This window comes from Theropithecus gelada, chromosome 4 (genome assembly GCF_003255815.1).
Source record: "Theropithecus gelada isolate Dixy chromosome 4, Tgel_1.0, whole genome shotgun sequence".
Classification (NCBI taxonomy): Eukaryota; Metazoa; Chordata; class Mammalia; order Primates; family Cercopithecidae; genus Theropithecus; species Theropithecus gelada.
In genome coordinates, this window is record NC_037671.1 from 25,667,786 (window position 1) to 25,811,964 (window position 144,179).

The 144,179-nt window shown below is 37.2% G+C and overlaps 1 long non-coding RNA gene across 2 annotated transcripts; it reads right to left on the minus strand.

Annotated features, from left to right (window-relative positions):
• Positions 1–18,986: 18,986 nt before the first annotated feature.
• Positions 18,987–93,859, minus strand: LOC112623449. Of its 2 annotated transcripts, XR_003119139.1 has the most exons (3): positions 93,656–93,853; positions 42,228–42,272; positions 18,987–19,482 (listed from the first exon to the last, which is right to left on the minus strand). It is a non-coding gene; the product is annotated as an uncharacterized LOC112623449 (long non-coding RNA). The 2 variants fall into 2 exon arrangements; XR_003119140.1 differs by lacking the exons at positions 18,987–19,482; positions 42,228–42,272 and adding an exon at positions 29,102–30,181 and having other exon boundaries at positions 93,656–93,859.
• Positions 93,860–144,179: the final 50,320 nt, after the last annotated feature.

Genomic DNA, 144,179 nt, shown 5'->3' on the forward strand with positions numbered 1-144,179 from the left:
ATGGGAAGGAGTAATTGTCCAAAGACTATGTAGGGGAAAGGCAAGTGCAAAATTGAAAAGGCTCTTCTCTGCTTTATCTTATCAAGGCCATCTGTGGAGTACTTCCATAGGAAAATGCGAATTCCTATACTTTCCACACCCAGCAATTACAATTTTCGATCTTCTCAAGGTCTTCTGTTGGTTGCTTTGGTTAGTTTCTCAAAGATGTTTTCCTGTAATGACAATATTATAAAGTAAACTTTAAGGTTAAGTTGAGGAAGCTGAATCTAGCACAAGTCAGTTCACAATTCTACCAGGGACTAGAACTCTCCAGTCTGTCCTTTGTTAATTTTACAGGTAGGCCAGGCGTGGTGGCTCATACCTGTAATCCCAGCACTTTGGGAGGCCGAGGCGGGTGGATCACTTGAGGTCAGGAGTTCCAGACCAGCCTGACCAGCATGATGAAACCCCATCTCTATTAAAAGTACAAAAATTAGCTGGGTGGGATGAAAGGTGCCTGTAATCCTAGCTACTTGGGAGGCTGAGGCATGAGAACTGCTTGAACCTGTGAGGCGGAGCTTGCAGTGAGCAGGGATTGAATCACTGCACTACAGCCTGGGTGACAGTGAAACTCCATCTCAAAAAAAAAAAAATTTACAGGTAGTTTGCTTTTGTTTCATTTTCTTTCTGTAGTTCAAAAGCCCTTCTCCCAACCTGAGTCAATTTGCATAGTTTTCTGCTCAAGGGCTCTAATAAACTCACTGGTATATGCACACCCCATTATAACTTTAAAAGTGTTCTGTTCCAAAAAGTGGTCAATAAGAACTATACCCGGTTTAAATTCTGATTTTTTTAAAGTGAAGGAAGATAGGAGAGCTTGAGATGATTTCCTGTTCCTGAATCTCTAATTTAGTATAGTGCTCTCCTGCTAGTAGTTTGAACTGACAAAAGAATTGACTATAGTGTGAAAGAAGTTGAATTACATCTTTGCCTCCCCCCACCTTCAATTTAGGAGCATTTTCAAAATTAGGCATCAAAATGCAAAAACATCATAAAATAAATTTGAAATGCAGAAATTACTACTTGCACGGTGTCTGTACAATTTTAATTCTAAACATTTCTAAAAACTCTTCTAAGATAGCATTTTTGTGTGTGTGAAGGGAGGTGGAATGGATAATTTGAATTACAAAAAAGACTTGATAACCCCCCACACATCAATTTACCTGTGAACAAAAAGACTCACACTGAGAAAATGGGACTTGGGACTATTTGATAAATTACTACAGACTACTTGAATATTCCATTAGCAAAATAATAGCTCATTATGGAACCCCAGAAGAATGTAGTATAATTACAATAGTACTATCCTCCCTTGGAGATTGGGAGGAATGCAAATGTTAAAAATGATAGCTATTTAACCAATGCTAGAGAAAAATGCCTCAAAACAAACTCGGAGGGTATATGATTTATGGAACTTAGGGAAATTATTACAGTTTCCACCAGCTTTAATTAGTTGAATGTGTTTCTACCAAATGAAGGTTATTCACATTCTTGGACCATATAGATGTATATATGCACACCCCGCATGTGAATAATGACAGAATTGCCTTAGTCTCTGTTAAAATTTTCTGTAAACTGCCCCTGGATGTATTTGTGAAGTGATGACATGGTCACATTCTCAGTACCAGGTGAGAACATTTTGAGAAGTTGTTTATTGAACGGGGTGCTAAAGTAGAAGATTAGAAAGGGTATATGATGGAGGGAAAGAATGGAGGGTGGGAATGAAGGATGAAAGAGAAAGAAAAAATGGAATAATGAAAAGAAACCTAATGTCTAACTTATAATTATGATGACCTCTATCACAAAATAAAGTACAAAATAACAACAAAACTGCCCAAGTTTTTGAACTAATATGTATCAAGTGCCCTTCTCTTGCTACTGGACCCAAAAAATGATATATAAATGGATGAACAAAACTAATTTTTCTTTAACAATTTAGCTTTTTCAGCCATGAGATGTTGTGACATCCAATAAACTAATCAAGCCATTTAATTTTTAATCAAGCCATTTAATCTCTTAAAATTAAAAAGTTGCTTTAAGAAAATAAAAGGTATAATAATTACTAATGTCAGCCATGAGAGCACATTCAACACGTGGCTTTTATTTCTTTTCTAAAGCTGACATATCCCAAATTTAGGAAATTTGCAAAGTATTTCTAAGCAAGAATTTCACAGTGAGTATTATGCTCAATGAGCAGGGATATTCATACCTAAACCACGTTGGTATGTTTAATGTCACTTAGTTGAAAATGAAGTTTGCAATAGCCCAAACTTCCCCATGTGAAGTATATATTTGTCTAGGTTCCCATCCTTTTGTAAAGATCACCAGAGACAAAGTCAACTTAGAGAATATTTAAGGAAAAACATTTCCATATTAAAAGCAATAATATAGAATAGTTGTGCTTATCAGAATGCCTAGAATATTCTGTTCAAATGTCTTAATAGGATGAACACAGGACTTTACCCAATGTATTCACTACCAGACTGTCAAGGCTAGAACTTGGCAAATAAACACTCAATATTTGCAGAATGAATATAATAAAGAAAACATAAAATAACATGTTAAGTAAGACTGTGTATGTTTTCCCAAAATATAGCCAACTTTTAATTATTTGTTGGCAATCAGTGGCATTGATAGCCCAATATCATGATGAAACTTGGAAAGTTTATATGTTTAGAGAAAAATGCTTTAACTTTCTAAATGATGATTCTTTTGGACATAAAATATCTTTCTAGTTCTTCTACACATAGGCAGCATTATTGGAAACAGTGACTAGGAATATAACTAAAGAAATAAGATTCCTTTGAATAACCTATAAACAGAAAACCAAATGTAACTTATTTAGCATTCGTCTATGACAATAGTATTCAGAGATTCAACAAGCAACATTCTGTAATATTTAGTAATTATTCCAAAATTTTTTCTTAACCTTGGTTGGTTCTGGGTAACAGGGAGTAAGCATTCCTCCTCTCTCGTATTGAAACCAACTAGAAACCCTGGGGAGAATGCATGGAGCAGCTATTTGTGAACTATAAATACTAGCAAGAGGATTGGAGTTCAGAATTCCAAACTCATCAAACCCAAACCAGCAGTGAAATTTTTCTTTTTTCCCCTCTGACATCCCTTGTCTTGGATTTAACACAACCAGAAACTTGGAAGTGAGTACTCCTATAGAGACAGAAAATTCCAGGAGGAGCCATAAAAGGGGACCCTATCACCCCTGAGAGAGATGTCCAGCCCCCACCCTCCCTTTCCTGTGCCAGGCCCTTGGCCAACCTTGTCCAACCTGTGGCCTGTGGACTGCATACGGCCAAGGATGTCTTTGAATGTGACCCAACACAAATTTGTAAACTTTCTTAAAACATTATGGAATTTTTTTTTGGTGGGGGGCTTTTATCCCCCCTAGCTCATAGGCTATCATTAGTGTTAGTGTATTTTATGTGTGGCTCAGGATAATTCTACTTTTAATGTGGCCCAGGGAAGCCAAAAGATTGGACATTCTAGCCCAGGCTATCCCATGGCAGCCCTGGCAATTATAGTATGGAAACCCAGAAGAGACAAACTCACTCCAAGCAAGGAGAGCCTTTCTGCGCCCTCCCAGCAGCTGCAATTCCAAGAAGGTGGGGCTAATTCCCATCACTTGTTTTCTCTCTCTGCTCCTCCTGTTGCTTGGCCCAGGTTGGAGGCACAATCTTCTGTAGACACTTTTCACCCAATTAGGGTGTTTTCAGCCATGATTCCTTCAAATATTTTCTCAGCCTCACTCTTTTTTTCCCCGGCCCCTCTGACACTCTAACAATATAAATCTTCGACCTTTTGGTATTGCTCTACAAGTGTGTGATGTTCATTAGTTGTTTTCTTTATGCGGTTTTTCTCGGTTGTACAGATTGAATTCTATCTACTTATCAATTGTCACGTTTACTGACTCTTTCTCTGCCATCTGCACTTTGTTATTAATACTACCCTATGAAATTTTTATTTCTCACAGTGTACTTTTCAGTTCTAAAATTTCCATTTGTATCTTCTTTGTCTTCTGTTTCTTTGCTGAGATTTTTCTGTCTTTTCATTTGTTGGAAGTATGTTTCTGTCATCCTTTTTTATTGGAGAAGTCTTAAAACCACTTTAAAATTTCTGTGAGATAATTCCAACATCTGTGACATCTAAGTGGGGACTCACTCGAAACTTGGGTTTCGAGTCTCTGGGTTTTTTTTTTTTTTTTCTTTTTTTTAGATGGAGTATTGCTTTGTAGCCCAGGCTGGAGTGCAGTGGTGTGATCTCGGTTCACTGCAACCTCCACCTCTTGGGTTCAAGCGATTCTCCTGCTTCAGCCTCCCAAGTAACTGGGACTACAGACACGCGCCACCACACCCAGCTAATTTTTGTATGTTTAGTAGAGGTGGGGTTTCACCATGTTGGCCAGGATAGAATCTCTGGGTTTTGTTGAAATTCTACAAAGAATGTGAATATTTTTGCTTTAATAGCAAGTAACCTAATTGGGTCAGGTCATAAGTTATGACCAGGCTTCTTTGGCCAATTTGGCTTTCAAGGTCTTTGCAGTGTGATTCCAATCTGTCCTCCAAGTCCTGCACGCAGCCAGTCCAGGACTTGGGCAGTGGTCTATCCCCTAGTTCAGTTCTCAAAGTCTATGCGTTCTATTCAGGTTTACGTCCGTGCACACACAGCTCCGGGTTAGAACAGGAGTTCATGTACAACTAAAAGGAGCTGTTTTCTGAAGCTCTTACCTCTTTGAAATCTTTGTACTTTGTGGTTTCCTTAGGGTCCTTTTTTCAGTCATCTGGCCAGAAATCTAAAGCATCCTGTTTCGCTCTGCTTCACGCTGTACTTGACTGTAGCCACGTCAGAAACAAGTGCGGGCAGTGGGAACTGGATAGGGGAAGTAACACCGTTGCTCTAAGATTCTGTGATGGCTGAGGCAGCAGAAAACAGAGCAAAGAAAACAAAGCAAAGCAAAAAACCAAAACAAACATGGATTTCCACACTTTCTCTGAGTATTAGGAGGTCCTTTTAGCTTTCCTTGAGCCAGAACCAGAGTGATTTTCCTGAATTTCTGTCTGTGTCAGTGATTCCTTCTGGTCCTCAGGCTATCTTGAGTTCAGGCAATGGAATTCCAGAGAGGAAAAAACTTGGTGAATTCACTGTAGTTTTTGATGGTTCGTGACTTCTGGTCTTCTGATTCAATCCATCTGCCCCTATTTGCTTTATTCTTTTCTCTTTTTTTAACTTTTAAGTTCGGGTGTACAGTGCAGATTTGTTACAGAGGTAAACTTGTGTGACGGAGGTTTTTGTACAGATTATTTCATCACCCAGGTATTAAGGCTAGTACCCATTAGTTATTTTTCCTGATCCTCTCCCTCCTCCCATTCTCCATCCTCTGATAGGTCCCAATGTGTGTTGTTCCCCTTTATCTGTCCATTTGTTCTCATCATTTGGCTCCCACTTATAAGTGAGAACATGCAGTATTTGGTTTTCTGTTCCTGAATTAGTTTGCTAAGGATAATGACCTCCAGCTCCATCCATGTCCCTGCAAAGGACATGATCTCATTCTTTGTTATGGCTGCATAGTATTCCAGGGTGTATATGTACTGCATTTTCTTTAGTAGTTTCTCTTCATATCATATAAATCTTTCACCTGCCCCTGTTTTCTTTTCAGAGTCATCTGCTTCATCCACATTCTTTCTAGGTACATTGTTTTATAGCTACCTTCAGTGAAAGAGATGATTGAAGTGGAGTATGCTTTATCCATCTTTGCCAGAAATAATTCTTTCTTTCTTTCTTGTATCTATATCTGCATTTATATTTACCTGTATCTTTCCATTTCTCTCACTCTCTAATTTCATATATATTTATTATCTATCTATCTATCTATCTAATCTATCTGCCCATCCATATATCCAACTGACTTAGATGCTAGAGTATAAAACTGTGAGTTGCTAGCTTCAGAATGAGTAAATACAAGGTATTAAAGGTTTAATGGGGAGGTTTAGGAAATTGAGTTAGTCAAATATGATGCATAAATGTTCAATTACATGTTTTTCATCCTGCTGTAGAGATAAAGATATAGACCTATGGTGGGGTTCATTATTCTGAATGAATCTGTGTTCCGATTCTGTGTGTCCATGGACATAACAAATTGAACCATCTATTCACCACATGCTTGAATCCCATCGATCTTATCTATGCTAAGTGGCAATCATTCTAGGATGAATTTAGAACTACTGCTTTATAATGCTGTCCAGTCTGACTGCTGGAAAATTATCCTCCAAATTTGAAGCCAAGTCTATTTTTTTCCTGCAATTTTAACCCAGTTTCCATTTTTCTTCTTCTTTGGGTCTTAAAAAAGAGGGTTTTAAAAAAATCTATTTACTTTTTTTCCCCCAAACAGGAAAGCCCTTTAAATATTTGAACACAGTTTAGCTTTCTCTACCTAAACATTCCTGGTTTTTCTGAAAGGTTTTCGTATAACAGTCTATGACCATGTTTCTCTGGGTGGTCTGCAGGCCATCTGTTGCAGAATATTCTGAGGTTCCTATTAAAAAATGCCGACCTGTAGGTTTCACCTCAGATGTACTGAATCAGACTGTCAGACTGGAGAGTCATTGCTCTCTGCTGTTGGAGTTGGGCCCCAGCTGGGCTCAGTGTCAGCCCGCTCTGTTCTTCTTTTAGCTGAGTTTTCTCTGCCCATCAAGTGAATACCAGTGGGGAACTTACCCTTAGAATCTCAAAAGTACTGTACTTTGAAAATGTTTCCAGAAATTGGCAAGGGCATATGCCTTGGGATTCCTGTATTCTCTGATGGATAATATAATTTATAGCAAGCAATGTAGTGAGAGCCAGGATCTCTGAGAGTCTAAGATACTGAAGTTACAAGTTTAACGGGCCATTTGTGGGTCAAAAAGACTAATTAGGGAGAAAGAGAGCTAGAGATGTGGAGTTTGGTAAAGTGATTTTTATTGTTATTGCTGCTGTTATATTCCACGGGTGCTTACACACTATGTTGGTGGAGTCCATTCCTCCAAAGGTGAGAGTCAGTAAAAGTTTAGTTCGGGTCCTGATGGAAATCCTTTTGTGTAAGTGTTGATCCTCAACCACAAAGAAGTGGCAACTCCCTGTGAGAAGAAATTTGCAGCCAACTTTCCTGTGAAATTCAATTGAAAGTTGAAAAACAAAATAGCAATGCTTAGGTTCTATGTCTAGAGATTCTGATTTGGGAGGCCTGGAATAAGGCCCAGATACCCATTTACTTTAAGCTTTCCAGTGATTTCCATATACATCTAGGGCTGAGAACGGCTCTCCTAAATATTTATATAGACATTCCTTTTGCTATTGATTATCAAAAGTGATGTGGACACTTCCAGGTAATTGATAACAGAATCATAAAAAACCTGATAACTATTTGGGAATAAAACTCCTCTCTTCTAGCCCATTTATTTTGAATAAAAGACTGATTTAAATTTCTAGAGAAAAGAGAGACATGTTTGCATTAATTGGGGAGAAAATATCTTTGCAACAGGGAATAAGTAAAAGGAAATAAGTTGAATTCAGGGAGGAAAACTCTTTATTTTGCTTCAGAATCAGTAGCATATAATGAAAATCTGTCACTTTAAAAAATAGTAATAAAAAATAGTAAGTTTGTTTCACTAACCTATATAACATTTAGCCCCCTTCTCCTACTAGTCAGGCCCATGAGATAAAAAGAAAACTAAAAGCGGTGTTTTTGGAGCTATAAGCTAAAATGTATTGTAGAGCATTTCAAAGACAAGTAGCTATCATTCATTCTGCCCCTAGAAGCATATATGTAATTGGGACTGTGGGCCTAATCGCTTTAACTTGAAATACAACTAACATGTTTTTTTTTTTTTTTTTTTTTCACTCTCTTCATATTCATACATAGTGGTTTTTCCCTTTTCCCTCTTCTGAAAACAATACACTTTAGTAAAACCACATAAGCAAAACCAAAATAAGGTCAGTAAATCTTGACCTTATTTATTCCCACCCCCCCACCCCCCTACCCCCTACCCCCCTACCCCTGCTACAAGATTCAACTTTCACAGCTGTTGTGATCTGTGGGCCAAATTAAAGCTAAGAGAAGCTTTGTAGTTTCTGAAATTTTCCCTTCTTTCCAGAAAGGAACAAGAAGTCTTGAAATGACTGAGTCACTGCCAGCCAGCAACAGATCTTGCAAACCCAGCCTCTCCTCTCATCTCTCAGGAACCCAGCTGATTGAAGAAAGCCACCTGTTCCTAGGCCACCCGACTTTCTCTGTAATCAAGAAATAATGACCACATTTGAGAGAAGAACCTCTTTGTTGGTTCTGATAAGTGCCCTAGGAATTTGTGGGGCAACCAAACTGAGTAAACTTCAGCTGAAATGAATGCCAAGGGCAGAACAGAGGCATGCTAATGGCCAGATTTCATTTTTCTGTTTTTAAGACCATCTGCATCTCTTTTGATATTTGAGTTACTACTTCATGTTACATAGCTATATTTTTTTTAAAGGATTTTTTCTTCCCCTTTGGAATTTCAGCTTTTTGTTAAGAAAATCTTTTAAGGGAGGATGTTCCAGCAGTATTAGGTTGGTGCAAAAGTCATTGTGGTTTTTGCCTCTCCTTTCAATGAAAAAACCACAACGACTTTTGCACCAACTTTAATAACAGTGACTTGTGGAAAGGGTTTGTATAGGAGTCAGCAGCAGACTGGACACTAGGACATGACCTAGGTTTGGCCAATTAGATGTTTCAGCCTGGGAATTTTTATCTGGAGCCAGTGATGCAGAGAGGGAGAGACAGAGAGAGAGAGAGAGAGAGAGAGAGAGAGAGAGAGAGAGACAGAGACAGAGACAGAGACAGAGAGACAGATTTAAAATGTGTTTATAGCTCTCAAGGTGTCCAGTGAGGGTGCAGCACCCAGCAGCATCAGTGTTCCATGACTGCCGAAGTGACAGCTCAGCAGGGTATCTCTGCTAAAAAGCAGTTGTTGTTCTTACTTCTTTTGCTACCAAGTTCTCATTCTTTCCATCTATTTCCTAAGTCTGATTGTCCAGCCTGCTGTAGATTCTGTGTGCCCCATTATCTTTCCAGTAAATATTTTTCTATTTAAATTAGCCGGAATCACTTTCTGCTACCTGCGACCAAGGATCCTGTCTGATACATATGAGATGGGAAGAGTATGGTCATTAGAATGAGAAGTGATCATTTTAATTCCAAGCTTGGGAATATTCCTTGGGAAAATTTCTGCAGTTTTACAATGTATGTGGAATTATCATCTGGAGCATAAACACGAGATTGGAGATAAATATTAGAAGACTCAACTGTAGGGTACTGTAAAAAGTTGATGGGGCTTTTGAGTTGTAAGAGTAAATATACTTTTCTAGAGCTTCTTAAAATTAAATGAATGCTCATTTTTTTTCTAAAGTAAGGTGGACGCAATCCTCCTTTGAAGCCAAAGCTCCTGGTTGCAATCTTTCATACATAACGTGTGTTAGAGGCTCTTAACAATAACGCTTAATATGAGAATTACTGCTTTTTTTTTTTTTTTTGGTCTTATTATTGGATCGAAAGTCTTATCTTCTTCTGATTATTTGAATCTGGGTCAGGTATTCTCCACTATTGTAGGATTGAGGGAAGCAAGTAATAGCCACTCTATCTTTGGAATGTTCCGGCCCCTTTATCAATCACTTAGTCGACCTAGTTACAAAGGATTCCTCTCTGGGACACCTAGACTTTGAGGAACCCCAGAGGAAAGAAAATAAAAGCATCTAAAGCGGGCTTTTTTTGTTGTGTGAGGGCTGTAGCAAGTGAATGGGGGGAGTTTTAAGCAGTTGTCTGGTTAGACAGAGCTAGTTAAATAAGAAGAGTTGGTGAAGCCCGTGGGAGTCAAACCCTTCTCTCTGTAGTTTTCCTTTGTAAAGGATAAAGCTAGGGTTGAGTGAACCCAGAAGCTTTTTCCTGTCAGGAGGGAATTAGAACAAAGATTTTCTTTAAAGACAGTGTGCTTAGTACTGTCTAGTGACAGATGAATCTCAAAAGACTCAGTTGTGATAAAGCCCCAATGTGTAGATTCTCAGTGGAAGCACAGAGTAACTTCCTAAACTTTTCTCTACTTGTCCTTTGTTCTGCTGACACCTAATTTCCTGTTTCTGGCTCTGTTCCCTCATTTTAATCCCATCTGGCCCTTTACCTGGAAGTATTCTTAGGAAAAAAAAAAAACCAAGTTGTCCTCCTTCTGAAAATAAATATAAGTACAAGTTGTCAAACAACCATCATTTCAAAATAGAGTGGCACTGTGTTGAAATGGTCAGAAGATTTGGAGTTCTTATTCAGCATTAGAGTTTCTGCTTGATTGAAACTTTCTGAGTTCCTTTTTCTGAGATACTAATATTTACTTACATTACAGGAATTCTGGGGCAAATAAATTATAGGAGCTAGAAAATCATTTAAAATATCCAATGCTCCAAGAATGGTAAATGTGATGAAAACTTTTCTGTACACTTGCAAGGAACAACTCTTTTCACTTGTCTATAGTCACTCCATTGATTCCAGCTTATCCTCAGCACCGGACTACCAGGTTCCATGCAGTTCTATTGTTGCCACCTGTTTCCCTATAGATCTGAGTTATTTTGTTGACTTCTTATTATGACTTGTATTTGATGTGAAATTTTACTCAGTGCAAATAAATTTTTATTACCTTATTCTAATATACAACTCTGGAGTATTATATATACATGATAAGCTGGATATATCTATATGAGATAATTGCTGAAAAAATGTTTGACTATGGTGGCCTGATTCTGTAAAACCAGTGAAGTTATATAGTCCCCATTTTCAGCATTTTGATACTGTGTTTCTCTCAGGATTTACATTTCTCCTTAGAGAATGTCTCTCAGATATGTAGGGAAGCAAACATTAAGAAATGTTTTGCCGGCCGGATGTGGCAGCTCATGCCCGTAATCTCAGAACTTTGGGAGGCTGAGGTGGGCGGATCACTTGAGGTCAGGAGTTCGAGACCAGCCTGGCCAACATGGCAAAACCCCATCGCTACTAAAAATTTTTAAAAAAGAAAAAAAAGCCAGGCGTGGGGGTGCGCCTATAATCCCAGCTGCTAGGGAGGCTGAGGCAGGAGAATGGCTTGAACCTGGAAGGCTTAAGTTGCAGTAAGCTGCGATCATGCCACTGAACTCCAGCCTGGGCAACAGAGCGAGACTCTGTCTTGGAAAAAAAGAATGACAAAAGAAAATGTTTTGCCAACACATGCCCCTGCTATCAGTGGTTGTGCAGTTGCGCATTACACAAATTTAAGGGAAACGATTCTCACAATAGTTGGTCTGTGTGACTGCCAGAATGCATCCCATCTTTCTATATTTTCTCCCCTTCTTTAAGATAGTACTTATTAAATAATACAAATTATTGTAATATCCATTAGATTACTGTATAAGCAATGCTGACTTTGTCAATTATTCATGATTTTGTTTTGGAGTTGGCTCCTATCTCCAGTTTCATTACACGGTGATTGCCTTCTATTCATGTATGCTACATAGAATAGTCCTCTCTTAACCATGGGGGATATATCTCAAGACCCCCAGTGGTTGCCTGAAACCTAGAATAAACCCTAAATACACTCTGTTTTTTCCTAAGTCAAAAACTTTCACCTTTTCACTTAAAGGGAACACTTTATGGCTTCTCTTTGGCATATCCCATTTACTAGCCTCACTACTCTTGCACATTGGAGGTGATTATTTTTAAAAGTTTCAACATTTCAATAGCTTTAGGTTTGCAAGTGGCTTTTGGTTATGTGGATGAATTTTGTAGTGAAGAAGTCTGGGTTTTCAGTGCACCCATCACCTCAATACTGTACATTATATCCAATAGGTAATTTTCATCCCTCACTCTCCTCCCACCCTCTCCCTTCTGAGTCTTCCATTGTGTTCATTTAGAATCAATGCCTCCTCCCACCCCATGGAAACCAGTGATTTGTTTTCTCTCCCTGTGTTTTTGCCTTTTCCAGTATGCTATATAAATAGGATCACACATTACCAGTGTATTGTGTCCAGCTTCTTTCACTTAGCATACTCTATTTCAGATTCACTCACATTATTTTGTGTATCAATAGTTCATTCATTTTTATTGCTTACTAGTATTCCATTGTGAGTATGTATCACAGCTTATCTGTTGATGTAATGAGGATATTTGGGTTGTTTTCAGTTTTTGGACGTTATGAATAAACTTAGTATAAAAGTTCAGGAAAGATTTTTTTATGAACATACTTTTTCATTTCACTGGGGAAAATTCCTAGGATTAGGATTGTGTCATTTGTTAAGTACATGTTTAACTTCATGAGAAATTGATAAACTATTTTTCAAAATAAGCTATGCCATTTTGCATTCTCACCAGCAATGTATGAAAAATCTAGTTGTTCAATAATCTTGCCAGTACTTGGAATAGTTGTTATTTATTTATTTATTTATTTATTTATTTATTTATTTATTTATTATTTTAGCCATCCAATATTTGTGTAATGGTGTCTGGTAGGGGTTTTAATGGCTACTAATGTTGTATAAATAATTATACATAATTTTATTAGTTAATTTATCTATATTCTTCTCTGATTTTCTTTTTAGATTCTCTCCTGTACATGGATTTAGAAAACAGGGCAAATGTCACCTTCTCTGTAGCAGCTTTTCAGACTGCTAAGATAAACTCTTCCTCCTTAGTGTTAGAGTGGCAGTAGGAACTTGCCTTTGGTGGTCCATTTCTTATTTGACTCTACCTGCCTGCTTCTCTGTAAAAATGTTGAATTCCAGGTGAATAGGGACTCAGTTGTACTCATATTTGTATCTTGGGTTCCTATTTCAGAGCCTGGTGTTTAGCTTATGTTTAACTAAATTGTAATTAGATATATGAATTTAGATCAACTGAGTTTCCTCCCATGTCCAATAAGAGAGTTAGATCCTATATAATCACAGTGGCTCTGTCTGTGCAGGTGCTGTATGACTTTATCATTTCGTCTGGCTGCAGGGAATAAGTTCTACTAAATGTGTCAAGAGTACAGAGTAGGGCAAATACCTATATGCATGGCAGCTAATGCTATGATAATTATCTATAATAATAATTACATGTATTGAGTACAGAATAGGTGGCAGGAATTGCACCAAACCAAATATTTAATACACTATTTAATTTGTTCCTCATAACAACCTTGTGAAGTAGGTATTATTAAATAATATTCTCATTTTATAGATCAGGAAATGGAATATCAAAAAGGGTTAAGTAACCTATCCAAAGTCACCCAGCTGTTAAATTGCAGAGCTGGGATATGAACTCGGATCTGTTGCTTTCTAAATCCTTTGCCATTCCCCGTTGGGCAGCATAGTTCTATCCTATGCGTGCACTGTTCCAAATTCATTGTGTTGCCCATCTGTTATAAAAATCATAGCTGAAAGTCCCAGGAAATAAGGGGATTTCCTGCCTTTGAATAAAACAAATAAAAAGTGTTTTATAAATAACCTCTTTAAACAGTTACTGAGGGAAACCCAGAAGTAATAGGTGGAATTTAATGAGCCATTTGGATGTCTAAGGTACTTTATCATAGTTGAAAATAGCGCACCTTCCACTGAGAAATCAAAATGCCACACACTAGATGAATGAATGAGGAGGTTGACGTTCCTGCTGACCAGAGTTCAGCAGCTGTTAGTACTAGCAGTGTGTATAAGCTGTTTCGGGGGTACGGAGGTTCTATTTCTTCCATCACTCCTGTCGCTCAGCCCAAGATCCTGTTGCTTCTCTTAATTGCATGTGCTTTATTTGGTAGTACCTGACAGTTTATTAAAGCAAAAAGAAACTGTTGTGGTTTATCATTAAACTCACACTGTAATTACATTTCCACACACGTAGGCTTTTGTCAGCTTTACAATTCAGCTCAATATTGCATACGTTAATGCCATTAGGATATTAACAACTATTAGATGCCAGGTAGAGCAATCTGTTTTTTCGTTAAGCAATAAGTAACATTTAGGGATATGCTATTGATGATATTGACAAGTGAGCAAAGACCTGAGGCATGGAAAGAGGCTCCATGTTGAAGCTGCACCCTGTGCTGCCACTCCGGCCAGTTCAGAGACAGGCTGTGAGTCACCCCAGTGTCCTGGATGTGTCCAGTCATGACAGGGCCTTGGAGGTTTAGAGTGGGAGAAAAACAACTCAATGCATTAAAAAAACTTAAATAGTCTTATCCTCATATCCTTCATAGGATAAATTCCTGAGGTAAGAGGGATGTTAAGTATTCAGAAAGGAGGGGTACTGATGAATTGTTTGATCTTCTGAATGAAAATGTGCTCTTGCTCTTTGAAATTATTTTTATTACTACCTATATTGTGCCTCACAGGCAGCAACAGGTGTACAAAATTGGAAGTACTGTATAAGATAATAGAGAAGGAAATGTAAAAAATATATCTGGAAAGAAACAAAGCAAAATTAACCCATAAGAAATTGTTTATAAGTTATGTGAAGTGTCATAATTTCATGGGTTGACTTTGAAAGCAATGGTGCTAGTTAGCACTTGAGCATGGTTCATATATTATAATAATATTTTCATTATTGCCAGACTTCTGTCAGAATGTATTGATGAACAATGTATTAGGTTTTGGATATCCTTACTCTTTTCTCCCAAATTAGCAGTATCTATTAACTACTTGTAGTAGTTATAAGTAGTTTACTAAATTTGTTATAATAGACAAAGACTTAACATATATCATGAGAATCACATGCTATTACATGTGGTGGTTTGAAAATCACCTACTTCACTCACTCTCCTCACCTCACTGCGTTCCCTTCATCCTCTCAAAGAGGAGTTGCTATTTTAATTGAGTTCAATATATCTGGACTTTTCTTTGGACAGTTTTATAATGTCACCATATCATGGTGAAAATTTTTTTAAACAAGCAAATGACTGTGGAAACTTGGCATCACTTTCTAAAATGAGGAGGATAACAGAATTTGAGGAAAGTTCTTTCTTCTCTATGGAACCATTTTTTACCCTCGTCACATTGCTTCTGCTTATTCACCACACCTAGGAATTGCTACTTTGGCCAGATTTAAAGACACAAATTAGGCCCAATTTATACTTGGGGGTTAAATTGTCACAAAGTATTATATGTAAATGAAGCTCTATCGTTTTTGTTTCTTGCTTCGATGTCATAAGTTGACATGACAGCCCCACTCTCTGTCCCTTTCAATCTCTTACTTAAATTGTAAAAAGAACAAATAGAGTTGGCCACTTTTGCAGCATGATGAGCTACCTTGACTTCACACCATTGCGTTCATATATTGGATTTCTCATTAATTTGGGCTCAGCAGCTTGTTAGGGGGGAAATGAGAACTTAAACTTAAGGCCAAAGAAGGGCATTTCCTTTCCTCTAAATTAATCACTTCAATCCAGATTTATTTTAGGGTTTAATTAGGAGTTATGGACAGTTGAATAGTTACAATAACGTGGTAATTAAACTTCTGATTTGTTACTCTCTCATGTTTGTGTGGCTCCTTTTGAAATCGCATATCTTAGGAATGATGGGAACTTGTAGGAATGATGGGACCATAATCAATCACGTGCTGTAACTCAGTACAGTAAAGAACCTCAACTTAATTCCTAATATTTTGATTATTGTCTATTTTTCAGCAGATTAAATTTAATTATTCACTTTCAGACCTCTAGAAAGATGATAGAAATATACAATTCTTTCCCAAATTTGGCCACTGGTGAACTCTAAGAAAAGTTGTATTAGCGGATGTTATTTGTATAATTTGTTTTCTGAAGTATCAACGCATATATTTTCCCCAACTGCATTATAAGCACCTTAAAGAGAAAAATGACATATTATTCAAAATTTTTAACCCTAACACAATGTACGGCACCTAGGCAGTAGTCAGTAAATATTTGCTGAGTATAATAGATAACCGTGCTATGTTAGTTGTCAAAAGGGCTAATTTTCTACCTATAATTTTGTGTTTCTCTCCATTTTTCACATTTTAGGAAAACAGTATGAGGAGTTATTTATAGATTTTACATTTGACCTTTCCAAGTGAATTAAAAATAAGTATAGATTATTCATGCATTTGATTTAGAAATTTATAATTACATTCTCATGTAAGAGAGCCTGGAAATAGCAAAACACTGCTCTTAGAGGCTGTCAGTCAGCTCATCCTATCTGTCATCCTATCCCATATATTGTTGAATGAATAACTATATAATTGAATTTGTTGCATTAAGAGCTAAATATCAATTTTATTTGGTTTACAGTTTTAGAGAGGTTCAGTTTACTTAGCAACATACGTAGAAAAATTCTGTCAGGGTATTTTGTATACAGAACATAAGGGAAAGGGATTACTATTATCTTTCTCATTTTTGTACATTTACTATCTTTTTAGAACTTCTACAGTTCTCCATTGCTGTTGGACAGTAGAAGGCCAGTGATTTTTCTTTTGTGCATCTATTTTTTTTTTGGCTCTGGTGAGCTTAGACATGACCAATAGAAATGTATTCATAGAGGGCAGTTATCTCCAATATTAAAATTTTATAAAGAGCTTGCCTCTGTGAAATTTTATATTTGAAAAGCTTGTAGTAAGATAAACAGTTCTGTTTCAGGCCACTCATGACTCTATCAAATGAGACTGATCTAACAAAAAGATAAAGTAAAATTAACTAATATTTGACTTGGCAAGTTGTACATTTAGATTCTTTTCTCTACTAAAACGCCATAGGTACTGAAAATTGTAGCCTTTGAATATCGAAAATTATGTCTTTTTGTGACTCCATTCAAATCCTAGAACATAACTACTCTGATGGTTAATACTAAGTGTCAACTTGATTGCATTGAAATATAAAAAGTATTGATCCTGGGTGTGTCTGTGAGGGTATTGCAGAGGAGATTAACATTTGAGTCAATGGGTTGGGAAAGGCAGACCCACACTTAATTTGGGTGGGTAAAATCTAATCAGCTGCTAGCATGGCTAGAATATAAGCAGGCAGAAAAATGTGAAAAGAGAGACTGGACAAGCCTCCCAGCCTACATCTTTCTCCCATGCTGGATGCTTCCTGCCCTCAAACACTGGACAAATTCTTCAGTTTTGGAACTTGGACTGGCTCTTCTTGCCCCTCAGCCTGCAGATGGCCTACTGTGGGACCTTGTGATCACGTGAGTTAATACTTAATAAATTCCCCATATATATATATATATTCTATTAGTTCTGTCCCTCTAGAGAACCCTGACTAATACAACTACCCACCATCTCATAAGTTCTCCAGAACTTCTGGGTGTCAGAATTTTAGAAAGTAATGAGGCTTTTTGTAGAATGCCATGAAATATACATTGTTTGTAATTTCACTGTACTATACACAGCCACAATCACAAAGGCTTATGTGCAGGGCAGTAGAGGAGCCCATGAACCATGAGCCATCTTTTCAGAAGTATGGCACTGTGAGTAAGAGCTCAAATCTGGATTCAGAGGTGAGTTCAAATTCCAATTTTACTACTTACTAAAGGGGGCTCTTAGGAAAGTAGCTCATTCTCTCTCTGGCAGAAATGGCCAACTGTTCATCAAAATTTGTAGCATCACCCATTGTGTGGAGATGTTGCTAAGCACAGGCTTCCCCGTCATGGATTCAATTTCCTAATCATCTTTGCATCTCTATGGAGCTATGTGACCAGCTCTCACTAACCGAAGGTGGGCAGGAATAAAGTGTGTTATTTCTTGGTTCTCAATGATTAAGAAGTAAGTGTGCCTGCTTTCCTCTTTCTTCTTCTTCCACAGTGACCTTGGAAGCCAAGTGCTGAAGATAGTGGAGCTACGACAATAAAGAGCTTGAGTCTTCAATCCTTACATGGCAGACCATCCACTCAGCACTCTCATCAAACTGTTATGTGTAAGAAGAAGAAATAAATGTATATTTTAGCTGCTAAGATTTCAGGGCTTATCTGTTCTAGCAGCTAGTGTTGCCTTAACTACTGTAGTCATTAAACTTCAGTTTTTCTCATTGATATAATGAAGATAAATATATTTATACTTTCTGTATATGTTCAATGATGATGAGTGTTCTAGATGAGCTAATGCATGTACAGCATGGAAAAGAGAAAGTTCTCAAAAAAAGTTAGAATTAATGTTATGAGGGTTTACTATTGTTATTTTTATATGAGCTCTGTGAATTTTACTAACACCAATGTTTCCTGGAGGATAAGTGGTAACAGATACCAAGGAAGTAAAGATAAATATATGTGGAAAATAATTAACACTGAGAATATATTAATGGTGTCATTTCTTTCCCTATGGGTCAGGAAAAAGTTTCTATTTATTTGGTTTTGCTGAATTCAGCATGCTGCAAGCAACATTACCTTGAAATTAGGTTGAGCAACCAGTGTAGCTTTGCTCCATACATAAAAATACAGGATCAGAGCACAGTGCCTGCATCCATGCCTCATTCCATCTTCACGTCACTTCTCTTGTTTTAAAATATTCATTTTAGAGAATCTGTTATCTTCAGGTGTTATGTTGGTTGATTTTACTTGCTCATCTTTAAAACAGGAGAGGTGACATTCATTGATAAAACTCCTAGGGAATAGAGGCGCATGATCAGTCACGAGCTTCAGCCTCAGGCACTGCAAAGCATGAAGCAAAAGACAGTATAAAGGGAGATGAGTAAACCAGTGACAGAAATGGTACAGCTGGTGCATCTGGTCATGTGAGGGATATACAAGAAATGCGGACACCGTTCTCAAATCTGCTCAAAATTGCACGCATTTCAATTTATTCCCAGGGCCACGATCTCAAGTATTTTGAATTTCACTATTCACACAGTCCTTAGTATATTATTTTGTTAGTAAAGCCTTCCTGACTCTTCGAAGAGATAATTGTTTTCTCACAAAGAACAGACTGACATTCAATTGGTATACCTCTCTTCAAACTTTATTCCACATAAAATATCTACACTTTAGATTATCAAGTACATCAATGTGTTATTTCTATGAAGACACTTTCAGGTTTGTGCCTATATTGGCTGTTGTTATTTTAGACTATTTTTATTTGGTGCAGTATGATATGTGTAAGGTTCTTGTGTTGGTTCGAACCCCGAGAGCGCGCCAACAGACAACATGAGGCAGTGTGCAGCAACATGCTGTTTTAGCAAACGCCTGGGTGCAAGCAGTCTGAGGCCTAAAATGGCGTCAGCCCCTACTGAGGACACGGCAAAGGTTTTATAGTCTCCTATAAACAGGAAGTGTCCTAGTCTGACGTAACTGCTACGTTGTACCCGGATGGCCCCTTCTTCGATCTTCAGGGTACCTGTCTTCCGGCCAGGGTAGGTGTCTTCTGCTGGCTTTCTTCTTGCTACTGCTATTTTGCTGGCACACGCTGCTGGCGCATGTTGCGCCCTGGAACTGGGCCTGAGAAGGGAGGAGTTATTCATCTCCTTAAGCTTTCAGGCCCCGGGGAGACTCTTACAGTATGATATTAAGATGGTTATACACTAAGGTGGGATGATGAAATTGATATAAACAAATAGAGTTAAAAGCTACTTTAGAAATACTAGTTACACTTTATGTCCCTTCCTTTTTTAATCCAAGATATAAGTGTTTTTGGAGAAAATAACAGAAGGTAAGATATACATTCTACAGAACAACAAAATATAAGCATTCTCATTCTGTGGGTCCTCATATAGCCTTATATAGAGAACTAAGTAGTTATTCAATACGATTTTGCTAAATTAAAGTTTGATGTTGATACATGCAACAAAATCTGACCCCATGTTTATTTTCAGAGTTCAAATAGGTTTACAGTGTGAGAAGGTTGGATTCAGGTCATTAAAACTGTAGGTGGATATCTCACTAATGTGCTGTATGCCTATTAGTAGAGAAGCTTCTATTGACTGAGCACTTCTATCATATAAGAGGGTTTTCTGAGCTGCTCAGTGTCTGTCAGTTAACGTCTGGGTGAAGAACTGAGGGCCTCAGGCAAGACCAAGGGCCCTTGATCCAAATGGCCATTGAATACACCTGACCTGGAGGGTATTAACACTGCAGACATCTCAGGAACACCAAAAAATCTGCGTAATGAAGTTTCTTTATATTTAAAGGTTCAGTTTGTGTTCCTGTTTTTCCCTTGTAGAGTTTTATTCTTGTGCTAGCATATGACCAATAGAAAACAACACGTGACTTACTCCATTAGGATTTATATATGTGTAATATAAATTATATGTAAATCGATAGTTCTATGTAAAGAATATATTACCTATAAACCTACAGTTATATATAAAAATACTTATATACATACAAACTTTATGTATATATTTATGTATATAAATATATATAAATTTTCATATATGAATATATAAATACTTAGATATATACATACAAACTATTGTCTTAAGTTGATCAAAACATATTTTAAATTTAACATAGGGAAGCAACATCAAAAGTATAATTTAGCAGAGCTTCTAAACAGAACCTAAAGTCCCAAATGTTCCTCTTGATTTGGTGATTTATGACCTCTGTTACTCTAAATAAGTTACTTTGTTCTCTTAGATATTCAGTTTCTTTACTGGTAAAATGAAAAGCATAGTTTTTTTTTTTTTTTTAAATCATGTGTCAGTACAGTTGTGAAAATTTAAGAAAATGTAAAATAGAGGCTTTTGTATTATTGCGCAATTTACACTGTTTATATATTGACTATTATAAGTTCAATAAAAACAAATCTCCATTTTATCAACTAGTAATTTTTTCACAGACTTTATTAGCTAATTAAAGTGTATGTCCACTTGGTTATATCTTCCCACATACAATATTCAAAATTTAAGTTACCATCCTGACTTCTTTGAAAATACTCACAAATCTTTTTTCTTGAAACATTATATAGACATTATTGCACATGCATATTATTTATATTTATGTTATGATTTTATCAGACATTTAATAGAATTTAAATAAACTACAGTGCTTTGGAAAATTTCTGTTTCTTCAGAAAACTGGGGAAACCTCTCTGAGAATGCTGCATTTGTAATAAATTATTGATTTTTCCTTCCCCAAGAAGAGAAATGAATACATAAATAGTTTGAGGAACATCCTTTCCATTGGATAGTCTTTACCTTTCTACTTGTTCTCTTCCAACTATTCTAAGTAGTAGGCTCTTAGACACGACCTTGACATCAACAAATGATGTTATTCCATGTGTGAATATGCTCCAGATTCCTCTCTCTAGCTATTACAATGTGATTTTCTCACGTTTTAAGGCAAAGGGACCTTTTGAATGTGTTCAGACACATTTGCCCTATTCAGAGGACAGAAATTGTTGAGCTTGCGGGAAATCTTTATTTTTCCCATCGCCTGCCCAATCCAAAAATGTTCAGCTGCAAATCCTGGCCTCTCCACATTTAATTCACAAGCCCAGAAGTGCAAATACTTCTTTAACAAGGGAATGTGACCCTGCTGCTAAACTGAAATATGAGAACATTTCTACTCTTTTTATAATTTTCTTGGTTACTTTGTATCTATGCCCTCAGTGTCTGTTTTTTTGGGTGTTTGTTTTTGAGATGGAGTCCCACTCTTTTTGCCCAGGCTGGAGTGCAGTGGCAGGACCTCGGCTCACTGCAACTTCTGCCTCCCAGGTTCAAGCGATTCTCCTGCCTCAGCCTCCTGAGTAGAGTAGCTGGGATTACAGGCGCCCGCCACCACGCTCGACTAATTTTTGTATTTTTAGTAGAGACGGGGTTTCACCATGTTGGCCAGGATGGTCTCAAACTCCTGACCTCAGGTGATCCGGACTGCCTCAGTCTCCCAAAGTGCTGAGATTACAGGCGTGGGTCGCTGCACTTGGCTGGCCCTCAGTGTTTTTATTTCAGATTTTTAATAAGACATTTTGGTTAATTATTCTATATCTAAATAAATTTTCCTTTAATTTGCCCATCACTGTTAAACAGTTTTTCTTTTCTCCTCAATAAATGATAGCTTTCTTTCATCTTTGGTCATATTTGGTGTTCAAGCCTGTTTTCCATAATATTGATAAAAGTGGGTAAAATGCAGAGATGCTGCAGGTTTAATTTAGTTTGGCTTTAAGAGTAAGAGTAAGGGGCGGAAGAAGGTTCAAAGCTTTTCACTTTACAGTACTGCTTTGTAAAATGGACCTTGCCTGTCATGCAATGTCATAAGGGCATGATTGGCCTGCTTCTGTTTTCCTATAGACATGGCAGGAGAAATGATTGAGAGCTGTTCCAGTTTGGCATGGAAACAAAGCAAAGCAATTTCAGTGTGGTAACAAGACTAAAGAGGAGGCAGATGCTGTGCAGGCACCAGTACCACAGCCAAGGGATGAGGAACTTCTCCATAAGATGCCCCTTTATTGCTCCATAAGCTATTATGGGCTACATCTCCCCAAACATGGCAGCTCACCACTGTGGAAACCTAAACAGAATGATACTCAGTGTTGAATGGCAAGACCTCCGGTCATAATTAAGATAAACCAAAAGACATTTGATGGTTATCACAGAAATGGACTTTCCTTACTTGGAATTTTCCTGCCTAAACATCCACAGGGAAAAGCTACATGTTGGGATTTCATAATTCATTTCAAGCATTTTGTTTGCAAATCTCAAAGCTTGATTTTTTTTTCTAAGTTTGTAGGTACTTCAATATTTGTATTTCCATTTCAGATTTTTAAAATTCATTGCTTTAAAGAACTACATCTGAAGAGCAATGTTTAGCTCTTTATTTATTATTGTATTTTATTTATCTAAAGACCAATATGTTGCTTCCTACTGATAACGTCAGATGAATATTGTTATAAAGTTAAATGAGCTTCCTCAGCAGTGAGCTCTGTGGAATAGATGCACCTTTCCTTCTAGTGTGACCATTTGAGATGGAACAGACCAGAGGATTTTCCATCCCGTTACTAGAATATGTTTCTGTGACAAAGTTTTAGCAAGTTTTAGTCTGTGATCCATTTCAAGGGAAATTCTCCTGTCTGTTTTTTTTTTTCCAATTATGTCTTTTAATTTATATTTTCCAGATCTTATTCCATTTGAGTGAAATATGAATAATTGAAGAGATGTGGTATCAAAGCTCATTGAACAAAACTTTTCTGGTAACATGCTTCGTCCTATCTAGTTATTTGAATTCATATAAACTTAAAGGAAAAGAACAAAACAAAGCTATAAAGAAAATTGGAAGTTATTCATTGCCATTCGTCATAAACAAGCTCAGAGGCTGGGATATTTGGCATGATGATAATGAAACTGCAGGAAATTGAGCACACTCCAATGTTGGTGAGGACGGTCCATCCATTCTGCGTACGTCTGCATCTTTGGGACTTAGAGTCTGGCAAGTAGAAGAGGGATTTCATCTTGTTGGAAAATATAAGTTGGAAAATCAACCCACATGAAATTGCGGAAGCTGAGGGGTGAGTGTTCTATAAACTGTCTAATTCTTTCTTTGCTTTTAGCTAGACTGCATTACATGATTCTATGTGTTCATTATTTTTGGACACTTTCTAAAGAGTAGCTAGAATTGTAAAGACACTATTAAGGTGATAATTTAAAAACTATGCTGGCATTCGTTATCAATTAAAAACAAACTCAAATTAGGTAGAAGACTTGGCCTAACTTTCTATTTTTTTGCTGAAATTGGTTATTTAATTTCATTTTTGTTAGTTGAATATGTTTGGGTTTCTCTGTGGTGCATCTAATAAGATTTTGTGTCTACATTTTGAGGTTTTATGGCCTTTTTCCTCTCAGTATTTCAGTGTGTTTGTGGTTGCTGCTCATGTTTAACCTACTACTCTTAACTTTTAGTCATGGGAATTTTTGAGTTCAGGCATCTGCATCTATTTAAATATCAAAACTCTGGGAAGCTTCTCTGATAACCAAATCACAGTTATCCATACACTTGCTCTGAACAGCAGTTGGAGTTAGGTGATATTTGATTTAGTGATCCTTATATAGCATTTATTATTTATTAAGCTCAGTTTTTGGTTTTTTACAAGTGTTAGTTTATTTAATCTGTATAACAAAGTCGTTAGAAGGTATTATTTGTATTCATAATTTTCAGATGAGGTAATTTAGGTGCCGAGAAGTTTAAGCACTTGTTCACATTCACACAAGAGCAAGTGTTAGAGTAAGGATTTCAGGTTAACCAGGATAGTTCTGGGGGGTACTGGGTTGACCACTACACCAATACCTGTTAACCTTGATTTGCTGACCATCATGATAATTATGAAGTCAAAACAAGGAATAAACTTGATAATAGTCAAATAGACTTTAATGAGGAAGTAGGTTTAAAACAAATGGTCAGCAAACACTTTTTGGGCATGTAATATACACCAAGCAATATGCCTCCCAGCAGACTGGTGTTGAATGGCAAAGCTAGGTCCTCAGGAAGAGCGGTGGTCCAGGAATGGACCAGGTGGAATTAACCATATTAAATCCTGTATTTAAAATTACTCTGTTAGCTGTATTTTGTTGATTAACCATCAGTACAAGAAATATGGATCTAATCTTTCCAAATTATAATTTGGGAGAATTTTATAAGAAGTGCCACTCTCATTTTGATTCTGGCAGCATTAGTAACTGAGGCTTTAGAAATGAATTGAGATTCCAATGCTATAAAATAGCACTCTCAAATGTTTTGGTCTCAGGATTTCTTTACATGCTAGGAAATTTTTGAGAATCACCCCCTCCCCCCAAAAAAGAAAGCTTTTGTTAATGTGGGTCGTATCTCTCAATATTTATATTAGAAATTAAAATAGAAAAATTTAAAACTATTTAATTACTAATTCACTTTAAAGTGACAGTAATAATCCCATTGCATCTTGACACGAATGGCATATTTTAATAGGAAATAACTATCTTTTTCAAAACAACAAAAAAATGAGTGACATTTGCTATGGTTTGGATATAATTTGTTTGTCCCCACCAAAACTTATGTTGAAATTTGATCCTCAATGTGCCAGTGTTGGGAAGTGGGGCCTAGTGGGAGGTATTTGGGTTATGGAGGTGGATTCCCCATGAATGGCTCTGTGCTCTTCTGGTGGTAGTGTGTTCTCAGTCTTTTTTTTTTTTTTAAACACAGGGTCTCACTCTCTCACCCAACCTGGAGCATAGGGGTACAATCATAGCTCACTGCAACCCTGAACTCCTGGGCTCAAAGGATCCTTCCGGTTCATCCTCTTGAGTAGCTCAGATTACAGGCATACACCACCACGCCTGGCTGAGTTCTCAATCTTGGAAGATTGAATTAGTTCTCATGGAAATGAATTAGTTCCTGTGATAGTGGGTTTTTATAAAGCCGGGGTGCCCTTAGGTTTTCTCCTCTTCATACATGTCTACTTTCCCATTGCCCTTCTCCACCATGTTGTGATGTGCCATGAAAGTCCTGTCCAGAAGCCAGGGCCATGCCCTCGAACTCCTCAGCCTGTGGAACCATGAGCTAAATAAACTTCCTTTAAAATAAATTTTTAGGTATTCTGCTGTAAGCAACACAAAATGTACTAATACAGCATTGTTTTAAATTTTTACAAATTTCTTTATTGTGTGGTTTAATAGAAAGCTAGATTCTTAGATTTGCTTCTCTAAACATTCTGTTATAATGTTACACGTTAAAACCCCTCTGAAAAACTCTGTTGTACACTTGTGAGAGAATGAGAGTGAAACAGAGAAATTAGCATCTTGGTTTATTATAAAAATAGTTTGGATCTTCTCGAACCTTTAAAGAGTCTTAGGAAACCCTGTGGTTCTCTGGCCATGCTTTGAGAACCACTGCCACAGGATAAATCCACTGCCAAATTCATATTTTGTTATGCTATATGTTTTAGCCTGTTTTCATCTACTACTATCTGAATTTGAGCTTCAGCAATTCGATGTTATTGATTATGATTTTCTCTTTTTTTTGAGACAAAGTTTTGCTCTTGTTGCCCAGGCTGGAGTGCAGCGGCACGATCTTGGCTCACTGCCAACCTCTGCCTCCCAGGTTCAAGAGATTCTCCTGCCTCAGCCTCCTCAGTAGCTTGGATTATAGGCACACACCACCACACCTGGCTAATTTTTGCATTTTTGGTAGAGACGGGGTATCACCATGTTGACCAAACTGGTATTGAACTCCCTACTTCAGGCGACCTGCCCACCTTGGCCTCCCAAAGTGCTGAGATTACAGATGTGAGCCACCGCGCCTGGTTGATTATGATTTTCAAATACTTGGTGACTCTTTCCTAGCAGTGGTATATTTTATGTATGTTATGTCCATGAATTTTTAAAAATTTAAATGAAAGCACATGACAGTTTCAAGTACTCCAACACTTGAGATGCTACAATATGGTATATACAGTACACACAAGGTGATTTGAGCATCAGATAAATTGAGACCAGCAGATAGAAAGAAAGTGTTAGATGTATATGTAACTATATCTAGGCATCTATGTTTGGCTTAATAAAAACACACAATGTTTCTTATGTATTGTCTTGTAATGGAAATTAACTGTTTAATACTTTTCTATTAACCTATCTTCCTGGACTCGGTTTGTTTTTGTTTTTTAAATAATCTGCAGAGGTGGGTATATTGATCAAATTAGTAATGACAACACTACTCTTGCACAGTTTTGAAAATAGTGCCTAGGTTGGAATAGCCATTGAAATAGTAGATATTTATATTTTTTGCAATGCTTTTAAATGTGTTAATTATCAATACTCATTTGACTAGTTTACTTTATTGTGGCTGAAATGCAGGCTCACAAGTAGTAAGAGGCACTTACTGTTTCTAAGTTCTATTATGGGATGTGAAGGTCCTTTAGTTTTCCCAAGGTCTGATAGGCATGGCGGCTTTTAATTTCACATGGGATGCTTACAAATTGCCTTCTATTTACACATAGCTTTTGAAGTAATTATTTTCCTTTTTAGTGTCCACATCTGTCAAGCGAAGAGCCTTTTTAGTACAAATTGTGATTTAAAGAGAATAATTGTTTCAGAAGAGTAGTGAAAAATGTTCAAATTGACATTCTGAAGGAAAACACAACAAACAAAAGAAATTAATTTTATTTCAAGAAAAGAGAAAAAGTTTTTTCCCATAACGTAGTAAACATTTTGACAAAAAAAATAGCAAGTATGAGTACATGCATGCGTGTGCGTGTGTGTGTGCATGTGTGCCCCTTTCAAGAGAAGCTGACACTAAAATGATGCTTCAGATGCCAGAGTGAAGAGGTTTCTAGTTGAAACATTTAATTATTACCCAAATAGGGTAGAGAAACAAAGCCTAACTTCTTTCCTGTATTTGGAAGTGCTTGGTGTGGATAAGAAGTCTGAGTGGCAGCTGCAACTGCCAAGCAACCTCACACAATGGGAGTATTCTGCGTCTCAGTTACAGAAGGGGACTTTAAGGCCTTCTCCCACATTTGGAGGCGAGGAGCCCTCTTCTTCTTTGGCATCTTCTATTAGCAGTTTTAAGAGAGTTTGTTACCCATTTTCAAAAGTATGTTCCTAAAGATGGTGAATACTGAAGAATGACTTAAAATGTGTATACGTATACGTTAACATGGAGCAAACTATAACAAAGTAGGGTAAATAAATGCATTTTAATTAGACTTTTTCTTTTTTTCTTCTTTTTTTTGATCAGGTGCATTTTTTCCTGGTTTTTTTTGTTGTTGTTGTTGTTGTTGTTGTTTGTTTGTTTGTTGTTACTTTTGCTTTTGCTTTTGAGACAGGGTCTCATTCTCTCACCCAGGCTGGAGTGCAGTGTCGTGATCTCGGCTCACTGCAGCCTGGACCTCCCGGGCTCAACTGATCTTCCCAACTCAGGCTCCTGAGTAGCTGGGACTGCAGATACATGCCACCACACCTGGATAATTTTTTGTATTTTTGGTAGAGATGAGGTTTCACTATGTTGCCCAGGGTGGTCTCAAACTCCCAAGCTCAAATGGTCTACCTGCCTCGGCCTCCTAAAATGCTGGAATTATAGGCATGAGGCACCATGCCTGGCCTATTTCCTGTGTTTAGACATGGATCTGAAGCTTCTATAGTCTGAAGTTTTTCTCTGAAATTAGCAGTAGGTTTGAGCTTGTAGAAATAAATCCCTTACCAGACAATTGCTAAAATGCAATATTTATTAATTAAGTCAAATTGTGCTCCAAAGTAGACGTTAACTATTCTCTGTTGATGAGTTGGAACACAATGTGAGCTTGAGTCATTCATTCTGGCCAATGAATAGCAATCAATTATGGAAACCAAATCAATCACACAGCAGACCACACCAATGGTTAGGATGGTCAGAATGAAGAAAGAGGCAATGATGCGGTTGATTTCATATGTATAAACATAGTCAAAAGTAATAAGGAACTCTACCATGCATTGGGATACAATACATAGATCCCGATGCGGAGTATAGTTTGTAAAAATAGTGTTTCTACTTGAGTTTTGGAGTTAGATTTTTACACAAACATTCTAACCTGACAAGGAATCATATCTGAAAGCTGATATAAAAAGGAGTCCCTAAACTAATGAGAACTGTCAAAGTGAGGCAAATACATACTTTTGCTTATTTTGAAACTTTATTATGAACTAATGATTTTTTTTTTTTTTTAATTGAGGCAGAGTTTCACTCTTGTTGCGCAGGCTGGAGTGCAATGGTGCGATCTCGGCTCACTGCAGCCTTCGCCTCCTGGGTTCAAGCGATTCTCCTGCCTCAGCCTCTGGAGTAGCTGGCATTACAGGCATGTGCCACCATGCCCGGCTAATTTTGTGTTTTTCGTAGAGACGGGGTTTCTCCATGTTGGTGAGGCTGGTCTCAAACTCTCGACCTCAGGTGATCCACCCACCTTGGCCTCCCAAAGTGCTGGGATTACAGGCATGAGCCACTGCACTCAGCCAGTAATGATGTTTTGTAATGTAACATCTGAGTTGGGCATACATATAAAATTATAAAATACTTTTATTAATCAAAGAATACATTTATATATCATTGCTTTCCACTCTAACCAAAACTGTAACAATGCCCCAGAAGTCTCCAAAGAGGAACACAGTGGAGTGATTCTTGAGGAGGTAAAATCAAATCATTTATTATTCAGAAGGGTGGCAGATTTACCAATATGGAAGTTTCTGTCCCAAAATGTACATTCTTTTGTAGCACTTGTTCTAATATTTAAATTTTTCTATTGCTTATAGTAAGTTAACTGTTGTCACCTAAGATTTGAAGAACTCACCTTCAGATATTTTGGTTTCTCCAAGTAAAATTATGCCATGATACAGAACATTAGGTTTTCTCTTACATTCTTATGATTTTGAATTTATTTTAGGTTTCACTGATGGAAAAATGGAGAAGATTTGATGAAACAGCAAGTCCTTAAGAGTGGGAGCCAGAAGTTTAAGTTGTAACAGGTTTCGGATGTGATTCAGAACTTAGAGGATAACAAACTGCAGAAAAATTCTTTGGAAGATAATGATTAGAGAAAAATTCTGGGTCAAAGGCAGCTATTGTGGTGCATAGTTATTCAGACTTCAAATTTGAAAAGAAATCATTGTTTCACAGACCGAAAGGTGAGCCACTGGTATCTGTCATCAACAAACAGGAAAAATGGAGAAGTACATTTCTTCTATAGGTTGCAACACACAGTACAAATATACCATTAGAATACCTAAAATGCAAGATGAATCGGTTCTGTGAATTGAAACTTTGATTTTGTTCTTTAGCCAGTAGAGTTTACAGAGTTCTATGAGGAAGGACGTCTGTAAAATATCTTACAATATGTTGTCTCCTATTTTGAGAGAAAGGGAAAGTATCTTTGCACTGTGAATATACCCTTTGTGTTATTAACTGTGAGGACATGACAAGGCTAAACAATTGCTTCTTTCTTCTGTCAAAGTTTCGTTTGCTTTGGTTAGTGCCATTGCTGGAGAGAATTAAACAAGTTTCCACGTTTTAGGCTTCTTGACATTTTTTGATGTTCCACGTAACTGCAACGGAATAACTCGATGAAACAAATCAAGGCAGCTATGCTCTGATCCTTAGTTGCCTTCCAGGATAAGATGACACATTTGATAAACACATTTCCTTTAACGCCAAGTTCTCCAGGTCAGGCAGGCATATCATATAGATGAAACTGATCTGAGCCTTCATCCTGAGGGAGAAGAGAGTTGGAGATGAAGGTAAACCAGGATCCCGGTTTTAACCCTGCAACACACCAGTCTCCTGAACTTGAGTATTTGTAAGTACTGCATCTGAGATTGGCTTTGCCCATGACTTTCCAAACATTGATATTGGATGGGACCTGACCCTTAAATAATCCCAAGTCAGAGAAAAACAATTTTGTGGAATAGTTGCACAGAGCATTTGCTCACTTAATGCTGTTGCCCAGGAGCCCAAGTGGTGGAGGAAGGAGAATGTGGATTCTGAAATTAGGAAGACTTGGGTTCAATGTCACCTTCTACCATTTAACAACTGCTGAGGTTAGTTTCCTATACTCTTTGAGTCCCAGACCCTTATCTCTAAAATTGAGAATAATAGTATCTACCTCACAGCATTATTAAGAATGCTAATTGAGATTAAATATGTAAAGTACATGGCACAAAATGCTCAATAAATATTAGTACTATTTAATTTAGCCTTAGGGTCTTGCTAGGATTTTAGAGATGCTTTCCTGCCTCTTACTGGCTCTATTGTTTACATAATTATCTCTTTATTTTCCCTTTTCTCTAAAATTTTATTAATATTTCAGTAAATCTTTCTTATATTGAGAACAATTTCTTATATAAAGTGGAACATATTGGGGGGAACTTTTCAGTAGCCATCTCATAGGCTAAAGAAACAAAAAAGATAGATGTTTTACATGTTTTTATTCTGTTGATGAGCCCCTGAGAAGATTGTTCCGGGTTCTGACACAGTCTCATCCAGGACCAAGATGGTTTTCTTCACTTTCCAACCCAGTGATCTTTTAGTTTTAATGTAAGTAAATCTAAGCATTGAAGTACAGCATTTCCAACATAATCGTTTTTGTACATTTAATATTTTAGCTCATGCAGAAAGGGGAGTTTCTGGAAAACCATGCCTAAAGTGACCATCTATTGTAATCCTTGGAGAGTGTAACAATAAAAATTGTGTTGAACATTTATGTAAAGCTTCTGGAAGGAGACAGGAAAGACATCCTTAACCAACTTAATAGAACTTTCACTTTTAAGGAACTGCAGTGCAGGTGATTAGTAAAAATGGGCCCTGATACAAAGTCAGCTTAGGGTCCACTGGATACTGCAACAAAGGACTTTTATTGTTTCTTCTTGAGTAGGGAAACATATTTCCCTAATCAAAGACCAGATTCTTTCTTAGCAGTAAGGGAAAGAAAGTAGGTAATACTTTTTGTTTGTTTTTCCCTTCAGAAATGGAGAAAGCTCACCAAAGAAGAGAAGGGACACGCTTCACTCAGGTAGGCAATATTGCTTCTTTAACCCCAGATGCAGCTATAGGGACTTCCAAGTATATTAAGGGAAGAAGCCATTTGAGAATGGAGTTTATACTGCAAATACCCACGTCTTCCTACATACTCCGGACACTAGATTTGGGTTTGAATCGATTCTGTGGCTTTCTTTTACAAATTTCACTCCAGCTTAACATTGTATCAACATTGTCCTCTCCCACTACCAGTAATTTCCACTTTAGTGGAAATTATTTGACTCCTCTTAAGAATAGCTGAGCCTCAAACTGGGTGACACCACCCCATGGTGTCATAGAACTGAGATCCCGTGACACCTACCAACCTATAGGTGTGCATCAGCTGCTGCAGCTTGTTACCTAATTGCTGCCTCTGGTCAATTAACAAAAATAACCTTCTTTCATGAAGCAACTTGTTGGCAAAGATTTGCTTACTTAGTAAGTCTTTCCACCTCTGGAATTATAACGGAGAGGCCAAAACAGAATTAATATTAAGATTGTCATCACTAAGTTCTCAGGGTTAAGTACATACACCCCTTTTAAGTTATCTTTAAAATAATTTAAGTCAAATACTCCCTTAAAAATCATGGTTTGAATTAAATTTCATGTCTCTCAGTCTGCAATCCATGATGAACAAGCTGAACTATAACTTTAAACAACAGAGAAATCCTTGGAATCAACATTTAATTAAAAAGACCATTAGATGGTGCCTCATTGGAAACACAGAACATGCTTAAATGAATTTTTCAATATGTAGATAAATGTTTTACCATTAGGGTCTCTTAAAGGAAGTAAAAATTGGCAACTCATTAAGAGTGTACATAGGTACTATAAACAGACAACAAAGTGCCTCTGGCATGTTTCATGGTTTAGACATCAAAAGAAAAAGTCATAAAATCTACTTGCAGTAAAACAAAGTCCATTTTTCCCCCAACAAGGCTGGTATCTATTAGCTACCTCATATGTGGAGAAAGAAAAGTTACCAGTCCTTTAATCAGATATATCTGAAATGTTTTGGGAATAAATATGAAATAGCAAAGAGTGTATGTATTTGATGTTTTCTATTTTTTACACCATACTAATGAGAATGACCTTGGTAGTTTAAAACATTCATCCTCTCTGTTTCTAATAATACCTACAATCAGTTGTGTGTATTAAAAGCTTTGTTAATAATCTAAAGTGGTAGGTGACCTCAGCTGTTTAGTTCTGTGGTTTAAAGCGTGACCAAAATTGTGTTTTTGTTTTCCCCATTTTATAGCTAAAAAGTATAATGTTAAAAATACTGACAAAAATGAGTTATTGCTATAAATATGTGAATCGAATGGGAATTTTCTGGACTTTGTGATTACGAACATTGCACACAGAAAAAGCCAATGCACCACACCAGAATGTCAATGGGGTAGGGTACTGAGCCAAAGAAAAAAGGCAAAGAGCCCACTTTGGTACACCTGGAGTAGATTACACACATAGGGTTGATCTTTCCCTCGTAGCCAAAAAGCTCTGGTAATGTGCTCTCCACAGTACATGATAGAGCAGGGTAAAGCTGGAAATTAATCACCCAGTGTTACCAAGGCAGTTCATTACATGCAATTGACAGCCTCCTCTCTGTATTTTTAAATGGCTAAGAATCAAGTAGTTGCACATCAAAATGTGATTTTTTTCTTGCTTCCTGGCACAGGACCCGTATCTGTCATCATTTCATGTCCTCAAAGGCCTGAGAGAAGCTGCCATCCTTGGGCAACAAAGGATGCCATGCAAAGCAGCTCAGAACTTGAGTTGTTTCAACAGATGCTGTTTTATGTTTTGCCAAAGAATGGCCCCTTTTATTTCTGTCATGAATGCAGTCTTTCTTTCAGTTTCTAAATGTTTTCCAGTATTAACCCTAATCCTTATCTATCATTCTTTTAGGATGATGGGCTGTCCCTTTTCCTTTGGAACCAGCATAACCTTCACCATGTCAATATGGATTGCAGAGAAATGGGAACTTGGTGCTGTTCACCTTACAGCTCCTGATGATTTCTTACAGTGGGGGAAAGGGAGATTGGACTTCAAGGTCAGAGTAGCTGAGCCAAGTTATTCCCATGTAAGAAAAAATGCTAACATTGAAAGGAACAATTTTACCCTGTAAAGATTCTCTGCCTAGGGTACTAGAAAAATCAGAAAAGGGAGCTGGTGGAGGAAAGAACTAGAATAAACAAAGCAAGCTCAGAACAATTCATTCCTATGTTTGTTTATTGAAACAGAACCAGGAAGGACCGATGAAGGTCTGAATTAATGTAATTTATAAGAAGAGAGGCTCCCCTCCAAGGCAATGAAATGATCTCTTTCCAAATATGTAACCAGGAGTCGCTCCCCATAAACCCAGGGCATGTCAGGGCAAAGATGGTATTCCAGATCTTTACAGCCTCCCCAGTTTTTGCCTCAGAGAGAGTTCCTAATTAACCATTTAGGGATTCAGAATTGTTAATCAAAGTTGCTCTGATGAAATTTTGAGGGTGGTTCTATTTCTTGTCACAAGTTGAATTGTTTAAAAGTACTGCCTCAGAGATCTGATTTTCCGCATTACGCCAGCATTTTCTTACCTTAGGGCAGGCAAAGGGCTAGTCAAACTTTAAAATTGGAACTTCTTACATTTTTTTCCCTCAGAGCATTTGAAGTTTGTTTGTTTGGTCTGTTTGTTTTGTGTCTGTTACAGTTCTTTATTTTGCTTTTCAAGTGCAAAGTTACTGTGCTGGTGATGATAGAGGGGATACATAAAGGAGGGAAAGAACTTGCTCAAGGAAGTTCACAGAGTGGATACTCTATATCCAATAATAACAGTGAGGAAAGAAAGAATGCAGTTGAAGATATGAGGGGCAAAGTAATACAGAGATTTTCACAGATTTAGAAGATTGCTGCCCAGATCCTTCTGTTTCTCTCTTTTTGTTCCTAGTGAGAGTTATTAAAATAGCTAACATCTACATGCCCATTCTGCACAGAGGAGGGATATATGAAGAAAGCAAGAAACCACTAGCCTATGTGTAGGGTGATACGCCTTATAGCCATGCTCAGTTACTATTTTTGGTCGTGGGCCTAGAAATAACCATCTGGGCAATCAGACTTTTGCATTGACATGCAATGTTGGCTGAATCCACAGGCAGCTGGCTGAGTAGTATTTAAATTCAGTGCTGAGATAGGAGTAGGCCCTGACAGGCAGTAGTTAGGGGACAGTCATCTATTCTACCAATGTCAACAGTAATGATACTGTAATTCTTTCCAAAATGTGGTCCTTTTTGCTATGTTTTGACAAGCTGGCTGTTATTCTAACTTTCTGTATTATTGAAAACACGTAGGCTAGACATTGATACACGTATATGCATATACATGTGTTTATGTGGCTGTATATAGTTATGGAAGAATCCATGAGAGTCAATCTTCCATATTTATTAAGTATGTACACTATGCAAAGCACTTTATTGTATGATATAGAAAAATATGGAAAAATTGTAAGCACACTAAGTCCAGGAGAGATTGATTCACCTATGTTCCAGAACCTCACTTTGTGTTTCTATTAAGTGACTTATTGGGATCAGGCAGTATCCAATATCATTTCTAGGTCTTTAATTCTATGAGTCCATCATTTTGGATAAAAATTAAATATACGATTAAAGACACATGGACTGGATTAGTGGTTACAAGCATAAGATTTATTGTCAGATTCACTTTAAATATAAGTGCAGCTTCTGCCACTTAAAAGTTCCATCACCCTGTGGCATTTATTAAATTGGGCTCTAGTATCCCCAACTATAAAATAGGAAACTGTAATTGTAATCTATCTCATAAGGTTGTTTTATAGATTGAATGTGATAAAGCATGTAAAGCATTTTTCAGAAATCGTGGTAAAGGACAATTATTACAAAAATGTTAATGCTTTTATGCTATCATAATGGTAGTTATGGAAGCATTGAAAACTGGGTAAAGTAAGTCAGCAGAACTCAATAAATTGATTCCTTTGCACTGCCTTTTTTGTTGGAAAACTGTTGACTGAATAGATTTTTTTCCTCTCCTGGGGGAAAAGTGAAGTTGTGAATTTCTTTGTACAGTTCAGAAGTAAATAAGACGATCTCATGTATAAATCACTGAATTTATATTAGTTCTAATAATTCCCACAAATATATCCAGGCTTTACGTGAGGCAAACACATGCATTTATTGAATCAGTTCATTAGCAGTGAAGATATATGTGTGTGTATATGTGTATAAACACATAAAATCATTTTGCATTTGTATGTTCATAGGAAAGAGCCAGGAACTATGGATAGATTAGAAGTCAGAAAATGCAGGTTTAAGCAGAGCTCTGATACTAACTTGCAGTGTCATTGTGGATAAGTTATTAATCTTTCTAATCTCAGTTTACTTCTTTGTGCAACTAGGGCTTTACCTATTAAATGGTCTCAGCTCTAACACTGCCCTGAAATCTCATGACTTTTTGTCAACAATAGCTCCATGAATGATAACATAGGATAACTAGAATGAACTTCATTCTTGTATAGTTCAGTGTTTCTCAAATTAGAATGGGAAATCTAAGAGTCCAGACAATCTCAACTCAATCAGCAATCTGAAGACCTCCTGACCAAGAGTTGTCCTGTTCATATGACCCTGTTCTCTCTACCCCCTGCAGCCAAAAATCCAATAGACATTCATTGGGAACCAGCTATTTGTCAAGCACTGCACTTGATGGTAAAAATTTAAGATGGAAAATACATTTTCTAATGAGGAAGACATGTAATATTTATATTGTTTTAAATACTAGGCAAGCACACAGAAAAACTACTAAATATTTCTGGTAAGGTCTGATAAATTGACACACAGGCTTCTTTGGAGATGCATCTTAGAAGATTTCAAAGAATTGATCTGGTGGATAAAGTAATGAGGAGACAGAGGAAGTTCTCATGCAAAGAAAAAAAAAACATTTGTAAAGATACAAAGGTGTGAGAAATCTTGATGTGGTCAGAGAATAGAAATTACTGTGGATGTGAAATAAAGAGCATTGGTTAAGAGACCAGATACCAAAGTCAGATGGTCTAGGTTCAAATACCAACTCCATCACTTAGGTGCAAATGCTGGGCTAATTATTTGACCTCTCTGCTTTAGTTTCTTCATTTGCAATATGAGAATGATAAGGTATTGTAAAGATATACTTTCGAAACATACGCAGTCAATATCAGCTATTTTTCTGAGTAGAGGGGGTGAGTGAGACAATAGAGTGAGGAGACCCTGAAGAGGTAGATTGTAATCTGATGATAGCCAGAGGCTGTCTTATGCCTTGTCCAAAAAGGTCTCCAAAAAAGGCCGATGGGGATTTATGCTGGAGAGTCCAGTGGCCATATTAATGGCATTGTGGCAGGGAAAATTGGAAGAGTCTTTTCATAACAAAATAAGAGTGGAGGAATAGTCCAATATTTTGCCTTAGGTAACCAGATGAATTGCAACCATTAACATCTGAGGCAACATCTGAAGAGAAAGTGCAAGTTATTGAGAAATATTATAAATTCAGTTTCATTGCGTTTAGTGTCTGTGGGACATCACCTGGAGGTATTCAGTGAATGTTTGGATATAGAGCAATGTCTCAGAAGAAAGTCTAGAATAGTGCTGTCCAATAGACACCTACTGTGACCCTCAAATGCAAATTATTTAGTCCACAAATGTAAACAGGTGATATTAATCTTAATTACATGTTTTATTTAACACAATATATCTAAAATGTTATTTCATCTTGTAATCAATACGAAATTACTAAGATGTTTTCTTGCCAGGTCTTAAACTTGGTGTGTATTTTATACTCAGCACATCTCAAGCCGTATGTCAGGTGCTTGGTAGCCATATGTGGCTTGGGGACTACCAAATGGGACAGTGCAGTTCCAGAACATGGTAATGGGGGGGATTTATACATTTAGCAATGGTCAGTTGAAAAATTCTGGGCACTGTGCTAGGAGCGAGAATTCAGTGATGTATAACACAGACACAGTTTCTCCTTCACTAAACTTTCAAGTTATTAGGGAATAGCAGTTCTGCTGGCCTTGATGTTCTTTCTCTGCAAATTAAATAACAGTGAAGTCACTGGGCAGAGTTGTCCCAAACCAGGGATCACAGAGTACACATGAGATTTCTATGCCTCTTTTGTTTGTTTGTTTGTTTTTCTGGAGATGGAGTCTCTCTCTGTTGTCCAGTCTGCAGTAGCGTGATCTCGGCTCACTGCAACCTCCGCCTCCCAGTTCAATCGGTTCTGCTGCCTCAGCCTCCCAAGTAGCTGAGATTACAGGCGTCCACCACCACGCCTGCCTAATTTTTGTATTTTTAGTAGAGGTGGGTTTTCACCATGTTGGCCAGGCTGGCCTCGAACTCCTGACCTTGTGATCCACCCTCCTCGGCCTCCCAATGTGCTGTGATTACAGGCATGAACCACTGCACCTGATTGAGATTTCTATGCCTCTTTACTCTCTCTGCCCTGAAACTTTTTGTGGCACAAATTGTACAAAGTCATAAGTGAGGATGCCACAATTTACCCCGTCAGGGAATGCAGGCATTTACAAGTAATTAAAAGCAAATGAGAGTGTTATAAGGGAGGAAACTCATGTGAGGGGACTTGGTTGTTTAAAGATCAGGAATGTTTTGAAGTAATGACATCTAAGCTGGAAACTGAAGGATCACCAGGAATTAGACCAATGGGAATGTGGGTGGGTATTCCAGGTAGAAATTATGCTACATTTGAAAGTACAGAGGGGAGGCCCTCAGGGAAAGTCATGGAGCTAAGAGAGATTTGGACCATGTGTGGAGAGGAAGGGAGGAAAGACATGCAGTTAGAAGGTCTAGGGGCTTCTCTGCAGGGTGGATTAAGGGAGCAAGGGACACACAGAGCCAGGGATACTAATGATGTCAGTAGAAAGCAAGAGATCTTGGAAGGAACCTGGGAAGGAGCTGTCGGAAATACAGAATAAAAACCAGAAATGAGTAATGATATATAAGGCAACTAGTGAGAGGGAAACTCCACTTTTTGAAAAGGGCCAACAATGTGTCAACTACAGCAAGGAAGTCAAGGCTGAAAAGGCTAAAAAGTGGCTGTGGGATCAATTAATGAAGGCAGCATTGAGGCCTTGGTGAGCACAGTTGTGAGAAAAGAGGTAGAAACCAAATCGTAGCAGTGGAAAAACAAATGGAGCTTGAAGACCAGAAGGTGTTTTAAAGAAAGCTGACTGTTGGGAAGTGAATGAAGGTGATGTTCCTACAAAAAGAGAAGTACACTGCAGCATTGGTGAGAGTTGTTTGCTCTTTTATTTTTGTTTTTAGTTATGGGATACTAGCACATCTCTAAACTTCATATTACCACAGTTCTCTCTCCAACTCTGTTACAGAAAACAGATACATCTGGTACTCTTTTTTTTTTTTTTTTTGGAGACAGAGTCTCACTCTGTCGCCCAGGCTGGAGTGCAGTGGTGTGATCTTGGCTCACTGCAGTCTTGACCTCCCAGGTTCAAGTGATTCTCATGCCTCAGCCTGGTACTATAGGTGTGCGCCAGTATGCCCAGCTGATTTTTTGTATTTTTAGTAGAGACAGGGTTTCACCATGTTGGCCAGGCTGGTCTCGAGCTCCTGATCTCAGGTGATCCACCTGCCTTGGCCTCCCAAAGTAGTGGGATTACAGGCGTGAGCCACCCCATGCCCATCCCATCTGATACTCTTTAGAAATGGACACAAGAGTCAGAAGGTGTTATTGGATTCTCCTTGTTAACTTATTGCACAACTTGGGGCCTTGTGATAGAATGCGTGTTGAATTTGTATACACAGGATTAAGTCGTCAAGGGACCATCAGAGGAAGAGCTTAGTAACCACTCTCTTCCCTCCGTCCATCATTGTCCACCCAGGTATGAATGAAATCGTTCATTTTTCACTGAACACTTACTTCATGCTGGGACCTAAGCAACAACTGTGGCAACAATGGACTTATTGATAATTTACTATGTACAGACACTCTTCTCACCTTTTGACAGGTATTTTCTCACTTAATCTGTCTGAAATGTTCATTGGACATATACTACCAAGGCTCTGGTTTACCATGCCATTGTGCTTCCTTTTGATCATATATATTGTTTTTGTTGGATATTGCTATATAGTGTTTTTAGTTTTTCATGTGGATATTCTGCTGAATGTTTATTATCCTTGTTTGCATACCTGGTGGACACAAGGCCTCTCTCAAATTTCTCTCTCTCTCTTTTTTTTTTTTCCATTAACATTCTCAGGTTTTAAAAAAATCATTTAAATGGAAGGGTCACATGAAGTTAGCTTCTCAACTAATTTGGTCTTGTTTTTCTAAACGTGGTTGGGTGGAGCGCCCTCTCTCCTGAATCCTTCTCTTTCGTTTTTCAGAGAACGTTGATTAGATGACCAAAAGTGCCCAGCCCTTTGCCAAGTGTGATAGAAAACAGGGAGAAGGTATCATCACAGTTTCACAGATGCCTGCATTCCAAAGGATCTCATCAGAGCATAAGAGCTCTTCCAGATAATTAGTAATTGGTCCTCACAGCACTCCTGGGAAGTACTGGGTATGCAGCAAAGCTACACAGAGCATAAATGAGCCTTTCCAGAGTGCAAGACAATTTCCTCCTCAGTGATGGGGACAATTATAGTTATCCACCTTTACAGGGGTGTCAATTATTCACAATCTAAAAGCCCTGAGAATTATGAACCTCACTAGGAATATGTATACACAGCACACTTGTATTGTACTTAATTGGCATTCTCCTTTCCCCTGCCCTGCTACCTGCAAATCACACCACAATGACACCCTTGGGTTTACCTTTGGTCCTGGTTATTGACATGGAGCCTGCCTCCCTGCATCAAAGATCTGCCTGGATCACACAAGAGGATAGAAGAACAGACCTGCCAGGTGTTGATGTGCCCATGACGAGCAACCTAAATGGAATCCTGACAGGCTTTCCCAGCCTTCTACATAAACATAATGAATCAACACAGAATACACACTCAATAAGCTACAAGTAAAGCAGAAAGCAACGTATGAGGATAAAGGGAGAAACAACAGTTTGATCCACCTCAATGACAGGAATTGCAAAATTCACTCTGAATGGGTGCAGGGTGCAAGTGAAATATTCCAGGTAAGCTTCTGTTAACAATTGCCACCAATGACCCATTCACCTTTGGATTCTTTTTATTAGAGCCTTTTTAAATCTCCTCCCTCTCTCCTATCCCCTACCTACCTTATTTTCATCTTTTTATGTGTAACTATCCTATCTCTCTGACAAACTGAAATTGTGAGCTTCAGGCAAGGAATATATCCCATATGTTACTTTGATTCAATTAAATTAGAAACACAGTCACAAAAACAAAACCACCATTTCTGCTTCACCATTCTTCACCTGTGGAATTGCTTGTGCATTTCATTATTGGCACATTCGCCATTCAATTCTTTCCATCTTCTTTGTTTCAGCACTTCTTCTTTATTCAACTCTTCATTTCATGCAACAGCTATTATTGGACGTGTTCACACACAGCCTAAGTAATTGTTTGCTACAGAGAGAGTTGCAGGAGTAGCCTCAATAAAATAAATGGAAATAGCATTTCTGGATCAAAGAACTCTTCTACTAGATATTACCCACTGACTCTATTTAAATATCTGAGTTCCTTAAAGATTTCTGGGACAGGTCTGTGTGGAGGGGAGGCTGAGTGTAAAGGAAGAGGAGAGGAAACTGAATGATCATCAGAGGCAGTGCCAGAAGTAAGGTGAAAATTAATAAATGAACTATTCACAGAAATGTCTTTCAAAATGTAATTCTAAACCATTCGTTAGAACCTAAGGTTCTTACTCAAAAACACCACTACCTAGTACCTTCTCTCCCAAATGTATACAGTGACATAATCTCAACCTGGAACCCTTTAGAGAGGAGTCACGCTAATACTATTACCTCTATAATTTCCAGATGTGATGCAATAACTAAAATAGATCATCCCTTAACCAAAGAAGAAAAGGCAGAAAGACAGAATCAGGTAAATGAGAGCTGATAGGTCTTGGGACAATTGCACAAACTCTTCAAACCTAAGTGATTAGAAAGGGTCCGTGTTTTTCTTTAGTCAAATACTTGCCACATGATCGTAAACCTGACCTCTGGTTGATTGCCTGCACAAAGGATTCAATGACCAAGATGGAAGTTGTTATATTTGTCTTAGGAAAATAAGGAGTGAGCTCACACATTTTAATTTTAAAGCTGCATTGAATAAAAAACTCTGAAAACACAGAGCAAGTTATAAATTCAGGAAGAAATGATTTCCAGGAATCTCTTTCTAAACAGAATGCGTTAAAGTAGCTGGAAAATTGTCCATTGTAGAGCTAAACGAAGATGTTTCATTTCTCATCCCTTTCCATTAAGTGAGAAAATAGAGCACGCCGGCCAAAGAAATCAAAAATAATTCTCCTCAGCAAGCTTAAGGAACATTTTCCACAGCTCAGGTCATTGAGATCGAACGAGAGAAGATTTTGAGCATTCCACCCAGAGCTCATGGTGGGGTCCACAGTGTGTGTGGATATAGACAGCATGCATTTGTGAGAAATCAGCCTCAAAATGTGCTTGTCAAAGACAATTTTAAAATATTCTATCACACTGTTAGGAAACACCTCATTATGAGAAGGAACTCTGCTTTGGGGTGGTTGGTATAAACAAATGCAACGTTTTAACTTTATAGATTAATACATACCTGATATTTTGTATAATACTTTAAAGACCAGGTATTGTAGGAGATCTGAGAACATAGAAACCAAGAAACATATTAACTCCTGCAATGGAAATGCATAAAACATAAACTTAATAAGCACCAAGCTACAATATATTTTTGTGCCTGAATTATCCAATTGAGATATTTACATATATTAAAGTTACTGTCAGTTCTCCGTATCACTTTTGTGCTTATAAATCTGGTGAAAAAGGGACCCAGGGCCTTAATATATTATTTATTCACTTATTTGCAGGATGTATCTAGCATATAGCCTTTAAATAGCTAACAGCATTGTGTCTGCACTTGCAATATTTAACATTAGGCCCTTGGTAACCAGCAAGTAAGTGGGGGATTGTTTTGACTTTTTCGAGTATTGTGGCCATGTGGAGGGATAAAACAATTTGAATTTATTAGAATGAATTCCAATCAGAAAACCAAAAGAGTAAAGCATGACATGGTTCAAACATTTCTAATTAATATTCTAATGAATGATAATTCTGTGTCCCTAAAGATACTAAATTCATGTTAATATTGGATATAACAGCCCATTGAGACACTATCCTTGGGTAGAATTGACGCTGATCACATTTCATGGTAGGTTTATGGTCAGGTAACAAAATGTTTATGCACTCATACACAGCAAAAGCAGAAAAATTCTACTTTCTTTTTTTTCGGATAAGAAGAAACTTCCCAGGACTTATCTTTGGCCCCTTGAGAGCTTCTGGTTGTTTTTCACATTTGCCTGTATTCACCTGTTCCCTCCATTGCTTCTCTGAATGATCTGTAAGTAAATACCTCAGAATTATTCACAGCATTGTAGTCTCAGCACTGTATTGCTATAGGATGTCATTCTGGGTTGAAGGCTGAGATTTTCGGGGCATAGGGGAATGAAACAAGGTGGCCAGTATCACATAGGCAGTTAGCAAGTGAAGGAACCCTCTCAGTTCCTTCCTTCTTGTGGTCATTAGGGAGTGAACATGGACTTGGTTTCAAGTAAGGCTTGTGCTGACATCCAATGTCTATTGAAGGACTTTGTGCATATTGCATAAGGCTGTTCAGGTTGGAATAGCTTCCTCTGGGTTAGGTGACCCCATATCCTACTGGAGTCTTTCCTCCAAAATGGGTGGGAAGCAGAGGTATTTTTTTTTCCCAAGTAAATAAGGGAAGAAATCCACTGTTCCAAAAGGAGAAGAGAATTCCTATTTCCACATATCCCTTGCAGAGAGAAGCACATGTCCACTGGGCTGCCGAGCTCAGGTACTCCAGGAAAGGGAGCTGGGAGTTTGGGCCTTATCCTCAAGAAATAATTGAAAATAGTTGCACTCTGCCACCGGGTGATCTCACAGGCCTCTCTATCGGTACCTCTGTGGATACGGCTCTTCAGAAACTGCCAGCACCTTGGAAAGACTTCAAACCACTTCTTTTCAGCAATGACCTGCGTTTACATGGTCTCTCTGTGACAGCAGCCAAGTGATCTGGCCCGGATTTTTGTTCCATGCCTGAACTCATTCATTGCTGATAAAGTTAAACCTATTCTGATTGCCTGTTTTTGCACCTTGTGCATTCCACAGGGAATTCCCCAAGTTCAGGATAGCTCTGACTCAGTACTGCACTATTTGAAAGTGCTACGTGGAATCCTGGTTACCACCACCAAGGCTTGTACATCTCTGCCCGTTTTCCCGAAAATCGGTCCCCCAACTCATTTAGCCAGGTCATCTAGTTTTGCTCTGAGGTTAAATGTACTCAAAGTAGGAAGAGATATTTTCTCTCTGTATTTATTAGATGAAAGTATTGTGGCCGAAGACATGTTTTGGGGACACACTTTCCTGCTACCTCTTCCCCTTCCTGGTGCACGCCTGCTCTGAAGCACACAGCACACTGTAACACTGCAACGTGTCAGAAGGAAGCTGTGATGAGGTGTGATAAGGTCTAGTTCCAATCCTGTATTTAACTCCCTGTTTGCCTTTAGGCAAATCTTTAAAATCTCTTTAAACTGCAGGTTCCTCATATCAAGCTCAAGGAGATGTCCAGTGTACTGTGTGGGCAATATATGTAAGAGTGTTTAAAAACATTTTAAAGCGCAAACTAGTACAAGCATAAAGTGGTTTTTGACATAGAGTGGTATATGACAGTTATAGAACAGACATTGCTTTTCATTTAGTCTGTCTTTCCTCCTCTTCTTTTTACTTCTGCTGGCTTATCCCTTTATTCAACTTGCTTGAATTAGTGACATCCAGCTATACATCAGGTATATGGCAAGTCCTGGGAATTGAAGATTAATAACACAGCTCTTTATTCTTCAATAGCGTATAATCCCATCATGAAGACTTATCAAACCAGTGATTAGCCTATGAACACCCTGACAAGGGCATCTAAATGAGCTTTTAGCATCAGACAAGTCTTCCTGGATGAGTTGATATTTCAAATGAGGTTTGAAGGAAAGGATGCAGGAGATAACAAGTTGAAGAAATAAGAAATTGCTCCATTAAAAGAGAATGGTGCATACAAATGCTCATGGATAACGTAGCATTAAGTATTTGGGAACCTAAATCAGTTGGCATTGCAGCAGCACAATGTATTAGAGAGACAGGGCCGGGAATGAGGCTAGAATGATGGTCAGGGCCTTGACCAGTGATATTAAAAATCTTGGTTTTTATCCAAGGCTTAAACAAACAATGACTTGTTTAAGGAGAGATCAAATCTGTGTCTCGCATGTGTGCATACCTCTGAGTTGTAAGGACCAATTGTCATACAGTATTTTTCATTTTGAGATGATCCATTTGTACTCCCTATTCTCAAATATATAAATTAACTGGTTGGGTGATATCCTTCAAGATGATTTAAATTTTAATCCATCATAAAAGGAGAGTAATTTGAATTTCTTAAAATTGGTAGGTGTTTCAGTGGCCTGCCTTGAATTAGTGATTTGATTAAAATCCAAATGTGAGGAAACAGAACTTCACACTCCCAAACCACAAGCACAATAGCCATTCGATTGGACTCATTAGGGCAGCTGTAGTCATTATGTCATGGGAAAAATAGGTATGGTGACTAACTTAAATGACCATTCATGGCATTTATTTTAAAAGAACGGAATTTGAAAAACATTTGTAATGGTTCACTCAGTGATGAATAAAGACACATTAATTTTCACTTTACAAAATATTTAATTCTCTTAAATAATTTCAAAATAAAGTTCAGCCATCATGATGAAAAATGGCCCTCCAAAAATGATGACGATTATGATTAGATATTAATCATGATAGAGATTATGCACTATCACATTACTTTGCTCAATATATTGACCCTGCTCTGTCAATTTCTAGGCTTTCCATGCTTTTGGGCTATTCTAATGGTAAGAATTAATTTGTGGAAATTAATTTATATCTAAATGAAAGTAAACCAATTAACAATAGGAAGCTTTTAAGGGAAAGGTTTTTAATTATTGCCAGTGTTATTTTTAAAGACTTGTGATTTCTATTAAAGCTTTCCAATCCCTGTTTCTGTAATTTATTGGTGCTAAAGACAGTATTTTATTAACTCAGCAATGAAGATTCATTGTATGTTCTGTACTCACAAATTATTTGGTTTTCTTTCTCCTTTTCCTTCCCTTCCTCTTTTTCTGCCTCTTTCTTATTTTACTATTCATTATGTGTAATCTTTTTTTCCCCCCATACAATCTTTGGCACTGATTTTGTCAAGCTTTTGGAAATCATTTCAAAGCCTCTTCTTGCTTATTTTTGGATACAGAGTTTCGTCCCATGGGAATTAATTTCCTGACCTCTCCTGACTCTTAATAACTAACACACCCACTCTAACTGACATCTATCCAATTACAGTCTATTCATAATCTTGGAAATTAGTTGAGATTACTTAAAAATATTTGTCTACTATTAATGTAGGAATAGCAACTTAGGTTCATTTCCGGGTATTTCCTTTTTCAGGTCAAATTGAACAAGTTCTGCGCCTTATGTTCCAAGAGATCCACAATAAAGAATATCATAATTTTTCAAACCAGATGCCCACATAGAGGTACATCGTGATTCTTCATTTGAAACCAGTACACATGTAGTTATAAGAATCTTTTACTTCTCAGTAAAGCAATTAGTAGTAACATTAAATCCAACGCCTTTTTGTTTTTGTTTTTTAATGACAAGCATTTTTACCATGCATTTCAAACTTTTTGGGTGGAACTAGGCTCAGTGCTCTGCAATTTATATTTTAGCTTCTATAATGTCAGTGAGATATTAATGTATGCATGAAGAGTTGTAGTGAATGTAATTACAGTGGCAAAATGATAAACACATAGCTATTTTGCCTGGTAATATTATGTATTTAACAGGTTTATTTGTTCAACAGTTCTAACTTTAATTACATTTTGCCATTTGGGATTTTTCGACATACAACAATCATAGCTCTTCTCTGGCTATTAGTCTAAGAAGATTGCATTCATTATAAAAATAATCCATATTTGTTTATTTAATTTTTTTCTTAATGCTATGCACGTGAACTAAGAAATGATAACTTTCTGTGCTGCTGGTATTATGTGACTCATTTGAATGCTAAACAAATCATTCCCCATTCCTACCTGTGGCAGTGAAAGATGCTCAACAGGGTTTTGGCCCCAGGACTGCTCAGTCTTAGGGACTGTGCTGTATCCTCTCACACAAACTTGGAGCTAGTCCTCAAAACCTTGGTTCTAGATCACTCTGAAAAATATAAAAAATAAACAAGGAATAGGTACTGAAGCTAACAGATAGGTGCAGAGGGCCAGTCTCTGTAACAGCCAGGCTCAGTCCTTTTGTGCTCAACCACAGCCAAATAACCTCTGAAATTATTCCCTGCCATGGAGTGAACAGAAGACCTGGGTAAATCTCAAGAAGGTGAGAGTGTGAGCATGGGGTGAGCTCATGTTACATCAGTGAAGATTCCAGAAAGCATACTGATAGCTCTTTTGCAAAGTGACTATTATATGATGTGTTCATTATGTTCATGCTTATGCAGAATTCAATTAAGCTTTAGTTCCAAAAGCCTTTTTCTGCTTTCCATCCCCAGATATTTATTTGGGAATCTACCTCTGCAATACTCTTTCAGTGAAGCCAAATTATTCCTGCAGTGAATTCTTTTGATAAAAGCAGATTTTTTTTCCAGGTTTGGCCAAAAGATACGTTCTATTTGGTTTACACAATGTTATTGTTGGAAGTATGAGTTACATGCAGTCAAATGAACAGATCTGGTGTTTGCCTTGATGAATTGTACTCATGTAGATACCCATGTAACGACCTGTCAGATCAAGAAGTAGAGTATTTCTGACTCCCCAGATGGCTCTCTCTATCTCTCTTCAGCACTCCCACATTCCACAGGATAACTTGTATAGAATTTTTTAATTTATAAAAGTAGATTTAAGATTAAAAAGATGGTGATGACTTGTGATAATATTGCAATCAATTATAGTATTTTGACATCCAGGTGTTTAAGTACAACTCTTTATCCCTGATAAATAGAATTGCAAAACACATTTTAATGAAAGAGACAAAAGTTCTTCCTCATTCATTTGTTAAACATATACTGTAATATATAAAATGTGTTCAAGGCTAGAAATATAAAGATTAAAAACAACAACAACACACAGTGCAGACTCTGGCCTGAAGGGGTTTGCACTTAGGTGCCCTTGGGCTATGATTTTAGCTATGGTTGCAAACATGCATATGTGTATTTGTGCACATGCTACACATACACACACACATGCACAGCTTTTATTTATTTTATTCTGTTTTTCCACATATGTAAAACTAAAATAAGATCAGATGATGTGTTCATCATGTTGGATGAACCAGAGTGGCCTTAATAACTTCCTCCCCACCCAGGCTTGATGTTAAAAGCAGCCTCTGAAAGCCACCAGATCAGCAAGCATGTTCTGAACCTGATAGTTGTACTCTAGTTTCTTTAGTTTGCACCCTACTATCTTGGGACTGGAGTCTGCCTTTGTGCCTGCCTTTTTAGTCTGATGCTTCGTTTGGACCATCCTCTTGATACTTGATAACACCTTTTCTTTGTACATTGTGTTTTTGTTCTCTCTTGGCCCATGCTCTGAAGCCCATGGCCATCCCCTCAGACAACTCTGGCTGCTGGCACCCCGTTGCGGATTGCACTCTTAACTGTTACTTAAACAAAAATAGAGTTTTGATGGCAGGCTTATGTTCTAAGTAACAAGATTCTACTTGCATTTACAATAATTTTTTTAGTTCTCTTGGTTCTTCCAGGAAATACAACATTTTCCTGGGGAATTATCTTTCCAAGGAAATTTCCTTGGAATTCTCTTAGAGAATTTATTTCTGATTTAACAAGTGGGCAAGTCTGATTCTCTTTTCTTGGATAGGTTTTCTTCATACCTTTGCATTACGGTACCTTGTAGTGAAATTCCTGTTTGTAATAACATGGGCTTTTAATGTGACCAACACTTCCCAATTACTAAAACACACACACTCCCACACTCATATACTCATAATATCTTAATGTTTTTTGCAGCTGTTGTTTATCCATGAATTATTATTGCAATGCCTAACCGGAGATAGAAACTTATCAAGAATTTATCAAGTTTTCCTCTTAGAAGTTTCACTTCTGTTTGAAAGAAAATGCAACCAATGAAACAATCGCTGCGTGTCATAAATTATAGGTGTCTGACATTCATTACAAAGAAAGAAACAGTCAAATATCATGGGACTCATATTTATTTATGTCTATATTATCTACAGATACTATAGATAATATATATGTATATTTTGACAGAGAAAGAAGAAGTCCACTGTGGAGTGTTTAATCTACCATAGTTTGATATTGTCTTTTTTGTTTGTGCCAATTTGAATTACTTGGTTCTGTTTTTTGGTTATCTGCAATTAGTGTGCTATTTATTTACGGAATAGAGGAAACTGAAGCTTACTCTATGTACACAAAAGAATACTGTACCCATTCAATCATATAAAAATAGAGTTATCTCATGGAAAATTCATTTTTTTCTTGTTTTGGTACTTTTCCTGAAGTTTTAGAATATGTTCTACTTTTGTCTGTGACACAAATTTTGGATCTTTTGATATTCTCAAGGACACACTGCAGTTGAGCCTGCAAACTGGTAACTGTCTTTTTGGTGGCACCCTGTCTTGGTCATTACTGACATCAAAGCGCATTCTTCCTCCATCCTGATAGATACATAACATATGAGGTGCATCTTGCAGTGTATGAAATATACCATACTGATATTGACCTAAAAATAGACACATTAACCAATGGAACAGGATAGAGAACCTAGAAACAAACCTGTGCATGTATGGTCGATTGATTCTCAACAAAGATGCCAAAAACATACAATAAAAAAGGACAGTTTGTTTTATAAATGGTGTTGGAAAACTAGATATCCACAAGCAGAAAAATGAAATTGGATTCTTGTCTAACACCATATGCAAATATCAACACAAAACACATTAAACACTTAAATGTAAGACCTGAACTGTAAAACTACTAAAATAAAACAAAGAGGATATACTTACTACATTCATCTGAGCAAAGATTTCTTAGATATGATCACAAAACCAAAGTCAACAAAGAAAAATAAACAGATCGGATTGCATCAACTAAACAGCTTCCGCAAAGCAAAGGAAACAATCAAGCTAAGAGATAGTTCATGGTTTGGGAGAAAATATTTGCAAACCATTTAAGGGGCTAATACCCAAAACATATAAGGAACTCAATGCAATAGCAAGAAAACAAATAATCCAATAAAAATTAGGTAAAGCACCTCAATAGACACTTATCAAAAGAAGACATACGTGACTGCCAGATATATTAAAAAATGTTCATCATCACTAATCATCAAGAAAATGCAAATTAATACCACAATGAGTTATCACCTCACACCTGTTAGAATGGCTGTCATCAAAAAAGACAAAAGATAAATGTTGGCGAGGGAGTGCCGACAAGGGAACCCTTATGCAATATTGGTGGAAATGTTAATACGGCCATTACGGAAAATGGTATGGAGACTCCTCAGAAAACTAAAAATATATCTATCATATGATCCTTCAATCCCACTACTGGTATATGGTCAAAGGAATTGCAATGCCTATTCCAAAGATACCTGCACTCTTATGTTATTGAAGCATTATTCGTAATGGGTAAGATATGGAAGCACTCTGTGTCCATCAAGGAACGAATGGATCAGGAAAATGTGGTATATATGCACAATGAAATACTATTCAGTCTTAAAAAAAGGGAAAATCCCTGTAATCCTAGCACTTTGGGAGGCAGAGGCAGGTGGATCACGAGGTCAGATCGAGACCACCCTGGCTAACATGGTGAAACCCCATCTCTACTAAAAAATACCAAAAATTAGCCAGGTGTGGTGGCGGGCGCCTGTAGTCCCAGCTACTCGGGAGGCTGAGGCAGGAGAATGGCGTGAACCTGGGAGCTGGAGCTTGCAGTGAGCCAAGATTGCGCCACTGCACTCCAGCCTGGGCGACGGAGTGAGAGACTGTCTCAAAGAAAAAGGAAAATCCTCTAATTTTTAACAACATGGATAAACCTGGAGGACACTATGCTAAGTGAAATAAGCCAGGCACAGAAAGACAAATGCTGCATCATCTCACTTGTATGAGGAATCTAAAAACATTGAAATTGTAGAAGTAGAGAGTAGAATGATGTTACCAGAAGCTGATGAAGGGGAGTGGTTGGGGAAAGGTAGTTGTTGATCAGAGGTTACAAAGTTTCAGTTAGGAGGAATAAATTTAAGAGATCTATCACATAGAATTGTGACTATAATAAATAATAATAGAGTTGTTAAAAGAGTACATTTTAAATGTTTCAATGCACACAAAAATGACAATTATGTGAGGTGATAGATTTGTTAATTAGCCTGATTGTAAACATATATCAAAAATCACATTGTACCTCATAAATATATACAGTTAGTACTTATCAACAAATAATAAAATTCAAAAAAAATAACCAAAAAGAAAAAAAAAAATACCAGGCTAATCATTTGTTCATCTTAGCATTAAATTGGTGGATTTTTTTTTTTTTTTTTGAAAATAGGTATTTTTGGGGAATCAGATCAGATAGAATTTGAAACATTAATGAAATAATTTAAAATAATTCTTTAGGAAAAATTAAGTTTTTGAGAAAAGCGCATTGTTGCTTAATTTTGTCAAGTTGATTCACTGCCTTTGGTTTTGAATTTTGTATTTTACAGAGCATAACAAGGAAGTCAATATTCCCTTTGTGTGTTCTTAAAATCTTTTAGAAACTGAATAATAACATTCATAATACATAAATGTATTTTGAATCTAGTCATTTCAAATTGCTGTGAGGTATAGATAATAAACCCCTGGTTTCTGATGTTCTCTTCTATATAATTTAGTTGTTTGAGCAGTTATTTCTCATGTTTGCTTTACACATTTGTGACTTCTTTATCGATTTCATTTTTTTCAACACTTTGGTACACCAGATTTTATTACCTGAGAATAAGTTGAATTTTTCCCATATTTGCTAGAGTGAAATAAGAGTAAATTGCTGCAATATTCCCATTTCAAGATGTGTATGTCCTTATGTTTTTTCAGTGTGTTTAAGTATTTCCTTACACATTTTAACCAGAGCTCTTTTTGGAGCACCCTTGGCATAGTGATATGTAAGAATCATTTTTCTTTTCAAGTTATACATAACAGTTTAAAATAATAAATATATATGTAAAATAAACATTTTTCCTCAAAAACAAAATTAGTAAGAGTGCACATGAGCAGAAATGAGAAGGAAAGGAGTAAAGATACAATAATTCCACCTTAAATCATTTTCTGATGTTATTAGAACTTTTTAAAAATGTAAGGCCGGCTAATTTGGCTTATTATGTGCTACAATCTGTGAATTGCTATGAAAGCTGGCATTTAGTCTCCTGATTAGATACAGGAATAAAGACCAGTGCAACCACGGTCCTACATAGACTACCAAGGACTACCATGGGCCACAGAACACTGAAGGAAAAACAGGTGAAGAAAGGCAGTGAAGAGATAGGTTCCCTACCTTGCACCCTCTAAGAGTGCTCTTTGGACTTGTGGAAGAGAACAGCTCGCACACATGCTGTGTGTAAATAACAAAAACATAAAACTGAAGAAAGGTCCTTGTATGCATCCATTTTCCTGTGTCATCATTTTTCTGCTTTGCACAGACCAACACTTATAATGCGTATATTTCTGGGTGAAGCAGGCATAAAGAAAGACTACAACACAAATTCCATAAAAGGCTATAGAGTGTATGAAATTCATCACCAATATTCACTACACAAAAATCTTCAGTTTTGCGCCTAGATAATTTTTAGCATTTTAACTAAATACAGCTTAGCTCACACTAAGTGATTCTGCATGTCCTAGTTAAAATTAGGAACAACATGAAAACTAGTTAAGTGGGTTCCTACAAAACAGTGTAAAGAGAAAGTCCTGATAACCAATGAATATATAAGCACAAAACCCATATGTGTACTATCAAAATTACAAGTGATATTCAACAATCATTTTTTGCTGGGTGACGTTTCAATCATTGGCTAACTTCAAAATTTTAGTTTAAAGAAGGAGAAAGAGTTGTTTGGTCTAAAGAGGAGAGAGATTGTTTTATCAAAAGCCAAGTCATGCCTGTGAATAAAATGAGTAAATAAAATAAAATGTCTTGCTTCATTTGTGTACTTTATGTAAGTTAATAATGAAAAACTGGCTATACCCAGAATCTAGCAGATCTTAATCATGGTAGTTATTAGTAATTAATTGATAAATATTATATGTTTATTCATACCTATTGTCTTAAGCACAACTATCAGACTTGTTTTCAGATAAAAAATTAATTCATTGTTTGAATTTTGAGACAGCAACATGGCATAGCCCATAATTAATAAAGATTTCAAAAATTATAAGCAGATTCCACCATAAGCCATCCCTGTAACAAATGCAAAAACACATACATACTTTATAAATTATTCTATGTTCTTAAGTTTAAAGAATTAATACAAATTTATATTGTAGAATCAACACACATTTTTATTGTAGAAATCGCTTAATTTTTTTTGAATAACATATTTAAAGTAACATATTCTCAGAAATTTATACTTTATAAAAAATAGCCACTGACTGACTTGTTTTAAATTATTCTAGTGATTACCGTACTTAGAAATTTATCCAAATGTTTTTTCATATTACCATTTTCTGCTTAGGCGTTGAATTACTGGTGCAACTATATGAAAAGAATATACAACTGGGCTCTTGAAAGAAGTAAACAAAGAATTTATACAGATAGCTAAAAGTAAAGATGGCCTTCTGGAATCTTCGAATAATCTCAACACTCTCCTGTTTCCTCTGTAGGGCTGGGGACACTCAGAGGTCCTCAGGTCAGTGGCTTGTGTTTGTAGTGGGCATGTCTAGATTCACAAAGCCCTAGTTGTCAGTCTGGGATGTCAGGGTTTAGAACACAGCGAGTTTGTAGAAAGACAAGCAGGAGGTAGGGTGGTCAGGGCATGAGGGTAATCAGGAGTTCACCACTGTCTCCAAACCCCTGGCTTTACGTAGTGAGAAGGATTGCTGATAGCACAACCCTATGGAAAAGGTTTCTGGAAGCAGGACCCTCAACTTGAGCCCCAATCCTATCTTTTATCTCACCCCATTCCTTACAGTTCTGTAACTTTGGATAAGACTGTTAACCACTCTGAATCTTATTTTACTTACCTTTAAAACAGGAATAATAGTTGTTGCCTTTTAGGGTTGTTGTAAGAATAACATAAAGTTATAAATGTTTAGTTCAGTGTCAATTGTAGAGTAAGGACCCAATAAATGGTAACTATTACATTATAGCTATTTTATTTCCCTTTGTAGGCTGCGTAAAGCATCTGTTTACTTATTCAGAGGTATCTATGTCCAAAGTTTGGCTTGACATGACTTTCTGTGATTATTAGATAGCAACATATTCATTATGGAGGGATTAGCCAATAAATAACAGCCCGCTGACATTTGGGAAAATGTTGTGAAAATCATAAGAGGCTGAAATTTAGGGAAGCATACCAAACACCACATTAACCATTATATATAAAATCGTGTCATTAGGCTTTGAGGAAGAAGGAATGCTGCTGGTGTTGGACTTGAAGTGCAATTTTGATGCCATAAATACTAGGAACCTCCTTACAGGTGTGTGATCAATTGAGTGGTGTAAGATGGGGCTTGAGGAAGATTTTCTTGATGGTTGTTTGATGGTCAGCAGAATCTAGGAGGGTAAGAAGAATCTCAAATTGAGAAGTTTACACAAGTAATAGAGTCTTATTTTCTGATATTATGGACCTAATTTTCCTTTAGGCTAGGCCAATTTAGATCCTTAGTGATACTGACTTATAGAGATAATAGCCCTCTCATAGATGTCATGTATTAACAGTATGAATCCTTTGGGATTCTTCTGCATACCATGTGTGGTCTCAGAGAAAGTCATGAACTATCAACCATTTTATAATTTTCTTGTGTATTTATTTCCTGTTTTTAGATTATACTTTAAGTTCCGGGATACATGTGCAGAACGTGCAGGTTTGTTGCATAGGTATACACGTGCCATGGTGGTTTGCTGCACCCATCAACCCATCATCTACATTAGGTATTTCTCCTAATGCTATCCCTCCCATAGCCCCCTCACCCCCTGACAGGTCCCAGTCTGTGATGTTCTTGTGTATTTCTAAAGAAATACACTTTTTTTTTCCCTGAGAAACCTGTTAACTAGAATTTGTAAATTTTGCCAATGAAAAAACCAGGGAACCAAAGTATCCACACAGATTTACAAAACAAATCTTTGCAAAACTAAGCCTCACAATTTTTGAGCTACTGCTTTAATTCCCACTCTCATCACTTTGGTCAAACAGACCCTTTTGAACAAAATGGAGCATACCCATAGTTATAACCCATCACACCAACTTCTTGGAAATCCAAATACAGTTTGAGGTACCTATGTGTTCCCAGAATTGCTTAGTGAGGCAGTTTCTGGCTATGACCAAAATTGAAAACATATAAGTATTCAAACAGGACCAAATGCTATTTTCACTCAACTTAGAGCAGCAAATATTGGAAAGAATAGAAGACTCCTTTTGGATGTTTTCCCATTAGCTTCCAAAGACAGTGGATAAGCAATGTATGAATACCCAAACATTTGGATTTTTATCCTCATTAAAGCCTTACACAAACTTTTAAATCCTGTCCACCACTCATTTATCCACACAATGTATTTGGAAACAATAAAGGAGAATCAATGAGGCATTTAGCTGGCAGGAGCGTAGAACCTGAATTCAATGGTTGGCTTTGCAAAGCATGACTATAGCTGTGCTGCTGAGACATTCCACTGGGAAAGGAAACCTGATGATATTCCAGGAGAGTGTGTTGCATTTGGTGTCAGTGGAAATGGAAGGACTAAAGTTTGTGAATGAATCTCCAGCAACACACCATTTCTTATCTTGAACTCAATCATCTGAGCTGATAAAATGGATACCACACAAGCAATACAGGATGCTACAAACTGAAATTTACTTTGGGTACTCCATAATGCATAGGGACCTGCCAACAGTATTTGAGGTAATTAGGAAGCCCAGTCTGTCTAATAACAGCATAGACATGTAAGTAAAGTGACAGTGTAAAGCCTGTGGCAGTAATTTATTCAATTCACAAGTATGGAGAGAGAGACAGAGAGAGAGAGAGAGCTCTTGGTATTGGATGCTAACATAAGAGAACCTAGAAATAGACCCACAAGAAATATACCTGATATTTTTTACACAGATGCATAAGAAATTCAATGGAGGAAAGACTACTTTATCAACCAATAGTGCTAAAGCAGGTGGAGTTCAGAAGAAAGAAAGAAAAAAAAAGACTTCAAATTAAACTCACACCTTATTAAAAATTCAAAATGAATCATAGGCTTAAATTAAAAATGTAAAACTGTAATTTTTTTTAGGGTCTGGCTCTGTCCCCCGGGTTGCAGTGCAGTGGCACAATCTCAGCTCACTGTGTCCTCCGCCTCCTGGGCTCAAGCAATCCTCCTGGCTCAGCCTCCTGAGTAGCTGGGGCTACAGGTGCCTGCCACCATGCTCAACTATTTTTTTTTTTTCATATTTTTTTTGTAGAGGTGGAATTTTGCTATGTTTCCCAGGTTGGTCTGGAAATCTTGAGCTCAAGCGATGCTCCCACCTTGGCCTCCCAAAGTGTGTAAAACTTTTAGAGAAAAATGTAGAAGAGAACATTTGAGACCTAGAGCTAAGCAATGAGGTTTCAGACTTGACAACAAAAGTGTGATTCATAAGAGGAAACTTCTTTAAATTAGAGATCATTAAAAAATTTTTTTAAAAAGTAAATAACTTTTGCATCGTGAAAGACCTTTTGAAGAGGATATAGTAAAAGAATGGGTGGAAATACTTGGAAACCACATATACTACAAATGACTGCATATCTAGAATATATAAAGAACTCAAATCTAAATAGCAATGAGCAAAAAATGTGATTAGAAAACATTTAAAAGGCATGAATAGATTATTTCGCCTGAGAGGATGTACAATCTGCAACCAAACACATGAGAAGACATTCAACATCATTAGCCATTAGAAAAATGCAATCTAAAACCACAATTAAATATTACAAGGAGGTATCAACATAATAAAATTAAGAAACATAGTGAAAATAGTCAATGCTGGTGAGGATGCAGAGAATCTCTAATGCATGGCTAATAAAAATGTCAAATAGCATAGTCACTCTAAAAAGAATATGAAAGTTTCTTACAAAACTACATATGTAACCACCATATGACCAAGCAATTGCACTCCTGGGCAGTTCTCCCAGATAAGTGAAAACTTATGTTCCACAAAAAACCTTTATGCAAATGTTTGAAGTGGCTTTATTCAAAATAACTCCAAACTGGAAACAACACAATTGTCCTGCCATGGGTGAATGGCTAAACAAACTGTGGTACCGTACCATGGAAAGGGTATCACCTTGCAGTCATGTGATAGGTGGCAGTCCAGCCTACACTGACAAAGATAGATGAAATCAGCACCCTTCTTTTGGAAATCAATCTGGCTACATCATGTAAGTTCACAATACCTACATCACGTAACTGTACTATTTTACTGGTAGGTGTTCTTTCTGTTCAGACCCTGGCACATGTTCATAGAAAGTCATACAATAATGCTTATTGCAGTGTTGTGTGTGATAGCAAACAAACAAAAACCAAAACAGATTTTAAAAAGGAAATGAATGAACTAGATCTATGAGTATTATCATGTAAAAATTTCAAGAACACAAAATTGAATAAGAAAAGTTAATTGCCAAAAGAGATATACAGTAAGATGTCAAATGCATATAATGATCAACACTCAGAATCATGCGGATAGATAAATAGATGATAGATTGACTGAATAAAAGATAGAGTCTGAGCACAGAAAAATGGATGGGAATGATACACAGCAACTTCAAAATAGTAGTTTGTCTAGGGAACAAGAGATTAGAAAAACAGGGAGTAAGGCTGTAGCTACTTCTGTAATGTTTTATATCTTTTAAGAAAGATCTAAAGCAAATAATTCAAACCATGCTAACATCTGCTTAATCTCAGTGGTAGGTATATAGATATCTTTTACTTTGTTTTTATGTATTGAAAAATATTTAACAATTTTAAAAGAAATAAATAAAAAGCAGGCAAGCAGGAAAGAAAGAGGCAATTTGCTGGTAGAAATTTTATAAGTAATAAACCTGTACCTTCCCCATGGCAGTTTTATTTTATCCTTCTATCTCCTAAAGCAGTAATCTGGATAATAAAATGTTTCTCTGTGAGATTTCAATGAAGGAGGGGGAAGGCGACAAGTCTTCAAAGTGACAGGTTGGGGTGGGGTAGGGGGAGATGACATCTCTCAAACAAGCCTCCTTGGTTGTGGCTGCACCCCTAGGTCAGGACAGCTGGGATATTGCTGGCATTTTTAGCAGAAGTCACCTTGGCAGGCTCGTAAGAACAGTTCCCTCCGGTTGGTAAACATATTCAAGAGTGCTCACACCTGCCCGTTCAGGTCTTTTCCTTATGGGCTTGTGAAGGTCAGCAGGATGGGTGAGTACTCATCTCCTCCCAACCTTGACAGCTTGTAGAAACATGCCAAGTGTGGTCGTCAACATGTTCTTTAAACCACCACGAAGTCCTGACACAAATGATAGCTTTTTCTTCTCCTTGGTGATTACTCATCAAAATATTGTGTATAAAATTATTAAGTTCTCACATAATTTCCAGACTATTTTGTGAACTTGGGCCCTGGTTGCCTTTTTTTTTTTTTTTCCTTTTTTCTTTTTTGCCTTCCAAACTGTTCTTACTGTTCTTGTTTCCACTGCCCACTTCTATTCCCAAACAGCAAACAGAGACTTTAGCTGGGTCGTAGAACATTTCCTTTGGGAATACATGAGATAACATTTCTAAATCTGCCACCAAGTCTCTCAGCTTAGGCAGATCCTCAAATTAATTAACCCTTAGTTGTTCCATCTATAGAATTCATTATAAAATAGATCTATAAAACAGACTATAAATACAATTGTTTTTGATGAAGGTTAAAGTAAGTTAATACTAAATATAGAAATTATGTACCTATCTATCTATTTGTCACTAATTATGAGAGTAATTACAATCCTATCTCTCAGAAACATCATGACCTTAAATAAAAATAACATTGCAAACAAAGGAGTCAGAATGTCTACTGGAGTAAGAGAAATTTTGATTTAAAAAAGCAATTTTACACTGACAAAAACAACATGAACATTCTAGAAAGTATTTTGAAATGCACTTGAGAGGCTTGAATCCAAAGAAAATCGGTAAAATCATGTTTGAAACATAATCTCTGGAACCAGACCAACTGGGCTGGGATGCTTGTTCAATATTTATTTGTTACACAATCTTGAGCAATTTACTACACTATCCTGTGCCTCAGTTGCCTCATAGCATTGTTGAGAGGCTTAAATACATGGAGTCCTTAGAATAGCACCTGGCACATACACAATGCATTGCTTTTTTTTTGATATGTCAACTTGACTAAGCTGCAATCTCTAGTTGTTCGATTAAACATTAATCTAGATGTTGCTGTGAAGGGCCTTTGTAGATGTGATTGAAGTCCGTAATAAGCTGATTTTTAAGTAAGGGAGATAGTCCCAGATAACCTGGTGAGTTTGATTTGATCAGTTGAAAGGCCTTAAAAGCAGAACTGAAGAGTCTCTGAAACAGAAGAAATTCTACCAGAAGTGGATGGCAACTTCTGCTCATGGCTGAGTTCCAGCTTGCCTTCCCTGATGGCCTGCCCTGCGGATTTTTGAACTTGCCACCATTACATAAGCCAGTACTTTGCAACAAATCTCTCACTCTATATGTCTTCTTTGCTTCTCTGGTTGAATGCATATACCCATATAGCACTGTAAAATACAACACTAAAAAAATTATGATTATTTTAGGTGAGCACTTTACCTGGGTTAACAGAAGAGCAGATAAGGCCTAAAGTCTGCTCAGGAATAGGAAGGCACACACAAAAACATTTGAAGGGAAGTTAGTTCCTAGTTACTGAGAAAGCCAATGAACAGGTTCTTAAATTCTTATCCCACCATGAGACCAAGGGTTGGGTATCTTCCTCCTTCAGTCAGTCCTGCTCTCACCCCGACCCAGCCTTCCCATATGAGAAGAAACTCTGGGGACAATGAATCATTCCTCTCAAGACCTCAGGAGTTATCTTTGTGACTTTAAAAATGGTAGTATAGTTTCCAACAAACTACAAAATGTGTATTTTTTTTCTATTTAACATACCTGATTTAATTGTAAAGGCCTTTTTTTTTTTGACAGAGTCTTGTTCTCTTGCCCAGGCTGGAGTGCAGTGGTGATATCTTGGCTCACTACAACCTCCACCTCCCGGATTCAAGCAATTCTGCCTTAGCCTCCCAAGTAGCTGGGATTACATGTGCCTGCCACCAGCCTGGCTAATTTTTGTATTTTTAGTACAGACAGAGTTTCTTCATGTTGGCAGGCTGGTCTCAACCTCCTGACCTCAGGTGATCCGCCCGCCTCGGCCTCCTGAAGTGCTAGGATTACAGGCATGAGCCACCCATGCCCAGCCATTTGAAATTCTTGAGAAGAAATTCCATCTCATCTTCTCATACAGAGTGGATTTTTTTTTTTTTTTAATGATTGGGGCATGGTCATAAAACATGGTTGGTATGGGGGCTATGTCTGCCAGGGTATGCTTGACTACTTAGAATTTGAAAAGTGAATAATTCTTGAATCCACCAGGATAGTTGAAAAGTGCACTCTACCATTACAGGAAAGAGGATTCTTCTAATGTGGGGTGATTTTCCAACTTGGTCACAAATGTGACAGCGTGGAACTATGGTTTGACAGCTGGTTTAATTTCGCTCAACACTCTGTGTATGTGTGTGTGTGTGTGTGTGTGTGTGTGTGTGTGTGTGTAGTAAGCATGTTCTGTTCTCTGTTAAGAATCATTTCCTTTCTTTCCACTTGGTTTCCTTTGACCTGCTCAGAACATCTTTATATTAATGTATTTTTCCCATTAATAGCAGTTGCTGACAATTGACTCAATACAATTCCTCCATAGAGGGCAAGTAGGGAGAGAAGGTGAACTCTTGAGCTTTCACCAAGGCCTACACTTAGATTCGTGCAAATGGATTAATGAAATACATGACTACTTTCTCCTTTGTGCCTATATTTTACTCACATTGTTAAACTCTATTTTGAATGAAAGAGACTGAACTACAATGAAGTATTAAAGATAGCAACATTCAGTGCTATAGATTACACCTAGAAATAAGGTAAATCTGTACTTGTAAATATTACCTTTTGCATCAATCTTAGGCCAAATGATAAAATCTGCCCACTCTTTCTGGGATCAGTCCTTCGAGGTGCTCCACCCTTCCAATCTTAACAAAGTTTCTCAAATATGAACACTTTACCCCAGGAAATGATCTGAAATAATCAGTTGCAAGGCATTTATGCAATAGTGTCAATTAATCACTGTTAAGAGTTGGGGAGAAGCCATGTTTAAGTCTTCCCTTTGATTATATAAAGAGTTTCATAACATTAGTTTAAGTGTGTAGTATAAGGAGGTAGTTGGAAGAGAAGCCCTTTATTTTTCAGGCAGGGAAGCTTATTCCCAGCCCCTTGGGTACAGCAGCTATATTGAGATGGAGAAGCACAAAGCAAGGATGAATAGCCTGGATTCAAGTCATGTATTGACAACAAATGTATGCCTCTGGGTAAGTCATTTCACTCCCTGAGCTTCAGGTTCAGGTTCATGATCTGTAAAATAGTTGTCATGTACCTACTTTATAGGGTTATGTTGAAATTTTAAAATAATTGCTTACTTTACAGTTCTTTGTAAGTTGTAAGCTCTCTGTAAATACAAAGACCTATTTTTCTATCTGTAAACACATTGACATCTCCTCCCAGGATGCCTCTGCTTCCAGCCAAGAGTTCACTATCGAAAAGGCTAGAAATCAGAAAAGCTGTGGCTTATCAAGTCCTTACTAAGTGCCAGGTACTGTTCTGAACACTTCAGTTGAATAACTCATTTAATCAACACAACAACCTTACCAGGTAGGTAATATCAGTATCATCATCATCTGCATTTTTCAGAGAAGGAAACGGAAGCATGGAAAGATTAAATAATATACCTATGTTTACATAGCTTGGAAGTGATGGTACTGGAATTTGAATCTAGGTGTGCTGGTTTGAGAGCAGAGCTATAACAACTCCACTCTATCACGATAAGCATAAATCAAATAATCCTATGATTTAATAATATTTAATTCTGCTGAAGAAAATAAGAAAAGTAAGAAGGATAGATAAAACTAGATAAAGGTGAAAGTAACTTGGGAGATAGGCTGAGCATAAAGTGAGCAGATCCTATGTGTTCAGAAGATGGATAGGATGGAATAGAAGGGCCAAGCGGGCAATGAATATACCTTAGGCTTTACTTGAGCCATTCATGGGTGACACCCATTCTGGCCCATATATCCTCTGTCTGGAAATACAGATAAAACTGTAGCTACTCATTAGACTAACTGGCAAGCTACAGGTATTGGCCAGATAGACTTACCCTGTGTGTTTCAGAGAGTGCACCTGTGTGTTGACTCCAGGTGTCTTCCATCTGCTGAGACCCCTGGCTCAAATTTCTGCTCTGACCTTTACAACTCCATCACCCACAGGGAATTCCGATATGATACAGAGATGGGACATATGAACATTGTGTACCCCAGGATTCAGGTAATGTTGTCCTCCCACCTCACTTGGATGTTACCCCTAGATTATTAACACCCTATTTCTTCTCCTTACTCTTACTGCATTTTTAAAATTAATTTAATAACCAGTGTGATAATTTGCTCTGTGAGCCTGTCTGTTCTGTGACCTCTGGGATAGCTTAAATATTGGTATACTTGGCACTTACTCGGAAGTTCATTTTCCACAGCATGCCCTAAATTTTGCTGTAGTCAATAATTTCAAATTCTACTACTACCAAGCTACTAATAAGTAATAAAAAATATTTAATTTTTGTAACCTCCATTCCTTTAGCCACTTGGTGACACTGAAAATGAAGCTAGTAATCATTATGATGACCATGAAGGTGGTGTGATGGTTTTTCATGTTTTTTGCATATATGTTACCCAAGAACATTGCTGGGTTGTTTGCATGCCCCATTTCATTTTATCCTTGCAACAATCTCCTTAGCTGCTTATAATTAGTATCCTGATTTTGAAGATGGAGAACATCAAAATAGTTGAGTAGTCAACCCGACGCCATACATGCATTTAATGGCTGAACAGGAAGTCAAACCAGGTCTGACTCCACAGTTGCCCGTTTAGTCATTGGTCAGTGGTATTAATACATCTAAGCTCCCCCAGATCAAGTGCACACTTAGAGAAAAAGATCAATATGAGAAGGACTTGGAGTCCCCACAAGTTGAAACAATAGCCTTTGGTAAACAAGAGTTGACAGTATACATATACGTATCTGAGCACTTGAAAATATATGTACCTGGGAACCTAGAAAGAAAATAAATTTTAAGTAACTCTTTGAAAGCACCTTTAAAAAATGAGTACATTTTGCCTACTGGCTGCTGAAAGCAAGGACCTCCAGAAGGGAACACAAGGGACCGTGAAAAAGATCTTTGATTTTTATTTTCACAATTCTGCATTCTCTACAAGGCTATATAACTTGATGTCCTTTTAGAAACAATAAACAGAGGGAAAGAAATATCATTTACATCTCCAAATATGATGCTGGTGGACCAGGGAAGATTTTCATACATCTGAGGAAGCTTAAGCTTAGAGACCCTTCCAAGTACTTGTACTTATAATTTTGGATTTGTCATTTTGTATAAGCTTCTGGCCCCACAAAAAAATGTAATTGCCCTATGAAGACATAGTTGGTAACACAGAAATACCAAAATATAAACAATTCAGTTAGAGTATCTTGCTTAGTATTGCCATCAAACAGTGCTATGAGACAATGCCAGCACATTTAAAATTATTTTAAAATAACCTTAAATATAGCTGAAAATAATTTTAAAAATGATTTTTAAACATTTAATTTCTTTTAGTAATTTAAGATAAATATTAAAAGGCAGCATATTCTTTGTTTTCTTTCTCTGCCCTTTTGATTCCTTTTTCCTCCAAATGCATCTGCTTTTTCATAGAAGGCAGAAAAGATGGCAAGGCAATTTCAGCAGGGAATTTTATGCAGATGCAGTATTTATGATGGTTGTCCTGGGGAGAGTCTGTGATTAATGATCACATATAACCTGGTTCAATATATATATATTTAAAGTAGGCTTCCTTATTGGCAGCAATGTACTACAAAATGGACTAGACATCGAAAGATCTCTTAATCCGAGGACATAGACCAATGGGTCAGTTGGGTATTGTTTATAACCTTTAAGATCAATGGTTTTGAAGGTCATGTGTAGTACACATTTACTTAGCCTGCCAGTAGTAAGTCTACTTTCTGGATATGTTAACAAAATTGCTAACATTAGCTATTTTCTTCACCCGGCATTTGGATGCTACTTATTTTTCCAAACAATGAGTTTTAAGACAGATTCATCATACCTACCTAGATCGTAGGGACACTCAACCACAGTATTCCTCTGACTTTCAGTTTCTTCACTGTAGAAATTAGCCAGGAACTCATGTAATTGAGAAGATAATTATGCATAAGGAGCAGCAACAGGAACAACCATAGCAATAGGAGACCCTCCAAAGTGAGGTTATTAGAGAAGTGTATTAGACTCACACCTCCTCAGAATATCTTTTAATTTTGTGTTTTGTTTGATTTTTGTTTCAGATTCCTTCCACTGCAGGTTTTTTGCCTGCCTTTGGGAGGCCTCAGGCTAGTGGTTCTATACTGTGGTTGCACTTTAGACATACCTGGGAGAGCTTTAAAAAAATGCTGTAGCAGGGCCATATGTCTAGAGATTTTGTCCGATTGGTAGAGCCCAAGCATTAGTATATCTAAAAGGCTTTGCAGAGAATTTTGATGTGCAGCAGGGTTGATGTCACTCCTCTGAGCCATGACTAACATTACACTGCTCTTTCAATGTTCTGCAGTGTATTTCTCCCTTGGGTGCCCCTTATGCTCGCTCCTCTCCCTTCACTCTTCCTTTCAGTAACCCTCCCTTATGCTCTATTTCATCATCATTCAAGAAACATTTATTACATGCACAGGTATGTTTATGGCAGCACTGTTCACAATAGCAGACTTGGAACCAACCCAAAAGCCCATCAGTGATGGACTAGATAAAGAAAATGTGGCACATATACACCATGGAATACTATGCAGCCATAAAAAAGGATGAGTTCACGTCCTTTGCAGGGACCTGGATGAAGCTGGAAACCATCATTCTCAGCAAACTATTGCAAGAACAGAAAACCGAACACTGCATGTTCTCACTCATAAGTGGGAGTTGAACAATGAGAACCTATGGACACAGAGAAGGGAACATCACACACTGGGGCCTGTTGGGGGGTGTGGTACTAGGGGAGGGAGAGAATCTACATTAGGGGAAATACTTAATGTAGATGACGGGTTGATGGGTACAGCAAACCACCATGGCACGTGTATGCCTATGTAACAAACCTGCACGTTCTGCACATGTATCACAGAACTTAAAGGATAATTTTTTTAAAATTTCCAAAAGTGAAAATAATAATAATAATAATAATAATAATAATAGGCCTAGAGAACAACAACAACAACAAAAGAAACATTTATTATGTATTTTAAAAACTATCTGACACTAGACTAACATTGGGGATATAAACAAATAAAAATAATGATAATGGAAATACAGGCACTGTCTTTGAAGCATCAGAGTTCATCAAGTAGATGATTGGAAGCCAACCATCCCGATCTGTCTGAGGCTGGGAGTGCATTTGTGGGGAGTACCTTAGATGTGGAACTTTCAGGGCTAAAACCAAGAAAGTCCTGGGAACACTGGGCTAAGTTGCTCACCCTAACTAGGAAACAATGAGGAATGGAAGAACTCTGTCTGGAGGGCTGAGGAAAGATTATGAATGTGACTGTACAAACCCATTGGAGCTCCTGTCTTAAAACATGAATAGGTACAGTATTTGCTTTGTACATTAGAGTGGAAGAATGAAAGGCATTAAAAGTGCTCATAGTGGCAATGGCAGCATTGAAGATGTTCATATTTTTATAGTTACTTTAATTTTTCCCAGTTGAGAAGTCTACATTTTTAACTCAATATTTTCCAAACCTCTATATTGTCATAGAATTTTTTCACCCAAGACTTTTAAATAACTCCTAGACCCACTATTTTGGGAAATGCTGGACTCAGTCATAGACTTGGAGAAGGGTAGTTCATAGAAGTGAGAGTGGAGAAAGGGCAGGGATAGACTGGGTACAGGAGTTAGAAGGACATACTAAGAAGTTAGAAGTTTTTCTTATGGGTAACGAGAAGTTTTGAGTTTTTAAATGGGAAAATAGCCTCGAAAGTGTTTAGTTTTGAAAACTAAAAAAACTCTTTCTTCAAAGTTTTTTGTTTGTTTGTTTGTTTGTTTGTTTGTTTTTAACTTCCCTTAAGGTGCTTGTTCACTATGGGTCTCATGTAGATGTTTAACCTTGAGTGGGGTTTACTACAGCTTTGGGTTGGATTCTCAAGCAACCTGAGCCTGGGAAGAAGCAGTTTTGGAAAGGTCCTTCCTATGGCTTTCTGCACAGGGTACTAGGGGAGAAAGAGACTGGGGGGAAATAAAGAAGTTAGTAGGTGGTCAGTTTACCTATGTGAAAAATGATAAGGGATGAACTGAAATACTGGTTGCAAATAGAAAGGAAATAAAGTTTCAGAGATTTATATCAAGGGTACTATTAATAATAAAAGGTAAATGATAATGTTTGTTTTTAAATTCCCTGGCTTCAAAGTAGAAGGTAGGAGAGAAGATTTGAAATTTTCCCAATTTGGTGAATATAACAAATATTTGAGGTGAGGGATATCCCAATTACCCTGATTTGATCATTATACATTGTATGCATGTAGGAAATATCGCATTGTATGCATGTAGGAAATATCATATGTACCCCATTAATGTCTACAACAATTATGTAACAACAAAGAAAAGATTTATAAATAGACATGTATTAATAGTCAATTTCTTTTGATTGCTGAGTATTTCCATTATGAGGATTTACTACAATTTGTTTATCCATTCACCAGCTGATGGATATTTGGATATTTCCAGGTTTCAGCAATTATGCATAAGGCTAAAATACATATTAAAAAATAGATGAATAAATTTTCTGTCTTCACATTTGTAGAGGGTAGGGCTCCAAATAAAAATCCAACAGCCAGTTAAATGTAATTTCAAATGAACAACAAAATGTTTGAGTAAGTATGTCTTAGGCAATATTTTTTTTCTAAATCCTAAAAGAGGGTGAATTCACATTTTCAATATCCATCTCATCTCATGGAGAAATAACGACTCTCTAGAAAGATATGCTTCTTCCTTAAAAAAGGACTGTGTCAACATGAGATACAGTGCAGTCCACTCTCTGAGTAACAGGTGCTTCAAATGAGCTACACAGGCCTTTGTTGGTGGACAGAGATAATAAACTGAACTTAGTAGTTGCTATAATCATTTATGAGGTTTTTGCTATGAACAGTTCTGTAGATCCAAACTTTTGTTACTTGTATCAAACAGGAGAATCACCTTGTCCCAGGCATATTATTCCGATAGTGGTATACTATAAAATAATATGCTAACATGGAGACCTGGTAATTGCATGCATATTTAGTGACATCTGGGAGAAAATTCAGAAAACATTACTGTCAGTGAATTTTCAAGTATTGGCTGTTTGTAATTCAGCTATTTTAAGTTAAAATTATGGCCAAGGAATGTATGGGTACTTGGTGATTATTTTAGAGTTGGAGTCTACCCCCAGTATGTCTATTTTCCTTTCAATTGATGGTTCCTCTCAGAGTACATATACTGGGGCATGCAGTTAGGGGAGGCTGAGTCTCTAGTATGCTGATGACTAGACCATGATAGGGACACAATATTCTGACATAGATCTTTGTGATAGTTTGCTAACAGCCTCTTGTTCTTCTCGTGTCCCTATGTATTAGACTTTGTTCCCTTACCCATCCAGGAGGGAGTCTATTGATCTACACTTTGAATATGAAGTACCTGTGGCTGGCTTCCACTGATAGACTGTATGGAAAGTGAAATTGCGTGAGTTCTAGAGATTAGGCCTGGAGACCCCAGATGGCTTCTGCCCTTCTCCATCCATACCTGTGGCTGACCTGTCAAAAACATCTGTTCTGAAAAGGGACAGGCCTATGGCTGGGAACTTTCTGTTAGGAAAAGCTATAGTGGGAGGGCTCCAGGGATACAATATGGGAAAATCTGAGTGTTGACTCAGAAGTTTAGGCTACAGGGTGAAACACCACTTACATAGAAGGAGACCAGCCTTCTGAGTGGTTTTATTGAATACACTGAAGTAATCTTTCTCAAACATAGTACTGAGATGCTATTCCTTTACTTTAGATATTTCAATAACCAGATCCAATCCTGATATTTGCAAGGGTTTGGGACAAAAGAACAAACGTAAATCCACATAGATATGGATAAAAATAGAAAAGTTGCACAACAATTTAACAAACTCTAAACAGAATAAGTCATTTTGTAAGAAAGATGACTTCCTGTTGACAAAATCTAAACATACATGTAAAGCTAAGGTTTTTATATGAAGTCAGAGGGATAATAAAAACAGCTGAAGTGGGTTGTCTTCATGCATGTCTGAGTATTCTGATATAGTTCAATGAATTTAGGCTAAGAAAGTGAAAATACAAAATTTATAGCTTGTTAGATATTAATTCTGTAATATTAATCTTAGCAAAATCACTAATTGTGGTAGGTATTCTAATCAAAATGTTCACATATTAATAATTTGTTCAAGTGACAACAATGATATAAATTATAAATACTAAAAATGTACAAAATTAATTTTGGATATATTCTCATTAAAGATTTATGCTAAAGTAAATGTAAAAAATGATGATGATTTTTCATATCTTTTCAAAGAAGACTTTTCTCGAAGAAAGTTGAGGTTATCTATTATAATTAAAAGGCAAATAAATAAATTATAATGAGGGAATATCACAAAATTAAATAAGATATTTTTAAATAAAGCCTATACTCTCATAAAACAGTTTGGGAGCTGGGAAGTCGTAAGGAAGAGAAGCAAGTCACTGGGCCAAAAGTCCCACTCAACTGTTACGCACACAGAATAAGGTCCAGGTGAACCCAGGTATGCCCAGGTGTGCCCAGCCCCCAGTGGATCCCCCAGCTAAACGTAGCCTTCAGAAAGAGCATAGGCAAGATGAGCAAAAGAATCAATTGGCCAATAGACAGAACTGAAAGAAATACTCATATATTATCTGGAAACTGAGACAGTATCATTCTCACGTACACATGCAGAAAAGGTGCTCAGCATAAACGGCTTGCCCAGCATAATACAATCACTACAGGCAGGCACTATGATTTTAAACAAAATCTCTGTAATTCTTTGCCTTTTCTGCTGTATCTTAGGAAGCTTCAGAGAATCTTCAGAATATTAAGGAAAACTGTAATTGGATTTAGATGAACCCTTTGGCCCAAAGAGTTTATCTGTCAGATAAGGTCAATCCTTATTTTTAGATTCTCTGACTTTTGTAGAAAATTAAATGCAAATTTTTATTTGGCACTGAGTGTAGGAATGAATGTGTGTCAAATGAACTAAATCAGATGACATTAAGAAGTATTTAGCAAAAGGCTTGGAACTAACATAAATATTATTTCACTTTCTAGCTGCACACATATAGACCTGGCCAAAAATTAAAATTCATTACATTCAGTGAAACCATATGCATCTGGTTTATAAAACTTATTATCCAAGGCATAATTAATCAAGCATATTAAATTAACAGACAGATATTTGTTGAGCTCATATTGTGCAAGAGGCTCTGCGTTGGATGCTGTATCACATGTTCCATCTGAAAAAAACAGTGGATAACTTCTTTTCAATGGCTTAGATTTCTGGAACTATGTGGACATTTTACTTAGGTGTTAATGAATGAGAGCCTTAGATTAAATGTTGTGCATTTGCACAACCTTCAAGTATGTGCACATACTTGAAGGTATGTGAACCATTGGCCATCGATGTATCAAACAAAACATATTCCTGCTTTATATATTTTGCCCAGAAATGTATTGATAATACTATTTATCCATTTCAAATAGAACTTAAGAGGGACCTACATTTTATTTTATAGTGTTTAGTTATGTGAATATTTCTTTATTCTGTACATTTATTTATATTAAAAAATAAGTTTAAAAAGTATATATTTTCAGAAGCTAACATATTTAAGATCTGTGTATATCTTTTAAAATTATTATTGTATGAGCATTTATTTATATTATATAATATACTTTTATTTTTGTTTTGATTTTCTAGGGCTGCCATAAAGTGTCACAGACTGGAGAGCTTTTAAACAATAGAGAGTTAATTTCTCACAGTTCTGGAGGTTGAATGTCCAAGATCAACGTGTTGGCACGTTGGGTTTCTCCTGAGGCCTCTCTTTTTGGCTTGCAGATAGCTGTCATCTCTCTGTGTCCTCACGTGGTCTTTTCTTTGTGCATGCACATCCCTGGTGGCTGTTCGTGTGTCCAAATTTCCTCTTCTTACAAGGACATCAATCGGATAGGATTAGTGCCCACTCTAACAACCTCACTTAGCCTGACTCACCTCTTTAATGTCTGTCTGTCCACATGTAGTCACATTCTGAGGTTCTAAGGGTTAGGGCTTCAACATATAATTTTGGAGGGAACACAAAACTTTGAAAGGGACACAATATAACCCGTAGCAATTTTTATTATCTTATTTACAACAGAATATGTATATCCTTTTATATTATTATTAAAGGACACTTTATATATTCCTCTTTACATTATTCTAACATTTTACACTTACTTATTTGATTGTAACGATAACTAGCAGTTAATATTTAAAGCTTACCATCTGGTGTAACAATAATGATTTTATATTAATTATGACATTTAAACCTCGTGGTGACCATAAGAGCCAGCTACTGCTATTATTCCTATTGCACTGGTGAGAAAACTGAGATTAAGAGTTGTTTGTTGACTTGTAAAGTTACATGACTACTTAGTGGAGAGACCAGATTGTAGTCCAGGCCCTTTGCCTGCAAAGCAGTCCTGTGAAATCGGTATTGCGGGTACTATGTAATTTGTTGGGGGTTGCAGGGTATGAATTGTTCCCTTATCATATTTTGAATTCTTATATGGCAGGTCCATTCATTCATCTTTGATGCTAAAATTCTAGCATTTTAGCTCTGTGCCTGGCAAAGAGTTGGTGTTTAATACACTATTGACTTGATGTCAGTTAGTTTTAATCATCATTACTTTCTTTTGAGAAATAAAGAGATACTAGATAAGTAACCACGACGAATTCAACCGAGCATCCTAAAGTAGTTTAGCTACAGGGAGCATATAGCATATCAGTAAATATTTCATTGAACCTGAAAGCAGGGTGCTTCATAGATGTTTGAATCAAACCAAATCAAGACATTGAACTGTTTGCCTAAAGCCACCCAGTTAACTGGTGACAGATTTAAAAGCAAAACCAAACAAAAATACTAGGACTTTATTCCATTTCTGGTCCAGTTACTTTACTTTTACATCTAAATGCTCCATTTACAAGTGAAGTCACCTAGTAAAGTTTGTAGGATAGAGAAACCGATAGTGTGTACTATTTTTTAAAATGCTTGTTAGGGTTCCTTCAAAAAGAGAATCACAATTCATTGCTTTTCTTTTCTGGCAATCAGATATTTATTTAATAACTCAGAGCCAGGTTGAGATGAAAGCAATTTAGTGCTGTCTTTAGAATGGCCACAGCAGCATAATCTTTATTTTATATGATAAAAAGACTTGATTGGGCAAGCAATTAATATTATATGTGCCTGCATACTGTAAGATAGCGAATGCACCTGTGCTTGAAGGCTGTTTCACTGTAACACCTACCCATTGTGCTTTCACATTTTGGCCAGTTTCAGCTTTAGCGTTGAATGGAAAGCCCTGGGGTCTCAGTGTGCTTTCCATTAGAATCCAATTCATCTTTGTTTCCCTCCTTCAGCCATCTGGTTACTACTGTGAGTAAATGGGAATTGGGATGCTTTATCAAAGCACAGAATGATGAAATCCCAAGCACCTCAAATGGTTCCTAGCTTTTCTACTTAGAAATCACAAGCAATCCATTCCCTCTTTTTGCTCCTTTTCTCATAGTCATGCCGCATGTTATCTTAACAGACTTTCTTTGACTTTCTATCTTGCAAAAATAGGATAGAGGTAATTTCTTAAACACTTCTCATACTCAAATAATCACAGAGATGTTTCACTTAATCCTATGTAGGTAGCTTCAATTCACATATCCGTGTAAGATGTACACATTTATTCCTTTTTATTGAGTTTTATGCTGCATGCAATACTAACTGATTCTGCCACTCACCATGTATATCTTTTTAAATAAATAATTTTATTTCTTTACCGCTTAATTTGCTTATCTGCAATGTGGAGATAGTAAGTCTGAATTATTTCAGTGGTAACCTGGGAAAATAAATTAGTTTGGAAAGAATTTTGAGTTTTCCTGCTGAAAGATTTTATAATTGATATTGCTTTTATTTTCATCAATAGAATGCTGAACGTAATACGAAAAAAAAAAAAAAAAATTAAGCGAACAAGGTCCGAGCCTCATGCTCACCTCTTCAAGCATAATTCTGTTTCATCAAACTTGCCTCACATTCACTTCTGTATGTGATTGGACCCACAGAAAGCAGAGACTACACAAACTCATTACAATCAAATGGGACTTGAATTCTCTTGTCTAATGTCATAATAAGCAATTATGAGCATCTTCTCAGCATTCAAATCGGGTAATGGTGAAGCCCTAGAGAGGCATTAGATGCTGGCAGACTCTGGCTGATGGAATGTGCATATGCTCAATGGTTCCCTAAAGGCAGAATGGGGAGCTAGATGCCAGGGCAGATTGCCCTCAGTATTTAGGGTAGACACTACCTTCAATTATGACTTGTGTTTTATAATTGGGGCAGTTATAATAATATGTGTGTTCATTCTGGAGAACTCATTGTGGCAACAGAACGAACGGCATTTTCTATTTCCCATTTTCATTGGAGAATAGCAAATGAATTTCTTCTTTCAACTTCACATTTTCCCGAAGAAGTCTGGGAAAATATTGGTTGCTACTATATGTTATTATTTCATTTTAAGTTAAATCTCCTTTTGTTGACTCTGGGAAAGGTAGCAGATTTTGTATTATCGGTGGAACACTTTGCAGTGATAATTAGATAAATAAACACTTGCCACCCTAAGGAAGTAGTGCCTCTTAATTATTAGAAATTTTCCCTCCAAACAAATTAGTTACTAAATTGGAGTACTCTCTTCTGCTGAGCCTTTGCAGTAAAATATGATGTCCTCTGTCTTTTTTTCACAAAACCAGAAGACTGTTAAGGGATATTACTGCTTGTAACTATATGATTCAGTAAAATAATTATCAAGTGACATTTATACATATTGTAAAACTCTTTACATTGGAGATCTTTAGAAGAAAGTACCTTTCATACGTATCAGCCTAGATGGTACCAGAAACACAGAATGTTGGACCAACTTAAAGAGCTCCGAAAAAATATCAGTATTTTTTTATTTTAAGTGAAGAAAAACATAGAGAAATAGGGATATTCTGCAGGAATTATTGACATTATTTTTATATATGCATAATTTTCACTTTTTAGTTCCAAAAACTATTTAAAAGCATATAATACACATTGAAAAGTAAACTATTAAAGATACACTAAATGTGTGGACCAAGCCCTAAAGCTTCAATACTTAAAGATGTTCCATCTATTATGTGGTCCATTTCTCCACTGGCAAAATCAATGTAGTTATTTCATTTGTCTCAACAACCAAATTACTCTGATGCCTGGTTGGTCTGATCCATGATGGATCAGATTCCAGCATCAATTATTGGAATGGTTCACATTCTGATGTGGCTATCCCATGCAGATGTTGTCAAAGTACCCTGTGAACCAAAGCTCAGTGGCATCTCAAATAGATTCCCTTTGATGTATACAAATCAGAAATCCTTGCTGACTCTTCAGATCATCAAGGTAAGCTATTTTAAGAATGCTTTACCTAGCAATGACTATTTTCTCATTTTGTATATTACCTTATTCAGATATTATAGTCTCTCTAGGTTTACAAAGGCAGTTGCCAATAAAAGGAGTAGCAACCGTTTTTACAACACTTCCTGCCTTTATAAAATCAGTTGTAGGAAATTTAATAGCATGTGGACAGAGAAATGAATAAAAATACATAAGCAGTCCCAAACACATTACATTGAAATTATTTTTGAATTGCAAAAAAAGAGAAGGTTTGCTTTAGTTTCAAATTAGCACAGAATTCATGGTAACATTTATTTATGGAATTAGGCTTAAGAATTGGGTGTAAGGATAACAAATAAACTAATCAACAACAAACAATCAAGTAATGACGGGAGATTGGACAGAGTTAGAGAGTTGTCTGGAGCTCAGAGGGCCCTGCTTCACACATCAGCTTTCATAGTTCTGATTCCCTCTGTAATGACTCCAGCCCTCTGTTTCCATCTGATATCGAACGCTAGTAACGCTGAGAAAGAAGCAGGAAACAATGCTCCCAAGTGCGAGAAAGAGTGAGTTTTTTCATGCTTTTAACAATGTGACCTTAGGTATTGATTTATAGCCTGCCGCAGCACCCCAGAGCAAAAGGGAACATTGATAATTAAGTCAGTATCTGCACTTTCTAAAATAGTGCTGACTTGCCACAAAGAGAGCCCCTTTATTTTTCCTCTCTGTCTCCCAGTGAATGCAGATGCAGCCACTGACCTCTGACCTTTCTCCAAATTCTCTAGCTGCAGCTGTTATTTTTCTTTCTTGGGACCTTTAGCTGCTGATAGACCAGTAAGATTCCTTAAATTGTGTGTGCAACTTTCTTTTAAGCAAACATGAAACAATTTATACCTCAAGCTTTACTTACAAAATATATCTTTATTGAGCTGAGAATGAAATTAAATACTTTTACTTGGGCACCTATTAGAGATTTGCCAGATAAGAACCTATGCCCATTGACCATATTCAGAATGCACATTTTTTGGAAGAATTTTATGTTTAAATAGAACTTTCCATTGTGAAACTCCCAAGATTGTAAAGTGTATTGAGTCAGAAATATCTTTGTATTCCAGTAGAGTCATTACTGAAATAGGGCCACAAAAGGTAACAGCAATAAAACCAAATACCTTAAGGTATATAATATGGAAATTATATGCTAATATATGGTAATCTGAGTACCATGTTCAGGGGTCATAAAAATACTAAATACTACTAATTAAAGGTAGGTACATTGCTGTGTTTTATACTTCACAGCAATATGAGAGAGGTAGACTATTATGATAATTATAGCATTGCTTGCTTTGGGGAGCACATCCAAAATTTTAACACTATTTCTTATTCTGGTGCATTTGCCCATTTCACTGAATGGAATCACTTTTTCTGTTCTCTGCCCTAGGTCTTAGATTCATGAAGTTAGTGAAAAACTAAGTAACAAATTAAGTCTTTAGCCTCAAGGAAAACAAATACTTTTCTCCCTAGAAACTCCGGAAGTGTGGTACCCACCTAACACTCCTCTGAAAATAAGTGCACCCGACTGGAGTGATGGAGTTCAGAAGTCATCCACACTGAAAATCTGGGTAACAGGAGACAAGAATTCTCATTATACTTGGGAAATTCAAAAGCTATTTCTCCCAGAAATGCACTTCAGTATCGAGGATTTTTTTCTTATAGTAAACTCAACAGAATATAATTTTCTCTTTAATTCTAAAAAAAAAATCCTAAGGGAATGAAAACAAAAGCAACAGCATTCATAAAAGGACATAAAGTAAATGTGAAATCTACCTGCCTAAAAAATTCTGATTTTCCTTATTTAACTAAATAAGTTATGTGTGTATATTCAATATGTTAATAGGAATATATTCCTATAAAATGCTTTTGCCCCATTATACTAAATACATATTTTATCAGTAGATATTTACCTGAAAATTACCCAAATTAGGTGGAAAATGCACCTGAAATCAATTTACCAACTTATGAAATATATGTTGTAGTTTCCCACGGCTTCTGTAACACATTACCACAAACTTAGTAGCTTCAAATAACAACACATTTCTTGTCTCAGACATCACTTTGGAGGTCAGAAGTTCAGCACAGGTCTCACTGGCAAAACTCAAGGTGTCGGCAGGGCTTCAGTCCTTTCTAGAGGCCGTAGAGGATAATTCATGATCTTGTCTTCCCAGCTTCTAGGATCCACCTGTATTCCTGGGCTTGTGGCCCCTTCCTCTGTCTTCGAAGACAGCAAGAGCTGGTTGAGTTCCTTTCAGGGACTCTGACCTTCTCTTCAGCCTCTCTCTTTCACTTCTAAGGAACATAGTGATTACATTGTCTCCCCTAGATAATTTGAGATAATCTCCCTATTCTTAGAAATCAGGCGATTAGCAACCTTCATTCTATCTGCAATTTCCATGTGCCATGTGGTACAACATATTCACTTGTTGTGGGGATTAGGATATGGAAATTTTTGGAGGTAGGAGAAAGTGCATTATTCTGCCTGCCCCCCTGGCATATGTGTATCAGGAGTGGATTCAGATATGATCAAGCCATGTCCTACCTTCAATGATTTCATAGCCTATCTCAGGAAATGGACATGCAAACAAATACCTGTCATATAGTTTAATAAGTAGTAATAATAGAAGCATCCACATGGTCCACTGGTAAAGGAAGAAGTGCCAAATTTAACTTTGCTGACTTGTAAACAATTTAAAAGAAAACCAGAGAATTTACTGAAATTTTGAAGAATGATAAAATTTCTGCAAAGATGTCTGGTGGATGGAGATTCCAGGAAAAGATAAAATTACAAGGTACAGGACAGTAGTATGAGAAGCCCAGAGGTTGGAAAGTTGAGCAGAAGCAAGGATTGATAGTTCATTGTTTTTATATTGTGTTTGATAAGAAACCATGTATGGTTTTTGAACAGCATAGGTATCATATGCAGTATGTGTGTTAGGAAGTTTATATTACACTGACAATGCAGAGGGGAATTTATAGAGAAACTTATCTGGAATTGGACACCTTACCAAGGAGATGATTGCAATCCTCCAGGAAGAAAAGAATGGTACTGACCTAAACTAAGTCAGTGGCAGTGAGGATGGACGGGGAGAGAAGGATTTGAGAGCAATGGAAGGATTTGCTGAGTGCTTGGATATGGAACCTCAATGGGAAAATGAGTCAAGGATCCCTTCTGGTTCCTGCCTGGGGTAATTAGTTAGATCAAAATAGCATTAACCAGGATACGAGTTACAAGAGGATAAGTAGTGATGGAGAAAAAGAAAATTGTTTCATCCTGGATATAATGACTTCAAGTGCTTGTGGGAGGATGTTGAGAATCCATCTTTACAACAATGAAAGTGAAGAGATCTGGGCTATTTTGTTGATTTTAAGCTTAGAGAAACCCCCCAAATTGTAATCTTAGTCCAGTTGAATGAAGAGGTTGTTTGGGAACGAGATGACATGTACAGAAGGAGTCCATGAACCAGAATGGGAAAGGAGACATGGCACAGAGCACCATGAATGATATCACGAGGGAGAAAGCCAAGGAATGCACAAACATGTTAAGGATAACTAAAGCACTTTGTATTGTGTATTTAGAACAAAGAGAAGGTAGGTGAAGGCAGACTGTATATAATATTTTAAAATGAACGGAGAAAGCGAAATTTGTGGTGGTTTTTCTTCTTTCTTCAAGAGAATGATCCTCAAATTAAAAATGGGCATAACAAACATGGTAAAGAGGAAATTGGATCCAACGAGATCCAAAGAGAGAGATACTTAAATAACATCTGTTTGTTTTAACTGTGTTCCTGTCTTTAGACTGAGATTAGGGAGTCCAGGATACCAAAAAAATGTCCAGATGTTATCACAAGCATCATTACTCATAATCTCTGAGTAGTTATTGCATTAGGCCATTATTGCATTGCTACAAAGAAACACCTGAGACTGGATAATTTATGAAGAAAATAGGCTTAATCGGCTCATGGTTCTGCAGGCTGTGCAGGAAGTATAGTGACATCTGTTTCTGGGGAGGCTTCAGGAAGCTTCCAATCATGGCAGAAGGCAAAGGGGGACCAGGCTGTCATGTGGCAAAAGCAGGAACGAGAGAGAGACAGAGAACAAAGTGCCACACAGTTTTAAACAGCCAGATCTCATGAGAAGTCACTCACTATGGCAAAGACAGCATCAAGGGGATGATGCTTAAGCATTCATGAGAAATCCACCCCTATGATCCAATTACCTACCACCAGGCCCCACCTCCAATACTGGGGATTACAATTCAACATGAGATTTGTGTGGGGACACATATTCAAACTATATCAGTTATGAATGGGTGAAGTGCCAGAAGACTGGTGTCTACATGGTAAGGATGCAATCATCAGGAGGTTACAGGTTGGTAATCGTCTGCTTGACTCCTGACAAATTCTAGAATGGATTACTCAATTTTTAGTGTTAAGAAGATAGTCACAAGAAGGAGTTAACAAAAACACGTTAATAGGAATTCATTTCATTTATATTTTCATTTTTCAGGGAACAAAAGTTTAGGGAAAGCTAACAAATTGGAATAGGAACAAAATGAAATAAATATTTCAGTTTTGAAATAATAGGCCCAAATCAACATGTTGCAATATACAGGGCCAAATGTAAAATCTTATGCTTAGGTTTAAAAGAATCAAATCAACTACACCAGTTGGAAGATATTGAGGATCCAGCATTATAACAGTTAAAAGTTCTAGGCTATTTAGTTAATTGTAAGTTTCAAGAGGACATCTCAAATTGTAACCTAGTACAGACATGTGTCACCTCAAACAAGAAAGGTAACATCTGTAGCTCTCCTGGCAAAAGTCCCATTTTAAGGATTGAGTGGTCTTTTTTTGTACTGTATTTTAAGGGGGCAAAAACTAAAAGAAAGGAAACTCTCAGTATTTGGAAATCATGTCAAATGATTAGAAGTTGAAGGAGCTAATTATAATGTTTAGGCCAAAAGAGACATATTATGTCTTTGAGTATTTGAAGACATAATACGGGATTGGGTTTCTGATTATCTTTAGCTCTAGAAACTGAAACTACTACAATGAGGTTGTAGGAGAGAAAAAATATCGTTTGCTCTACCCATCCTAGGTTCATGGCTGAGATCCCTATAATAATAATTTGTATATATTATATATATTGATATATGTAATATGATATATATATATATCAACAGAGATTAACAAGATAAAAGCAGACAGATTTATTTACCATAATATTTACATGTCATGGGAACCTTCATAAGGAAATGAAGACCCAAAGAAACAGTTAAACCTGAGTATATTTTATAGCAGGTTTGATGGAGAGTAGAGAGTGGTGGAGAAATATGATAGGGTAAAGAGTACGGTTTAATAGTAACATATTGGGAGAAGCTTGGAGAGGCCCATGCATTCAGATTCTTCTGTGTCATCCATTCATCTTCAGAGATCAGATATAAGACTACGGTCCTTTGCTCGGGGTATAGGGAAGACATCTTTCACACAAAGGTCTTATGAACTCCTTCAGGGCAAGAGCAGAAAATCCTTCCTAGGTTTTATGACCCACATCAGGGAAGAAGGATAGGAAGTCAGAGAGTCCATCTGCTTCTGCCATTTTTCAGTATGTCACGGTGCCATATTTTGGCATAGTGTATCCTGAACTCCATTATGGTATAGTTAAACACAACATTAAAATAACTTTAAAAAAATAGATCTTCTCACGAAATTAATCAGCTGCCTGATGAGAAATATGGTTCTCAATAGCAATCCTCAAATACAAACTAAGTGACACCGTGTTAGGGATATTGAAAAGAAAGTGCCAACGTCAGGTAGGAGTTTGAAATACATCTGTTTTTCCTAAATTTTAAACTGTGAATATCCCTTTATATTAAAAAAAAAAAAAGAAAAAAAGATAGGCGTGGTAGCTCACGCCTGTAATCCCAGCACTTGGGGAGTTCGAAACCAGCCTGGCCAACATGGTGATACCCCATCTCTACTAAAAATGCAAAAATTAACTGGGTGTGGTGGCAACCATCTGTAATCCCAGCTACTCGGGAGGCTGAGGAAGGAGAATCGCTTGAACCCAGGAGGTGGAGGTTGCAGCGAGCCGAAATTGTGCTATTGCACTCCAGCCTGGGCAACAGAAGCAAGACTCCGTCTTAAAAACAAACAAACAAACACCACCCAAGTCTCTGTATACGACTACTTCTAGTATCCATTACATAAGAAAATACATAGAGCAATAGTAAAAAAAACACTTTATTTGGGTCCAGAACTATTGTCATATAAATATGCGTTGAAATGACTCAAAGGTATCTTTATACTTTTACGAAAATAGAATTCTCAAGACATATTTATTCCTCAGAAAATATCTGCTGTTTCTTTGAATTCACGACTCTCTGAAATAATTTTGTATTCTCAAATGTTCCCAGGGTCCATATTGAAAACTGAACAAGATAATAAAATTATGATTCACTAGGCCTGCATAGGGCCTGAGAATCTGCATTTGAACAGGCTCCAAGGTGGCTGATGCTGGAGATTTGCATCATATTTTGAGTGGCCATCAAGTATCTTCCAGGTTTAAAGTCTGTTTTATTGTGTCTCATTTTTATCCAAACCTAAAGATGATACTGTTTCCATTGATAATTTATAGCCTAGTCCATCCTGGCCTACTCCAAATCCTGACTATGCCATTTACTCAAGCTCTGTGATATTGAAAACATTCCCTAAAATTTCTGGTTGCTTCCTGAGATGGATATACAAGAATTAAATGAAATAATGTATATACTGTGCTGAGAGTAGTACCTGACATACAACATTCATTCAAAAGTTATGGCTATTGATAATTTCAATGGCAACATATGTAAAGCTGGTGATGAGAAATTAAATGGAATGAGAATACAGACATTTTCTCCCACAAAGCAATGTGTTTCCTGAGAAATTGCACATTAAAAAATAATAGAGTTTAGGGAAAGAGACCACTCCAATTAACCCTTGTAATGAAAGCACTAAAAAACAAACAACAAAAAAGATGATTATGATGTTATGATGACGCATACCTGGAGAGTTAATTTAGATGGCCCAGGCAGACAGCTCAGCATTGTTAAAAGCTGCCTCAGTGGATATTTAAAATCAGCAAAAGTGAATACAGTCAAAATATTGACAATCCTTTAATTAGAGCAGCATCGGTGGATGTGGAGAGGTCTGCAATAGTAAGGCTTCCCTTAAGATGGGCAAAAGAGTGAGCAACGTGAGATACCTGGAGTTCCGAGCCCTACAGTGGTGGCCTGGGCTCTTACATTCCTTCCAACATAATTGAAGAGACAGCTGAACTGAAGCATTGTGTTTCCTCCTGAAGATGATAATTCTACTCTTGCTATTTTACACCTCTCCTTGCCTCTGAGTGAGGAGGCCAGGAATCAAAATCAAATATACACCCACCTGACTCCTGCCTTTCACCAACATCATTCCCCATGACATTGCCATACTAATTACTAATTTTAGTTTCCAACACTTGCACTGCAGCAGAACAGAATGTCCTGGGTTTTGTAGTCTATGTCTTATCTGGAAGGCACTGAGAAGGAACATTTCCTCTAACCCTCTTGGATTCTCTGATATCCAGATGAATAGAAGATGATCTAGGTTATGATGGTGGAGAAAACCTTTGCAAACTCTTGAGGAATAAAAGCAAAGGGGCAACATAGCCAGAAGCAGAAGGTGTTGGTTAAATATCTCTCTTACATCCTCCATCTTATGGTGCTCTCCTCATAGCAGAAGACTGAACTCAGTTATGAAGCATTTTCTCCTAGTTTAAACCTATTCCTAAGTCACCTCTCCTCATCCCATGGTACAACTTCTGTAGACGATAGCAACGTTAACTGGGCAAGCAAGCATCTTCAAAGAGAGCTGAGAGGATCAGGTGCAACTTTTTGGTTGGCAACCTCATTCCTCTGGGAAGAAATGGATAAAAAAAATTCAAAGAGAGGCTGCAGTTCTTGGCCTGGTATCTGGGCTAACTGTAAGCTTTACGGCTTGGCCTTGATGTGTGTTTAAGCAGCAGCAGCCTGCAGTCTGGCACAAGGAGGATTTTTCCTCCACTTGTTTTATTATAAATAGTTTTCAAAAGCTCCTGTGGAACACAGACTGTGGCTTTGATCCGGCCAACTTCTTCAGTACTGACATTCCCATGGAAAACCCCAGCTCGGACCAGCTTCAGCCACTTTTACAATTCTCATTTAAATTCAGATTCCCCCTAATCTTAACAGGCAAGAGGCAGATGAAGAGAAAGAAAGCTAGATGCCTCTCATGTGTCCACACAGCCCTCAGATCAAACAGTTGCATCTAGGCAGCAGGGAGGGTGTAGAGATCCCAGAAGAAAATAGCAAAATACTGGATGTGGGCTGTGTACCTCCTAGACCAGGGCTTCTGACTGACACTAGGTTCACATCAAGTTGCAATATATTTATGAAAGCTCCCTTTAAGATCTCTGAATGTTTTATGCCATATTTTTGGTTAAAATAGAAATAAAAAGCTTGATGTGGTGTGCAGTATTTACAGAAAGAAGCATCATTTGCTTGGGTTCATTTTATGGGCATTCCTAAAAGTATACTGGTAGATTTTACTTTTTCCACCTCTATTCCCACAGCTTCCTCCAAGTTTACAATCAAAGATCATCCCTTGTTCTTGTTAATTTGAGGAATCTTACCAACCTAAAAGATGTAGGGAGATATTTGGAATTTATATGAAATGACAGAAGATTCACACTTTCTCAAGATGTTGTGCAGGAAATATACAATCCCTTTTCTGCCTTTCCTCTCTTGCCCCAGGGAAGAGGGTCTGATCTCCCATTTGCCTTCTTTGGTATACAACTTGGTTACTTCTGGTTTTACATTGAACCCTCCACCACCACCCCCAGCCCCAACACACGCCATTCTGAATTTGGTAATTTTTGATCACTGTGTATCTGCAGTAGAAGATTTCTTAGCTAACCACTTGAATAGAGTGACCTTGACTTATTCTGTGAACTCAGTGGACTCAGCTCCAGAATTTCCTCTAGTCTAGGCTCTCTGGTCTTTCCACCATGGCTGGGGCTGACTTTTATCTACCTTCTAGCTACTTCCTGCTTTGCTTTTGGAGAAAGAATATGGGATAGACTTTCTTGGCCAAAAATCCAATTTCTCCAGGAGAAAAGTTGACAAAGCACAAACTAACAATAAGTAGATTTTTATCACTGATCTTTGAGATACATCAGGAACACATTATGGTTTTCCAAGTTGCAGCTCATTTCATCCAAAATTCATAACTAAGAAAATATATATCATCCAGTGATCTGGGAAAGGATGATTCTACAACCTATTATTTTCTGAAATTATTCTTTCCTTTCTGCTTCCATTCCCTCTGCCTTAGATAAGGACCTTATTCTTAATTACTAACAACCTCTTAATTAGTCTCTTTACTGTCATTAGAAAATGATGTCAAAAATGTCACAATAGGAGACTGATAAGGCCTCTCTTGCTCCACTGTTTAAAATATTTCACTGCCTATCCAGCACTTACATCAGTGGTTCCTAAGGGACAGGGAACCAGAGAGAAACTTCAACAAGTTAATAAATGGCAAAATATGATTTAGAAAATTTTGGGTAGTGAAATCCCCTCCTGGAGGCTTCAAATGCATTCATTTGGAGCAGTAATGGCCTGAATAAACTAGTTCAATCCAGAATTCTCTTCATGTATTTAATCACGGAATTTCTTTTTCAAGTTTTACCTATTCAATATCTATAGTACTAGTTTCCACAGAGACGCTTTGGGTAACGCTTTCTAGAATAAAAGCCAAGCTGCTTAACTGATAGCAGGGGGCACATTGCGACGGGCTATTTTCAGTCTCCTTATTAGCCTGGCTTCCCACCCCTTGATGCCTTTCTCTATTATCTTCTACCTGAACAAGGCACACACCACAGTGCTGTAGTCCTCTGTGCCTTTGCAGTTGCCCATTCCTTTGCCTCGAGTCATTTTCCTCCCGTTGCTTGCCTGGTAAACTATCTTCCCCCATCTTTTCAAACCCAGAAGAGATGCCTCTCTCCAAGGAGGAGTCTTCACTGACTTGTCGAATAAAGGGAATCACTCCCTTCATCATTCTACACTATGCTTTGTTCACCTCATTTGCATTTTGGTTGTACTCATCATACTGGTTTGAAATTGTGTTTGTGGGTCTAATGGGTTTCAAAATTTATGAGAGATTTCATGGAAGAAATCTGTGTAATGAGTCTTGGGTTATGCGTGGAGCAAGGTAGGAGGTTAAATCCTGTTTGTAAAACAGGCAAATGGTCACGTTTCATATGGGAGTAACATCATCTGGATTCTGAACTTCTTTTTTTTTTTTTGGAAAGGGAGTCTTGCTCCGTTGCCCAGGCTGGAGTGCGGTGGCACGATCACGGCTCACTGCAAGCTCCGCCTCCCGGGTTCACGCCATTCTCCTGCCTCAGCCTCCCGAGTAGCTGGGACTACAGGCGCCCGCCACCTCGCCCGGCTAGTTTTTTTGTATTTTTAGTAGAGAGGGGGTTTCACCGTGTTAGCCAGGATGGTCTGGATCTCCTGACCTCGTGATCCGCCCGTCTCAGCCTCCCAAAGTGCTGGGATTACAGGCGTGAGCCACTGCGCCCAGCCTGGATTCTGAACTTCTGTTGGTGAAGATATCTTAGGTTAGATAACGCACATACATCAAGAAAAAGGCAAAAATGTTATCATAGGAAAATGAGATGTATGAGGTATGTGCATGTATATACATATAAATATATATCTACACATATCTGTGTCTACGTCTATAAATACGTAATACATACATATATAGTTTCAGTGTATAAAAAGGACACACACAGATGCACACACACACACACACACTTATGCTTAGTCCCTCACAAAAATAATTTTCCCCAGCCATGAGACACTGCTATTTAATTAAGGATTATTAGGAAATACAGGAGGAGAAACTTTACCAAGGGCACTGAAACACATAGGTGGTTATAGAAATAAAACCTTGGTATTTTTATTCTTTACACATAACCTTCGCTTCTATGGTCTCATCCAAACAACAGACCTGCAGCATCCTACACAGACTTCTATTTATCTACTTGGGCTGAGCTGACCCCACTGGAAATCGAACATTGCTGCAGATATTGATCCAGGCACATGGACACTGGCAGGGCTCCCTTTGTGTGAAATTTACAGAAGGGCCTGCTAGAAAGGAGGGAATTCTAAGTACAGAAGCAGCCACGAGACTGCTGCTTCCCTCATAGGTCTGATAGAAAGAAATCTGCGATCACTTCTATCTGGGCAAGGGACTAGCACCACTGTGGTGCCTCACTGTGTATTGTGCTGAGCATGGCTTGGCTGTCCTGTTCACCCCTCTCATTCCTCTAGCTCCTCCATCTTGCTCTGACTCTTAATGTAATGTGACCAGTTAGTCATGACCTTCACATGCTGCAGTGGTGCCCTGTTCTCCCTCTGCTCTGTGTCTCTGGCCTTAAGCTGTAGTGAACTCACTAAGCACGAGACTCCCCTTTAAAACATCTAACTGAAAGGAGTGTTGTTTGCTTTCTGGCCCTCAAACACCAAGGCACTGTTGTGCTCCTTAAAATTGTAAATTATGTCTGTTTAAGAAAATGTCAGCGTTTTTTAAAACAGAATAACAGTGCTGGAAAAGACTTGGCTGTGCAATTTGTTACCAAAGTTTCATGCAAGAAAAATGATGCATTCATCATTATGAGCACAGTCAAGGGTTCTAATGACTTGGGCACAATGCCTCTTCAGTTCTTTTAAGGAAAATGATGAACTTTTTTCTTTCTCCTCAGCAAGTTATCTGAGTAATGTAAAAGCTCATAAACTAAGATTCAGGGAGACACTGTCAATGAGGCACTATACTTAACAACAATTAAAACGTAAGACACATCTTGTGTAATTAAATTGATTTTTTTCTGCCAGAAACAAGACCTTTTTGGGTAATGATTGCTTTGGTTGTCTAAAATTGTATGTATTGAGGCAGCGGTGGAAGAGATCTGTTGTTACATTTATTTATACATCACTTCATGTGTCTTCAAAATCCAATTCCTAAATAGGCCAGTAGGATGATTTTTGAGTAGGGAAGGGTAAATAGTAGCTATGGATGATCAGTACAATCGACGTTGAGTCACTGCACTTGGAAACATATTATTTAGCTACTTAGAATTTCAGTTCTGCAAGTGGACTCGCAGGTTTAGAAAGGCAAGGGTGAAAGTGGTAGCAAATGGGGCCAGGCCTCTGATTTTGATGGGTTCTCTGGGAACTAAAGTTGGGACCTGGGGAAGGTCTTAACTTACCCACGCATTCTCCAGCGTCACACAAGCATGACATTGTCACACTTTTTGTGTGTCTGAAATACGTTAAGGTCTGTAAATAAAATGCTTCACTTTTTATATTAAAAATTGCCTTTTAAGGATAGGTGTAACACCACACCCTCAAAAACCACAGTGTCTTTTTGACCCCTGGGTAATTGTATTAAACGGGAATATTTACCTGAATTTTCCTTACTTGGCCTCCATTCAGGTTAAGCAGCTGTTGGAATGAATACAAAGGGACTTGCCTGACTTTCTAGTAATAACCTTCATTTTTTTTCCTCGTGGTTCGAACACATTATTTAGTGGATTGAGTTTTACCTTTTCCTGCAGTGGGAGTAGCTGCTTTTCTGTTAAATATTACTGGGTTTTATGAAGAGATATTAAGAGAAACCTTTGCCATATGGCAATTTCAAAGAAAGAAGGAAGAAAAAAAGAGAGCTATGTTTGCTTTTATTTTTACCTGATGTTTGAAAAGCTAAACGTAACCCAGAGGAGAGTAGGCCAGGGGTTTTTTTGTCAGTGGGTGGAACGTATTTGCTGTGAAATGTGATGGAATGTTTACTGAGCTATTTTCTTCAAAAATCAAAATGTTCCTGCTCTCATATCCAGTTTACACAGCAGTAGCCTTTTTAAAAATGTTGCCTCCGTTATGGGCAGGCAGGCTTCGTATTGCTGTCTTTGGAAGTAATGGCCCAAGGTTGTGCCTGGCTACACTCACACTGTTGGGCAAAAGCGCAGACAGATACGCTCCATTTCCAAGCATGTGGGAGCTGAGTTCCATCTCTTTCTGGTATTTACTAAAGACATATCTAATGGATGGGAGGAAATCTAATCCTGACAGAATGTTTTCTTGCTGTCTAGGTTAACATGTATGTTTCTATGCCTGACTCTCAACCTTGGGCCTGTACCTTTGCAATCACATGGCCCTGGATGAATGAGGAAGGGTGGCATGTGAATAGAAACTGGACCAGGGAGACCACCAAGGAATGGTGTGCACTCAAGCAAGGTCCTCATTCTCTTTGAGTCTCTAGATTCTGTTAGATGAAAGCAAATTAGGACAGTTATTTATTTGTAATAATTCTATGCATACAGAAAGAGATGGAATTTAATATAATAAAATCATAGCAGTGGTGATGTTAATGGAGTGGGATTTTAGGAGAATCTGGTCTTCCATGTCTCTGGATTTTCTGTAATTTTCCCTAAACACACACATGCATACATGCACACACTAGTGACAACAGCAACATTAAAAGGCTTTTGGGCAGGTCTTCACAATGAATAATTCATATTATTTACCTTCGTATGCACCAATAGTCTTCAGTCAAAAAATAAAATACATACAAAGTATATATACTCTATCATACTCCTTCATGGATTGTTTTGAAATTAAATGATTAAGCAAACGTGCTTAATATCTTATAGCTTATTTTATAGGTATTGTTATTTTGGAAATTATATTACCATTATTATATTGCTATCCTAAGAATCTAGTTTATCACAAACATACAGATACACATATATAATTTTTACATATTTATCATGTATCTCTCTATATAGATATATATCTATATATATATCTATGGAGAGAGATCTATATATCTATATAGATATAGTAATTTGAACATTATTTGGGGTATTACATTTTTATTCATTTGGTGAGGGAATGTTAGTTAAAACTTTATTTTGGAAATGTAAAGATGAACTGTTTTGGAGGCTAGTTTTAAAAATTAAAAACAGTGTGTTTTTAAACAACAACAACAACAAAAGACCAGATCTTTATGTTGTCTTAGTTACTACTGTAGTTTTAAAACTTCCGTGTTTTCCAACTCTGTGATTTTCTCTCTTTTCTCTCTTTGAAATTCACTTTAGATGTCTGAGTGCTTTTTTCTTTTTCTTTTTTAATTTTTTTGACAGAATCTTGCTCTGTTGCCCAGGTTGGAGTGCAGTGGTGCAATCTTGGCTCCCTGCAACCTCCGCCTACTGGCTTCAAGTGATTCTCCTGCCTCAGCCTCCCGACTTTTTTTTTCCCCCCAGTGGATCCTGCATTAGGAAACCACCAACTTATTGTAACTTTTAGTTAATTATAAAAAGATAACTTTGTCACTGTTCAATCTTATAAAACAATGAAACCAAGTATAAAGTATTATAAGTAAATTGCTTTTCTGCGATTTCTCTTTTCAGAATTGACTGTGGCTCCATCGTTTGTTGTAATTAATTAAGCCATGTTCATTTGGACTTTTGATCAAAGTTAGCTAAATGTATTTATTTTATTCTATATTTGACCAAAAGTTTGTTAGTAATAGCATTATCTAGATTTTAGAGATAGTAATAAAAACTGGTAAAAATACTAAGTGGGAAAGTGCACTGTTGTAGCTTATCAGTGTTAGAGCTTGAAAATACCTAAAAAACTGAATGCAGACAGAAAGAAAAACCAAGAGCACTAAATCCGGAGGGTTGCATACAAGCAGTATAAATTACCAGAAGAAACACTAAGTCAAGCTGAGGGAGCATGAATTCCTATGCCTGCTTTGGAATTCCCATGTGGATTTAGGTGAGCTGCCCCTACGCCTCAGTGGCCTTTATTCTTAAATAGAAGGGCCAAAACAGTTCTGTAGGAAGTACCAATAGAAGGGAGTGTATGTCCTGTGCACACTTAATTTTTGAACTATAGAAGCTCTATTTTTGTATGTTTTATATATTCCTGTCTTGTGTACAGTTCAGTTTGCAGTGAGGTAAGTGTTCTGTTTAAAAACTATTAATGTATACATATTTCTCTCTAAGTAATCACTGAGACAGGCTTGCCTCCTCTAATACATGATTTAGGATACTCATCGTGTAGAGAAATCCTCATATCTGGAACAATGTGGAGAATAAGTGTATGAATAGTGAAAATGATCCATTTAGTCAAATATGTGTTGGTATCTACTACATGATAGAAAACTGAGGTCATAAAACAGCAGATCTTAAAAGGAAGTTCTAGATTGGAATTAGGAAACCTAGAATTCAGTTGGGTCTAACCACACTAGCCCTGTCACCTCAACAAGTCAAATTTCTAGAGTTAGCTTATTATCTGATTTTCTGAACATATACCTTGTCAAATGTTGCTTTGGTTTCTAAGTGCCCACCTAGCCATTCCCTCTTATAGCACCCCAAATATACTAAAACTTCTTTTTTTTTTTTTTTTTTTTTTTCTGAGCCAGAGTCTCGCTTTCTTGCCCAGGCTGGAATGCAGTGGCATGATTAGGACTCACTGTCACCTTGAATCCTGGGCTCAAGTGATCCTCCCACCTTGGCCTCCCAAAGTGCTGGATTTTCAGGTGTGCACCACTAAGCCCAGCCTCAGACTTACTTCTGATAATGTAACTCTGACTATACTAATTCGAGTTAATTACCCTATGATTTTAGACTTTAGTTTTCTAAAAACTCCTTTCCAGCAAATTTTTTACTCCTAACTTGTGCTTGTTGTGTCTATCATTAAAGTATTATTGCCTTACTCCTAACCTGGGAAGCTCTCAGCTCCTCTAAAACACAACTTTGGGGCCGGGCACGGTGGCTCACACCTGTAATCTCAGCACTTTGGGAGGCCGAGGTGGGAGGATCACGATGTCAGGAGATCGAGACCATCCTGCTAAAACGGTGAAACCCCGTCTCTACGAAAAATACAAAAAATTAGCCGGGCGTGGTGGCGGCGCCTGTAGTCCCCGCTAGTTGGGAGGCTGAGGCAGGAGAATGGCGTGAACCCGGGAGGTGGAGCTTGCAGTGAGCCGAGATCGCTACACTGCACTCCAGCCTGGGCGACAGAGCGAGACTCCGTCTCAAAAAAACAAAAAACAAAAAACAAAAACAAAAAACACCACAACTTTGGGAAGGAAATGCTTGCATCCACTTGCATCTCCTTTTCCATGAATTACTTGAACAAATATTTGTCCACGGCAGGAGGGATTGAGCACGGCGGGATGGATTTGCAGAGTGTCTATTAATAACTGTGATGAAGGGACAAAAGGGGAAAAAGAGACTGACAAGTAATGATCACAAAAAAAGAAAACAGAAATTTCCGAGTAGAGATACAACACGTTTCCCGACCTTCACAGAGGAATTTAAGTTTATGTCATTATAAAGCTCTGAAGATATTTCAATGATTATGGTGGATAAAATGGAACTCTTAAATGGTCATACAGGTATGTAGCAGTTCATACTTAACGTTAGCGGAGTATTATAGAGTATTATAAAAGTTAAAACCTGAGGTCATCTTTGCTAGATGATTTCTATGTCAATGAAAACTCAGATGTATAAACCAAAAAGATTGCATCATCCTTCTCAAATTCTTATATTTATAAAAACTTGTGCTAAAATTTCATTATCGCCAAGGTTTCTATCCTAATAAAAGAAGAACAACTCACACTAGAAAGATACCTATGCCAATCAGTGGGCAGGAATACACTATGCAATTTCAGGTCTCTAAGATGACAAATCAAAATAAATTACCCCAATTAAGGCAGACAATTGCACGAGGACCTGACCTGGCCGGTGGTCCTATCCACTCCCTTTTTGGTAGGTTTTTGTTTGTTCATCCTCAATATAAGTGACCAGTTCTTACAAGTTTATATTCGAATAAGCGTTCAGAAGTAAATAAATGCATCTATTCATTCCGTCAAGTAAAGTAATCCAATTTTCCTAGTGTATGCACATGTGTTAGTGGTTTCCTAATATATATATATTTCTTTTTTAGAAATACATGTGCTGTGGCTTCAAGGGTGGAAAATTTTACACACTTATATAAGTGAGGAGGTTTACTTGTAACCCTTTTGCATGTGTTTTGGAGAAAATCTCTTTAAGAAAATAAATATTGCTTTAGCACCTAGAAATACATATAAAATACTGTGTTTACATCTCTCTCTTCCAGACCCTCCAAACAGTAGTATCAGGTCATTGGTTCTTTTGGTGCCTCGTTTTGGCACTGTGTTTATTCTAAAACGTATTCTAGAAAACACCAAGTAGGTATGCCAGTTATGACCTTCCAAATACATTCCACTTCTCAGCATGCTAGAATATATTTAAAACAGATTATATTTTCCTTCTGTGTTTCAGTTTTCACAGTTAATAAGACAGGCATTTCCATGGCTGACTTGCTGTTTTCATGGATAGCAAATATTCTGATTAGTATTCCAGATGCCAAGTTTACCAAATTTTATTCAGAATAGAAAATGCCATAGAAATTAAAGGTTTTGCCTCTTACTGTTTAAAGTTAAAACATCAAAATAATAATATATAGCTGATATTCATGATTGTTCTGGTAATTGGTGTTTCTAATGAAGTATCCCTTGAACCAATGTGTCTTGAAAAATACTCATGTGATGTAGAAGCTGCTGAGTTCAAAAAATAACTCCTAGCACTAATCTTATATTTAAAACTTTTAAATACAATCTTACTTTGGATCCGAGAGATGACAAGGAGATTTGGAACAATGACTCTCCTGTTGTTTCAGTCCTTATGACCTAAACTTCTTTGCCATCCTATCATATACAACTAACCTTTTAATACCCTCTCCAAGTGGGAAATAGTTGAAGGTAAGGTTGTGTATGTTTTTCCAATTATTCTTAGGAAACTAACATGATGAGTTGAAGGTAATGTAAGTTTTTCCAATTATTCTTGGGAAACTAACATGATGAGTTGAGTTTCGGTACAAGATCTACTATAACTTCCTAACCTCTTTTTTTCACAGGGAAAATACACCCAGTGTTTCAAAAAAAAAAAAAAAAAGGATGCTTGGGCATTTTTTTCCCTCATTTTGATTCATCATATGTTTTATGATGTTATGATATTAAACATGGTGTTGTAATAAATAGGATCAATAAAAGTCAATAAGTGATTGGATGGGAAGTGGAGGAAAATGTAGATGTCATGTGGCAGTGATGATGGAATTAGATATGTCCAAGAGGGATGATAATGCAACTTGGGGGTCACATGAATTTGTCATAATTTCCAAAGATCAGCCAAAAACTATAAAAATGATCCTTTTGAATTTTAAATATTGTATTCTTCATAAAATGTGGGATAATTTCACTGTTACATGGGCTGAGAGGTTTATTTATTAAGCCTAAAAGTTTCATTCTTAATTAGTTTAATGATAACATTTTGGGTTGAATGCACTCTAACCTTTATTTTGAAAGCACCTGCAACTAGAGGAATAACCTGAAATTACGTAGATAATATAATGGGTGTGTAAATTGAGCTATTTTTCAGATCTGATGAATTTTTCTTTCTCTATTGAGAATTTTCCAGAAAGAAATACGTTTCAGTCAGTCTGGCACACAATATAGCTAGCACCATGTTCCTGTCTCATACTTAAGGTCAGTTTGATAGAGGATGTGAGAATGCATAGCTGATTGGCCAGCTCTACTGCCACCCAGTTAATGCTTCACAATGGGTGCTGGGTTTAGCAATCTTCCTGGGTATCGTTCTGTCTAGATCCTTATCTCAGGCAGGTTTATAGTTGGAAGACTCTCTAAAACTTCTTGAGAATTATTTATTCATGATCTCTGGTGGCTATAATTTCAGTTTAAATCCAGAGCAAAGAATCAGCATGATGCTATCTTCTTTCTTAAATTGAAGAAGTTCAATAAATTGAAGAGAAAGTAAATTGCCATTAGCAAGGAAATTCACAGTTTTTTTAAAAAAATGCATGTCTGTAAGGATCCAGTGGCCCAATATGCCTTCAAAAAGTAAGAACTCTTCTTAAAGGCAGAATCAGGTTCATGACCTAAGAATCTGCCTTCTTATACTACATTAAAGAGAAGAAAGAAAAGAAGGAAGGAAAAAGGAAAGAATTTTATCAGGCCAAGAATTTCCTTCTTCTTTCCTTCCATTTAATGTAGTATAAGAAGACAGATTCTTAGGAAAGACAAAAAGAAAAACTGAAAGAAGGAAGAAAAGAATGAAGACAAAAGGAAGAAATAAAGACAGAGAGTAATTAAGAATAAGCTACTTTTTGAAAGTTATCAAATAAGTTAATTATAAAAGCAAAATAAAAGTCCAGATCTACTCACATTTACATAAATTAGCATTAAGTTCTTTGTCAGTCATTTGTTAGTTGTCATTCATTCGTTCTTCCAGGCTTGTGCTAAGAGCTGGAAGAATGATAGAAAAGACTCTTATTGTATAAGGCAATGGTTTAAAACCATGGGACAAACCCTACCCTTGAATACTTGACTGTCAGCAAAGTGACCTCCACAAAGTGCCATCCAGTTTCCATTCCCCTTCCAGCTTCTTTGATGTTTCCGGGAACTGATAGAGTATGCCTTCTGCATTTAATATTTATAAATTGGTTAAATGTCTCAGACTTTGGTCTAAGCCATATAACATAGGGCAAAGAATGAAAGAGGTTAGTCAGATCAGAGAGAAAAGCAGAGAGAGAAAGGGTCTCAACAGAGCTGTAGTTATTTTCTGTAACCAACTGGCCCTCGAAAACAACTGACATCCTTAGTCAGATGCTAAGCATGTGATGTGGAATGGCCATGGCTGGCACCCTTCACAGAGGATCGTGCGTCTCCACTGTGCAGGTGTTTCTGCTCCTGGAGGCCTGCCAACCAGCAACCTGATTCTCTGAAGGGATCACACACAGTTGCTTCTTAGTTAAAACGGGACACTTAAGCAAACACAGGATCCACTGTTGTTAAATTTAGTTGCTCTTGTTACCTTTCATTCTCTGGTTGTAAATGAGAGAAGCAGATGCTGGCAATGCAGGCTTTACAATTCTTGTTTTTCTACTCATTTAAATTGGCACCCACAGCTTCTACACAGAGACTACACAGCTCTGAAATGACGCATGAAGTGGAAAAAAATGGGAACAATTTTTGCCCTGAATGCCCAGGTCACAGAAATTACAGACGCAGATTCACACAACAAATGTTGCTATGTCTCCATTTAGTTTCAGCAAAGATTTAAGCTGACTGTAGTTGGTTGTACCAATAAGCAGAGAATTGAGTCAAAAGAGAATAGGGACTTACGTCTGTCCACTTCTTTGACTTGACACCATCTCATATGAATCATCTGAAGTCCTGCCCTTTCTTCCTACACTGTCTACCAGTTTGTGCTTCCATATCACATTTCTTCCTGATTTTTGCTTTCCTTTTTTGCTATGTGCCCTCTCCAAATATTCAACACTTTATTTTCATGCACTCTTTTCTTCCCTTCTATTTTATTTTTGCTCAAAAGCCCCTTACCCAGAGTACCTTCTCAGGAGCATATTAAAGGGAGGCAGAATAAGAATGGTGTCGTAGGGTTTAAGCATTTATTAAAAATAGAGACATATTCAAGAAGCAAAGCCATTAAATGACCCCTCTCTGTAGGTGCCGGTCCATGTATTCTAAAGAAACAAAAGCTATGCTGTGTCACTAAAGATATGACTATCAACCAATTGTCTGCTGGAAGTACTTATGATAGGTCACTTTGCTAAGCAATGTAGGCTTGTCTGTGAATACCCATAAAACTGGATGGGGCTACTTCCCAGCTGTCTATCTGTCACTCCAGCCCTGTCTCTCTCAGTCAAAGAAGGAGATCAAATACAAGAGTAGAAGTTGTATTGGGAGTATAACAATGAAATTTATTTTAAATAAAGCAAGATCTAAATTCATACTGCATTTTAAAGGTTCTGCTTCTCAGCAATCTTGCTATTCAGATGTATAAATGAGGCTGAGCAGGCTTCCCTTTCTTTGTGGATTGTTACTTGATCTTTGAGAATTTAGGGGGTTTCCAGGAAAAGTATAAGACTTGACATCAGGATACTGGCCTTACTGTTTCAGCTGAGGCATCTACCAATTGCATGCACTATCTATGTTACTTTGCTTCTCTAAGCCTCAGGTTTTATTTCTATTTTTCTTTTTGATAGTGACAAAATTGGAATAAATTCCTTTTGATAATTGAGTGAGTCAAATGAAATGAAATGTGTTGAAGACCTTTTACAATTAAGTAATTGTGAATAGAGAAGACTATCATCTATTCTATGGTAGTAGCCATGACTACAATTTCGATGGCTAACCTGTAAGAAATTCTTTTAACTTCTTTAGAAATCACCATATTGGCATATACCCAAATATTTTCAAAGTGAGAACCTGAGATCAGTATAAAGAATCTGTTTTGCCTGGTGACTAGAAGCATGAACTTTGTAACCAGACTGAATTTAAATCCCAACTTGGCTAATTTAACATTTTTTCCCCCATTGGTAAAATGTGTAAAATAATACTGCCTGCAACATAGGAATGATATGAGGATTCTGTGAATGCATAATGATGCCTGCCTTCATGTGGCGTGCCCCATAACGTTTACTGAATTAAGAGAAATAAAGTAAGATCAACTGTGACCTGCTCCAGGATATTACTTGCACAACTCCTCTCATCGATATTCTAATCAAGTGTCTAAGGCTACACATATCATTTGATTTTAGAACTTTTACACAGAAATCAGCACTACAAGTTTCTTATGCTGCTGCTAATGTTTGAATCCTTTCTATTTTTATCTTCTCTTCCCTAACAAACCACTTCCCATGATTCATTTTTATTGGCAATCAAACAAGTGCTGCTCTAATGGCATGTAGAATTTAATCAATTAATGGAGTTCAATAGGCCATTTCCAGTTGCAATATTTTGAGAGGTTAATTTTGCAAACACCTGAATACTTTGGAAGATTATAGGGTAGCCTGAAATTACTGAGTACATGCCTAGTCTCAGTGGACTGAAAAGAGAGGGATCAATATATAAGTGAAACCTTTTCTCTACCAAATGTCCTTGGATAAGTTGCTAATTCCCCACTGAAGCAGGATCTTTATCTTAAATTTACATTGCCAGGTTGTTTTAAAAAATAATTGTTCTGAAAAATTGTTCGTACCCTGGCTATATTTACTATATATGCTAGCTTCCTTCTTTACCGTGCCTGCATTGTTGTTTCCTGGAAATAAACAACAATTCATGCCAAAAAAAATTATCATTCAAACATAACATAAAATACTATCAAAGTGACCACAAAAACAACAATAGGAACAACCAAAGAGCAAAAGAAAGAGTAAAAAGGAGGTGTGTGTGTGAGTGTGTCTGTGTGTGTGGGTGTGTATGTAGATAGATAAGAAAGACAATTGTTAATTGATTCTTAGACATTTCATTTAGGTTTTTGGATTGTTGATTAATTTGACCAATACATTTATTTACTACCTATGTGATAAAGAATGGTTTATACCAATAGTCATAGAACATTGTTAGCAAAATTAACCTTTTTATAACTACTATGTTAAAAGGAAGAGTTAACTAATTCATAATAAGAATTAACTGGTTGGCTATGCTTTAACAGTTTCCACATATGACACGAATTCAATTTGACACATTTCTTTGCCCTTGAATTCTCAAACTTTTGTCTACATTGGAATCACCTAGAAAGCTTGACAAGCATCGATTTGTGGGTCTGTCCCCAGCATTTCTCCTTGAGTAGATCTGGGGTACAGACCGAGAATTCGTATTTGTAAAGAGTTTCACAGTTATGCTGATGCTGCTGGTTTGGGAACCACACTTCAAGAACTGCTGTCCAATAGTTTCTTTTCAATCAATTCATTGTAAGGTAATTGATTTTTATTGTGCCAGGCTGTTAACTTATTTGCCTTCCTGTGAATCACATCCTCTTGGTACCAATGCCCTTTGCACGAATATGGGCTGGGCTGGTGGTTTGTTTTAAACAATAGAATGAAGTAGAAATGATTCTGTCCTGGTTGTGGACCTTAGCTTTGAGATGGTCTGGCAGTTTTTACTTTTCTGCTAGTAGAAAGCAACCACCACATGAAAAAACTCTAACTACCTTGAGACCCTCATGTTTGAGAAAGTTCAAGATAAGCACATGGAGAGGCAACATAGCAGAGAATTGAGGAACCCAGGCAGCAGGGACAATAGGTCCCAGGCAGACAGCTCCTGCCTAATGGCTCCCATCATCCAGACAGCATAAATTTATCTTACGGGTGAGGCCACTGTAAACCAGCTAGCCATCAGTCAACACTAGGTAAAGCAGAAAAACTGCCAGCTCAACCCATGATCATAAGAAATAATAAACTGTTTTTGTTTAAGCCATTCAGTTTTTGAGGTGATTTTTAAAGGCAATGGTAGAAAGTAAAAACAAAATTTGTATTTGCAAGTACAATGCGGCTGTAAATGAATGATGTGAAATTAGGGGGTTTGGGGACTAGGTGGCAGTCCCTGAAGGGCCGAAGGGCCCTGAAGCCTGAAGGGCTTCAAAGGAACTTTTACTATACACTGGAACAATATTCGGGAAATTGTTCTTGGTGGCTAGAGAGAATGGGGCTGGTGGAAAAATGAGTGAGGCTTCCATCTTCAGTAAGGCTGATGATAGAAATGATACTTAATGACCTTGTGGCTTGGGTATTGTGATTTCCGGGCAAAATGTTGAAGCTACCTATTTTGACTTTACCTATCTATGACAAAGATAGGAGGAACAAAATCAATTACAAAGGAAATTTTAATTTTTGAACAAAATTAAGAATCAATGTAAAAAAGCCAGGATTTGCTTCAGTCAAATATAAATCTGGTTCTTGGTCAGGGGTGGTGGTTCACACATTGAATCCCAGCACTTTGGGAGGCCAAGTTAGGAGGATTACTTGAGGCCAAGAGTTTGAGACCAGCTTGGGCAACATAGAAAGACTCTCCTCTCTACAGCAAATAAGAAATAAATTAGTGGGGTATAATGGAATGCCTGTAGTCCCAGCTACTCTGAAGGCCAAGATGGGAGGATCCCTTGAGCAAGGAGTGAGTCTGCAGTGAGCTATGGTCATACCCTTGCACTTTAGTCCAAGTGACAAAGTGAGATCCTGTCTCAAAAATATAAATAAATGAAAATTGACCTGTTTCCCATACTCAGCTATTCCAACTGTCAGTAATTCTCACAGTAACAAATGGGCTGAGGACAAAGATGAAATCTGGTTGTGGCATTTGGGGTAAGGTCATGTTTCAAAACCCTTTGTTAATTTCTTTGAAACACTTCAGGCAATACTTCCTAGATTTTCTCTACTGGACTACAGGATTCCTAAGATCATAAAGGCATGACTCATGGAGCTCCTCAGCAAGAAAAAAAAGGACTTCTAAGAATCGTAAGACATTGTTCTACAGCTGAGATTCAAGAGGGTTTTTTAATAGATGTATTGTTATGACTTTTGCATATTTTATTTTAATAGGGTAAACTTTAAAAAGATTTATTGGAAACCTACAAAACCTTTAAGGTAATTGTATTAGCAGAAGCACTACCAAGCTGGATTAAGAGGGACAGACACAGGTTAAAATAAACAGGGGCCTTTTTTAAAAAAAAATTTTTTATTATACTTTAAGTTTTAGGGTACATGTGCACAATGTGCAGGTTTGTTACATATGTATACATGTGCCCATGTTGGTGTGCTGCACCCATTAACTGATCATTTACATTAGGTATATCTATCCCTTTCCCCTCCCCCAATCCCCCAGCAGGCCCTGGTGTGTGATGTTCCCCTTCCTGTGTCCAAGTGTTCTCATTGTTCAGTTCCTACCTATGAGTGAGAACGTGTGGTGTGTGGTTTTCTGTTCTTGTGATAGTTTGCTAATAATGATGGTTTCCAGCTTCATCCATGTCCCTACAAAGGACATGAACTCATCCTTTTTTATGGCTGCATAGTATTCCATGGTGTATATGTACCACATTTTCTTAATCCAGTCCATCATTGATGGACATTTGGGTTGGTTCCAAGTCTTTGCTATTGTGAATAGTGCTGCAATAAACATATGTGTGCATGTGTCTTTATAGCAGCATGATTTATAATCCTTTGGGTATATACCCAGTAATGGGATGGCTGGGTCAAATGGTGTTTGTAGTTCTAGATCCTTGAGGAATTGCCACACTGTCTTCCACAATGGTTGAACTAGTTTACAGTCCTGCCAACCGTGTAAAAGTGTTCCTATTTCTCTACATCCTCTCCAGCACCAAACAGGGGCCTTTGGATGTTAACTTCCTATTGACAGGAAGTACTAAGAAAGCAACCCATCTGCAAATATGGGTCAGTTATTATGGAAAAGGAAGGATAAATCAGAGAATAGAACCAAAAACCACTAAAAAGACATTTCCAGACATTAGAGTTGAGCTCTAATTGAGGAACTATTTATTTATACCTGGATAAATTTCAGGATTTTTTGGACCAATGATTACTATGTACCTCGCATATTTCCAGTTTTTGAATGGGAGCGTTTGTTGTAATTTTCCTGTCCCTGGTTTACAATTGTTTGTTGTGGATATGAGGGACAGATTAACTTGTCTCACAGGCTCACAGATCTTCAGATCAAGAGAAGCCAGGCCTTAAGAATCTCATCTGTACCTGGATATGACCTAGGTGATGAGAATCTGGACTTCAAGTCTAAGACAATGCTCTAATAAGATGAGGTTTTATTGGTCTCAGGAAACAGTAAATATATTTTCCATATGGAAGGGACTCAAATCATGGAAGGCTAGAGGACAGACAAACTTAACTGCAGGAAGAGGCCATGTGAGGCAGCCCCTGAGCTTCTTGCTGACAACCGGCATTGGACTTGTCAGCCAAGAGAATGAGCCACTGTGGAAGTAGACCCTCCAGTCTGAGTTGAATCAGCTTAACTGACACCATTGCAAAGATCATTTCAACCCAAAATCCATAATTATGAACAAACAAATTATTGTTGTTTTAACCCATTTAACCCAGTAAATTTTAGAGTACTTCGTTACGTAAGAGATACTTAAAATGTTTTGTCTCTGGCACAAAGACAGATTAGAGTCTTTTCTTAAAACTACCATCTCATTCCTTTTCCCCAGCTTGACTCTGGGATTCATATTAGGTTTTGCTCATTTATGAATTTTTCTGGAAAACACAGCCCCAATTTTCTTTCCACATTCATCTTCTTTCCCCCCCTACTACTTGGTATTCATCACTTGTTATGGTAACCAGTGCATACATTCACAGTCATTAATTAGTTTTTTTTTCTGCTTTCATATACTGTATCTAGCATTCAATTTTAAAATCTTATCCTCACGGAAACCATTGAAATAAACCCTACTGAGTAGTGCTGGAATCTGTTTGGTAGGGATGGGGTTAGGAAATCTTCTCAGCCTCTGAGTTCCCTCTGGTTACTTTCCTAGACTCAGAGGATGCAAAAATGGTGCTCACAGGTGATTGTGCAGTGCCTACAGGGTACAAGTACATCTGGACTCTATATGTCCAACCATCTCCAGTCCTGAGCAACCAAGAAATAGTTTTGCTCATATTGCTTTATTTTAAAGCCTACCAAACTTCCAGTTTTCCTTTAAAGTCAAGTGGTTGAATCATTAATATTTTATTTTGGGGGATTAAATTTGATACAGACAGGATTTTTTTTGAGAAATTTTAAGATATTCAAAGGAGTAAGATAAATTCTTTACCTTTGGAAAATGTCAAGGCTAAGTTAATATTCTTCTTGCCTTCCAAATATGGCTCTATTTTATCTTCTAGTGATACATATCAATACATATTCAATATGTGATATATTGCAGCATTGAGCATTCCTATGGTCTACTTAGTTCTGCTTCATTCATTTATTCCCTTATACATAGGTCTATCCACCCATCAAGGTTTCATGCTCATTTTTTTTCTGAATAGCTCTATATTAAGGATTGAAATAAACACACAAAATAAAAAGTAATGTCCTGATTTTCATGGATTAAAAGAAATCCAGTTGACTTTAAGGGATCTTGGAGGAATAGATGGTTCTTGAACTTGATTACTTTATATTTAAGTAGTTACTGAAAGGATTTTTTAAAAAAGAAACAGATATTTAAATAGTATTTTGACACATTGTAGAGTTCTCTGCATTTTTGTTGAAAGCTCGGTGAATGAATAAGTGAGAAGAATAAATGAAGTATCATCTGAGTGCTTACCTAAAACCTAGAAAGATCAAAGGGTGCCAAGGAAATTTGTTTTCTAGATTGGGGCACATTTTGCCAAGTTCTAGTTCTTTTCTCTTTCTCTCAGCCTCACTTAGGAACTTTTAGGATCTGTATATTGTTCTCCTTCACCAGGAAGTCAAAAATAAGAGAAGAAATATGAAAAACTATCTTTGCTTCGAGAAAGAATAGCCAATGCCTTCAGATAATCATATAAAATCCTGGTTTAAATAAAAAAAAGACTTGAAGCCACTAACAGAGGAAGGGTTCTTTTCTTGGAATTTATACTAACCTGTCTTTTAGTAAGTATTAATTTGAAAGACTGAGTAGAGGCCATAACTGCTAGAGAAAAACAGAGTATCAGGATTAGAGAGGGCCCCATGTATTATTAGCTGTGAAAAATAAATTCTATATCATTCTTTAACATGCAAAGACAGTAAAGGGAATAGAAATATGTGATTGCATGTGGCTGTGTAACAAACTGCCCTAAAATATAAGGGCTAAAAAGAACTACTCTTTCATCATTTCTCATGATGTCATAGGCGAGAGGTATGCTGACATTACAATGTCCAAATGGCTTTTTCACTCACATGCTTCAGACATGTATGTAGCTCAAAATGGCTCAGCCTGGGTCACATGTCTGGGACTTACATTTTCTCTTTTAGTTGAGCTCGTTGGCTGTTTTCCAGTAGTCTAAGGGTTTCTGTTTCTCTGTAGGTTCTCTTCACATGGCCTTAACGCACTATCTCTAGCAGGGATGCCACACTTCTTACACAGAAGCTGGGGCTCCCAGGAATGCAAAAGCAGAAGCTGCCAGGGCTTCTTAAGGTTTGGGTCTGAAATAGGGCAGCAATGTTTCCACTGCATTCTAATAATTAAAGCAAGTTTCAGGCCCACCTCATATTCAAGAAGAGTGTACTACAGGAAGATGTGAATACCAGAAGGCATGGGCCATTGTGGCATTCCAACATAACAGAAAACCAAAACACCACATTTAGACTGACTAACTGGAGCCCAAAATCTAAAATCAAAGTTGCAAAACAGGTGTTTGACTCCTGCAAAATGTTCAGACGGCAAGAAGAGAAGATCATCATATAGTGATTGATGCTAAGTCTCCCAAGAATGGAATAAATAGGAAAAAAATGCCCTGGAGAATGAGAGACTGTTTCATTTGTCATCTTGAACATTAATTGTTTTGATTGAAATCATCCTTTTCAATATCAGAGCACAGAATGAATTTTACCACAGTGCTGTAAATTATGCTTTAGAAAAATCAGACTCCATAAAAGTATTCTCTATTTAAGGAATCTGTGTTTTCCTGCAGAATTTTTATTCTTGGTGCTTTGTCATGAAAAATTATAAAATAAGAGAAAGTAAAGGGAACACTACTCTAACTGAATCTTAGTATTTTAGCTGTGGGCTGCAGCTTTACAGGGGCAAACAAGTCTCCAAAGATATCTTACACATGGGAACACCACCATTTACATCTTCTGTTCTGTTTTCTTTCATGTTGTACCAGGTCCCGCCTAAAAATGAATTAAAGAGCAACTGTCGAGATGATAGCTTAAAAATAATCTTCTGCACTGTTTCTGGGATGCTCAACTGTGTAGTCTTAAAAAAGACATGTTTAATCATCTCCTTATCTGGTTAATTTACATTACCTCATTGTAAGATATTAAAAGAATGACAGGGCAATTCATACTTATTTTTTGTATATTTCACTATCTATTGCTCTAGAATTAACTCACTTTTACAAATGAAAGTTGCAATAGGTAGCAAAAAACATTGCAGGGGAAAAGAAAATCTAAAATGCGACTTCAAGTTCCTTACAGAATAATTTGTTTTCTTAACTTTAAATTCTATTTTCTATTTTTTAAATTATTTTAATATGTCAAATTCGTGTCTAACCTCACGTGTAGTAATTTACTCTAGGTTCACTCTAATTATAGTCCCAGTTTCTATTTTCCTGCCATATAGACTCAAAATACATTTTTATGCAGCTCTGCAGCAGTGCATGAGATAAAATATTTGAATAGCGACTGATGTTGTGTGTGCTTTTCACCCCAGGAGATTTCTTTCAAGAAAAGCAATGGCCAGGATGTCTCAGCATTTCTTTATCAGTATTCACGCAGCTTTTATTTGTGGCTTCATTTTAATCCTCTGGCATAAGAATTGGAGCCCGAAATGTGTACTCTCTGTTTACGTTATACAAAATGGCCAAGGAAGAAGAAAAGAGGGAAAAGGAATGTAGAAATAAGATTTTAAAACATGATTGCTGCCCTGATGTGAAGAAATTAGGTGTAAAAACGTAGCCAAAATTAACATGTGTGCATGTGTGTGTACATTTGTGTGTTGCGACCTCTTTGTTGACTCATAATCAACACCATTTTCAAAAAAGCTTATTAGCAAGGATGCCTATTCTACTTTGATACTTCAATTGTGATTTTTTTTTTAAATTTGCAGCCTTGGTGCGTATGGTTATATGTACACACGATACACATGATCACTTATCATTGAAAGGAACATATTTGATTATATTTCTTTATTAATAAGGTGACTCCTTTGTCTGAAAACCACAAGATAAGTCAAGACCCTTTTCCCCTCTCTTACCACCAGCGTTTTGAACTGCTCTGAATAATCTAAAGCTCCGTTCAGCTTGCAACCAGATGTGAACAATCACTGCTTGACATAGAGTACAAATAACACCTACTCCAGCCATTACTCTTAAATTGGAGCTCTGCTCTTGATGGAGGCTGAGATTGCTCTGGCTTGTGTAACTTGCACATGGACAGTAGTAGGCACAGAGTGAGAAGGAGGTCAAAGTGTTTAGGCTGCAAGCTAGAGGCTGCTCTGCTCTGGACGTCTCCCAAATGAGAGTGGTCTGTTTTAAAGTGAAGTGCTGTCACAGGCCACAGTTCAATCTGAAGGACTGAGTAGACTAATGTATTTGGAAGACCCAGACCCGTTAAAACAAAACAAAATAAAAAATAAAGTGAAGAAGGGTACAGGCCTACTTTGAAACCTAAATGGCCATTCACTTTCATTTTTGAAAAGCTTCGGAAGTCTTCTAACCATCCTAGGCTAAACTGTTTATGGTTCATGGTGTTAGAGAAAATGGAGTCTTGACATTCTGACCTTGCATGAACCTGAGATCTAGAAGAGAATGAAAGAACCAGGAGAGCAGAAGTGCTATTCCCTTAGCAAGCTGCTATGTTTGATGGTCGTGGTCAGAGTTTACCAAGATCCTGGGATTGTGCTTCAGAAATGAAACTAACAACTCTTAATTCCATGTAGTGTTGATTGGCTTTGTTTCTGCTGCGTGAGTCTTTCTTTAAATTTTATTTTTAAAGTTAGGTTGCAATCATTGCTTCCTCCTGGATGTTGAGTACTTGTTGTGAAGAATAACAGCATGTTCCACCCGCAGAGAAGGCCCCTACTGAGTTAATGCTCAAGTCCAAGGGATCTGAGCCACACAAATCAGGAAAACAGGTTGTCTTCCATTATGCTTTATTCCTTACTTATTTCTGTTTTATTTACTTTTGCGTTTTTCTTAAATGTTGTTTTTGTCAGAAGTGAGATTGTCTTCTTTTAGATCTTCGTATTGAATTGATTCCCTCAGAGAACTATATGAAACGTTTGCACCTTAACAGGGTGAAAATAAACATGGGCCACGAATTGTGGTTTATACTAGTAAAGTTCATGGTTCAATGATTAGGAAAGGGAACCAAAGAGGAGAGCAATGTATTCTTTAAAGGAGGCCTAGGTTGCATAAGAAGATGTAAAATGCATAAAAATTTCCTGCCATTAAAGATCATTTAGAAGTGAAAACTGGAGGAGGGAAAAAATGCTGTCATGTTCCTGAAATAGAAAAGAGAAAACTCTCAGTGTCAACTCTGGCTCCATTGAGTACTTGCTGCTGTGAGGCTGTCAGACTCTGTTATTGGTGGCCCACGTGAAGCCTGCAACTCACTGACTGCCACTACTTAAATTAAATTAAATTGGGCCACCTTGGCTCCTAGAGCTATGAGTAGACCCACCCTCATTTGTGTCACCTGTGGGGAAAAATCACCTGTTATAAGTATGCTCCGTGAAAGGGGTACTAGATTTCCCTTGAAAATAATCTTTATGTATTGAAACTTTTCAGAAAGGTAGAGGTGCTGAACATAAACAATTTAAAAAATGATCAGATGAGATATAAACAGCAAGAATGCTGATCCAAATGTACATGCATGTTGAAAAAAATCTAAAAACTGAAATTATTTTGTTAATTCAGTTATACGTTTGAAGGTGCACAGATCTTAAGTGAAGATCTTGAATGTTTACATGTTGTAGAAATGTTTTTAACCATGCACAGATCAAGATATAGAACATTTCTTGCCCCTTAGGAGGCTTCCAGCTCACCTTGCATTGCAAATGTGCACCCCAAAGGGAGCCATTATTCTGTATCACCTGGTTTTGAGTTTCACACGAATAAAAGATATGGAGTTTACTTATTTGTACCTAATGTCTTTTACTCATCATATATCTGTCAAATTCATCCCAGTTGTTATGTATATGAATAGTTGATTCTTTTATAGATATATAAATTAAATTACATATCTCTAATTTATTTATCATATCCCCATATTGGAATATATATATATATTGTTTTCCAGTAGTTCATTCTTTTATATGTATGTAAATTTATATATATATATTTATATATTCCTGTATGGGGCTATGATAAATAAAGCTGCTATGAACACTATTGTCTATATCCTTTGGAGGACAGAGCACTCATTTTGGACAGGTACATACCCAACAGTGAAATTACAGATTATATAGTATATTGATTTATTAGGTGCTGCCAAAGAGTTTTCTAAAGTCATCATATCAGTTAACACTCTCACCAGTAATTCAAGAGTTTTTGTTGCTCCATATTCTCCCCAATGCTGTATATTCTTAATTGTAGCCATGCTGCTACTTGTTAGTATTTCTTAATTTGTATTTTTCTGATGAATAATCATGTTGAGCATCTTTTTTATATGTTTATTGCTCCAATTGTTTTTAAAATATAAAATTTGGGAGTTTATATGGTTTGAATCTGTGTCCCTGCCCAAATCTCACATCAAATTTTAATCCCCAGTGTTGGAGCTGGGGCCAGGTTGGATCATGGGGGTGGATTTCTCATGAATGGTTTAGCACTACCCCTTGGTGCTGTTCTCAGGAGAGTGAGTGAGATCTGGTTGTTTAAAAGTGCATAGCAATCCCCACTTACTCTCTCTTGTCCCTGCTTTTGCTGTGTGAACCGCTTGCTCCACTTTGACTTCCACCATCGGTAAAAAGCCACCATCAGTAGAAGCCTCCCCAGAAGCAGACGCCACCATGCTTCCTGTACAACCTGTACACCTGTGAGTCAATTAAACCTCTGTTCTTTATGAGTTACCCAGTCTAAGGTATTTCTTTATAGCAGTGCAAGAACAAACTAACATAGAAGTTCAGCTTAAAATTTTACTCCAAGAGGCCTGGGGATCGTATCAGTTTCTTGGCAGTATAAACAAAGGTGAGAAAACAAAATTAATGTTTATTTAGTGCCTATCATGTTGTGAGAACTTTACATATGCCATCTCAATTAATTATTTTAACTGACATATGTGGTATTTTTAATGGCTTTAAAATTCGTAAGTTTATGAATATAGTTCATTCCGTTATCTAATCTCTCTCCTCTTTCTATACCCTGATATGCCTTGATTCTCCATTATCCTCATATAAGTTGGAGATTAATGTGTTTCCTTATTGATGGAGAGAATAATGGTTATTGCTATGACTTCTTGATATTTCCTTAACCTATTAGCAATCTAACTTCATCAGGTGGGATAGTCTTCTCTATGGTTTTTGGTTTTTGAATTTTCACAACAAATCTCTATTTCCTTTGTAATTGAAAAAAAAACTGTAGAGTTATTTCCATTTTAGGGAAAAAAATCTCTTCCTTCCTCCTGGCTAAATGAGAAACCAGGTTCTTGCCTTCTCAAATTGTGTTATGAGAGGGTAATCAATGACCTGTTTGCTTTTTTACTTATTTTCAAAGGCATCTCCGCTTCCAGCTTTCAATTAATAAATAGTCTAGTCCTAACTCTCAAGAAATCAAGTATCGTCACTAATTCTTTTTAATTTCAGCAATTCTCCCTTATCTCAGGTTTTCCTTTTACAAAAAATGTTCTCATATTTATACTTAGACTCATTGACATAATTAGCCCATTGAAGAAAAAGATAGTGGATATAAAATAACTTGAGAGGAATATCAATCATCTTCCTAATCTCACAAAGAAGTTTATGTGGTACCTTAGGAGGGAGTGTTTAAGTTTGTTGATGAGGTCACTGATGTTATTATTGAGTAAGAAATTTCCTACTTCTCTATTTTCTCTTCCTCTCTTGCCCTTAAAATCCAAAATGAAACAAAACCCCAAAACCAAAAAGAAGAAAAAACTTTACTAAAAAAAGGTATTTATATATCTTTTAAAAGTATTAAAAGACACACTGAATATTAACCAAAGACTTTCCTGTATGGTTCCAAGGAATGAAGGTGAAGGTAAACTGCCTAGGTCAAGTCAACATATGGAAGTTTATGCTTTCAACATTTTACACAAAGCTGGGTACATAACAGATACCCAAACATCCTTGTTTGATTTGTCATATTTTTCCTCATCCAGATACTTTTAAATATCAGAGTTGCCTCAGTATGCTTGCTTACCTTGCATCTAAACAAAAGCCTGTTCATTTTTGATATTGATTCTTTTTACTGCAAAACTAAAAACATCTTTCTTAAACCATCATAATAAACCACTTCAACTTCTGAAATGTACCAGGTCCAGATCATTCTTTAATGTTTTCATTAAGGATGATTACATTATCCCTAAGTGTCACCAGGAGCAAATGCATTAACTTCTGAGCCCCCGTGGATAAAGTCAAATGACATGGCATAACTCCAGCCTGCCCATATTATATATTTCAGTTTTGGTATATTTTGTCTCCATTTTTCTATGTGGTATAATGTTCAGTGGTTGGAGGAGGTGTTCATGCAATTTTAAACCCACACTTTGCCACACATTTGAGTAGATTATTGCAATTGAGTCAGTTGAGAAAAAGCCTATGGATTTAATATAAATGTGCTATCTTGTATTTGGCAATGGCAATTGTATATTTGGATAGGCAAGAGGGCTGGCTGCCAGCTCTCCATGGAGGTAGCAATTTCTGATGCTTTCCCCCTAGTCTGTTTATTTTGACCTTAAAGTAACTTTATTAAGTTAAAGAGTCAGCAATAAATTTCTGTTGTAGAATTCAAAACACTCACATACTTTTCTGGAGTAACAATGTTTGTCTAGTGGAGGTTGGAATAATTCAGCTCAGTTGCCTACAGTCCAATCTTATTTGAAAAGACTGAACTGGATTTTCATTAAGAGTAGGAGCCAGGGGCAGCAGGGGTGCATGGGTGCAGGGGGAAGCAGAACAAAACCAAAAACGAGGGGTCAGGGAGAATGTGGGGCAAGACAGTGATCAGGTGTTTGGTTGGAGTTGCTGCTCAGTGCATGGAGAATGATATTTCTCAACTGTTATTTTAGATACATGTGGGTGTTTATTCTGAGATTTATGTAAGGGCTGGACAGGATATGACTGGGTGTGACAAAGACGTGGCTTCCCAGGAAAAGCAACCAAACAAGAAAAGGGCATGATAGAAAGGCATGACCTTCATTTAGAGGACAGTTCTTGTATCCCTGTAGATTTGAAATCTTCAGCTGTGAAGGTGTGCATACAAGGCCAAGGGAAAGGACATGTGATTTTAACCAGTATCTCTTGTTCAGCTTTGAAATTCCTTATATCAATGAGTGAGATATAATACTTTCCACTGAAGATGCATCTCGCATGGCAGCATACCCACAAATGTGACCACAGGCTGCAGAAACCAGAAAGGAGGAAAACCATAAAAGATTAATCGAAATGAAATACAACTGGAAGGAGAACCATCATGTCTCCCATCTTTTTAGCTTCAACATGAACTAAGGTTGAAAACAAAGTGTGAAGTCTTTGGAATATTTGAGAATCCATCATTGAAAATGAGAGCCAACTACCTAATAAATAATAAATAAATTTCCCTTCTCCCAAAACCCACAAAGAAGTTCTGATTTTGAATACTAGAATGGCTCTAGAAGTCCATTTGGAAATACTTTCTTGTCCTTACTTATCCATTGATTCAATAAACATTGTTTGGGAATTTGCTACCAATGTCTATGCTTAGTATGGAAGTACAGAGACGAGTAAGATATAGTTTGTTGCATTTAAGAGTTCATATTCCACTGGGAGAGATAGATCCATGCAGTATTAGATCTGTGCACAGGATATTATGAGAACACTAGAAAGTTTTACTTAGGAGACAAAGAGTAGCAAGAAGAGCAGTGTGAAAATTTTATGGCTATGTAAGAGTCATGCCAATGAAAAACAAAGGAGTGAGGGAGACTATTCCAAGAAACAGGGACTCATTGTGGGAAGGCTAAGAATTTTTTTTTTTAAAGGTATAGCACAAGCTGTTTTCTTTAATCCTTATAAAAAGTTTCACATTTGTAAATTTGTTGGGCAGGAAGATAGAAATTAAACTGGAAAGACAGACAATGGTCAGATAATGGGATGCTACGTTTTCCTGCTAAAGGCTTGAGAACTAGAATATAGGACCTAATGGATGGTATAGGCAAAGGGGAGTCACTGAGGGCTTCAACCAGGGGAATTGATTGAATTTAAGTACTTGATACAATTTGACTGTGTCCTCACCCAAATCTCATCTTGAATTGTAATCTCCATAATCCCCACGTGTCATGGGAGGGACCTGGTGGGAGGTAATTGAATCATGGGGGTGGTTTCCCTCATGCTGTTCTCGTGATAGTTAGTGAGTTCTAATGAGATCCAATGGTTTTATAAGCACCTGGCATTTCCCCTGCTGGCACTCATTCTCTCTCCTGCCACCATGGGAAGAGGTGCCTTTCACCATGATTGTAAGTTTCCTGAGGCCTCCCCAGCCCTGTGGAACTGTGAGTCAACTAAACCTCTTTCATTTATAAATTACCCAGTCTCAGGTATTTCTTCATAGCAGCTTGAGAACAGACTAATACAGTACTCTAATCAACACTGGCTTTTATTCTGCTTTAAGTGATTAGTTTAAGGCAATGTTTCCCAAACTTATCTGCACATTAAAATCCTCTGGGATCTCTTGAAAATTCCAAAACCCAGACCACATCCCACGCCTATTAAGTTGTGTTCTCCTGGGATATGTTGGGAACCAATGGCTTAATGAACAAAGTTTAAAAGGGAGTGTTATTTGGAGCAGATGGGATTGATTTGAGAGGCATGTGCCAATTCATTTATTTTTTCTTGCATATGCATTTTTCACAACTCTTAACTTCCTAGTTTTTAAGTGATGGAGAATGGTTGTTGAAACAGGGTCAAGATCTCTTAACAAGATAAGAATCTACTCACTTTTGTTCACTGTGTGGGCAGTTTCTGTCCAGCTAGTATAAGTAGGAGATTGGGCAGAAAGGATGATTTTCCAGAGACTACATCTTTGGGTCCATAAATTTTTCTTCATTTTTTCCCCCATAGAATCATGCCCCTTAGCAACATTTTTAGTATAACACAATATATTCGTACAATATTTATACTTAGAGCACAAATAGTATTCATTTTTACCACGATATAGTGATGTGTCTAAAGAGGCATTACATACCACATGTATCAATTATGGGAAATACACTATTTATTTACTACTCAATTCAGATAGGGACCACATACCACATAAAATGAGTTTTTCTGTTATGTCCTGGGTCACACCTTTTCCCACCACACTGGGTCCAAAACAGAGATTTTTTTTATTTATTTATTTTTTTTTGGCCTTTTCTTGGATGTTGAAGAGGCAGGTTTTTAATTTGCCTTTTTAGTTACAAAATTCTATTTAGTTAAAAACAAAATACAACAGTTGCAAACTGTGAACTCTTACTGGTCTAGCTAGTGACAAGTACGGAAGCTCACCTGAGATACAGGATAAAGGTAATGATTCCATGTGCCACATCCAGATTTGGTAAATTTAACATGTTGCTCAGAAGTCTTTGTTTTAAACAAATATCTGTTCATTCTGACATGATTGGTTTGTTGTCACTTTTTTTTTTTTTTTTTGAGACAGTGTGTAGCTCTGTCACTCAGGCTGGAGTGCAGAAATGTGGTCATAGCATGCTGCAATCTAGAACTTCCTAGCTCAGGTGATCCTCTCACTTCAGCCTCCCAGGTACCTGGGACTACAGGTGTGCCCCACCACACTTGGCTAATTTTTGTATTTTTTTGTAGAGACGGGATTTCACCACGTTGCCCAGGCTGGTATTGTACTTCTGGGCTCAAGCAGTCCTCCCACCTCAGCCTCCTAAAGTGCTAGGATTACAGGTGTGAGTCAATGCACCTGTCTTGTCACTTTTAGACACACTGACTTTGGCAATAAAGATGTAAAGAGAAATAAGGAAATAAAACATGCCTTGAATGTGTTTTGAACCAAAACAATTTTCTTGGCTTCCATATTTGTTTGTTATAAGATGTTGTGCTAAATTTGAGTGGTTTTCTCCCATCAGAAATCCTAAGAAAAATATTTAAGGTGGTTCTTCTTCTACCTTTTAAGTAGGCTCTCCTTTCCTTTTTTCTACCCTTTCATTAAATGTTTGCTTTTCTCTCATACTCATACTGTATTTGTTGGTGCTGTAGATTCTCTTCATTCCTTACCATAGTTCCATGTTCCTTTATCCAATTTTCTAACTTTTCTTTTTTCCTCCCTCCCTTCCTTTCTTCCTTTTCCTTCCATCTTCTCTTCCTCCCTTCCTCTTTTCCTCTTTCCTTTTTTGATTACTTTCCTGGGGATCAGCCATTAGGGGCTCTACCTGGTGGGCCCAGTCGATGCTGTCACTAGAGCCAGGTGAGAATTCCTGGCTTCCATGTCCATGCAGTAGCAACTCTGTTCCGCAGGCTGCAGACTGCAGTGGAAATGAGTGTTGGACTGGAAACCCCATGATCTAGGCTTGCTTTAACATTTAGCAACAGGATACTCTTGAATAAACACCATTTCTAAACTATAGTTTCCTCTACAGAGATTTGGAAAAGGTAATATCTACTCTGCCTACTTAATGAAGTTATAATGTAAAGAAGCGAAACTACTGTATGTCAAAATAAGTTGGAAATCTCGAAAGCCTCAAAAATACCTAAGGCAGTGGTTCTCAGTTTTAGCTTGCATCAGACTTACCTGGAGGACTTGTTAAAATGCAGCTTGCTGGATCTCACTCCCAGAATTTCTTCTTCATTGGATCCGTGGTACCTGGGCATTTTCATGTTAATGCTCCTGATGGCAGTATCAGTGGTTGAGAACTTTGGTCTAAGGAATGATTATAAAAATGGTCTAATCTCTCAGTTTGCATCTGCTCTCTGATTCCCTCTAGATCTAAAATTCAGAGATGCCATTAGGAACATAAAGGTGCTAAGAGGAATTTGAAATGACCAGGAGGGTAGGTCTCCATAAAGTGCCTACCAAATAGGAGCTAGAAGCAGCTGAAAACAGATTTCACCTGAGGAAGCTCCACAAATGTCTAAGAAATTATATTTGAAGCCTTGTGTTTCCTTGGATGATGAGTTAATTTACTTTTCTGCGCTATGAAAGTAGTCAGTATTATCTTTTAATTGAAGCCTAAGAAGGGACAACTGAGAAGGGGCCTCCCGCAGGCCTCTCTGCTGCCTGCATGTTTAATGGCGCAGTTCTGGCTCACTCTAATGAAGAGGAACAGGACACTGTCAGCTTCAAAGAAAATTTTCTGTGCTTTAAATGGTAATGCAGAGAGCATACTAGATAATTTTAGCTGGAAAATCAAAATATGCTGTGACACAGCTATAAAACTCTTGGCTACGAAGCCAATATTATTCTGGCTGACAGACCTCACAAAAGGTGGTTAATTAATGAAACAAACCAGTTGTAAAATGGTCTGAAGGAAGTCTGGTGTGTTGCGTCAAGCTTTAAGGTGCCAAATGAGACTACATCTACCTAAAAAGAGGGGAAGCTGGCTGGATGGCAGAGAAACTCAGAACGCCTGTAGATTTGTATCTGAATCTGGCTTCTATGGCATATCTACGTGTAGTATGTGTGCTTGACCAAACATCAGAACAATCAGGCCTTTGAAGGAATGATGGGTCAGTCTAATTGGTCTTTCCTAAGCAGTTGCACATACTGTTAAATTAAAAAAGAAAAGATGGGTCAGCTTAAAGCCATTCACATGACTTGGATTAGCTGTCAAGGTCCTACAAAGGCCAAAGCCAGGAATCCTTGCTCACTGTTTCTTCAGGGTGCAAGGATGGGTTCGACTGGCAGCATAGCTCTTGGTTGCCCTCTGCAGGGACAAACATCTGAAGCTTTTATTCTGGGGAAAAGACTCGAGAAAATTGCAGGCCTTGGAAAGATGGATGGGCTTGAGGCAGTAAATTTCAAGGCATGTCTGGCTCTTTAAGGGCCTATCCAGTGTGGGTGATTTCACAAGCAGGCAATATTTTCAGGAACCGAGTTTAGTGCTTCAGATGTACAGGGGATTTGCTGACTTGAGGAAATGGAGTAATTCAGGTCTGGGGCAAATAGGAGAATATGAGAATTATTTTTTTTCTTCCGCCTTCATTGTAAGGCTGCAGCTTGTATGTGGCAGGGTGGGGGATGAGGGGTGGGGGGTGGTGCTCTTATGATAAAACAAAAAATAACACAAAACAATATATACACACAACTCTTGTTTTTATATATTTAGTACTGATGTCAGTGGAACTAATGAAAAGCAGATTGGTCACAGCAACATAGAAAATCAATTCTCAGGCTTTTTCTTATTCAGGTTTTTGATAGTACATTGCTCTCATCTGTTATGTGAGGGTCTCAAAGTGATTTTCAAATGAGTTGTTCTTTAGAGAAGAAATGAAGACACTGAAGACACTTGCTCTGGGTCATACACAATAATAAAAAGTAACCTCTTTCTTCCAATGAATGCTTTCTATGGCCTTCAATTTCAAGGCTGACATGAAAGAACTTTTATAATTCTCTTCCATGAGGCTCTTTCCGGGTAATAGAAATCATCAGCTGAAAAATGAGATATTCACATTATACGTGCATTCATAAATTAATATTGATCAACTCCTCAGATATTTTATGACTTCATGGTGACCTAATGCTTTGTCATTTCCTCATATATTAGCAGGACTTGGAACTAGTAAATGTGGCTATGTAACTACTTATTCAAAGATGGATGAAAGACCAAGTCTCTAGTTTATTACTAAAGAATACACATTTCTCCTGGACACATTTGCATTAACATGTCTTGAGGAAGTCTATGGAGGGGACAATTAGGGAATAGGATATAAATGATCTCTAAACAGAAGACTACACTTTTGCTATTTCTCTTTGTTGAAGGCAGATGAAAGCATGCTCAGTCATTTTGGGTGAAAATGCACTAAGAAATGTTAGGGAGGCAAAGGTAGCATAAATGCCCTATAGATAGCTGTTTTCCCCTCTCCACAAACATGAGAAAGAATACAACATTTGAAAGGAATAAAAATAAAGGGCCTCAGTTTGGCTCTCAGTTTCCTTATGTACAGTAATAAAGTTGAGTAATAGCCACATTTCAACGTATGTTCCACAGGAATGCAAATTCTGTCACATGTTAGTATGCATCCCCCAAAATAATTCCATCGTGATATAGGTTTGAGGAAGACGTGTTTAGTTGAATTGAACAGTCTTATTTACTGCTAGACTTCTTAGGCTTTCATAAACCAATGTACATCAGGGGTTCCCAAGAGGTGGACATAACATAGTGTTTCCAATCTTTTTAACCACACCACCATTTTCTCCACATTACTATGAAAACGTTGATATTGATTATTGTTAGTATCTTGTCCAGATGTCAAATTATATGAGTACATGTTCAGAAGATGAGCTATACAAAGAGACAGTATGAAATGGAAAATAGATGGAATTAATCATGTGCTTTGGGCCATAATAGCCCTGTTTTACATTTTCACAACATTACAGCAAATAATTTTTTTCCTTGATTTTCCACATGTTGCTTTACCAAGATAAAGAAACTTAAGCAGGAGAAAAAAAAAGTCACCAGTAAGAATAGAAATGACTAGATATTTACATGGTGATGAAAGAGATCTTAGTGTCAAATTGGTAGCATCTAGGAGCTGCCATCAGCAACATATTACTATTTTCAAGGCAGCAAAATATCTGACTGGAAAACCCAAGCTCTTACCTATCTTCATTTTCCACTCTGGCCATTCTTAGAATATGACAATGCCAGGCAGGCGCAAGGCACTGAATCTGTTTTGAACCCTTACAGTTAAGGCAGAAAACGTGGAATGTTCAAAGGTGAGCCCTTAAGATGATCAAGGAGTTAAAAAACAAGCCCAGTCTGGAAAGGTTAAATGAGATGGGATTTATTTATTTATTTTTTAAAGCATGAAGTAGAGTAAGCAGAGTTAACAGCATGGAGTAGAGTAAGTAGGGTTAACCGTCAATTCTCTTGTGTGCAGTGTTATTCAACAGAGGAAAGTGACCAGCTAATTTGAAGGAGAGAAAGTGTTCTTATGCTGTAGTTGCAAGAATTTATTTTAGATATGAGGAATGATTTTCTTATTCTAATGGTTTTGTACCATGATTGCAGTTACCATTTAATTAGGTCAAAAAGGTAGTTTCCTAAAAGACATTTTACCAATATGTAACTAATAATATTAACCCTTATTAAATTATTATTATGAGCCTCATACCATACTGGGGACTATTTAGGCATCATGACATTTAATTTTCATATGTGCTTTCTGAGAAATATAATTTTATCAATAATTTATATATGTGAAAAATTTGGTTTATAGATATTAACTACCATCAGTATTTAGTGGAGTCAGTTTTCAAACTCAGATCTACCTGACTTCAAAAGCCACACAATTGACCACCATAATGTACAATTTCTCTTGTTGCACTATTTCAGTATAGGTCAGTTAGTGTTTATTTGACTTTGCTCCTCAACAATAATATACAATGCAGATTAACTGTACTATAGAGACCAAAAGAAATTTAAACCAAGAACTGACTTTGCTCCTTCTTGACACAGGGAGACAGGTGTGATCTTACTGAAGAATGAAGAGTCTAACGTAGTGGTTCCATGTTGTTTTGAGAGTTGCAGTCTGGGTTCTCAGGGATCTTCATTACTGTCCCTCACCTTGCCTTGACTTGTTACACTGAATCTGCTGCTGAAGACAAAAGGTGGAAAGCAGAATATATCAAATGCATAGGTACCGATGGACAGGGTCTGTAATAAAAGGGCTCTGGGGTGCTCTATGAAAGTGTGTAAGAATGGGAAGAAGTTGGCTTAGAAAGATATTATGTACATTAAGTTCCTGAAAGTCAATCTCAGCTAGGTGTGGTGGCTCATGCCTGTGATCCCAACACTTCAGGAGGCCAAGGTAGGAGGATTTCTTGTAATCTCAGCATTTTAGGAGGCCAAAGTGGGAGGATAGCTTGAGCCCAGGAGTTTGAGACCAGCCTAGGCAACAGAGCAAGACCTTGTCTCTACAGAAAATTTAAAAAATTAAAAAATTATCTGGGCCTGGTGGCATGCACCTGGAATTCCAGCTACTTGGCAGGCTGAGGCGGGAGGTTCAACTGGGCCCAGGGAGTCAAGGCTGCAATAATCCATAATCGTGCCACTGCCCTACAGCCTGGGTGACAAAGAAAGACCCTGTCTCAAAAAAAAAAAAAAAAAAAAGAGAGAGAGCGAGAGACAGAAAGTCAATGTCACCTTCTTATATAAGACCCAAGAGGCTAAATTCAAGCTGCCTATAATTTTGCTTGAAGGTTTAGATGGATTTGTATAGATGACTATTTAAGAATTTGATTCATGGTAGGTAATTCTGTAATATAAAGAGAAATAAAGGAGAGATGCAACATCAGAAATGTTGTCTACAAGTTCACTGTTTCACCATAATTTATGTTAGGTAAGTCCTAATCTCTTGAAGTATACGTGTACACAATGTGGATGACAGCATAAATAATGTTTTGGAATGCATGCACACTAAAATGGCTATTGATAAGTAGCCAGCAGTCACAGGCATTTACTAATACTCATAATTTTCTTAGCTCTCTCCTGGGAAGAATCCAGCAGGCCTTTCAGGGGACGCCCCAAGAACCTGGGTTTTGCCTCATGGTGCAATGTGCAGGTGTTTATTACAAACTCTAAGTCATGATGCTTTTCCATTCTGACCTCATTCCCTGAGTCTGCGGTTGTCCTGTGTGGAATCAGAGCAAATCCTACCATAAATCCAAGTTGAAGAATCAGAGTAAATAATGGAAAGCCTCTGGTCAAATTGGATCCAGGGTGTGAGGTCAAGCAGACAGAGCCAAGAAATGTTATGTGAGGATATCTGAAAATATCTGGATAAAACTGAGAATCTGTAGGAATGACCTCAGAACAAATAAATTCTTCTGAATTCTTGCTGGGCCCATCTGTGCACATCAGGAAGCTCTAGTCAAGTTCCCAAGAGCATGGAATCTTCCCACATCTCATTTCCATTGGGTTGAACGTGCTTTTTCTAATTTCTCCTGGATCTGCCTCCTGTCTCACTTGAAAGAAAATATACTGAAAAATTCAATTCCTACCTCATAATGTTTGATTATCCTGCTTGCTTGGCAACCAGTCTGCTAGGACCTCAAAAGTTGCTCTTGACTAAGATTCCAAGTACATAGATTGACCACCCAAATTATTTCCAAGATCATTAGCATCTTAACATTGCTCAGAACAAGTACTACTGTACTTGATAGGCTTCCTTTTTAATTGTCCTCAGTTGCTCCTGAAAGCTTGCACAACTCGATAGCCTTGCCCTGGTTACCCTCTCTCACTAGATGACTGTTTGTATCTCATTTGACCAAAAAAGTAAAATAAAAGAGGCTCTCAAGCCTACCCAAAGCCCTTCAACTTTGAACTTCCAAATTTATATCTGCAAAGGTCTTATCTTTTTTAATCTCCAAAGAGTGACCTGTGTCTTCTCTAAAACTGATCCTTCCACCTGGGCATTGAATCCATAACTGACTTTTTCCTCAGAGAATTTGTTCCAACAAATAATCCCATTCTTTCCTACATCTTCCACTCCTCAATCTCCATTTTTCTTTTCTCCTGGCATATAAGTATGATAAAGTATCACTCATATGTATTTTAAAGATCTCCTTCTACCACTCTTTGTTTTTCTTTTTTAGCCAAGCTTCCAACTTTTTTTATTGTTCCCACTATCTTCTCTTTCATTCACCTGATATCAGTTTAACATAATCTGGATTATTTTCTCATTAATCACTGAAACTGTTCTTTATGAGTATCAGTAGATGTCCAATCTAACATCTGCTTTTAAGCCTTAATCTGACATGATTCCTCTCTGGTATTTGACACTCCTTTCTTTTAGAAACATGGTTTCCCTGGTTCTATTTTCTCATTTGTTTCTGACATTTCTGGCTGTTCCTTGTCTCTAATTTCAGGTCCTTTTCCTCCACTTTCCTCTGGATTTTGGAGTTATCTCGAAGTTCTCTCTTTGGTTTCCTTTCTTCTCCTTTCCTTCTTGCAGTGAACTTAATCACCTTTTCCAGTCCTTTGACCTCAATAACAACATGTTAGCCAATGCCTCTTAAAATTTGATCTGTGTATCTGTTCTCTCTTCTAAGCTCCAGAAAGATGTATCTGATTACCTACTGGATATGATCATTTGGGCATTGCACCCATGTTTCAAAACCAATAAACCATGTTCTAAAGTTTGAGGTGTTTCTTATATGGGAACAATGAGGTGAGGAACAGTGAAGAATTATAAGACTATGAACATTCTAGGCCCAAATTAGAAGTTGGAATACAGAACATAGATTTGAATTTGTGATTGCTTGATCTTTGCCTTAAATGCATCAAATCTAATTTTATATAAAATAAGAAAAATCAATTACAAACAGATTGAGTGCATGTCTGTGCAACACTTATTCATCGATTAAAACAAAATGTCAATGCAAGGTCAAAAAATGACTGGTTTACATGATGTGTGAACACTGTGGGGAATATAAGGAAGCACTTCTTTTCCATTTCTCATATTTCCACAGAAGAAAGAGAAGGTATACTGAACTCTCAGGAGAGGAAAATATGATATAAATTTCCTTGTGTCCCTCAATAAATCCTCATGTCTGGAAGAAGAACTAAGTTGATCACTGAATTATGGAAAAGAACTGAGCATGATGATCTCTAGAGAGCTCTCTCTCCTTGTCTTTTTCTCCCTCTCCTTCCCTCTCTTCCTGTCTCCCTTCTTCTCTTCCTCCCTTTGACTTGTATCTGCCTGCCTGCAATAAGGGCAACGTCTAATCTAGATTGCTTCTGTGAACTTCTGGGAAATACATTTTATTTAGGAAAATTATTAGGAGACATAATCGTTGGATGCATTTCACCAGTTCCAGGTTATAGTGTTAGTTAAACTGATACATTGACTCAATTTTTTATTTCTTTCTATGTGTGTTTTTTTTTTTAAGTTTGACAAGGGAATAGTAATGTGTTGGCACTTTGGAAGTGAATAAACAACACCCCTGATCACAGAAATAAAATGTGATAAATATATTCATAAACTTGTGACTTCAGAAGTTTAAGATGCATTTTCATTTATATCTCTTATTAAAACACAAAAATTGTTTTTAAAATTTTGATTATCTAAAAGGAATAACCATCTAAATTCATTTATATGGTCTCGGTAGAAATTTTATTATGTCTTACATATTTATTATATACTTACATGCTAATAAAATATAAAAAACCAAAATATCTAACATTATCATATGTATAAAATAATACTATCAGTTCTTGAAATATTTTGAAAATAAACTTCTCTGATGTAACAAAAATGAAAGTGATGGAAAAACATTTTATGTCAATAGATTGAAAGACTTAATATTTTTTAAGAGGGCAATACTTGAAACAATCTATAGATTTAATGCAATAGCTATCAAAATTTGAATGGCCTTTTCTGCAGAAATAGAAAAGCTGGTCTTAAATTTCTTATGGAATTTTAAGAAAACCCCCAAAACCTTAATAGCCTTGAACAGAGTTGGTGAACTCCCACTTTGCGTTTTCTTTTTTATTATTATTATTATTATACTTTAAGTTCTAGGGTACATATGCACAACGTGCAGGTTTGTTACATACGTATACCTGTGCCATGTTGGTGCGCTGCACCCATCAACTCGTCAGCACCCATCAACTTGTCACTTACATCAGGTATAACTCCCAGTGCAATCCCTCCCTCCTCCCACCTCCCCATAATAGGCCCCGGTGTGTGATGTTCCCCTTCCCGAGTCCAAGTGATCTCATTATTCAATTCCTACCTATGAGTGAGAACATGCGGTGGTTGGTTTTCTGTTCTTGCCATAGTTTGCTGAGAATGATGGTTTCCAGCTTCATCCATGTCCCTACAAAGGACACAAACTCATCCCTTTTTATGGCTGCATAGTATTCCATGGTGTATATGTGCCACATTTTCTTTTTTTTTTTTTTTTTTTTGAGGCGGAGTCTCACTCTGTCGCCCAGGCTGGAGTGCAGTGGCCGGATCTCAGCTCACTGCAAGCTCCGCCTCCCGGGTTCACGCCATTCTCCTGCCTCAGCCTCCCCAGTAGCTGGGACTACAGGCGCCCGCCACCTCACCCGGCTAGTTTTTTGTATTTCTTAGTAGAGACGGGGTTTCACTGTGTTAGCCAGGATGGTCTGGATCTCCTGACCTCGTGATCCGCCCGTCTCGGCCTCCCAAATGCTGGGATTACAGGCTTGAGCCACCGCGCCCGGCCATGTGCCGCATTTTCTTAATCCAGTCTGTCACTAATGGACATTTGGGTTGTTTCCAAGTCTTTGCTATTGTGAATAGTGCCGCAATAAACACACGTGTGCATGTGTCTTTATAGCAGCATGATTTATAATCCTTTGGGTATATACCCAGTAATGGGATGGCTGGGTCATATGGTATTTCTAGTTCTAGATCCTTGAGGAATCGCCATACTATTTTTCACAATGGTTGAACTAGTTTACAATCCCACCAAGAGTGTAAAAGTGTTCCTATCCACTTTGCCTTTTCAAATCTTACAACAAAACCTTCAGCAATCAAAAAATGTGTGATAGTGATACAGGCTAGACATATAGATCAATGGAATACAATTGAGAATCTAGAAATCAGTCCATTTATCTTTGGCCAATCCATGTTTAACTTTTGACCAGGGTTTCAAAAGCATTCGATGGCAGAAGAACAGTGTCTTCCACAAATAATGCTGAGACAACTGGGAATCCATACGCAAAAAAAATTAAGTTGAGCCCTTACCTCAAAATGGATATGAGACATAAATATAAAAGCTAAAACTATAAAAGTCTTAGGAAAAACTTAGAGGGAAATATTCATAACCTCGTATTTGGCAATTGTTTCTTAGATATAACACAGAAAGCAGAAGCAACCAAATAAAAAATAAATTGTACTTTATCAAATTAAAACTTTCATGTATCAAGGGAGTGAAAAGACTACCTACAGAATGAGAGAAAAAATTTTCAAATCATATATCCAAAAAATGTCTAGTATCCAGATTATAGAAAGAACTCTGACAACTCAATAACAAAAAGACAAACAGCTGAAGGGAAAAAATGAGCAAAATACTTTAATAGACATTTCTCCAAAGAAGACATACCAATGGCTAACAAGGACAGGAAAAGATGTTCAACATAGTCTTTAGAGAAATGCAAATCAAAACCACAGGAGAGGCCACTTCACTCTATGACTAGACTGAAGAAAAAAAAAAAGGAAAAAAATAACGAGTGTTGGTTAGGATGTGGAGAAATTGAAATCCTCACATATTGTTGGTGGAATATAAAATTGTGCATCTGCTGTGAAAAACAGTTTGGCAGTTCCTCAAAAAGTTAAACAGAATTACCTTATGATTAAACGGTTTCGCTCCTTGGTTATACCCCAAATCATTAAATACAGGTGTTCAAACAAGTTTTACATAAATGTTCATAGCAGCACATAAGTAATTACCAAAAGTGGAAAGAACCCAAAAGTCCATTAGCAATGAATGGATAAGCAAAATTTGATGTATTATTCAACCATAAAAAGAATGAGTTTCTGATATATCTACATTGAAAAACCTTGAAAACATGATGGTAACTGAAAGAAGCCAGACACAAGAGGCCATATATTATATCATTCCATTTATGTGAAATATCCAGAATAGGCAAATTGGTGGAGATAGAAAGATTAGTGGTTGCCAGGGACTGGGGGTAAGAGACATGGGAGTGACTGCTTCATGGATATGGGGCTTCCTTTCAGAAAAAAAAAAAAAAATGAAACGAATAGGAATGATGGTTTCACAACATTGTAAATTTTTTGATGTCTCTGAATGGATCCTTTAAAATGGTTAAGATGGTAAATTTTATGTTATGTGTGTTTTACCACAACAAAATTTTAATGTCTATGAAAGGGATTTGATGAGTCAAAATCAAACAGGCAGGTAACTTTTTTAGCTGGTTAAAGAAATACAATGAAAAGATGCCTAACTCTAATTAGGTAACACTGAACGCTCCTACACTGTGGTTTCTTCTGTGCTGTAAGATACTAGTTGCTTTACAAATAGCTCTGGAAACAGAGGGAGGACAAGGAATAGAGAATAATAAAAATGTACTCAAGGGTTATATTTTGCAATGACAGAAAAATATGTTACTATATTAAATATGAATTTTCAGACACTCTTTGAAGTACTCATTTAGTTAGCTATTGTTTCAATATTTATGCTCTAGTATTAAAATGAAGCCTTTTGTCATTTCCTAGGGCTGGTATTGTATATGTGTGTTTTGAAGAAGAAGGGGGCAAGAGCTACGGGGCACAATATGGAATCTTTAAAATATAGATTTCTAAGCAAAAATATTTTGTATACATGAAAGAAGTCCTCTATGAAATGAATTTTTAACTCCTTGCAAATGAAAGCTAAAATGTTTTATTCTTTGTAAAACACATTGAGAAAATATTTGTTTCTGACTGACCATTGATTAATACCTTCACAACATACTATTTTTAGGGAAACCACCGTTTTTAATGAACACAGATTGAGTTAATGTTAATTAGACTTCATTGGTTTGGCTTAACCTCACATCCAATTCTGCTCTTTTAGATTTCTGTAACGGCAGACTGTCAATCAGTAACTCCATCTTGCAAACTCACAATATGTCATGTCCCAGTTACTGGCATGAATGGAGTTTTTGGGAACCATTCCACTCTTTCAAAAATGTCTTCAATATTTCCATTTCTACTTAGTAGGCATAAGGCCTTATGTTTTCACATAGAAGTAAGCAATGTTCACCTGTTTAGATACCACTTCTGAAACAGGTGGAAGGCAAAGGCTGTTTATGGTACTTGACTGATATAAGCATCAGTATCTTAATCATAGATATCAGGAGAATGTAGTGCAGGTATTAATATTTAATAACATGTCACTGAAATAGATGATAAAGTAGAATATGCTCATATTGTATATGATGTTACGTATATTAAATATTCCATATGTGTTTTATGAAGTAGAAAAAAAAAAAGACCTGGTGCCTCTATTTTTGGGCAAAGGGAAGGATTAGTCCAGTAATGGTCATATCACTTGTTTTAACCAATGAAATTTGAGTGAACATAAATTGCTCTAGCAAATGAAATGATGTGAACATCTAAATGGAAATATTGGAGAAACAGTGAGGGATTCTTCATCAGCCTTCCCACTACCATGGCCATCAGAAAAATTTCAGCCGGTGGAGCCTCCATCATGGCGAGTTCTTAAGTAAGGACAACATGGAACTAAGGCTCCCTGAACCAAAATAAACACGTTGCATAAGTGTGTTTTCAAGGAGTTAGACTCTGGAATTGTTTGTTACAGTAACATAGCCTATCTTATACCAATACAGTATATTATAGACTTAGGCTAAGCAGTATGTTTAATACAATATGTAATATATGTAGCATACATGTATTTCTAAATGTACATGGAATGTCAAACTATGACATAAAATAGAAACATATCCCTATCATGTTATTTTGATGATGATTTCCTTCTCTCGAAGAAATTAGTGTAACCCTGTACTGGATGTGAGATGTATTTGCTCCAGTTCTTGTCTGAATCCTCATTTTATCATCAGGTTCGAGACAATCCATGGCTCTGTTTCTGCATACCAGACTGTTCCCTACTAGTCAACATTAGACATATTATTTTTTGGTATAAAAGCTGACATATGAATTACAGATTTTTCTCATTTCTTGGAAATTTTAGAAATTTAAATCTACAAATTACATCTTTAACATTCTTTTTAAATTACCCTAGATGTTTTCTGTTTTTAATTACCAATTTTTTAGAAATTGAAAAACCCTGGAAATATGACCTTGCTTGTGTTTGTAAAAGTCAGTCAAAGAATGCTTCAAGTGGCCTTTTTACTATCTCCTAAGGGTTTTGTCACGTTCTTGCAATTTTTGTTGAAAATTTCATCATCACGGAATGTTGCAGTTTTTCTTTATGGAAATATCATGGCAGTAATTATATATTTACGTGTGCAATCATTTAAAAAATACCTTTTTCAAAATTAGGCTGTTAGCTCTATGAGTATCTGTTTAGTTTAATACTTTGTCACCGGAAGCCAGTACCAGACTTGCCACATAATAGGTTTTTAGTAAATATTTATTTGGTAAATGTCTGAAAGACATTTTTGAAGTTGATTTCTTCTTTGCTGGGTTTTATTTGTTTTTTGTTGTTTTTTTTTTCCTCCTCCCAAGACCTCTTCTGTTTACATGAGATTTTGGTGAAAATCTATGGGAGAAATTAAAGCATGGTTAGTTTAAGAGCTATATTTGTTTTTCTTCCACTCTACCTGACTTCATCTGGTACATAATAGGAACGTAATTAAAGCATGCATGTGATTCTGAACACAAAGCACATAAAACCACGTAAATCACTTGGTTTTTTTAACTTTTATGATTGTGATTTATAGTGGTAATGACGAGATTGGGTGTCAGGAGGGAGTGTTGGATTTGTAATTAGAAAATGAAACAGATGTTAAAGCCTTCATTTTAAATGATGTTTTCATTATAATAGTCCTCATTGCTCACTGATCACTTTCTATTTCACGTACTGAAATGCTCACCAAAAAAATCTGGGTCTCTAGGTAACACCTACCATATGAAGGCTTCACTGCAGTAAAGCACTGAGAAATTTTTGATTCATTACTCTTATAAATGGAGACCCTAAAAAACCCCATGTGTAAAGTCACAGAAACAGAAACAAAATAAACCATTCTTTTTTTTTTTCTTTTCGGATCCAAAATACTGGGTGTATAATCATGTTTACACACTGCATGTTTTACTCTATGTTTCATAGAATTTACCTAGCTTATTATCTTGACAAAAATCCATTTTTTCCCCAGCTGATCAAAGGAGGGAAGAAAGGAAACTTGTATCCTAAATCAACCGAACACCGTTCAAAGATAAACACTGCTAGGATAAACAAGTGTATCTCAGCACTCTGGGTTTGGTGGTGAAAAACACCATTTGTGCTCTCCCTATGGTGTCCTTTAATCAGAGGATGGGTCACACAAGGTTGTATCTATGAGGCCTTGATGTAAGAGGCCTTTGCTGACACTGACACGTGAGCAGTAGAAGGAATGTAACACTGTTGATTTCAGTTCAGTTAGGATTAACAGGAGAATGGTGTCATTAAATAGGAAAGGTTATGAAAATAGTAGGGAATATCAGAAATCACTTTAGGCCTATTGATCTTTTCCTCTGCATCTTTCATGCTGCCCCCGTCCCCACCTTGAATGTGGGGCAGTGCACACGTCTGGCTGAAGTCAGAAAAACCTTGAATCATTGCCAGTATGTCTGAATGGGGAGATCTGAGAACAAATAGATGTCTGTCCTACCATCTAGAATGAATCATGAGGGCGGGGACTATGTCTACTCTGTTTGTCACTACATCTGCAGTGTCTAACACAGTAAATGGTATACAGCAGGGGCTCCAATGTTCATTAATTATTATCACACTAACATGCCAGCAATGTTACTCAATGATACTAATTGTTTGCTGTTATAACTGAGAGCATCAAGTCAGGTAGACCCAGACTTTAGGCTCAGTGAAAACACTTAAAATCTCTAGAACCAGATCTCAGCTGCCTGGTGAATCTGCAGACAAACTTCTTTTGCCTTGAGGAGGAAACACTTTTCTGTCTGGTTTCACCAATGGAAATGATTGTCCACATCTGAATGAGCCAGTCTGTTCCTTCTTCACATGGAATGCTGCTCTTAGGAAGGAATAAACACCAGCTAGCAAACAAATGGAGCTCCATATGAGAGAGGAAAGTCAGGTAATGAATTACAGAGATGCATTGAGCAAATCTGCTTTGATGTGACATTGTAGTGCTGGTGTCAATAAGATGTTGGTCAACCCCATTTGATAAAGCACACGGAAAGACAAATTTAACCTTCTAGTTTAAGAGCCTGCATAAACGTGTTGTGCGCACACACAGTCCTCTTTGATCCGTTAATGGACTCCCTACTAAAACACGTTTTCATCCCCAAATGGTTGTTAGTCAAGTTTTTCACCTTTTTCTTTACATTCCTTCACAATACCCCTTGACTTCATGAAATCACTCTACATTCTACTTCAAAGAGAGGTGTATGTTTATTAACCCAGTTGTGCATAGAAGAAGAATAAAAAGCTTTTAAATGGAGCATTGCAAATTTGCAGAGACTACATATCACTGTATAGAAGACTGATTGTGTACAAGAACAGACCTGTAAAATCCCATTTGTTTAAAGGCAGGTGCTCTCAATTATAGAAATTTCTCCAGTTCTGTATCTCTCCTTAGGGATGAGTGCTCTTGTTCTGGTAAGGAGACACTCCAAGTGACGTATCCATTTTTAATTAATCAGCATTTAAGTTTTTTAGACAATGAGGCCTTCATTATATTTGTTAATGAACTTGAAGGATGAATCTCTAGTCTATAGGTGACTCAATGCTATAAACAAAATATTTCATGAAGCCACCCTTGAACTTGAGAACATATCAAGTCTTCTTCAAAGTAGGGTTCCTATCCTGCTCTCCCCAAGCATTATCATTGTCATGTCACTTTGTATTTAGATGTTGTAATTGTAATGTGAGAGCAGAGAATAAGAGTAAAGGACCCAGCAGGGCATGCTGACTGTTAGAGCATGGTAAAGTCCGAGGTCCTGGCTTTTAAAACCCGGCCTTTGGATTGGCAGGATGCAGGTCCAAAGAGGGAAAGAGTGACTTGTTGGGTTCTGAGGAAAAATGTCAGCTTAAATATATGTCACCTAGGAAGAAAAAGTAAAATTAAGAGTTATTTATTATTCATGAATTATTTTTTGCTCCTTTTATTCCTGCACTCTCATTTGAATTTTTGAATAATCATGATGATCAGATCTGGACAGGCAGTGTCATTTTTGCATGAGACAATCTGGTGTCTGTCTTGTTCATGTCACCTGGTGGATCAGTGCCTCTTAGTGAATGCCTGTGCTGCTGTGCAAGGTACAAGAGTGCATCAGCTGGGCATCTGCAGATGATGGCTCCAGGTGTTAGCCCACGGAAATTGCTGAAACTCAATGCAAATGTCAAAGCTCTAGACATTGAGTTGCAAAAGCCATGCGGGCAAGGTCATGTTTTTGGTACTTGTAGCAGGAACCAAAGAGAAATTCTGAAAGCACTGCCCACATTGTCCCAGAGGGAGAGCTGACAAAAGTTTGCTCCACTGCAGAAAAACATTCAGCACACATAAAATGTCCACTGTTCCCTGAGGCAAAAAAGTAGAGTTTAAAGTATGTGTCTGAAGGAAAACAAAAACTGCCTCTTGAATGTCTGCACGTGGCAGGTAAATGAGTCTTTTCTAAGCCAAGGCCCCTTTGTCTCTTGGCAACTTAGCATTTATTTCTTCATGCTCAGCAACATGAAATTTCCCCCTTCCAAAATTCAAGCCATCTGGGCTATTAGCAACATAATCAATCCTAGCTAATAAATCACCCCACCCAATGTTCTTGACAACACAAATTCTGTAGTATGTTAAAACATTATAATAAATGACAACATGGTATGATCTATGAGCCCTCCTAGAGCTATCCACTTCACCCAGCTGGGAAAATTATGGCCTCAAAATCTTAATTTTGAGCACTTATGTTTGCTGAGCAGACATCTAAAAATGTGTCAATTTTGTGGGAGTTTAAAACCACTTACCCATGGAAGAAGCCCTTGGCTTTTCTCGACAGAAGATATTGTGATCAAAATGTCTTCTTAATGCTTTCTGTGGCCAAGCAATAAAAGAGTTAATGAAAATCAACAATTTGGATGCTGGTTAATAATGCAAACTGGTTTCTTATAGTACCAAGTAAAATGTAATTTTGGCATGGCTTATTTTACATATAGTTCTATTTCTTGGGGTTATGTTTTTACAAATGAAACACACTGTTCTTTGCTGTGAGAATATATAGTGATTTGCAAATATTAAGCCATTAATATCTTCAGTCTCCTCAGGGCAAGCAATTGGAAGTATTCTATTTCAAAAACTCAGAATCAATGTACTAGGACCATGCACAGCATTCCCCACAGTGGCTGCCATGATAAAGTACCTTGTGCAGAATTGTACTCAATGACTCATTCTGAATCTTCTTGATTTTTTTTTCCTAACAGGTAACATTTCTTGAGAATCCAACTAACTTATATAATAAAAATAATGTGTGTTGATTCCAAATACCAGAAATTATATCCTAAGTACACTTATGAAAAGCCTCAGGAGACTTGTAGATTAACTCTTATCAGTAATAGAGAAAATATGAAATATTTAGAGGGAGATATAAATAGGTACCTATAAGCCATCACTAGGCATATAATATTGTAGATGGCTTGAAAATTTGTTTTAGTCCATCTCTGGCTTTTTCCCTGCTGTAGTGACAGTTAGACTGCTAATTATGCTGTACAGTTTTGCTGCATCAAGAAAACATTATTCATAAAAGGGCTAAAGTCCAAGTAGTGTGCAAGACACTGAAATAATGAACTATTTAGGAAAAGAATTTCAAAAATATAAAGTATAGGCAGGTGGTAGAGCTGAGAGGAAGATGTGCTCTTATGCAAGGCTAGCAGGTATTTACATACTGAAATCAAAGTAGTTTATATGTCATATATTATTTATTATCTACTATATACACACACTTAGGGTCACCTACAAATAAAGCCATTCTGACCATCTAGAGCACTAAAATTCAGTGTGTCAACCTAGAGGATTTTTTTCTTGAGCGACACACTGTCTAACTTTTAAAATATCTTCAAAGGATGTTTCTCAAAATAGCCCGGCCTGATTCACTCCATCATCCTTCATCACTTGTCAATCAATAAGTCATCCAATCAATCAATCAATCATCAATCAAAACTAGGTATTCTCATAAACAACCATTCTAAAGCTTTTTCATTTCATCAACCAGTGAAATTTAGGGGGGAAAAAAAGGAATTGACATGTAGTTGCTAACATTTTATTTTCCAAACAAGAACTTAAATAACAGAAACTATCAGTACCATATGCTATCACAGGTGTTTAAAAAGAGATATTATATTTTAACATCAAAAATAGTAAAAATATCTTTTAGAACAAAGTATAATTCTTTTCATGAATAAAGAGTTAGGACCTTCCTGATATATATGTATATCCATACACACAGAGTTACAAACCTACATGCATCCATATATGTAATTGTCCTTTCATTGTATTACTTTAAACTACAAATTATTCTTTATTTTATCAACATTTGCTAGATTTGGGGCAAAGAGGGAGGCCTTAGCATAATTCCAACCTGGAATAGTCTTTTACATGATCATTGGCAGATAGTCTTAGTAACATGAAGGATTTCCAGTCATTATTTAATTCTAAAACATTAGCTGAAAGAGAATCTTGGATTTTGATGTATACATCAATTATTAATTTACTGTCTTTCAGCTCCAAACCTGCCCGTCTACCCTTTGTGATGCTGATGCTTGGTCTCTGCAAACTGCATTTCTGATTTGCCAGTTTGCTTAGCCAATAGGGGATGATAAGGGAAGACTGCAAAGCTACAGAACAATAACAACAAAAAAACAACTGGTGCCTTCTTATTGATTCTTTCATGAGTTTAGAGCCTGCTTGCTGACTGCCTGCCAGACTGTTAGCCTAGCAACACATCTTCACTGGGAAGTGGTAGCTCCTTTTGGTGGAATCCAGTGGGTACTCTCTCCAACATTTGTAAAACCAACTTGTTCGTACCCCACAAAGATCTCACTACGAGCAACTAGTGCCCTTTCCTCCAAGGTCTAGGTCCCAGGCTCATGAAACAATGCTTTCAAGTTTTCAAATTTTATCAATCCAATCTTTTCATTTTGTTCCCTTGGCCCTAAGGATGGAAGTTGCTTCCTGCAGTTGCTACCTCAATGATAATTTAGAGCAGGGGTTGGCAAGTGAGTAATTTTATTTGTTAACTTGACTGGGCTAAGGGATGCCCAGATAGCTGATAGAACAATAGTTCTGGGTGTATCTAGGAAAGTGCTTCCAGAAGAGATTAGCATTTGGATCAGTGGACTGAATAAAGAAGATCTGTTCTCACCAATGTGAATGTCATCCAAACCATTTAGGCCCCAAATAGAGCAAAACGATACAGGAAGGGCAGATTCTCTCTCCTTGAACTGGATCATCCAATTTCTCCTGCCCTTGGAAATCTGAACTCCTGGTTCTTGAGCCTTCAGACTGCAGGACTTATACCAATGTTCCCCCTGGTCCTCAGGCCTTTGGACTCAGATTGAATTACACCTCTGCCTTTCCTGGGTCTCCAGCTTGCAGACAGCATATCATGGGACTACTTGGCCTTTATAATCTCATGTTTCAATTTCCATAATAAATCCCAGATCTCCATATATCCTATTGGTTCTCTTTCTCTGAGGGAATTCTGACTAATACAGCAAACTACAGCTTGTAGGCTGAATCTTCCCTGCTGCCTGTGTTTTTGTAAATACAGACCTATTGGAACACACTCAGGCCCACTTCTTATGTCTGAGGTTGCTGTTTTCTTGCTTCCACTGTAGAATTGAGTAGCGTGATGGCTCATGAAACTAAAACTATTTCTATCTGGCCCTTTGCAGAAAAAATTTCCTGATCTCTAACTAAGAGTTCTCTTTTTACCCTTTCGGTTACCTAGTTAAAAACTTCATATTTAGTTAACTGTGTTTTAAAATATTGAATTCTTTTCAAATAACCAGGTGAAGTTTCTGTTTTCACACTGATATAATGTGAAAGATTCACAAATTAACAAAAAATTGACAAATAGGAGGACTGCAAAACACACACTGCGAAAGTGAAAACAAAGAAAACAATCATCGGTGAGAAGGACCTCCCTAAAAGTCAGCAAATCAACCAGACCCTGGAATTGCCACATTCCCAAGGCTAAAGAAAACAAAATGAAAGAAAAAGTTTTACACCAGGGAAAAATGATAAATGGTCAAGAGGAACTTTTTAATTGCATGAACTAAAATCAGGTCAACCTGCAGCAAGAATATTTATGAACAAATATCATTGCCATGGAGACAGATACCAAGAACAGATCAAAATTAAGTCTTTGAAACCAAACTGCATCTCAGGGAAAGAAAGAGAACTATAAGTCTATTTGGCACTTTCCTTCGCTCTAATAATTTTCAATAGATCATGTGACATTTGGAAAGGTGGGCTCAAATGACCTCTCCATACAGTTCTACATTCCTTTCTTTATGTGGCACTTGTTTTGGTTATAAAAAAGTAAAAAGCTATGTAAGGATGAGAGTTTTGGTTATAAAAAAGTAAAAAGCTATGTAAGGATGAGAAAAGTATGAGTATCTACTCATTATTTTTATTCCATCTTTTGACAGGAACCCATTAATGATATAACTAGTGGGAACAGAATTGCAGCATGAGATTCCATTAGGTAACTTATTTTTGGCTGCTTGTTAAAAAATGTTGCCTAATGCACTGTTGTAAGGACAAAATCACAATTTTCCTAACTGGTACACAAGAAATGCTTTCCTGGCTTTCAAATATAAGTCACTAAAGAGAGATCACAGTTTTGATTACCACCTCTGGAGATTTTTGTTAGCAACATTTCTTTTCATTGGAAATCACTTTTGTAAGACATTAAAACTTTATAATATTTGTGGCCTCTAAATCTTAGATGAACCAGCTAGCCTACAGATATTTTCCACCAGAATTGGTAGATGAGTCTTTTGTATTTTCTAAGAGGTTATTACTTTACACACACACACACACACACACACACTCACACACACACACACTCTTCTTAACTGAAAACAATGATTCCTCCTTACTCTGATGTTTCTTAATACATGCTCAATGTAAATTGGCAATTGCTTTGTATTTGAAACTTGCCAGAGCCTTCAATTATGAAAAAAAATACATGTATGATAAGAATCTGCAGTAGAAAAAAAAGTAACAATCGAAGGAAGCTTTGAACATGCCCTTGGTATTCAGACAATTGAAAAATATCTAATTTAATGATAGTAAATCTGAACTTCCTGTGAAATCCCAAAGAAAATATTTTTTATGGTATCCGTTCTGTGCCAAGGACACCAGATACCTGGTATGGCATACTGTGGCTGGTCGACCAAATCCAGCCCTCTACCTGTGAATAAAGTTTTATTGGAACACAGCCAGGCCCATTTGTTTACATACTATCTATGCTGCTGTCACACTACCACGGCAGATTTCAAATGCTAAAATAATTTATTCCCTTACCACTTGCAGAAAAGGTTTGCACAACCCTGCTCTATATAAATCAAGTATTTTTAATTATATTATTTGACCTGTAAGTTTTATACTCCCTTCTCTCACTAGTCTTTAAAGAACCAAAAATTGGAACATTTAAATGTATGTCATTCCAAGTCTCAACATTTCTGCAATGAACGCATTCCCTTTCATCCTATTTCTGATCCTCCTCTCTTGCTGCCTTTCTGGACATCTAAGCATCCTCATTCCCTCCCTCTCCTTCACCACCCACGCTCCTGATGAACAAGTCTTCTCCATTAAAACTGGCACAACTTCCACTCCTTTTCTAGACGATTGAAATAACCTCCAATACATGCTACTTCCATTCTTTGCCTTCTTTAATCCATTCCCCTCATTATAAATAGAGCAATCTTGCCTGAATGTAAATTGAATGTGTCACTCTATGCAACCCCTTTATTGCTTTTCATCATCTCTAAGAGTAGTTCTTAACCTTGTGATCATAGAACATTGGTATGAGGAGAGCTGCTGTATGATAGTTTTACACACACACACACGCACACACCCCTAACTGAAATTAAAGAACTGGATTTTGAGATGAGTTGTGTTTTGATGAATAAGACAGGATAGGTTATTGTTCTGCATTTTTTTATCGGATGGTCAGTCAGGTGTAATCGCAAGAGGAGACACAGGAGAGGCTCAGGAAAACAAAGTTTATTATCTTCATCAGCCCTAAAAACAGGGGATATGACACTCCTCACAGACACATGGGGAGGTCTCACTGTGGTCAGGGGACAGAAGGCAGGAGTTAGAAAGGTCTAGGTGAGAGCTTTTATTGGGGTTTTGGAGAGAGAGACGAGGCAGGGCACGGTGAATACCTTAGGACTGGCTAGTTTAAATAATTTTGGTGGGCTCTATGCTACGGGCTGGTCCCTGGTTGCCTGGTACCTGGCACCGGGATGACTGAGGCAGAGGAATATTATCTCCTGGAGCTCACTGACCAGAGATATGACTCTGGATTGGTTAGTTTGCATTATCAAATGTAAGCTCCTTGCTGAGCCGTGCTGTCTCTAAGGACTGGCTGGCTCAGGGAAAGCAGTCGCTCCCAACCCAGAACAAAACTTAAGTATCAAAACATCATAATATACAGAAAATAAAAACATAAACATTACAATTATCCTTCTATTTACCGTTTTCCTTGGGATTCAGACACATTTTTCTTAAGAAGGAGAGAATGGGATAGAGTTGGAGGAAGTTCATCTGGAATTATGCATGAATCTGAGTATGTCCATGGAAGAGTGGAACATGTGGAAACATCATGTTCTTATGAGAACTGGTGATCTGCAGGAGAAGGCATAGAGTCCGAGGCTGTGATGATCTGACACCCATGGCAATCTTCTCCATGAAATCTCCCATCAATTCATCACAGAGTGATGATTTATGGTGGTTTCTTGCTGTCCCTTAAATTTTACCACTCTGTACTTGGCCTGCTGCTTCCTCTGCCTGCGATGCTCTTCCTCAGCTTGATGGACTCCTATGTATCCTTCAAGATTGGACGTAGATAACTCCTATTCAAGGGAAGCCTTTTCTGATCTCTCCAGACAGAGTTATACACATCCTTCCCTTTTCTCCCCAAATACCCTGTAGACCCTCAGACCCTTCCCTTATAACCTGTGCACACAATAGTTCAATTACCATATACCATATTGTCTTCCATCTAGAGGACCTCAACTGTTTTTTCTTTTCCTTCTTTACATTTATAGTGCCTGGGACTCCACCTGTCATCTAGTGAGTGCCAAATAATTACTTGCCGAATGACTGAATCTCTTTCTGCTCTTTCAACAACTCAGAGAAAACATTGATGTTTAACTCCACTCTATCTTCTCCTCCCAAAGAATAAAACAGGGAAGAAGCTTCCCTCACAGCCAAGAGTCACGAGTTGAATTCTATGTCTCTCAAAACATTGAGAGATGAAGAATCTTACTTTAAATAAATAAATTCCCAAATGATGTCATTTCATTCTTCAGTAGGAAAAGTGTTTTGGGGTAGCAGCTTTTCTAGTATTATTTGTATTCAACTGTGTCCTATGGCAACTGAGAAGTCTTTATTCTCTATTCTGTATGGATAGAGTGACAAGTTGAGGAAGATTACTGGAGAATCCATAAGGTTACACAGCCTCATTTATATGAACTTTGAAGAAACAGCAGACGTCAGATAAAAGCAGAAAGGTTTTTCAAGAATAGTTTGGGAGGCTGTCTAAAATGAAGCACAATGCCTCATTCTTTTTAATCCTGCACCCACCAGGTGCTGAAAATATAATGTTTAAAAAGCATATAGCCAGTCACAAGCCAGTATTTTGAACCTATAGGATTTTTAATATTTAACAAGAGGTTTTGTCTCTATGTGTAGTGGTTAAATCAATCAATTAACAGTGCAAATTTCACACAACCTGCTTCCACACCATCTTTATTTTTTTTAACTGGATTGACTAGCTATATTATTCTCATGAAATCATAGGGTTTAATGAGAACTTATGACCTAGTAACAATGAAATAGCAGATTTTCACCTTGTAGTTACCGTCTAAAAAAAAAAAAGAAATTGAGGGAGTCCATTATGGAAGCAGTTTAAGAGTTTTGCCATGAGTTTATCCAGTCTGATCATGAATTGTGAGTGAGAAATTGGTTTCTCGGTTTTCGACAATGGCACCGGAAATAATTAAACTTGATCAGTGACAAGAAACCAGTGAAACTGGCAACTTTAATGGGGCTTTTTTGCCCTCAAAAGTTTTCCTGAAAACATAGGGTAATGCCATTAGTGCTGAATTTGCCCACCTGTAACAAAAATCGTTTCCTTAGGGCAGAGTAGACGTGAATGGAAACCACATTGTGATGAAGAGTCTGAGGTGATTTATGTGTGTGGTTTGGCTGGAAAGTGGGTGGCAGAGGTAAAGAAAAAAAAATAATGGTCTTTCCAGGGCTCTTTTTTCCCTCTAATTCTATGGAAAGAGCTGTGTTCCATGAAACTGGAGTGATAAAATAAGGGCTAAAGGAAACCATAACAGGGATTATTATTAATATGTTTTCAGAGACATGGCCAATGAATGTGAGATACAGTGGCATGATTTTCACTGAAATAATATATATCACTTATATGTGTGTATGTATTGAAAGTTGGATGGGGAAGAATAGGGTAAAGAAAGTCAAATTATAGGAGTAATTGCCAATGTCCAACAGATGGAAAATAAACAAATAAGTAAACCTTATTTATTTTATTCAGGTTACACTAAGAGTCCAGACTTCACCACTGTACAAAATATTCATGTGACAAGACTGCACTTGTACCCTTTAAATGTATACCAAAAAAAGAGAGAAACATTTGCTTCATGCTTACCGTATTTCTGACACTGTTCTAACAACTTTATGAATATAAACTCATTTAATTGTCATAACAACCCTGTGTGGTAGGACTATGGTTATCCCCCTTTCACTGCAGCCCAAAGAGGTTAAGTAATTTGTATAGAGGCACACAGCTAGTAAGCTGTGAGGTTGGGTTCAAACCTGTCTCCTCATGCCCTGCTCTTAACCCCATGGATAATGGACTTATCCAGATGGAAAGTAGTGAGATATCCTGGGAATACACAGCATAAATTGTGCACAGTGTTGATAGTAAAGAAGCACCTGATCAATTTTTTATAGCACTAGAACATTTTCTGTAGCATTCCTGCCTTACTTACCTGACATGCCATTCACCTTTGATTCTTCTCCAGGGTGAAGAAAAAAAAAAAAAAAAAATGAAAAGCACTAGGAAAGTGATCTAGACAATTTGGTGAGTTACTTCTTGATTGAGATATCATTTATGAATGCAGTGGCTCTACTAATAGAGTTGAAAAGGCTAGTGGTTTTTCACCAATTTTCTTTTTTAATTTTACGTTAAGTTCCTGGGTACATGTGCAGGATGTGCAGGTTTGTTACATAGGTAAATGTGTGCCATGGTGATTTGCTGCATGTATCAAACCATCACGCAGGTATTAAGCCCAGCACGCATTAGCTATTTTTCCTGATGCTCTCCCTCCCTCCACGCCCCGACAGGCCCCAGTGTGTGATGCTCCCCTCTCTGTATCTATATGTTCACATTGTTCCGCTCCCACTTATAAGTGAAAACATGCGGTGTTTGGTTTTCTGTTCCTGTGTTAGTTTGCTGAGAATGATGACTTCCAGCTCCATTCATGTTTCTGCAGAGGATATGATCTCATTCCTTTTTATGGCTGCATTGTATTCCATGGTTTATATGTACCATATTTTCTTTAGTCAGTCTATCAGTGATGGGCATTCGGGTTGGTTCCATGTCTTTGTTACTGTGAATAGGGCTGCAATGAATGTACGCATGCATGTATCTTTATAATAGAATGATTTCTATTCCTTTGGGTATATACCCAGTAAGGAGATTGCTGGGTCAAATTGTATTTCTGCTTCTAGATCTTTAAGGAATCACTACACTGTCTTCCACAATGGTTAAACTAATTTACATTCCCAAAAACAGTGTAAAAGTGTTCCCTTTTCTCTGCATCCTCGCCAGCATCTGTTGTTTCTTGAAATTTTAATCATTGCCATTCTAACTGGTGTGAGATGGTATGTCCTTGTTGTTTTGACTTGCATTGCTCTAATGATCAGTCATGTTGTGCTTTTTAAAAATATGTTTGTTGGACGCATGAAAATGTCTTCTTTTAAGAAGTGTATATTCATGTCCTTTGACCACTTTTTAATGGAGTTTGTTTTTTTCTTGTTAAGTTTCTTATAGACTTTGGATATTAGACCTTTGTCAGATGGATAGATTGCAAAACTTTTCTCCCATTCTGTAGGTTGTCTGTTCGCTTGATGATAGCTTCTTTTGCTGTGCAGAAGCTCTTTACTTAAATTAGATCCTATTTGTCACTTTTTGCTTTTGCTGCAGTTGCTTTTGACATTTTCATCATGAAGTCTTTGCCTGTGCCTATGTCCTGAATGGTATTGCCTAGATTTTCTTAAGGAGTTTTTATAGTTTTGGATTTTACATTTAAGTCTTTAATACATCTTGAGTTAATTTTTGTATAAGGTGTAAGGAAAGGGTCCAGTTTCAACTTTCTGCCTATAGCTAGCCAGGTTTCCCAGCACCATTTATTAACTAGGGAATCTTTTCCCATTGCTTGTCTTTGTCAGGTTTGTTGAAGATCAAATGGTTATAGATGTGTGGTCTTATTTCTGAGTTCTCTCTTCTGTTCCATTGGTCTGTGTGTCTGTTTTTATACCAGTACCATGCTGTTTTGGTTACTGTAGCCTTATAGTATAGTTTGAAGTCAGGGACCATGATGCCTCCAACTTTGTTCTTTTTGCTTAGAATTTTCTTGGCGATACAGGCTCCTTTTTGGTTCCATGTGAAGTTTAAAATAGTTTTCTTCTAATTCTTTTTTTTAAAATTTTTGAGACAGAGTCTCTATTTATCACCCAGGCTGGAGTGCAGTAGTGCTATCTGCGCTCACTGCAATATCCAACTCTCAGGTTCAGGAAATTCTCATGCCCCACTCTCCTGAGTAGCTGGGGTTACAGGCATGCACCCCCATGCCTGGCCAATTTTTGTACTTTTAGTAGAGACATGGTTTCACCATGTTGGCCAAGCTGGTCTCGAACTCCTGACCTCAAGTGATCTGTGCCTTGGCCTCCCAAACTGCTGGCCACCACACCTGGCCAGTTTTTTCTAATTCTGTGAAGAATAGTAATGGTAGTTTAATGGGAATAGCATTGAATCTATAAATTACTTTTCGTAGTATGGACATTTTCACGATATTGATTTTTCCTATCCATGAGCATGGAATGTTTTTCCATTTGTTTGTGTCCTGCTGAATTTCCTTGAGCAGTGGTTTGTGGTTCTCTTTGAAGAGTGCCTTCGCTTCCCTTGTTAGCTGTATTCCTAGGCATTCTATTCTTTTTGTAGCAATTGTGAATAGGTGGGAGTTCATTCACGATTTGGCTTTCTGCTTGTCTGTTGTTGGTGTATAGGAATGCTTGAGATTTAGGCACATTAATTTTGTATCTGAGACTTTGCTGAAGTTGTTTGTCATCTTAAGAATGTTTTGGGTTGAGACAATAGGGTTTTCTAAATATAGGATCATGTCATCTGCAGAGACAATTTATTTCCCTCTCTTCCTATTTTAATACCCTTTATTTCTTTCTCTTGCCTGATTGCCCTAGCCAGAAATTCTAATACTATGTTGAATAGGAGTGGTGAAAGAGGGCATCCTTATCTTGTGCCAGTTTTCAAGGGGAATGTTTCCAGCTTTTGCTCATTCAGTATGATATTGCCTGTGGGTTTGCCATAAATGGCTCTTATTATTTTGAGGTATGTTCCTTCATTGAGAGTTTTCAGCATGAAGGGATGTAGAATTTTATCAAAGGCTTTTTTTCTGCATCTATTGAGATAATTATGTGTTTTTTGTCTTTAGTTCTGTTTATGTGATGAGTTACATTTATTGATTTTCATATGCTGAACCAGTCTTGCATTCTGGTAATGAAGCCGACTTGATCGGAGAAACTTTTTGATTTGCTGTGGGATTTGGTTTGCCAGTATTTTATTGAGAATTTTGCATCAATGTTCATCAAGGATATTGGCCTGAAGTTTTCTTTCTTTCTTTCTTTCTTTTTTTATTTTAAGATCTGGGGCACATGTGCAGGATGTGCAGTTTTGTTACATAGGTAAAATGTGCCATGGTGATCTCTTGTATCACAAAGAAATGTTTCTGAAACTTTTTTTGAGAAGCTATCTTAAACCCTAATCTAATTAAAGATCCTGAGAAATGAGAAATGATGTTTATCTTTTATCTGCATCTGTATATGATTAAAATATTATGTGACTATCCTAACTATTTGCAGGACTGCAAAATTTTCTGTTACATAGAGCAAGGGTGATTCTTTCAAAGCCAGTTGGAATTGATTGGGCATTTTCTGCATGTGAGGGAGAAATCTATATGATTTCACCAACATTCTCTCAGCCACCACTCAAATGATTTTACTCTCATCAAGATCAAAATATTATTACAAAAGAAGTTGCCTTTGTCAGCAACATAGACACTTCTTCCTGTCCTGCATCTTTTCTGATGTTTCATACACGAGTTTTATGAAACCAAACTCACTAATTTGACTTAAGGTTGACTACACTCCCAGACCTTCTTTGATCTTAAAGAGGGATTGGCTCCTTTGTCTCAGATGGGTTTCCAGTGAGTCATTTTTGAGCCATTCTAGACTGTACAGTCACTTAGCTTTGTATTCAGCCACTTTGAGGGTTGGTGTCATTCTTAGTCTTTGTCCCTGTAAATACTTGAACTCTTAGATTAACAACCTACTAAATACAGCATATAAGCAAAGTCACTAAAATATGTGGCAAAATAGTAAGCTTTGTGCAACACAACTCCTAGCTCCTATTGCAAAATCAAATTTTTTTCTCAAGCTATCATGTAAGTGCTTGGAAAAGGAAGATGCTTGCCTTGTCAGAATTTCAGTAGGCAAAGCGTATCAGTGGAAATCTGTGTGTTCAAGTCTCTATTGAAGTAGATTTCTTCAAAGGTTGAGTAAAAGGACCAAATGTATATTCATCAAATTCCTTATTGATTTATAATGCATGTCTTGCTTCCAGATATGTTTTCAGGCCCATAAGTGTAGTAACATGCTGAGTGATAATATTTAAGCTGTTTCCTAGCATCCATCTTCCGTGCTTTCCTTATTTGTACAATAAGATATTTAGAAAGCATAAATATAACAAACGTGGTCACTTACAATTCAGAGAAATTCATGTCTTTAAAAATAGATAAGATGCGCTAGAAGAGTTGTGCCTTCTATATTACTACTTCTTTGTAGCTCTTAAGGATTTAAGTAAAAGCATCTGAATGTAACCTTTCAGATCATTAAAGATACAGCTTTAAAACAATAGAGGCCGGGCGCGGTGGCTCAAGCCTGTAATCCCAGCACTTTGGGAGGCCGAGACGGGTGGATCACGAGGTCAGGAGATCGAGACCATCGTGGCTAACATGGTGAAACCCCGTCTCTACTAAAAAATAACAAAAAACTAGCCGGGCGATGTGGCGGACGCCTGTAGTCCCAGCTACTCGGGAGGCTGAGGCAGGAGAATGGCGTGAACCCGGGAGGTGGAGCTTGCAGTGAGCTGAGATCCGGCCACTGCACTCCAGCCTGGGCGACAGAGCTAGACTCCGTCTCAAAAAAAAAAAAAAAAAAAAAAAAAAAAAAAAAAAAAAAAAAAAAAAATAAAACAATAGAAATTTCTAATGTTTCCAAATCACTCTCTCTCCTCCTACCCTCTCTCTGACAGTGTGGCTTATCATCTCCTTGCCACATAGTGTAATTGGGAGGGAAAAGTAATCTGTAGAGCTGACAGATCTTAATTTCCATTTCTTCCACTTACTAACTATATGAACTTAGGTAAACTTCTTAATCAGAAGCTTGGCATTCATATTTGTAAATTTGGTATGAAAATAATTTATTAGCGAGGATATTACAAGAAATAGATAACATGTCTGATAATTCCACTCTATCATTTAGTGCATAGAAACGCAGTAACTATTAATTTCTCTTTCCCTTTCAGATATAAATGGCAAGTAGAAGCATTACTCTTTTAAAACAGTTGGGATCTGATGTAAATAACTTGCCCACTCTGAGTGGAACACCTGTCCTTAGCTAGGACAAATTCAGGAGGTCCAAGGCCGGGAGCCAGCCCACCATCAGCTCTTCCCTCTTACCTTTCTTTCCTTGTCTTTGATCATTGGAGAATTGTGGTATTTCTCTTCAAAGGCAGGAAGTTTGTACACCTGCTACACTGTGTACTTGCTCTTTACTGGATTATGCAGAATTATCTAAATAAATAAGAACATACCAAGCACTTCCTCCCCATTAAGTGCACAGCCAACTGAGTCAGACTACCATTTCTTTGTAGCTTGACACACCTACAGAAAGATCAAACACCACACCACCTTCCAGCTGCAATACCCTAAAAAGAACAGACTGTTGGGATGAGGCCATTTTAGTGGTGTCTGAAAGACTTTGGTTGAGTCAAAACATTATCTAGGCTGGTAAAGGAATTAATGGCAAAGAATGAACTGACACTTGGCCAGTTCAGTTGTAAATATATGTATTTAGTAATGTATTAATATATATGTACTATATGTGTTAGTATTATATATTTTAGTCTACATAGGTTTATGTGTGTAACATATTACATGCATCATTATATATTAATATAGATTTAAAGTACACATTTTATATATATCCCTGTACACACACACTTTTCTTTTTCAAGTAAAGTATAGTCTGGTAAACTGAATAATAATACTTACGAATATCTCCTGTGGTAACTGTGATTCATCAGTAAAATATCTGCCTAAATAATACTTCCCTGTTTCAGAACATGTCAGATTTGATTTCTATTGCCCTTAGCCTTTCTTCTTTCACTCTATCATCAAGTTCTCTTGATTCTGTCTCTGAAATGCATGTCATCATGGTCACCATTTTGGTCAAGATCCTAGTTTCCAACCTAGAATATTGCAAGAGTCCTATAAAGATTTTGTATTTCCATTTTTGATTCTCCTCAGTCTATTCTCCAATTGTAAAATAATCTTTTCAAAAAAACCCATCAGTTTGAGATAAGCAGGTTACAGATAACTCAACCAGGTTAGGGAATTCTCCATCCCCCCCCAGAAACATAGACCCTCCACAGTCTCAACATGTCACATGCCCAAAGCAGAGTTGGGACAAAGTGAGGGACCAACCTGGCCTTTTCTCATCATCCAAGGGTGACCCTGTGGCATTGCTGCCACATCCAGGAGAAGGTAGAACTTTCCCTTTTCCTCAGGAGTTCTCAGGACTTGGTCTGTAGTTAGGCTCTCTCTCATGTGGGCAGAAAGATTAGACAAACTTTTGGCAAGATATATTGCACTTTGGCCATTAGCTTCCTCATATGTCCTGGCAATGATAATCAGAAAAACAGCAGCAACCATGAAGTTAGCACTTAGCAGGTCATTCTTAGTACTTAGATTCTGAGTGCTTAGATTCTTTAAATTTTTTCTTTAATTTTTAATTTTTGTGGGTACATAGTAGGTGTTTTTAAAAAATCATTTCTATTCTCAGTGCTTAGGTTCTTAGTGCTTCATTCTGTGTCATGCTTAGGGAAGCCTCTTCTTTTGATTTTTTTTCATGTTTTAAAAATAACTTTAAGTATGTTTTCCATATCATAAAATTCACCCATTTTAGATGGACAAGTGATATTTAGTATCTCTACTAAGTGGTGTTGCAGTCCCCATAAGCAAGCTTTAGGACATTACGATCCCCCCACAAGATCTTCCATGCCCTTTACAGTTAATTCTTCCCATTCCAGCCATAGACAACCACTAATCTACTTACTGTTCTTTAAATTTGCTTTGTCTGTACATTTCATATGCATGTGGTCTCCCAGATTTGGCCTCCCTCATATTGTAGTGTGGGATGAGCAGCAATTAATTCCTTCCATTGCTGAATGGCATTCCAGCATATGCATATACCACATTTTGTTTACCCATCACCGGTTATATCTTATTTTGTAAGTCTCTTTTTCTTGAAAAGTTTACCCTTTTCTTTGCCACATGCAGCCTAAATTTTCATTAATGACAATAATTTGGTGGATGAATTCTGCAACAGATATTAAAAGTAGGGCTTGATGGTTTTCCACTCAAGACATAAAGAACTAAAATGACTAAATGAAAGACATTATGTTTTTGACTTTTCTCTACAAATAGCAAGAAGGATCTCTGCTGCAGGCTC